Source organism: Myotis daubentonii, chromosome 2 (genome assembly GCF_963259705.1).
Source record: "Myotis daubentonii chromosome 2, mMyoDau2.1, whole genome shotgun sequence".
In the NCBI taxonomy this organism is placed as follows: Eukaryota; Metazoa; Chordata; class Mammalia; order Chiroptera; family Vespertilionidae; genus Myotis; species Myotis daubentonii.
In genome coordinates, this window is record NC_081841.1 from 35,598,756 (window position 1) to 35,742,934 (window position 144,179).

The following is a 144,179-nucleotide window of genomic DNA, read 5'->3' on the forward strand; positions in this document are numbered from 1 at the left end:
CTGGACACTGAACCTGACTGGAGAGCCTGGACAGAACCTGGCTGGAGAACCTAGCGAGGGAACATGGCTACAGAACCTTGCTGGAAATCCGAAGCAGAACCTCTCTGGAGATCCAGGCTAGAGATCCTGGCTAGGTTGCTGATCAACTGAACGCTGTCTCCATGTCATTCCTTCTTTGCCGACTCCGTCCACACCTTTGGGGACCCCTGGACCTGCTGGGGTTGGACCCCGGCACATCATTGATGTTTCTTGCTCTCTCTCCCTCTTCCTTCCTTTCTGAAATCAATAAAACTATATTTTTAAAAAATTTAAAAGTCATTCTTAGCTGTTAAAATAAGACAGGCAGCAGGCTGGATTTGTCTTGCTGGGTCCAGTTTACTGACCCCTGTCCCAGAGTTACACGTTCCTCAGCCATTTACTCCTCCCTCCCCATTGTGGCAGTTTCCTCTTTAAGACTGTCTTTATTTTTATTTTAAAATAAAGAGTTGTGTGCTGTGCCATTTCCTGAAGGCACAGACTTCCTCTAGAGTGGGCTTGGGGAAAACGTATCCATACAGTATTCTGCTTCAGATCTGAAGGTGAGGCCCAGCTTGGATTTGTCAGTTAAGTAGTGCTAAAGCCAGCATTAGAATTCAGTTCTCCAAATTTCTTGGACCAAGACTCTAGATGGTCACACAGCAGTTAATTGCAATAATATTGGGTTTATATCTTTCAACAAGAAAACTTATCAAGGTCCTTTTCAGATCTACAACCCATAGACACTGCAGTCCCCCTGACTATAGTGCTTCCGCCTAGCTTAGTCAGATGGCCAGAACTGGTGGGAGAGAGAAACAATGCTTACTAAGGCAAAGTTTCATAGATGTCACTTTAAGGTTGAAGTAGAAATCTTCATATGCACAATAAAGATCTAGATAACAACTATCATAATTTTGGTACTGGCAAAGAGAGTAGTAAAGCCTCATACTGCATTAAAGAAAGAAGAAAAAGAAAAAGAAAAAAGTGAGATGTATTTGCTATTAGTTCAAATATGTTGAGAAAATGGATTATTTTCCTGTAGCTAATGCCCATTTTATCCTCTTAAATTGCATTTTCTCAGAATTCACACAGATTTCTAAAAATACTGTAATATTCACTTAGCTTTTATGAGGTTATGAAGGTCATAGGTTCTTTTATAACTCCTTTCCTACCTCTTCAATTTTAGAATTGTGAGAAATGAATTCATCCTTATTGGCTCTGAGACTACATGTTTGTTTTTTAGCCATAAGCCAATTTGGCACTATTTAATTTCCGTATCTGAATATCTATTCGGATTAAAAACTTTTCAAAAAAATATCTAAATTCTAAGTGTTATTTTGCTTTGTGAGGAAGAAAAGCAAACCAACAAATACACAAAACTATTCAGCAAAGAAGTACCATCTGGTATGACACCAATTGTGGGTATTTAAAAAAAAAAAAAAAGGATGAACAGGTGTGTGTGTGTGTGTGTGTGTGTGTGTGTGTGTGTGTGATTCTACCCTCAACTCAATTTATACATTTTTTTTTGAAATTCAGTGATTTAACCTTGCTTCGTGCTTCTTTCATTCTTGTATTATAGTAAAAGTGAACCCTGAAGAATCTTGTTTCCTGAGAGTGCATTTGATCTTAAGCAGGATTTGTCCCTAATTAAGATGGGATTATCACAGTATACTAGAGCAAAGAAATGTGCTTCTGAGGTGGTATTCTTTTACTTCTTTTACATACATGCATATAATAAAATATATATGTATATTAAATGAAAGCCAAAACATACTACCCCTTTCAAATAACAGCTCTTTGGTAAACAGATTTTCATGTTTGAATGGAAGATTAAATTAGCCTTATCAATTTCTTAATGTATAGGGAAATTCAGAATTAGAAGAAAACAGCTAAAACATCTAGAGTTTTGTTTTCTGAAGAAAATTATGTTTTTGCTTATATGGTTTGATTATTTATATATTGAGGTAAGACACTTCACCATAGGAAACCTTGTAAAATAAGTTTTGTAATAGTATTATTGAATAGGTGTGGGGAGCCGATATAGGGTTAAGCCTCGGACTGACCTGTTGGCAAAGTTACAAACAGGTCTTCCGAGTCTTAAACAACCCAATCCAAGAGGTGGCCGCTGATTTACATGCGCTATCATTTAAAAAATAAAAATGGGGGAATTTGCCGGAAGCCGGTCCACCCTTGCTGCTTGACACAGTTGCTGCAGGGAAGAAACATCTGCACAGCTTGTTTCAAGGGACCTGGCGTATATGGCATATGTTTGCTCCCCCTCTTAGCGCTATGTGTTTTAAACAGGACCACCTCCCCGAGATAGGTTGTTTCCCCAGGTAAGGGATTTACAGGACTAAGGAAGAGAATAAGTCAGTGAAATCCCCTAGTGTTACAGAAATACCAAGTACTACTTATGAAGAACTTGGACTAAGACTGTTGGCAATAAATTTGGAACTTGTTGGGCCCACATCCCCAGGGGTCTGCCCACCAGGGAAAGCACCAAAGCCTGTATCCCTGGAGATCCACCAACACAGGGCAGTCCCAGGAAAGGCAAGCAGAGAGGCTGGAAGGACATAACCTGTACTGGGTAGCAGAATCTCCTTCAGTCACTTCCTTGTAGCCTATCAGTAGAGCATTGACCTTGGAATAGCCCTTGTAATGGAACACAGAGATTAACCTAGACAAGATTAAAATCAACAGAACTAGATAGAGACAGGATTTCTGGTAAAGGTCAGATAGGAAACTATGAAACAAGGAACTGTAGAACAGTTACCCAAAACATACCATGATGTAATTATAGAGGCATGCTTATGGGATCAAATTGTATAAATATAGATGTCACAGGACAATAAAAAAGAGAACCTGACCATGCTGACCAACTGAACGCTGCTTCTGTGTCATTCCTTCTTCACTGACTCCGTCCACACCTTTGGGAACCCCTGGACCTGCTGGGGCTGGACCCCAGCAAATAGGCTAAGCTGCTGTAAGAAAGAAAGGCCCCGAATTCAGTGGCTTGAAGAACAATGAGTTTATTTGTCTCCCAGGTAATAGTCCAAGACAAGCATTCCAGCTGGGTGGGCAGCTCTGCTCCAGTCAGTCATCGGAGACCCAGGCTGGCAGCAGCTCTGCCATTAACAGTTGGTTTGCAGGGTTGCTCTGGTCCTCACCATTCCAGCTGGCTAAACAGAGGGAAGAGAGGGAGCCTCAGGCCAGAGATAAGCAGATAAGGCAGAAGTTCCTCAAATCACTTGTATTCAGCCACACCTAGCTACAGGAGAGGCTGGAGAGCACAGTCTCTCCCTGTGCCCAGGAAGAGGGGAAAACCAGAAACAGTGGACAACTACAATCTCCATGTATTCTCTGATTGTGGAAAATTATACACAACCAACAATATGCATTGCACGATCTATAGCATGTTATACAAACACACACACAAAATATAAGAAATAAATGGGTTAATTTTTTCTATTGTGGAAATATTCAACAAGGTAAAAACCAAGGCAGGTCTCTGATTTTATGTCACCACATCAAAAAGATTTTTGTTACCAAATACACAGAGGAAATACCCAACTTAAAATAAATTATGTTCTAAAAGTTGGGAATTCATTTTCTCATAGAAACAATGTTCTAAACATGGCCAGGTTCCAAAATGATTTCAAAGGGGCTCATTTACCTCCTGTGGAGCATCTGCAATGAAAAATAGTGGAAGACAATACTGTACTGTAGCACTCAAAATGAAACTGTTGGCTAGAAAATAAAAGTTTTAATAAGGGAATTGCGTTTAATTGGAGGAGGATATGGTGGGGAAGGGAATGCACACTTTAAGGGGAAGTCAAAGTGGACTTTCAGAAGTGTCCTGGCTGAGGTTCTTCACTTTGACACACACCAAAATGCATGGATGGTACTTTTTCCTCCCTCAAGGTTTATCACGAGCAAAATGAAAATGCCTTTTTTTTTTTTTTTTTTTTTTTTTGCAACCCTGATGAGAGGCTTTATTGCTAAAAGTCAGTGAGGGTTTATTAAGTCCTCAAACACCAGCTCCTTAAACCACCCCAGTATCTGCTGTGAAGGACAGAAGAGACCCTAGGTGGGGGGGCTGGAGCCAGCCTTAGTTACCTGTAGATTTTGGAAACAAAATGGGAGTGATAAAATAATGAACAGAGGTGCAGGAGGAGAGGATTCTACAAAGCAAACAGGAAAGAGTTGGGAATGTCAAAGTAAGAACATTCAAACTTGTAGAGAATTTTAAAAAATATTTACTTATTGATTTGAGAGAGAGAGAGAGAGAGAGAGAGAGAGAGAGAGAGAGAGAGACGTTCCACTTATTCCTGCATTCATTGGTTGATTCTTATATGTGCCCTGACCAAGGATCAAATCCACAACCCTGGAGTATTGGGATGATGCTCTAACCACCTGAGCTACAGGACCAGGGCTGTAGAGAATTTTTTAATAAAAATGTATTTGAGCCAAACAGAGGATATACCTGGAAGCAAGATCTATACCTGCAAGCCAGATCTCAAAGGACTGAGATAAATTCTTCTTTTATGCATTTGAGATTAAGGAGGGGACGTAAGGAAGATGACAGGAAGGTGGGAGAAAGCAAGATGATGACAGGAGAGTTGAGATTATGTGCTACCTTACACACTTTTGAAGGAGGGGTCTGAAAGGGTGGTCAGGTATTACAAGGAGGGTTGTGAAAGGGGACATTTCAAAGGGTTACCAACCTGGTGCACAGAAACAATGGGCAGTGCAATCAAGGCACAGATAAGCCTTGTAGTAAAGAGGTATATGCCTGGGGTGTGACTGACTACCCACCAAGACCCACCCACTTAGGAATTTATGATCAGAGTACTCTTTCCATAGAACCCCCTTTTTTCATCCAAAGGAAACTGAAGGGGACAGGAGTAAAAGTCTCATGTGCTCATGTCTACCAGTATTTGTAAAGAGATAAGCAGGGGGAAAGAAAGCAAGACTGACTTGTGCGGGATCTCTCATGGGAAAGGATGAGAACAGTTTGGGATTGAGTTTTCTTCCCTGGTCCCACCTCCAGGAATTTGATTGCAGCCTGCAGTGAGGGTCTCGGATTAGGAGAGGCAGCAAGTAACCACGTGGAGAGAAAGAATGTTCACAAAGCCCAGAGGAATTTAGGGAGTGACTGGCTTTTTAAATTTTTTTAATTGGCACAAGGAAAGTTCATGGTTTAAAATGAAGAAGGGAAAACATACCAAGATGCAAATGAGAAGAATCTCCATGGCCGAAAAGATACATCTGAACAGGGGCCCTGTGACTGTACCCAGTATAAGCCTCCTTGTATCTTTCAAGTACACGTTTGTTTTCTTCTTCCTAGCTGTTCTATTTCAGTACAACCTAATGGTTCCCCTCGTGCTTACAATATGACTTTCTGAAGACGCTTGATCTTGAGCAAAAAAGGCAATTTTGAGCAGCTTGATCTGGGTGTAAGTCCTGTGTCTTAAATACAGTGCAGGGCTGTTCTCTGTGCATCTGACGACTGCTCACAGCCCACTGAGGGTGGGAGTCACCAAGGAATACTGGTTTCTCTCACTTGACAACTGCACGTACTGTAATCACTGAGCTCCTCTACAATCGCCTCCTATTGCTTCCCAGGCAGTACTTGATCTAACGGTGGCACCGGCAACAATGAGCCGTCGCCACGGGTTTTGAGAGCCCAGCCTTTAAAGCCTGAACACGGAACAAAGATTGCTCTAACTTCTGAAAATGAAAGCACCCTTTGAAATTAAACATAAATTCTCAAATTGGCTGCAAGCTCTTTAATAAGTGCTCTTTGTGGTTACTGGGAATATGAATACAAACCCAAACATGTCAGCACAATTTCACTCACAAATTTCTCTTATTCCAGCTAATTGCTGTGTTACCTATTTTGCAGAGAGATCAAAGTTAATGAGACAAAGGGTAGAAATGATGTAAAGTTTAAATATAATTTTTTCCCCCCTATTCTGTCTTGAGTCTTAACTCTGAGTCTAATTAGTTGCATTATCTTAAGCAGGTCCTTAGACCTCTCTGGATTTGATTCCTCAACTGGAAATTGAAGGGATTGGATGAGATGAGCCCCTACAGCTCAACAGGCTATAATTCAAAATTTTCTGGCTTCACTTGTGCTGTGACAGGAAACTTTATTGGCAGTCTCGGATTACTCGAAGATGCAGCATCCTGCTTCAGGCCTATGCCATTATTGCCCCTCCCAGCTGCTCTGATTCCTTCTGTTACAAGCCACTTGGATGGGGGTGAGGCCATGGAAATTCTGTGTCCACATCTAGAGAGTTTTTGAAAAGCTGCCATGTGATTCAAAAATACAAGCTGAGCCTGGCTAATGTGGCTCAGTGGTTGAGTGTCAACCTATGAACCACAGTCAGGGCACATGCCTGGGTTTTGGGCTCTATCCCCAGTGGGAGGGGGGCGGGGCGGTGTGTGGGAGGCAGCCTATTCATGATTCTCTCTCATCATGGATGTTTCTATGTCTCTATCCGTCTCCTTTCCTCTCTGAAATCAATAAAAATATATTTAAAAAAATACAAACTGACTACACTAAACCCACTTTACAAAGTGACAAACAGGCATTCAAAGTCAACACCAAGAAACCCTTCAATCTTTTATATATATATATATAGCTGTTGTTTATCCTTACCTGGGGATATTTTTCTATTGATTTTTAGGGAGAGTGGAAGAGAGAGGGAAAGACAGAGAAACATCGATGTGAGAGAAACATCAATTGGTTGCTTCCTGCACGTGCCTGGGCCGGGGAGGAGCCTGCAACCAAGGTACATGCCCTTGACCGGAATTGAACCCTGGACCCTTCAGTCTGAAGGTGGATGCTCTATCCACTGAGCCAAACCAGCAAGGGCAGCCCTTCAATATTATAGTCCTGCTCAGCCTCTGCCCTGCTGCACAGAATTTTCACAGGATATTTATCAACAAAATGGACCAAAAACAAAAACAACTGTACATGGAGAAACATTTCTGTCTAATATTCACCCCCCTGGGAGCTAAGCACTACAGCTGGTACTGATTTCTGTTACACCACATAAGGGAAAGCATCTTGCTAAATTTAAGATCAGGCTTCCAACCTGAAACTTCTGATTTCAGTAGAAAGATTAAGGGCAAGAGCTAATTTGAACTGAGGCTTACTCTAGGTCAGACACAATTAATCCTTCAACCACTGCACTTGGTAAACACTCATTATCATCATCCCTTTTTACACAGGCAGAAATTGACGTCTAAACAGATTAAATAAATTGCCTGGAAGCCAGCACCGCCATCCCTGCTCTAGATGCTAATCCACACACTTCACAGTTTGCCTGCAGCCATTTACATATTATCTTGCCATCAAGGGTGGGGGTAGGGTAGCCAGGAGAATGAAGAAGGGTTAAATTTTAAACTAACAGACAGCATTAGAAGACTTCTCATTTTCAAATATTCTATCTTTTTTAGAATTGTCCTTACTTAGGCAAGGATCTCTGAAGAGAGCTCTAGAAACTGTATTAATTTGCTTTTCGTTTTTCTAACAAAAAAGACTCACTCAAGCACATCTTACATGCATAGTAACTACTGAAATAACTACTGAAGAGTAGGTTTGAAAAAAAATCCCACAAAGCCATGGCCAGAGTGGCTCCCTTGGTTGAGCACTGTCCCATGCACTGAAGGATTGAGGGTTCCATTTAGCTGATCCATGCTTCTTTCTCTCTCTTCTCTCTCTCTCTCTCTCTCTCCCTCCCTCCCTCCCTCTCATTCCTCTCTCTATAAAATCAATAAGAACATTTTTTTTTTAAAGAAAAAAACAGAAAAGATGTTGTCCATGTGCTAGGAGGATTATAACCCAGTACCTGAAGCCATTCAAACCCATTTCACATCCATGTTACCTTCCAATGCCTCTTCCCTCTGCCTATATTACTTTCTGCCTATATTTAAAAATTAGGAAATCATCTATAGCCTATTTTCTCTCAATTCAGGAATTTGAATCATTCATGTGAATTCTGCACTGTCTCTAAAATATGACCCAAGGATGTCCTTGAGCTCTCACCGTAAAATACATATTTATGTACAAAGTAGTTCCTCACCCAAATCCCCACTTCTTCCCTTTTCCTAGTCCAGCTACTGGAGAGACAGTAATTAAGGTCACCTGCCTGGACTGACACAGCCTCCGGCTTGGGTGTGCACTGCCAAGGCCTAGAATTTTAGGTTCCCATATATCATTTTGTCTTGCTTGTTTTGCTTTAACTTAACTTTTTTCCTAAGAACTCCTTTTTATTCCTTTATTTGCTCCTGCATAAAATGGTCAGACAGAATTAGAGGCCTTACCCACAAGGACCCCGGCATACAATCATGATTACTTATTACAAGAGAACGGAGTCTGACTCACCCGCCACCTTTGATTAATTTCTAACACTTGGATTCCAATAAAGTGTTTTTTTGTTTTAGCCAACACTTCTCTAGGGAACACCAGGTGCTAAAATTAAAACAAAACATCTCTGCCCTGAGGAGAAGAACAAGATTTCCTTTTCTTGATTTCCTCTCTGAAACTACCCAGGGCTGAATTGATTAGCTACTTCCGTTAGAATCACTGGAGTATTATGCGGTTTTTTTCCTTCACTTTGACAAGCTGTCATGACCCCTATTAGTACATGGACTTTCCACTTTTTAGGGCAACCAGTAACTTGAGGCTATTTCTTCATAGGGTAGCCACTCTTTGTTCATTTATTTGTTATAAAGCTCCAGTGTCCTGTAGAATACATAGGATAATGACTTTTTTTGGAAACTGATGCTCAGAAATTGATATATAAAATAAATGCAAGGAGTGAAGTCACAAAGTAAAGTAAAAATACATAATAGAATTATATTCACTCATTATGTTCCTAGTGCAAAACTATCTTAAAACCTCACCTATGTTTTATTTGTTTTTTTCCTGGATTTTTTAGTTGGTTTTTGAATTGCTGGAGCAAGCCTATTTTGCCATGTCTCTTCTCCTTCAATGGCACCAACTACTTTAATGCATGGTTCATCTATTCAGAATGTTAGAGCTAGATGTGACATTTGAGGTCATTTTATAAGCCTTGCCACAGAACAATGCAGCCCCCATGGAGATGCGGCCTCTCAGAATAACCACACCTGGGGGACACACAGGTGACGGGGGGAGTGGAAGCCAGATCTGCCCGTTAATGCTGGGGTTCAAAGAACCACTGGCAGATCCCACTTCCACCTTAAAGAGGCCAAGGAAGGCAAAGGGACTTGCCCAGAGCCACAAAGTTCATTTAAGTAGGAGAACTAGCACTCACTGGCTCACTCCCCAGAATGTCCCCTTACCTGGTAAAAGACAGAAAGCCAGGAATGTGTCTACATGCACATACTTGCCCTGGGCCGGAGAGTCCAGTTGCTTAGAACACAGTCCCAACATGCCAGGGTTGTGGGTTCGATCTCCAGTCACGGCACATACAAGAAGCAATCAATGAATGCATATATAAGTGGAACAACAAATCGATGTTTCTCTCTCTCTCTCTCTCTCTTACATAAAAAAATAAATAAAATGTACATAGTTATCTTAGTCACAGTCATCTGTGGGCTACTTTCCCAATTGGCTTATAAATTAACTTGGAAACATCAATCACCCTAAAATAGTAGGCTAACTTATTTTGTTAAGTGTACAGCCCATAATGAGGGGGTGTGATGCTGCTGGGCCAGCCCCATCCTCCCTTCTACCCCACACCCTCCGCACGCTCTGGGCACCAGGTGAAAGGAACCTGCCGAACCCAGATCACAATTCACGATTTCATTCTAATCTTTTCAACTTGAACCTGTGCCAAAACTATGCTTCATTCCCTCAGCTACTTTTAATTCCTGCCTCACTTTTTATTGACTACGTATTGCCGTGGTAGAGATTGCAGACTTTGAAGCCAGACTTCCTGGGTTTGAATCCCTGCTCTGCTACTATCTACTGTTGGAACCTTGACTAAATTACTTAATCTCCTGTGCTGCGACTTCCTAATCTATAAAATGGGTATAATAATAGTCTCTATCTGCTACAGCTGTTGTATTTAAAACTTAATACATGAGAAGCATTTAGAACAGAGCCTGCCATAGAGTATACTGAAACAGAAAAATTAGTGGCTTTGTTGAAAGTATCTTCGGACCCAACAGCCTGAAGATAATAACAGTTATGTACCAGGCAATGTACTGAATGCTTTACACACACATTACGCCAGTGAATCACAACTATTCCACATGTGCGGCTAATATTATTCTCTCTTCTCCTGGCCCTCGTTTATTTTTGCAGACAAGAAAACTAAAGTCAGAGAAATTAAATAACATGCCCACAGTCATTCAGGCATTAAGAAGCAGAGTTAGGATTTGAACCAAGGTCTGTCTTGGTGTCTTTTCAATCTCTCTGAGAAAAGAGCCTTAGAGTTCTGTTATTTCAGTGGATCGCCGTGCCTCCCAATAGGTCAGAGGCTGAAGGGCAGCAGAAGGAAGGGAATGGACTCTCCTGGGAGGTGACAGGCATGGGATGACGACACTATCAGTGTCTTAACCCGTCCACCCCCTGCCTTCCCCTGTGCCACACAGCATCCACTTGGACGGTGCCGCTCGAGGCCACCCCAACCCCTTGCTTATTTGAGTATAGAGTTCTGATTCTGGTCAAAGTGGTAGTATTTATCATTTCAATATCAGTAGTTCTTGCAATCATTTATTTCTACCCCACCCTTAGGGTACCGGGAATGTCTCTTTCTTTCCGAGATTAAAAAACAAAATATGATTTTTCTCTCTTCCGTCAGAGCCTACAGTAGCCAGTATCTCACCACTCTTGCCCCACCCCTGTTCCCAGTCATCAACTTTTCTTCCATTTGTCTAAAATTATGTCTTCAGGGGAGGGCAGGGCAGGGAAGTCTCTATTTTGCTAGGGGAACACCATGCACTGTCTTGTCTCTGCTCCTGTACCACCTGCCCATCCCTGTATCTCCTCTGGAGCTGTCTGCCTGCCTCACCCCTACCTTGTACCGCCGAACCTTCACTCAGAACCTTCCAGGCCAGCCTCTGGGTTCTCCGCTGGATGCAGGTGAATCAGCTCCATGGCCTCTGCTTTTTGCAAAGACCCACCAGTAGCACCCATGCTGTGCTTGGCTCATTGGGCTAAATTCGGAAAGAAGAATAACATGGGAAGGATTTTTACTCTATTTCTTCTCCCCACACCCACCATCATATTTAGCTATCAAACTACTAGAAAATGCCACAGAAGCTGAACATGGATGTTTGTTACATGAAGAGGGGCAGAAAAGCTGTTCGAAGGCAGACTCTAAGTACAGCTCCAGAGGAGGTCAGAGGAGATAGGAATCCTGGTGGGCAGGAAAGACCAGCAGAGGTAAGGTAAGTAGGTAAGTCTGTTTCTACTGCCAGTGGGAGAATAGAAATGAGGGGACTAGCAGATGAGCCTCAGACCTAAGCCTTTACCCAAGAGTCCCTGTTCCATCCCAGCCTCTCCGGGTCTATCCCAAAATTTCCTAACATTCTTAGAGCCTTCCCTGCTATGTAGCATTTACTATTCATCAATACATTTGTTATACAATTCTTAAAAATGTGGCTGAATGATTCTAAATTATTTTGCAATAATCATTCTTGCTATGATCATATAAACCTCACATTTTTAATCAGCTGTATTTTTGCCCCACATGAACTGCAGAATCTGCTATTGCAGATGGCTGGGTCCCTAATAAGGAGGCTCTGGTTAATCTAGCAGTGCCATTAAGCAGAACAAATTTCCAGTCTGCAATTAATAAAAATATAATTAAGTACATAAAAGCAACACAGAAGATAATCTAATCTTTCTGCTATGATTCAGAAGTCATATCAGGGTCATCATTATAAACCTCAGTTATAGTATTGAGAAGTGTAGGGAGATTGGTGAGTGGCATTTAGGTTGAAAGAATGCCAGTTAGACCAGATTTTACTCCATGTCTTTATAACATCAAGTTCCACAATCATTGATTTCCCCAATATACTGATCCTAGTATAAGCTCTGGTAGAATCCCCCATAGTTAATTTCAGCTGACTAAATCCATTCATCTAGCCTATAATATACACACACACACTGTTCCATTTTTATAAGATTATCTTCCCCCAAAACATCTACCTAAAAAAGACCCAATCCTATTTTAAATCCTATTTCTGAATATATTTGGTTGTATTCCTTTTGGTATACCTGTTGTAGTTTCCATTTATAGCTTATGCTTTCTTTTCTTTCCATACTGCACTTCTTTAACAAAATATACTGATCATCACCCTCCTGCTCCATCAGATTATTGGAGGGTCTTTAAAGGGGTTCTTTATAATTTAGTAACTACACATTTTTTAAAGAAGAAACTATCATTAAATTAAAAATTTCTACAGATCTGAGAACTGTTCGTTGTTTCTAAAAAGTCCCTTTACTTGATCATGTAAATCACAGTATTTATAGATATTTGCAGTTTCAATATACATACAAGATTTTCACCAGGAATGGGAAATAATACCATTTATACTTGCTTTCCACACACACATATACCAAATGGGGAGAGAATACTTTTTTCCCTTTCCCTTTAAACTTATCACTAATAGTTACTAAATAAAGGCTTGGTAAGATGGGCTGAAGAACCCTAAATGACCCTTTGTACAAATTTTAGCATATGACTGGGCTTCAAGACAGTCTTGATGTCACAAGATTATTGCTGTAACTCTAGCTACCACATACATGTTCCAGGCAAGACTAGGTATTAGCTCTGCCAGTACCTCACCACAGTAACGAGTTTTCCTGGGAGTCCTAGACAGCACCCTCCATCCACCTACCATTGGCCTCTACTTAGTAAAACCTATCTGCAAGGAAGGTTGTGAAATAAAGATTTTCACTGGGCACAAAATCAGATTTTTGTTACTAAGAAAGAATGGGAGAAAGGGAATGGGATAAGCAACTAGAATTATCTGCCTCATATTCTTTTTTAGGTTGTTTCCTTAGATGAACTGTGAGCTCCTAGAGGGATGAAATTATGTCAAATTAATTTTTGTAATCCTGAAACCTAGCACACCATAGCTTATTATGGTTTGTGTGTTGCGTGTGTTTATTCATTAAAGAAGGCAATGAAAATCTTAGCTAATTATAGCTTAGAAGGAAGAAGACCAAAGAAAAGTATGTAACAGGTGAGCAGGTGGCATTAGTTTATTCCACTGATATTATCATTCATTCACTTAAGTGTTATTTCAACTAATATTAACTGAGTTCCCAATCTGAACCAGGCCATGTCAGGCATGGGGGATACAATGCTAAGTACAACATAGTTCCTGGCTTCAAGAAGTGGGTAGGGGTGAGGCTGGAGGTGGACCTTGAGGGCTCCCCAAATAAAGGAGCAATTTCAGGGTAATTTAATAAGAGAACTTAAAAGGGGTCCTGAACCACTGTTTGAGGAAGCTGTTGAGTAGAGTGGGTGAAACACAGAGTGGGTAAAGAAGTAGGGAAAAAGAAAGAAAGATAGGGAGGGCTACAGCATAAAGAAACTGATGTTATAGGCAGAAGTCCATAATTTATTCCTCCTAGCACACATACCTACTAGTATTTGCTATGACAAAATGTTTGTCTCTCCCTTGGACTTCCTCGTGAAAGGATTTCCCGATCCTTTGCCCTGGAAGGATCTGACCCATAGACAAGCGTCTTAGTCTGGCCTAAACTGTAGTCCCAACTGTGTCCCATGGACTGTATGTATTTAAGCATGGAACAACCATCTTCCCTGCATCCCATCTTACAGGGCGCTGTTTCTGATGGACCAGTTTGGGAAATGCTTGTCTAGACATATATATCTCAGACTCGGCACTATGACTTGCCAGGGATTTCCAGAGAAAGGGGTTTCTGCAGATGTGAACCTGGTTTTCTCAGTGTGCTAATACCTTGGGTTTCGGTTACATAAGTCGCCGAGGGACCCATGACTTAGCTGAACTAATGCGTCACCACTGCTGCAATAAAATTCCACTGATGGTTTGACTAGTAATACACTATCGTCTCTTCCTGCAAATAATTCAGTTCAGTTCATAGCATAGAGGGCTAGAAGTGTGGCTGCTCCAGTTCCCACATTTCTGGCCCCCTAATCATGACGCAGAAGTGACAAAGAGAGATTTGAAGATGTTATGTCGTTGGCTTTGAAGATAGTGGAAGATGCCACAAGCCAAGAAATGCAGATGGCATCGCATGACACTGGAAAAGGCAAGGAAATGGAGTCTCCCCTCGAGCCTGCATCTAGGACATAGCCCACACCTTGGTTTTAGGATTTCTGACCTCCACAACTGTTAGGGAACACATTCTTGTTGTTTTCAGTCACTAAGTTCGTGGTAACTTGTTTATAGTTAGCAATAGGAAAGCAATTATACGTAATTACATACCTCCAAGTGCTATCCGCCCCCCCCCCCCCCTTTCATTCCCACTGCTTTCCACATAAGTCTCTATCCTTGGTAGTCCCCTCTGTTCTCAATCTATCCTCTCAGACTGTTTTCTTGAAAATCAAATCTGATTATGTCACAGGGCTTGACGTGCATGAGCACTCACTGACTTCTAGTTAGGTTACCTTTTGGGAATAGAATTAGAAACCAGAAAGAAGAGTTGTTTACAACTCCCATTAAGGACACGTGGTATGATCTCAGGAGGGCTTAACAGGGATGTGAAAATAGCTAAGAAAGCTTAAAACAAATTGAACTATGCACTGAAGAAAGAATGCGTCAACCACATGGGGCCGAGGTAGGGAATAGATTTATCTGGACCTAGCCACGACTGGACAGGGGTAAATTCGCTGACGTCAAGAGCCATCAGTAAGGCACACTGTGGTTTACAGGTGGGGATACCTCACCAGGTACCTCAATCCTAGTAAGTGCTTCTTCTAAATAGTGACCACAGTTATTCAGTCATGGTACATTTCATCCTGATTTACTTGCTGGTCACATGAGACTTGGTTGTTATGAGCCAGTCAACTTGTTCACCTTCGATGCACGCTAAAATCGACGTCAGGACCCTACTGGTGATCACAGAAACTCTATTAAGGTTTTTCTACTTGGTAAGATCTAGAATCCTGGTTTAACAAGACATACTCCTGCCTGCTATCACTCACCCCTGTTCAAGATCACCAAAAAGCAGGGATGACTATCACAGAAAAAAAAAAAAAAAGAGGGGAGGGGGTAGTTCCAAGAAGGAAGGAGAGAAAAGTCAACATTTGCAAATGCCACGAAGGGCACAAGAGGGAGGTTAAAATTTTCCATTAGATTTGGCAATTAGGTGCTGACTGATGTTCAGTGGAGTGAAAGGCTGACAGGGGAATGAGAGCTTAGGAAACGGTAACGTTAAGGTTGGAAAACTCTGGGCAAAGGATCCATGCCCTGCAGTCATCTCTACATAAAGCTCCCTTGGCTTTTACATTGGAAGCAAAGAGAATTCTTCTTCCCAAGCCCTCCACATGTCGATTATAGCCAAAGTTGAGTCTTACGTTTCTCTCCCCTCAGTTAACCTCTGAGGTAGAGGAACTAATGAGCTGTGCAGGAACTAAAGGTCAAAAAATAAGCGGAAGAAACAAAAGGCCTACTGCAAACCCAAACTCAATACAAGCCACACAGATCAGGCCCCGAGTAAGATGAGCTGTAACAAGTTGTGCTTCAAATTTAATATCCTTGTTTTGATGATTAATAAAAAAAGTATCTGGAGAATTAAAAGCGGCGTTTTATAACCGGAGCGCTTTCTTGCATCTCGCCCATTATCTTCACCCCACCTCCCTCCAAATGAATAGCTGTTGCAGATGTGTGGGCATGTGTGAGCACAGGCTGGACCACAGGCTGAATTTTGTCCAGTGGCTAGAGTAACTGCATGTGCACCACCCCGCTACACACACACACACACACACACACACACACACACACACACACAGTGGAACAGTGAAAACAACATACACATAAGCATTTCTAGATGAAAGCACTGTTTTCCTTTCTCGACTATTTGCTATATTTAAAGGGAGGTAACGGGGGGGGGGTAGGAAGGGGTGAGGGGGTGAGGGGGGTGCTCCTGAATCTGAGCCCAGCTCTTGCTAAACTTGGTTATTCACGTCTGATTCATTCGCTGTGTCTCCGGGTTCCGGGCTCTGTCACTGCCTGCCGTTGAGAAGGGGGTCGCTGAATCACTGCCACTCCAGACGAAAGCAATTCAAACCCGGTCCTTGGGGCTCGGAAGGGCTTTTCTTTCTTTTTTTTTTAAGCGTCTGCGGGAAAAGCTTCCTACTTTCCGGGGTGACCGTGCAGGGCCGTTTTACCAGAGTCACCCGGGCTGGGGAAGACTTTGCTCCCCTGGAAGTCAGTGCGGCACCGGTCACCGGTCACCTCTGCACGGCGGCCTCCGGACCTCAGGCCTCGGGGCCGGGGGTGAGGCGGGCCCCGCGGCGGCGAGGCCGGACGCGCGGGGCCCGGGCAGCGAGCGGCCCCGCCGCACTCCCGCCGCCGCCGGGAAAGCTCCCACAATGCAGCGCAGGCGTCCCAGTTCCGTTACCAGGTCTCTCCGGGCGCGGGCGAACCGGGGAGGCGCGGGCCGGGCACCCGAGCGGCGGCTGTAACCCGAGCGCCGGCCGAGGGGGGCGCCCCCGCACCGCTCCTCCCGCGCGCGCAGCCCGCCGCACGGCCAAGGGGCGGAGCCGCCGCCGCCGCCCGGCCCCCAGCCCGGCCCCCCGCCCAGACGCCGGCCGCGGGAGCCAGCCGGCCGCCGAGTCCGCCGCCGCGCTCGCCGGTGCCCGCACCGCGCCCGCCGCCCGGCGCCTCGCCCAACCTCGCGCGCCCGTCCACCCGCGGGGGCGGCGGCGGTGCAGGGGGCGGCTCCGGCCGGCGGCGTCGCTGCCCGCGCCGCGCACAGTCCCGCAGCCCCGCCGGGGCCGTCCTCACTCACCCAGCGCCGCCGGGAGGTGCGCGGAGAGGGCGCCCGGGCCTCCGTCCGGTGCGGGGCGCGCGGCGGCCCGCGGAGCAAGGCGCGCGGGGCTGGGCGCCGCCGTGTCCCCAGCGCCCCGGCCAGGCGGCCTGCGGGGGCGGCGCAGTTGCGAAACTGAGTGAGTATGAACTTTCCGGGGCCGCCGCGATCTCTGCGCAGCGCCCGGGCCCCCTCCCGCCGGCTCCCCGAGCCTCCGCGCCGGTCCCTCTCCGCACCTGGGGCTTCCCCGGCCGCCCCGCCGCCCCGGCTCCTCTCCCCGCGGGGTCCCCGCTGCGCGATCTCCCCGCGCACACGCGTGTCCGCCTGAAAAGTAGGCGCTCGGTCCTCGCCGCTCCGTTTCCTCCGTGTCCTTGGCCGGGGAGTTTAGAGGCCACTTTTGTTGGGAAGGGAAATGTATGTCGAGTGTCTCTAATATTTTTTTCCCCCCTCCACATGGAAATCGGGTGCTCGCTTGCCGGGTGGCGGTTTGGCGAAACGCTGTATGTTCTCCTCTGAAACTGATTTGTGGATGGGTTTTCACATTTTTGTCTGAACGATGAGCCCTCCTCCATCTCTATCCCCCCTCCGGCTGCCGATCTGTAGAGGGAGGGTCCCGCAGAGGTGACTTTCAGGGTAATTCCGTTTTGCGCACTCGAAACTTGGAGAGGGTAAATCGCAGACAACTTCAGATGCCACCCGGAGGGACGTGAGCTCTGACCGTGGGTCCCGGGGCGGCGCGGCGCCTTGCGAGCCGAGGACCTGGTTTGGAATCGGGCGCTGCGTTGTTATTTTAGCCTCGTCTAGCCGCCCGGTGTTGCTGAACCACGACTTTCTCGGCATCAGAAGGCAGCGAGCCTTGCAGGCATCGGATGGAAGCGCGGGTCCGTGTTGCCCCCAGTGTTTGGGGATTTAGAAGGGAAATAAATATGCAGCGCACGTTTTCCTCGCTTAAATCCGTCAGGTTAGCCCTGTCAATACGTCAAAGCCTTGCATTAAAGGAAATGACTCCAGCTTGGCGATGCCAGGATTTTCCAGTGTCTTCATGAGGTCTGTTGTGTCCCCCGGGAAGTGTCTTTTAATATGTATGGATCTCTGTCTTTCTGGCAGTTAAGGATTAAGTACTCATTTTGGTAGGAGATCTCAGGTAGGTTGTTTTTTTTCCCCCTTTGTCTTTTTCTTTCATCCTTGGGTTGCCAGGAGTTAGTGATCATGTTGTGAAGGAACAGAAAATAGGAAGCTTTCTGGATGGATTTTTAGCATCCTGTCCTTGGCGTGGTTGAGGCGTCAGTGGATGCCAGCTAGCCCTCCGCAGGGAGAGGTGGACGCAAGAATCAGGGCGCAGGACACAGCACTATCATTTAGGAGAGCGGTGTGTGAGTATTTATCTTTCAGTGGGCATATTAATGGTACTTTGCATTTTACTTATCTCTATGGAGAACTCTTCCCCAGCCATAAAATTGCATGCGACCATACCCCACTTTAAGAAGACTGAACATAATTTGGTGATGGTTCTATTGAAGAATCAGACCTAACCAAGTGTGATTTGTAATTTAGATGATAAAACCTTTCAAAAATCGCCCTCCCTCATTTTCTCTCCTTTTAAGAGTCTCTAGCTGGTACTTTCAATAATAGACACAATTGGCAGTAATGCATCGAGTTCATTCTTTCTAGGCTCATTGATCAAGCCTAATTTCTGGGTTTCAGTAGCTTGAGGGGGACATCAGAGAGCTGAGAGAGAGAGAGAGAGAGAGAGAGAGAGAGAGAGAGAGAGGCGGGGGAGCATAAACCATGTGCCGATAGGAAAGACACTTCAGTGTCAACATGCAGGAGAAGGCAGTTGAAAAGGAGAGAATGTTTAAGTTGTTTTTAGGTGCATTTGGTTGAGATCTTTGAATTTGGCATTTGATTTATAGATATCTGGGAATTGCAGATTTCAAATTCTGTGCGGTTGTGGTGGTATTTCTTTTGTCTACTTTTTAAAAAAATTTTTTCAAAATTGATTTTTAGAGAGAGGGAGAGGAAGAGAGAAACATTGATGTGAGAGTATGACATCTATCAGCTGCCTCCTGCACGCCCCCTACTGGCGATTGAGCCCACAACCTGGGCATGTGCCCTGACTGTGGATGGAGTGGCCACCTTTCAGTGCACCAGACAACGCCCAACCAACTGAGCCACACTGGCCAGAGCACCTAATTTTTTTAAGATTTTGATTTTTGTATGTGAATCTCAATGCTTGGCTTTTGTAGCTTTCTGTCCTGGGTGTCTTGCATTTCCTACCTGAATGCCTTTGTCATTTCGAGAAATGATTAGTTTTTCAGAGTTCTTGCTCATTAATTGACCTATCTTATGTTGATGTATGCCGGAAGCCGGTCCATCCTTGCTGCTTGACACAGTCGCTGCAGGATAGAAACATCTGCACAGCATATGTTTCAAGGGACCTGGCGTATATAGCATACTGTTCTTAATATGTTTGCTCCCCTTAGCACTGTGTGTTTTAACCAAGGTCACCTCTCCGAGAAAGGTTGTTTCCCCAGGTAGGGATTTTTCCCTGAAGTTAGGGAGGGGATGAAACTCCTTAACTAAGTGCCAGGCGGGTAGTTAATCACTTTAACTACAAACAATCATGCTTAAGCTACATAATCTTTACTCCCTGGAATGGAGATAAGAAACACCCTAACCTTTGTAATAGAAATTGACAGGATTAAAATCAACTGGTATAAATACGGATGTAACAAGACAATAAACAGCAGAACCTCTCTGGAGATCCAGACCAGAACTTGGCTGGAGATCCTGGCTAGGCTGCTGATCAACTGAACGCTGTCTCCGTGTCATTCCTTCTTCGCCGACTCCATCCACACCTTTGGGGACCCCTGGACCTGCTGGGGTTGGACCCCAGCAGATGTATGTACTGACTTGAGAGTAAAAGCATTATTTGCTGCTGAATATTCTTGCTCTTTTCCTTATGGTTGATTCCTGGCATGATGGCTTTGCTATTTATGGTAAAACATTAAGGTCCTAGATATCTTGCTAGTATCCAAACGATTATAGGACTCTTTGCATGTAGAAGTGGAATAGGGATGGGAGTGGGATAGGAAAACATTGTGCATTAAATCTGAGGATTCGGATTTAAAAAATAATGTAGTACCTGTTTACTCTCCTTGGGTGCTGGCTTGCACCAACCACAAATAGTCTTGAAAATTCAAAGTGTAGAGATAGTTTCCAAGAACTCTGTATAGTAGGAAGAATGCTTACCCCACAGCCAGCCAGCCAGACTTGGGTGGGAGGTATAACTTTGTTACTCTGAGCTGAATGAGTTTGGCTATGCTACTTCAGCTTCTGTGATCTATAGCTTGCGGTCTGTAAAATGGGAATATTGCTACTAAAGGAGATGCTGGGTAAAGTAGAACACCTAATATAGTGCCTGGCACATCATAGCCAGTGAATGGCAGCATCTCTGATGTCCCCAGAATTGAGCTTTTGATTACCTAACCTTTCCAATGGTTTCTGCTGTTGTTTTTTTTTTTTTTCATCTCATCCATCCAAAGAGTGGCTCGGCTCAGGCCAAAAGCCTGAAATTATCCTTCACTATCTCTTTTGTTCTATGACCCCCAACCAACCAGTTTGTCACAAAGTCCTATCCACTCTTCTGGCAAACCCTCTCTCGAACCTGTCTGATTTTTCAGTCTTCATTATGCTACCATCCTAGTTCAAGCCACCATTATCTTTCCCCATTGGAGGCCTCCTGCACGCACTCTACACCCATTTCCATCCCTTTTCCCACACATCCTGAAAAAAAAAAAAGTCACGTGCTGCTTAAAGTCGTCAAAGCTCTTTTTTTTTTTTTTTAATATATTTTATTGATTTTTTACAGAGAGGAAGGGAGAGAGATAGAGAGTTAGAAACATCGATGAGAGAGAAACATCAATCAGCTGCCTCCTGCACACCCCCTACTGGGGATGTGCCCACAACCCAGGTACATGCCCTTGACTGGAATCGAACCTGGGACCTTTCAGTCCGCAGGCCGACGCTCTATCCACTGAGCCAAACCGGTTTCAGCGTCAAAGCTCTTAGGAAACACATCTATACTTAGGATGAAATGTAAAGTTCTCGTCAAGCCTACCAGGTCCTGCGTGATTTGGCCCCTGCCTGCTGTCTGTATCTCTCTTCACAACGGCAGTTACCCAGCGGACTCACCTGAGGGCAGTTGCGCATGCTGTTGGTCTTCCTATCTTATGACCATCTCGTGAGTACTTTCTTGTCCTGAATGCTGGTTCAAATGTCCTTTATAAAGTCTGTGAGAAGGCCAGCCTTAGCATCATGTAACTTGGAACCCCTTGATTTTCTCCCTTATAGCACAGTCATCATTTTCCTTAATATTTCCCACAATTTATAATTATATATTATTGTTTAATGTTTCTTGTTCTTGAGGACAGGAATAATGCCTGGTTTATTCACCAGTTTGTACCCAAGTGCCTGTTATGTGTGTGTGTGTGTGTGTGTGTGTGTAGTAGGTATGCAATAAATAGTTATTGTTATAATAAATAAGATGGTAACATCAATTTTATATTTGAGTTTTGATTGCCTTCTTAGCACCGTTAAATCTGCTTTTCATAACAGAAAAGCCAGACTGGTTTTATTTATTTGTTTGTTTGTTTTTTATATATTTTTATTGATTTCAGAGTGGAAGGGAGAGGGAGAGAGAGAGAGATAAAAACATCAATGATGAGAGAGAATCATTGATCGGCTGCCCCCTGCATGTCCCCTACTGGGGATTGAGCCTGCAACCCGGGCATGTGCCCTTGACCAGAATCGAACCTGGGACCCTTCAGTCCACAGGCCAATGCTCTATCCACTGAGCCAAACTAGCTAGGGTCAGACTGGTTTTATGTATAGTATGAAACAACTTTTGCAGATACCAGGTAAAATTAAATGCATTTGGGCTCTATGAAAATATTCATAATAATAAATTGAGACACCTTTTAACTACTGTTACCCTTATGATTTTTCTATTGTAGATAATCCTTTTTCTAAGTATATCATTAAAGTAATTATGCTTTTTTCATCACAGGATTGCTGAAAGAATAAATTCTTACCATGTCATATTACACATGTCATGTGATAACATATTAGTCAGCAACTATTGATTGGTCAGTGGTAGATTTCAGAGGAAAGTAGGGAAAACTATAGTAGAAAAATAAAAATTACACAGCTCTAAGGATTTCAGTATTGTCCAGCTGTTGATGTGACTTGAATAAATAGATTTCTTTTGACCATTAAGGTAGAGGAGTACTGTAGTTGTTTAAAAATGAGAGCCACCTAGAGGTCTGGAAGTTCTTTTTCCCTTTCTCAGGAACTAAAGCGTTCCTTGTTTTAGCCAAAAAGTCTCATGACTTTCCAAGGCCAAAGAAGGCTTAAAGCTTTGAGTTTTTTGTCCTGTGGTTGCTCTTTACACAATGTTAGTTTAATGCACTATAACTCGGAAGAAATTAGTCTTTATTACTAATGTTTCTCGTCTCTACTTCTTACATAATCACCCACATTTTCTTTTGACTTGTTTTTTTTAGGCCTTTTGTTTCCTTGTAGAATTTTTCTGCACACCCTTAGAGAATAATCCCAGTTATTTTCTAGTTTTGTATCTTGTAGATCACTAAGTATATCGGGAACTTGGCAGTTGATTCTAGTTCTTTTAGGATTTATATCTTTGCACTCAACATCTGGATTTCCCCCCAAATTTGTATCTGAGTGGTCTGGACCCTGAGATTTTGCCAGCCAGAAGCTAAATGACTTTCGGTTGGGAGAACAGGATTAAAGCAGCATTTTAAAGCTCCTATTATGTGCTGAGCTCTGGGCAAATGTTCTCACAGAAGATGAGTGAGTAGTTCACCTGGTTAAAATCATAAAAAGGAACCTTACGCTTTTCATATATTTGCTTCACTCAAGGAAATTGTTCCTATGAAACCCTCATTTCCCCACGCTTTGCTTTCTAGTCAGGAAGGCATGACAAGATTGAGATGTCCTCTCCAGCCAGACCCTTTACCCTGCCTTGGTGTTTATTTAGACCTGATTTTGTTGTTGTTTTTTAGACCCGATTTTATTTGTATAAAAATATTGGGAGTGGGGCTAGAGGAGGGCACATCATGTGATTAGCCTTTGTGCGAGTCCCCAGGACATTTGCATCACAAATAGCCACTACTGTGGAGAAAAAAGGTATAGTTGGGAGCGCTGGTTATTTTTTCCCTCATGTACATAGGACTTAGTTACTTTGGATGACCTTGTGCAAGTTGCCTGGAGCTCTTTAGCACCAATATTATCTAGTTATTTCACAGCCTTGTTATAGGATTTAGACGACTTGTTTTTGGCATTTTTTTTTTTTTTTGGTCACATTCAGATATTTCATAAAGCTTATTACAATTAACTCCAGTGCTGTCCAAGTTTTATGCATTTAGAAGAATATTTTGTGAGAGAAATTTAACCTCCAGCTGCACTTAGAACCAAAGTCTTGCCCCCCTATGCCCACCCCACACATGCAGAACCTAACCAGAACTAAAAGACCAGAACTCTTTCAGAAGCCAAGGGCCCGTTGTCCTGAAAGATCCTGGGCTGACACCCTTCGTCATAAATGCCAAGTTCCAAGGTCCTCCAATTAAAACTTGCCCCACCAGCACTCTCACTTACCTGTTCCCCTTACCTCTTAAAAACCCTTGACCTAATCCAGCAACATGGGTTTGAGGCACCATTAGGTCTACCATCTTCTTGGTTGGCACCTTCTCAATTAATAAACCTTTTCTTACTTGAAATAAATAAAAAGAAAGAAAAAAGTATCTTGTTATTCAGTAGCATATGTTTTACTCCTTGTTTTCATAAGAAACCAGATATATAGGTTGTGACAAGAGAAGAGTTGTGATTGTTTCCACCAGGTTTTATTCATGGGATTGATGGACCTTATCACTCCTGTTGACTGTCATTGGCTTCTGAGTGCTAAGTCATTTTTACCTTTAATTCCAAAAATTTTATTATTGGAAAATCACTTAAAATTAAATTATTCTTCCCAATATAAGTGTATACATTGAAAAAATTAGTGTGTCCTTCTTAATGGATAGATATTGGACAGAAAAGTAAACTCTTACTCTTATTTTTGCTTAAAATATTTGTGCAGATTTATGATCTCTGAAACCCTACTGTAGAAATACTATTGAAAGCTAGGTTGGGAATGTTTTGCAATGTTTAAGGTAACATTTGGCTACTTCTAGAACAAGTTCTAGTTCCAGATGCCTTAGATGTCAGGAAACCTAAAGTGGCTTCTTTGTGCTATATTTTCCCTTAAAAAAAAAATAATGACTTTCCCCCTTGTATTTTTTTTAAATAGCTTTATTGAGATAAAGTTGACATGCACTAAACTGAACACATTTAAGTGTATCATTTCAGAAGCTCTGACTATCTGATGTGATATGAAATAATCATCACAATCAAGAAGGTGAACATACCCAGCAACCTCCCCAAATTTCCTCACTCCCCTTTATAAACCGTTTCCTTTTCATCATCCCTTCCCCCTATAACAGTAGCGTGGCCCTGCCAGGGTGGCTGAGTTGGTTGAGCATCATCCCATGCACCAAAAGGTCGCTGGTTCGATTCTCAGTCAGGGCACATGCCCAGGGTTTCAGGAAATCATTGTTTCTCAGATAGATGTTTCTCTCTCTCTCTCTCCCTTCCTCTCTATCTCAAATCACTACATCACTACACACACACACACACACACACGTATATAAAGAGTCGTTTGCATTTTCTAGAATTTTAAATTAATGGGATCATATGTAGTATGTACTCATTTTTGATCTGGCTTCTTTCAGAATAATAATTTGGAGACTCATTTATATTGATATATGTAGCAGTAGTTTACTTCTTGTTGCTGAATAGCATTCTATTGTATGGATATATGTACAACAATTTATCTGTTTACCTATTGGTGGACATTGGGTTGTTTCTAATTATTTGCTCTTTCAAATAAAGCTGCTACATTTGCACACAATCTTTGCATGGGCATATACTTTCATTTGTCTTGGGTAAGCACCTAGGAGTGAAATGGCTAGATCATGTTAGCTGTATATTTAGCTCTTTCAGAAACTGCCAAACTGTTTTCCGAAGTGATTATGCCACTTTACTTTCTTGCCAGTGGTGTATAAGCAAAAATGTGGTTCAGCCTCTCCCTCACCTACAAAAGACTGTATAGCTCTAAATCCCAGCCTGGCTCTCCTTTCTTCCTGAGGAGGGCTCACTCCCTGGGGAGGCCACCTTGCCTTCTTCCTGTACCATATTCATGCATATGTCCCCTCTCCCTTTGCATTTTAATTTCAGAAGCTCTCTACTTGAAACAGGTGAGCTTCTGAGAGGCTCTTCTTAAGCTCATTTGTTCACAAGTTCAAAGTGACTAAGAGGACTTTAAGCTTGCAGTCCCCTGATGCAGTTCAAGGAGCATACGTTGGTTTTTTGAAGCTTTATAACCAGTTATGCCCTTGCTGCTGGATGTTCTGTAGGTCACCTTTTTCTAAAGCGGAGCAGCTTTGTCTACATTAAAAGTCTCCGGAGGCAGGTGGCTCCTTTATGGTCTCTTTGGAGCCCCTTAGTGTCCAAGTTCACTCCGCACCTTGAATTGCAGAAGCCTGAGTGGGCTCAGCCCTGGCTGTGTTCAGCCATTCTGTTCGAGAACAATTTCCTAAACTAACATTGGGCCAAGTTTCCACCTTTGGCCCTGATCATTTTGTTGTATATTCAAAATGGAAAAAGATCTCTCTGTTCTGATTGATTATTTGTGCTAGGTTATAGTAAGTATCGGTTAGCCTTTTGTCACCCTCCGCCCCATTCATCCTTTGCCCTTAAGGGTTCTTCCCAATCTTTACTGCATATGCAAAAATAAAAAAAATATTTTCTCCACTCTCAACTATTTGTAAAAGCTCTCCTTTTGTTTCTATCATAATCGTGTCTCTTTTTTATTAGCACTTTAAACATGTACCATACTTTTGCATTATCAGATATGATGCGATTAATAATGTTTGTAAAATACTTTAAAACATATTTTAAATACAGCAAGCGCATCCATCCACAGACTAAGGAACATGAAGGCACTCACCAGGCAGAGTTTCCAGAGTTGGGCTCTGGGGCGCGTATTTGTTCCCATCTGGCCAGTTGTGATGGGAAAGCTCAGAAGTGGAAGGGTCAGGCTTTGTTTCCTGTTGCCTTTCCTGCTAGACTTTGTGAAGCATGATTCCTATTTAATTGTCCACCAACTTTTAGCTCTTTGATGGCAGGAACTTGTCTGATTCTCATTGGATCCTTGGAGTGTGGCACTGTTAGTTATGCTAGCTAGTTTTTATAACCTCAAGGGGAACCAGGCTAAACTGCCTCAAAGCATTTAGCTGTGCAGACTAAACAGAGTTGGGAATACAGCTGACTAAAATATTCATATTACATGGACGACTGAGGTGGTACTGAACTCCAGATGGTTAGGTTTTACTTGGCTTCAACAAATAGTAAGTACCTATCATGTTCAGGAGTAGACTCTGTGGAGGACATGAGGAGGGGTGATGTGGTCTGTGATTTTGGAAAGGTTATTATTGAGCAATGAGAATGCTATAAGTATGCTATAGTATATAATTTTATCTATATGCTAGTGGCCCAGTGCACGGATTCGTGCACATTGAAAGGAAATTATTTAGAAGGTGGCCGGTGGGATGGGACTGGGTGAGACAGACCGGACATGCCCTGGAGTCAAGCTCCCACAGTCCCTCCCCTGCTGGCCTCACCTGGGGCAGCGCTGTGGCTCGAAGGGTGTCTGCGGAGTGAGTGGGTCCCTCTGGCAGATGGGATCCCTCGGCCTGGCCTGCAGGGATCGAGCTGAAACCGGCTCTCCAACATCCCCCAAGGGGTCCTGGGATGCGAGAGGGCACTCTGCAAAGTTGCTGTTGCTTGGCAGCTCCTATGGTGAGCGTCTGCCCCCTGCTGGTCATTGTGCCTCATACCTACCAGCCAGTCGGTCGGTTGGAAGGTTGCTTAACCTTTTATATATATAGATATAAAAGCCTAAGCAACCAACCATTTGACCATTCAACTGGTAGCTATGATGTGCATTGACCACCAGGGGGCAGACGCTCAATGCACAGGCATGGAAACATGGAACAGACTGATGAATCTCAGACTGATTAACCAAAGATCTTATATGCATGCTAGAGGCCCGGTGCACGGATTCGTGCACTGGTGGGATTCCATGGCCTGGCCTGCACCCTCTTGCAATCCGGGACCCCTCGGTTGATGTCAGACTGCTGGTTTTGACCCGATCCCCGCAGACCAAGCTGAGGGACCCTGCACCAGGCCTCTAGTAAATATATAAAGCAGAGTATGAGGAGATAATGGCTAAGTGATTTAAAGGGTAAAAGTATTCACTACAACAGTATCCTATATAATAAAGGTGTAATATGCAAATTGACCAGTCGGCGGGGGGTGGGGCCAGCGAGCAGGCGGTTCCAGGCCAGCCAAGGCACATGCCAGCAGGCAGAGGGAGGTTGGGGGGTGGGGGGGCAACGCTGACCACTCATTGGCCGGCACCATCCCCTGATTGGCCTGCCCAATCACCTCCTGCAGAGGGAGGCCAGACTGCGGTTTAGGCCCACTCCCACTAAGCTATCATTCGGACATCCCCTGAGGGCTCCCGGACTGCGAGAGGGTGCAGGCTGGGCTGAGGGGCCTCCCCCTTCCCTCCTCCCCCCCAGTGCACAAATGGACATTGGAAACATGTAAATGGTTGATAGCAGGGCATTGGTTAAGTAAATTATGGTATAGGCACTCGGTTGACTGTTATACAGCCATTAAAAGTGTTAATGGCACATTTATAGTAGTTTGGGTAAATTTATATATTTTTATGTTAGGTGAAGTGTCAGAATATAAGCTTATACAGTGTGACCACAATTTTTTTTTTAAATGGGCATACCACAAGGAAAAAAAAGCACCAGGAAGAAAAGTACACCAAAGTATAAATATTGTGTCTTACTTCAAGTATATGATATTATATATGTACACTTGTATATATCTAGGCATCTGTGAACGTAGGTAGGGCAAAAGTAGGTATACAGTTGTTCATATGGAAAACAATACAATAATTGATAAATAATACAAGAGTAAACTGTTTCTCATATTCACAGTTGTAAACCTACTTTTGTCCCACCCTGTATGTATATATATGTGTACATATCATAATTATACACTTCATTGAATTTTCACACACTGAACATACGCATGCAATAAATGCCTAGGTTAAGAAATAGGACATTATCTGCATTCCCACAGCCCCTCCCCCCCCATGTTCCTAGCTTCTAATGGCATTCTTAAATTTTGGAATCATGTAAATGGACTCATACAGCATGTACTACCTTGTGTCTGATTTTTCACACTCAGCGTTATCTGATTCATCCATATTGCTTATAGTTGTAGATTGTTCATTCTTATGGATGACTTAATCTTACGCCTTCATGTTTTTAATGTCTCCCACATTTTCTGTACTGAGCATGTATTCTATAACCAAAAAGATTATTTGTTTTTTTAAAGAGGCAAAGGCAATTTTGTTTATAAAGTGCTTGAGTAGATTCAGTTGGCCAATGCGACGCGTGACGGAGAGTAAGTTGGGGCTGTGCTGAACTGTGCCCTGCAGTGCAGTGTGAACACAGCAGGAGAGCAAGATTCTATCTGATCTGTCATTTAGTAGTCATGGGACTGTGATGAGTCCTTCAGTCCCTTTGATCCTCCGTTGGCTCATCCATTCTTCAGCTGGGTGTGATGGTATCTTCCTGAGATGATACTTGGCCATGAGGATTAACTTGAGACAATGAGTGAGAAGGTCTGCCAGATGGTGAGATCCTTTATTTAAAAGTCTGAGTTAGAGAGGATGGGGCCCAGGGAGGGAAGTTATATCCAATTGCCATTAATTTTCTCTATGAAATGAGGGGAGTTGGTTATTTGTAAATGAAAGCACATGGCTTTGAGGTGGGGGTTTGAGCAAGCAGAGAAGCCCTGGGGCAGGCAGCCCTAGGTGCTCAGTGAGAAGGGGCCAGAGAGGATGGAGGAGAGCTCAGCAGGGCTAAAGCCCGTCTGAGATTGGAGGAGGACGTCCATGTGGTATGTTGGTTTCCCCCCAGGATATTTGTTTATTATGTCTTATTTGTACTGATATTAAACAGTTTTTCCTGACCATGCCAATGGAATAGGTAGAAACAGAAAGAAAAGGGAAGAGGGAAAGCCCAGCTGACGCACGAGAAATGCCTAATCTACAAAGACAACACTATTTAAAGGAAGAGTTGTCACTGTTGAGATCACCTGATTTAAAATGTCAATGGGAGTGTTACAGGAGTCCATGGTGGTCTGGAACTTCAGATATCTTTTTCCAAAGATATTTACACTAAAATGCAGTGCTAAGGTTTTAGTCCAGACCACAACAGCCTACAACATGTGCAGGAAACTTTTACTAATATTTTCTAACTCTGAGAGTCCTAAAATCACTAGTAGCTTTAGATCCTTTAAGTCAAGCATGTCAAACTCGCGGCCCACGGGCCGCCTGCCTCATTTATATGGCCCGTGTTAGCCTGTGAGTTGGACGTGCTTGCTTTAAATAGTACAGAGCTTGATGGCCCAGCCTGTGACTCCATTCGTTGCTGGTATTGTTTCTATGGGAATAATATTCAACTGCGGTGAAAACTGCTGGGGCTGCACTCCAAGCTTGTCTGCCTCTTCCAAACACAGTGATGGATAAGCACTCTATCTTGAACCCAATGCGGAGAGGTTAGCTATTTGTAGATAAACGATGTTGGTAGATTGGGTGGCGCCTTTACTCATCATTGTTCCATTCAAACAGTATCTGTTGAGTGCCTGTGAGCTGGATATGACAAAAAAAAATTTTTTTTTAAGTCTTATCTCCCTGATACTTTTTATCTAGGTCATGCATTTAAAGAAATACTTTTTGGAATGTGATAATGGATAAAATGTAGGTGTGCGTTCCTGGGGTGGGGTTGGAAGTGAGAGCTTCTGGAAACATGTTCCTAAGTCTGCGGAGGAACTCGGGGAAGGTTTAAGAGGGAAATTCCCTCAAGCTAAGACTTGAGAATGAAAAGGCATTTTCTGGGCGGGTACTCCATACAGATAAAACAATAGGCACAAAGCCACAGTATCTAAGGAGAACAAGGTCTGTTGAAGAACTACAAATAGTCTCGATATCACCAAACTCAGTAGTGGGATGGGGAAGGAGCCAAGGTGTGGAATAACCCCCTCCCCCCCCTCCACCCCCCCTGCTTACCGGGGAGAGAGGAGGAGGATATCACATTGTCCTAAAGTTTGTTAAGCTTTCTGCTGATTGGGTATGAGGAGCACAGTTATTCTGTCTCTGTCCTGAATTAAGATGTTTACTTATTCAGATTTTACATTAGGAAATGTTGAGATGGTTTTATAATTAACTAAGGCTTGGAGTACTGCTCAGTGTCTTCCAGTTCAGTGTATTGAGATCACCTTGTTTATATTCAGCCACAAACATTTATAAAGCCCATGCTATGTCAAAAGGAATTATACTTGCTGTGGGTGGTTTTACAAAGATAGGAATGGGCCTCTGCCTTTCAAGAAAGCCTAAAATGATTAGTCGAAGATCATTCAGCAGTGAGGGTTCAAGGTGAGATTAGAAGCAGCAACTTCATGACCCCGTTTGGTCCAGGGTCCTGTTCCCTCCATGACATCATTATGCCGGGCGGGGCCTTCCCCTTGAGTGATTCCAACTACCAATGAATGCACGGCAGCCATGCTGTTACGGTTTCTGGGAGATGTTTGCATGGGTTCCTCCCTGTTGGGTGTGACTTAAGTATTTTGAAATGGCTGAGATTGTGTGTTATCTATAATCATTACACAGAGAAACTAACTGGCCTTTATGGGAATTTGCCCATAACCTTCTTGTTATTTTTTTCTCCACTTAAGGAACAACCTAATTTCTTATGAGCCTCTTTCATTCAACTGATTATTTTTGGAGTGTGTGTTTTTCCTGGAAATAATCCACCCAGTCATTGGAGATTTTATTCTTGACTTCATATATTTAGCAGGAATATTATTTTTCATCTTTCAGATATTCATTAAGTTAAAGTAATTAATAATTTTGTGAATCATTTTTAAGCACTATGACTTACTAAGTTAAGTGCACAACTTCAAGTACTTGTTTTAAAAACTAAGAATCTTGCTTAACAAATACAGGTGACTTGAACACGTGGGCTTGAACAGTCTGTGCCGGTTGACTGAAAAAATCTGTATATAGGTGGCCCCGTGCACTTCAAACCAACATTGTTCATGGGTCAGCTATATACACCTTAACTTTGCCAAGAGCAACAGAGGTGACCTTTCTTTTTTTCCCCTTTTTTAAAAAATAGATTTTTTTTATTACTTTTAGAGAGAGGAAGGGAGAGGGATAGAAAGATAGGAACATCTATGAGAGAGACATATGAGAGAGACACTGCCTCCTGCAAACCTCCTACTAGGGATCAAGCTTGTGCCCTGACTGGGAATCGAACCAGAGACCACTTGGTTCATAGGTTGATGCTCAACCACTGAGCCACACCAGTTGGGTCAGAATTGGCCTTTCAGAAGTCATGATTAAGAACAACTAAGTTAGCCTTAGCTGGTTTGGCTCAGTGGATAGAGCGTCGGCCTGTGGACCAAAGGGTCCCAGGTTCGATTCCGGTCAAGGGCACATGCCCAGGGTTGCGGGCTCAATCCCCAGTGGGGGGTGTGCAGAAGGCAGCCAATCAGTGATTCTCTCCCATCATTGATGTTTCTATCTCTCTATCCCTCTCTCTTCCTCTCTGAAATCAATAAAAATATATTTAAAAAAAAAAGAACAACTAAGTTATATGTGTAATATTTTCAACAATAAAGAATAAAACAAACGAACAAAAAAGAACAACTAGGTTGTGAGGCAGCTTATAGGATGGGCAAAAATACTAATTTTTATAAGTAAGAACCACTGATGCCAAATTCTAACCTGTAGAATTCCTATAGAGACCTGGTGATGTTGACCCCAGGAGAGTTTTGGAGGTGATTGTACCATGTTCCCTTTCAGAAGAGCAGTCACTGAAGAATAGATGTGGAAGTTCACATAGTTAGTGGTAGGACGTGGCTCTAGTACTTGTGACACTCCTTGGGTTAAAATCCTTAGCTGCTCCCTGTTGACAGTAGGATCAGGCCTAAACTCCTCTGGTCTTTGTGTCTCTGGGGGAGTGTGGAGATGGAGGCATTTCCCCAAGTCTCATAAACAAAGGCGCAGAAGAGCAAGTAAACAAAAGTAAGTACTTGTTTATTGGCACTGCACAAATGCAGTTTGATGGCATTATATCGATGACAGTAAGTTTCAGATCTGTCATGGAAATGAAGATGGAACTCTTCTAACATTCTATTTAAAAACACAACAACATACAATAGACTTTAGTTGAATATGCAGAGGCTTCTGATAGAACCAATCTGGAACACTTCGTTCAATTCTAAGGTCAAATCAAGTTTGTTTTTTAAATTTTTTATTATTGATTTGAGAGAGAGACAGATAGAAATGCCGAGTTGTTGTTCCACTTAGTTGTGTGTTCGTTCATTGGTTGACCCTTGTATGTGCCCTGACCAGAGATTGAACCCACAACCTTGGTGTATCAAGACAACACTTTAACCAACTGAGTACCCATCAAGTTATTTTTAAGCTTCTAAATGACTGGGTCTAGGTCTAAATATAATATCCTTATATATTTGGAAGTCAGGCTGGCCAACCTCATCTGTCTAATAAGAGTACCTGCAGTGGTGGTCACAAAGCCTTCATACTTCCTCATTCCTATCTTTATTCTTATTTAATATTTTATTGTATTGATTTCTGTAATAAATAATAAGCGTAAGACCTGTGTGTATGCACATGTATTTGGTGGAGAGGAGATTAAAAAGCAACAGGATGAGGGACTTAAAAAACAGGCACCTAGATAAAACTGATATACAGGTAGGAGGAGGGACATCAAGACCAGCATTCTTCAATTTCAAAGTATAATCAAAAGGCTTTAATAATATTGCACATGATTACGGTGCCTTATAGTTTTCATATTACTTTCACATAGACCATTCTTCCACAGTCAGCTTGGTCTTGCCCAATTCCTAGGTGTCTTTTGAGGGAGTAGGCAGATAATGGTACCTTCCAAAGAGCTTGAAACAGGTGGCGGTTACCTTCTCTTTTACAACCTCACTGCTAGTTTATAATGAAAGCAAGTTTCCTCTAATCGTACACACATAATTTTTAGATAAATATTCCCTAGCCAGTAGCCCCAAAGGGTTGGTACAACCTGGCTTATAAGCTTGAGGAGAGCTCTGATCTTTGTGTTCCAGGTGTTCTGGTGTACATTTCAAGGAGCATTTACTTGAAACGGACAACAGGCTGGCAGAGAAAAGGCTGTTGGTCTTTTAGTTGCTATCAGGTCAGGCTTCACCAGACTCATACTTGGTTCATTCGAGGGTGGAAGGGGCTCTAAAACATTTTAGCATGCCCACATACTTGAATCCTTTCATTTCACCAATATGATCTATTTCTAACATTCATCGTGCTCATTTGCAAGCTGCTGATTGCACCAAAGAACATCCCTCCAGTAGGCAATGGGCAGAGTGTCCCAAAGCGTTCGTCTGTTGTAACCACTCCTGATCAGAGCTACTGCCTAACCTAAAGAGAGTCACAGAATATCACAGGCTGTTTATGCCGAAATGACTCAAAAGTAACCGATATTGAAACACATCTAAGCCGTTGAGATAGCTAAGGAGGTTACATTGTTATTTGTGTATTTTGTTTGATATAATAGAGATGTGTGCTTGTTAGCAAGCACATTAATTTGAGTTTAGAATAGTCTTCACAAAATGTAGAAAGTGGGTTTGTGGTGATGTTATTTTTGCCCATACTAATGCAGCATGCTTAGAGCATGTGTGTGTTGTATCTGCTTACTGCCTAAATATTTATCAACTTCATACAGCCCAGATACTGAGTGACTCTCAGGTATACTTTTCTAAGAAGAAATGAGGGCTAAAGATTTAAAGATTTCTGTTGCCGAGGTAAGGCTAAGGTTTTGACACCATCCACACATGCATATATACATGTGTGAATGCTATGTGCAGATATTCGCACACTCAAGCATATAACAGATGCAGTTTGGTAGTTAAACTTAATATAGATTTTTTTGATAGATTGGAATATATTACCTGTGGAATAAATGTGAGGCATGGGTTGCCTATATATATTTTTCTCCTGAATTTAACTTAAACTTAACCTATGTGTACCTATCATCTCTAGCTGTCTCTAAAGGTAGAAATATATTGAAATTTCCACTCTGCTTTCCCACAGGTAGTGGCAGTTGGCACATGTGGCGGTAGCTGAAGACCAGTTAATAGATAAGTTTGTCCTGGAAGCAAGTAGAGTAAGAAGGGAGTAGTCAGGCAACAGGAGGCTCTAACAGCTGGCCCAGGCTGCAGGAGAAGCCAGAGAGAAAAAATGAGAGCAGTGCCCTCCCTGGAAGCAAAGGGGAAAGCCTCAGGAACATAGAGGTAGGTGGACAGCAGAATTGGAGCTGGAAATGGAAGTCAAGGATTTGACTTCTGGCGATGAGATCATTGATGATCGTCTCAAGAAGAGTGAGGAAATGTAGGCTGTTTTTTAAAATAATAATGGTTATTTATAATAATATCAGAATGCAGTCTGCCAAGTCCTAAGCACTTTACATATATCAACTTATTTAAATCTCTCAACAACCTTGTAGAGTCTATACATTTTTTATCCCCCATTTTACCCAGGCACAGAATAATTTGCCGAAACTCAACATGGGTAGGAAAAGTGAGGCAGAGCCAGGATTCTAACCCACTTTCTGTTTTAACTACCATTCCATGCTGAAGCTTCACTGTGGAGGAGAGAGGTTGAGGACTGTTGAGTTCTCTGTGCCCTTGAGGAGTTTTTACAAGGCTAGTAAGGGAGATGAGTCAACAACACGTGCAGTTTTCAGTGCTGTGGTGGAAATATATCACAGGTAGTCAGGACACAGGGAAGCAGCGGCCAGTTTTTAATTGTTGGAAGTGGGAGGGGGGAATCAGGAAAGGTCTCTTTAGGAAGGTGACCCTTTAAACTGAGATTCAGAGTGGCCAAATTCAAGAGTGGTGGTTGAATAAGGGATCAATGGGAGAAAAAAGGGGACCTATGTAATACTTTCAACAGTGAAGATTAAAAAGAGTGGTGGTTGAAAAAATTTAGGTATGAGAAGCTGGATTTCACCAGGTCTACTTCTGTTTTCATCAGACTTTCTACATACAGTTCCCCTGATTAAAAAAACAAAACAAAACACACACACACACACACACACACACACACAAAACCCTGTTAATTTAAGCAAATATACCAGGTCTTTAAAAGTCTCCAGTGAATTTGTCCTATTTAACTCGCAAATGTGAACACATTATTGTTATTTGTTTTGGCTAGGTGGGACATTATGTTGTAATACTAGTAATGTAATTACATGCAGCATTCTATTTAGGGAAGGGAAACCAAAGACTTCCCTCACATATTCTATTTTAAGGAAAAGCACACATATATACAACAAAATGGGCAGTAATTTGGGCTTTAAAAAAAGGAATTAAAAAATAAATGCTGTAACTTGTGGATGAAAAGGGTTGATGTAATAAATCAAATTCCAAACTGGGCAGGTCATGTGGGTAGTCACACCTCAGGCCAATAACTTCTTTAGAGAAAGGTTTTTAAGCCCTGTCCATTGTTCTTGTGAATCTAGCTTAACACACCTTTGAAATGCCAGAAGTAATACCCCTTGAGGGCATAACCATCCTCTAGTGAACACATAATCTTAACTATCCTATAATCCAGCCTATGTGTAATCTTCCTGAAATTTCCCCCTTAATTCCAAACGCATAAAAGAAGCTGCAGACTGCCATTCTGTGGAGCATTTAAGATCTGGCTTTCCAACTTTGTCTTCAGGTTTGGGCTCAAAAAAACTCATAAAAATTCTCTACAGGTTTGGACATTCTTACGTTGACACTATTATGCTTCCTATATAGGGTGGGAAAGACCCTTCCTCTGTAATCATTTCTGTGCCTTTCATTGAAAGCACCTTATAAGAAATGAAATTGTTGCCTAAATAAGAACAGGGAAATGAGCAAGGGAGTGCTGGAAGCCCTGCAGGCCCCTTCTCAGGGACTGCCTCAGATGCCCTCTCTACTAAGTGGTTATGTGAAGTAGCTGAATTTATTGTTTCTTGTATGTGTAATAGTTTTGTTACCTATTCTTTTTTTTTTCTTAATGTATTTTTTTATTGACTTCAGAGAGGGAGGGAGAGGGAGAGAGAGAGAGAGAAACATCATTGATGAGAGAGAATCATTGATCAGCTGCCTCCTGGACACGCCCCATTGGGGATCGAGCCCACAACCTGGGCATGTGCCCCGACTGGAATTGAACCTGTGACCCTTCAGTCTGTAGGCTGACACTCTCCACCGAGCAAACCAGCTAGGGCGAAAATGATAACTTTTAAAAACTAAAAATAAATTCCATAAACAAAGTTGTCATTATTATTATTATCATTATTATTATTATTGCACTGACTCACTATTGGTTATATATATATATATATATATATATATATATATATATATTTTTTTTTTTTTTTACTTAAATAACTAAGTGGCTATCATGTGCAGGGCTGTGCTGAGTCCTTTACCCACATTTTCATTTAATCTTTACGACTCTGCAAGGTAAATTTACTCATTTTAATGAGTGAGAAAATAGGCTTGGAGAGATTTTTTTTTTTTTTAACTGCACAAAGTTAACTTAAGGACCCAGTGGGAAAAGCTGGCCTCAGAGTATGAGGCCCACATAAGGAGAAAAAGCGGAGATGAGGGAGAGCAGTGCAAGTGAGAAAAAGAATGAGACATCAGACAGATCCATCAGCCACAGTCCCCGGGGCTCTGGGTACACCGTGCGCTTATCATGGCTATGTCTAGCCTGCTGTGTAGTAGATGGGGGGTGGGGGTGGTATTTGCAAATGCTTTGTGACAGTGTTTGCAAACTCATTACCACAGTAAGGCAGATGGCATTAAGGGGTGAAGTGGGTTGGTTGTGAAGGATGAGTGGTTAGGACTATGGCAAATTAGAGAGTACTTGAATTACCTAAAGGGGGCGGTCCTCACTCAGCTCCTGCTGATTACTGCCCTTAGGAAATGTGGGTGGACCAGCTTTTGGCAAATCTTCAAGTTTTTTTTTAGAAAAGTTATATATTTTGATTTTTTGGGTGATTTCCATCATTTAAAAATCATCAAAAACACTGTGATTATGGATTTGTTTTTAAATTGTATCAGTGTCTTCCTGTTAGCTGGTGGGAGTAGGTGGGGGTAGTATTAAGCTTGTAAGCTTGTGAGAGAGGATTTCTTGGTACCTAGTAGCCTCAGCCAGCTACTACTGAGCAGGCAAGGCCGGTAGTTATAAATGCCCTGATTTTAATTTTTGGAGATGTAGATGTCAGACTGTTTTGATAGTCTTGTTGAAAGAATAATTTAAATTCAAGCTAATTTTTTTAAATTATGAAATGAGATATTTAATTCAGTGAATTTTTATATAATTAAAAATCTATTAAAACTTTCAAACTACCGGCGTTAGCAAACTACATTAAACAATGTTTGAGGGGGATGTTGAAGGATATTATTAGCATACTAGGGGCCCGGTGCACGAAATTCGTGCACTGGGTGTGTGTGGGGGGGAGTGTCCCTCAGCCCAGCCTGCCCCCTCTCACATACTGGGAGCCCTCAGGCGTTGACCCCCATCACCCTCCAATCGCAGGATCGGCCCCTTGCCCAGGCCTGACGCCTCTGGCCTAGGCGTCCGGCCCGAGCAGCGGCGACCCACAGCTGCAGCGGCCCCGCGATCGTGGGCTTCGCTTTAGGCCCAGGCAAGGGACCCCTAGCTCCTGGGACTGCCAGCTTCGACCGTGCCCAGCTCCCATCGCTGGCTCCACCCCTACTTCCTGCTATCACTGGCCAGGGCGTAAAAGGCACCTGATTCTCCGAGATCATGGCTGGGGGGCAGGGCAAAGGCGGCCCCAGGGCCGCCTTTGCCCTGCCCCCCAGCTCTTAGCTCCCCCCTGGGTTTCCAATCACTGTCAGTGGCAGGGGGCTTCTTCCTGCTTTCCCTTTCGCCTCCCTGCATTGTGCCTACGTATGCAAATTAACCGCCATCTTGTTGGCAGTTAACTGCCAATCTTAGTTGGCAGTTAATTTGCATATAGCCCTGGTTAGCCAATGAAAAGGGTATTGCTGTACGCCAATTACCATTTTTCTCTTTTATTAGTGTTGATTATCCTATAAATTTAGATTTTGTCCAGCAGGAAAAAGGCAGAAGATACTGAGGCAGGTGCTTCATTAAAAGGGGGGGGGGGGAGGGTGTGTTGTTAGGGTGCCTTTTGCCCTGGTTCCTGGATCCATCCTCCTTCTGGCATAATAGGGCCTTTCCTCCTGGATGGTAAAGTACAGGGTCTGTCACCTGTATAATGTTAATGTGTTGTAGTTGCTGGTGCCTTTCTCGTGAAGGTGGAGTCGGGCAGGTGTGCTGCATGACCTTGCTGCTTCATAACTGAGCTGTAACACTGCTTTGCTGAAGATAGGCTAACCCAGTCCTCACCTTAGAGCAGCGGTCGCCAACCTTTCGGACCTCATGGACCACCAGTGGTCCGTTGGCGACTGCTGCCTTAGAGTGAGTGACTGGTGAAGGATATTTGCTGTTGCAGTCAGGGTTTTACTTGTCAGCACCATATAAAGCACGATTGATTATTTCTAGAGCATAGTTTTCCAAGGCATTCTCCTTGTGAACGTTAAACTACGCTTATGTCTGTATCAGATTTAATTTGTGGTATGTAAGGGAGGCGTAGCAATCCCAACTTCAAGGATCTATGCTATATTTTGGGTAAATACCAAGGAGTACAGTTGCTGGAAAGAGTATATTTAGTTTTGTAAGAAACTGGCAAACTGTCTTTTATTTTGCATTCCCTCCAGCAGTGAGAGAAATTTCCTGTTGTTGCACAGTCTCACCCACATTTGGGGTGTCAGTGTTTTGGATTTGGGCCGTTCTAATAGGTGTGTAGAATCTCCTTGTTTTAATTTGCATTTTCATGATAATGCATGATATAGAGCATCTTTTCATATGTGTGTTAGGGATTTTCACATAAAAATACTATTTTTCATTGAGAAGGAAGTGATCTTGTCCCCATCTTACAGATGTGGAATTTAGGGAGGTGTGGCTAAAATTATATTTTGGGGAGAGAAGACCTTCCTGCCAGGAGGGCAAGCTGTGAGTCCTAGTTAGACGCAGTGTTGCAGGGTGGTTGGGAGCACGGATTGCAGTAGACAAGGCTGGGCTCATGTACAGACTTTGCCATTTACTAGCTGGTAACCTGGGTCATAGATTATTTAATCTTCCTGTGCCTCTTGCCTCATCAGAAAATGAAGAGTGAATTACATGCATAAAATATATAGAACAGTAGGTTGACACATAGAAAGTGCTATTAAATGAAGTGTTTAGACAATTTTTTTCCTAGCTCTGGCTTGTAGCAAGTGATTCACCCGTCTGTGACCCTGTAGCAGAGTCCTCTTCAAGGGTGAGAGAGCTATATCCAGGCTGGTTTCCCCAGCCTCCCAAGGTCGGAGTGGACCTGATGATTTTTGTTTATCAAGTCATCCTCCTCCAAGACCCTGCACCTCCCAGGGCCATGGAGCTGTTGTCAATGTCAGTTATTAAAAAGATGCATCAGGTGCACTTATTTCCAAGAGCTCTGCAGGTGAGAAACAGGGTCAAGGAGGTTATGACTGTCCCAAATTCACTTCCCAGCAGAGCTGGGATGAAGGAGTTTGCTGTTGTCTATGCTGCTCCAGAATATGTAGAAGACAAGGCCAGTTTTCTTTTTGGAGCCTTGATTTCAGACAGTGTGAATGAACTCACATTTCTTGCGTCAACTTGTGGTCCCTGGCACCGATTCAACAGCAACAGGAACCCCCAGTTTGGGGTGCAGTGAAGAAGGAAACTTGATTCAGTTCCAACAGCTCAGGTGTGATACAGCACGACTGCAGAACAGCTCGGTGTGATACAGCTCAGTTAAGAAGCAGCATGGCCGTGGCAGGGGTCACAACCACCTGCTCCTATACGCTTCTCTCTGCCTTGCTCTGCCCCTGTCTGCCCCACTCTGCCTGCTCTGCTTTGGCAAGACTTCTTTCCTATGGGAAATGCAGTCTTCTGTTTTCAGTGGAAAGGGAAAGAGTGCTCCCTGAGCCTAGGGGAGTTGACTTAGAGAGAGAGATGCCCCACCCCTGACCTCTGACTGGTCTGTCCTGTGCAAATGAGGACTCCTCATCTTCACAGTTTGGCTCTCACTGTCCTGATCGGTTATAATGGAGCTGCTCTGATTTGTCAGTGAAGAGCTGCAGAACTCCGATGGGACAGGGAATACCTTAGTCCTATTGGTTGAAATAAAATTTCTGGAACTCCTTTATAAGGCCTGACTCAGGTGGCAGGAACACAGTGCAGGCAGGCAGTTCAGTACAGGCTTCTCCCTGAAGTGCAACTTGCATGAGAGACCCCTATTTAGAAAGGGCTACTAGCCTCTGTTTTTGTTGGTTTGTTTTTAATTTGAGCCCAGTTAACCACCAGGAGCCCTTAGTAATCTTCCTTCTCAGGGTCCACACTTATGTAGGCTGGACCATTGAGACTCCTGGGTTCAATGTGCCCACTGGGACCTGGGATGTGCAGGCTGCTGCCTGCCAGTTTCCGCATCATGCCAGGGCAGCTTGCCTCTTCGGTGAGCACCTCTGCTGGCCACTCCTCTTAACACAGTTTCTCTCTGAATTGTGCAGGGATTAGATGTCCATTGGCTTCTGTGTGTTTCCCATGATTCTGACTTATTTCCCTTAAGTTTGCTTTAACCATTTCCCTTTGTTATCCCTCCCCCCCTTATTTATTCTTATACACTGGCCCATACGTGTTTATGCCATATTTCCTGTACCTGGGGCTTCAGAGTAGACTCTTCTTTTTGAACCAGGTTGGGATGGGTTGTTCCATCTGAAGATAACCAACCTTTTAATATATATATATATATATATATACACACACATATATATGTGTGTGTGTGTATACATACATATATATATATATATATACACACATATATATGTATACATACACACACACACATTTATATTTATTTCAGAGAGGAAGAGAGTGGGAGATAGAAACATCAATGATGAGAGAGAATCATTGATTGGCTGCCCTCTGCACACCCCCTATTGGGGATTGAGTCCACAGCCCAAGTATGTTGGTTGACTGGGAATCAAACCATGACCTCCTGGTTCAGAGGTTGATGCTCACCCACTGAACCACACTGGCCAGGCAGGAGTTGGACTCCTGACTTTTAGAGCCATTGTCAGGCAGTGAAGTGGTATGAACTGGAACATGGTACGAACTGATAGAAATCCATAATACATGGTTTCATATGCCACCTGCAATGGGAAAGAGTACACCACACTAAACCAAAAGCTGTGGGAGACTACATATAACTCCATCTAAGGGCTTTCCTTCCTTCAGGCACTAAGACAGGAAATGATAAGGTTTCAGAAATGTGTAAAGTATAATCTTCCTGAGTGCCTGGCATAAATAGTGTTTAAACGTAAGGATACTCTTTTCTTCAACTTAAGGTAGCTTTATTGCTTATGCTTTTCTTTGAACTGAAATGAGGACATTTATTCAAGATTAACATACATTATGAAACAGCTCAATTTAGGAAATTAGATAATTGTTTAAAGCTTTCTTGACTGTGCCAACATACTGTAGTATTTTTCAACTTCAGTAGTAGAATCTTTGCTCTATATTTTTTGCTTTTCTTAATGTATGCTAAAATTTTCTCATCAACTTATATTTTAAACAGACAGTGAAAATCATTGTCACTTGAAATTAATTAGTGTTATTTTAAAAATGAATCTCTTCCTCACATTTGAACTTACTCTTTGTTATGGTAGGGTCTTTTTAACATTAGTTCTCTGAGACCATTAGGGAAAAAAATGGGAATTTTAGAACATCCGTGCAGATGACCTCTAGTCAGAACTGCCAGGTCTTTAACCACAGTGTTGGGATTTTTCTTACTGTCCTGTAGCAGTGTTGAACAGTGGTTAATTGACAGCAATAAAGCAGGATAATCAAAGCTGATAAGCTGAGAAGAGGTTAACTAGAGCAATGTTTAGTACTTAGAAAAATTTCTCAGGTAAGAGGTGGTCAAAATCTGTTTTTAGGACATCATTTGTGTTAATACCAAAATTCAACTTAAAGCCACAAGTTTATTTGTTTTATCTTTTTTTTTTTTTTCCATTTAAAAAAATTGTCCTCCTATCCCCCAATGAATCCTTCCTTGTATGGGAGAAGGAAAAGAGAAATTTGTATCACCTAGCTGCCTGCATTGCCACCACAGGAAATAGCATGTCAAGTTCCTGCTTTATGTAGATCCTCCTCCTGGCCATCCTTTACCCTCATTTGCGGAGGGTGCCAAAGTCGGTGCTAGGTGCGGGGACTGTAAGGAATGAGACGGGACTCATTGTACAGTAGGGGAATGGATCTCACACACAACAGAAAACAGTGTCCTTTCGTTTGTTTAGGGAAACTGTCTGTTGAAGGACTATTTATTACTTCATCGGTTTTATTACCTTTGTAGTTTACTTAATTTAAATGAAAAACCAGTTAACTTTTAAAATTTTTCCTGGTCTTAGAAAGCAGCTCTTCCAGGGGTATACTTACCAAAACTCTCCTGCCAACGCACCACGCCTCCCACAGAGCCTGCACTTTCTGAGCCACAGTAAAGGCAGCTTTATGATGTCTGCTTTGCAGAAGGAGCTTTCTTTTCTCTTCTTCAGGTCTTTCTCTCCCAACATCACCATCAGTTTGATGTTTTCTCTTAAAAATTTGGCCCCACCATGTGTTCTTCCTTATCACTGGACCACATCAAAGATCATGCTAGTCCTTTCTCAGTGCTTGATGTCCCAGTGTTGCATTTGTCTGATGTGTGTTCTGTAGGAAAATACAGCTTCTGTTCATACGGTTATCTTGCCCCTTAATCTGTATGCTCTTGAGTGGTTCTTTTGGCTGACTCAAATTGGAGTACTAGATCTTCAATAAAGACACCTCACTTATTTGATGAATATTTATCAGAACTCTGAAAATAGCTCTCTGGCGTATGGGATATTAAAGTATTAGCGAGGGAAAGGGGACCCCACCCAAGTAATCAATGGATAGCTTGTCTAGTAAAGTTTAGGACATGTATTTTTCAAACTGGTCTAAACAAAAATGATTGCGTGGCTACTTAAAAATAATTGATCATATAATTTGCTTGTCTTATCTTTCTCCTTTGTTCATGATTTCCTGCATGACATTTAATTACAAATTTTAAGACTCACAGTGCATTTCAGTTCCTATGGTTTATGGATCAGTTTATGAGCCCAAAAGGGAAAGGTGCAGGAAAAAGTGGGAATACTTATTAGAAGCAGCGTGGGTTATGTAAATACCCTGTGATGGGAGTCTGGTAGGAAGAAAGCAAACACCTTAGTTCAGATCAGGGCTCCACCCTTCGCTGGCCATGTGAGCCTAGAAATCTTTTTGAAATCTTAGTTTCCTCGTCCACAGAAAGGGTATTCTAGGATTTACCTTCACAAGGCTGTGAGCAGTGTTGCCTGGCACTTAACTTACTGAGTGCCTACTATTCTCTAAAGGCAGGAACTGGGTTCTGATCAGGTCACCTCATCTTTCTGAACCTCAGTCCCAGTGTGGGGTGTGCAGGAGGCAGCGGGTCAGTGATTCTCTCTCATCATTGATGTTTCTACTAGAAGCCCAGCGCCCGAAATCATGCAGCCTTGCTCACCCACGCAGCCTCGCCATGTTCGCCACCCGTACCTGTCTTTGGTCGTTAGGGCGTTAGGGACACAGACCTTTTATATATATTAGGATTTCTCTCCCCCTCTCCCTCCCTCTCTGGATGATTAAGAACTCAAAGAGCAGTCCAGCCAGCATCGTGGCCCAATGGTTGAGCATCAGCCTATGAACTAGGAGGCCACAGTTAGGTTCCCTGTCAGGGCATATGCTGCCTCTTTACGTCCCCCACCGGGGACTGCGCTTGCAACTTGGGAATCGAACCAGTGACCTCTCGGTGCTGGAATGATGCTCAATCCACTGAGCCACACCAGCTGGGCTCCTCTGGCTTCTTTAGAAGATAAGTAGTAGGTCCATTGAGGCCAGGACTCTAACCCATCTGATATAAGAGGGTGAAACAGGAATTCTGTGAGATCTAGTTGGCTTCAAGCCTACTCATTTTCATTAGAAAAAAATTTAATGTGATTGCTAGTCTTTTTTTCTTGTAAAACTTGGAAACATGCAGTAAGGCATCTTTGCACTGCAGCTGTAACACTATGTAAAAAATAATATGGAAATGAATGGCATTTTTATAAAAACTATTAAGTTATATGAAGTGTTAGTTTAGTAACCAGATTTGGAGACAATGTCTCCATTCAAGGTTATAGTAGCTGAGCAGGGAGAACCCAGGTAAGGAAGGGGAGGCTTTGGACTAACTTCTCCCTTGCTCAGTTGTGTTTGAAGTTTATACATTTTCTGGTAGCTTGCATCTGATTTGGGGGCTTCCAGCTCTTTCTTTTTACACTCTTTCAAATTTAATATTTCATATTGTTTTATAACTAAGAATTTGATTGTAACTTTTTGGTGGCATTTTCTATTCATAATAAAAGTTGTTCAGTTTCTTGGTATATTAAAAAAATTGTTGAAGGAAGATGGTCTTGTTACTAAAGTAAACCTTTCTATAAATAAATGCAGAAACATCTGTTAAGGGCATAGTCTGAATGTAGCAGACATAAGAATTGCGTCAATTCTCGCCGTGTAGCCAAGATTTCTTTCTTAGGCTTTCTTTCTAACATCATGGCAGAGTTTCACATTCTCACAGCATTAGGCGATAGAGTGGTCAAAGAACTGGTGCCAAGTTACACTCTTTGCTACCCAGTGGTTGTAATCTGTACTCACCAAGGAAAAGTGCGGCGTGCTTTTGTTTGTATTTTTTAGTAACGAAAGCTTGACTCTCTCCTTCAGCTTCATTTTTAGGCCCTGTCCTTAGGCAATTTTCCAAATATCTGTTAAACTGCTTTCAAGAAATTACTGTGGGATCGCAGGGAGCTTTGGTCAGGAGAAAAACGAGGCAGGAAGTCTTTCCTAGAACACCATAGGCCCATCAAATGACCTTTTTAAGAAACAACTGAAATTCCTTTCCCAAAGGCACAAAAATACTAATTGAAACCAAACCAAACAAACCCACCCCACAAGTACCGCAATTCAAATGACTGAAGGGAGGGTCCGCAAGGGGAGGAGAAATTCTTGGGAAAACTATTTGAAGCTGAAAGCTTGTGTATTTTTGCTCTTTAATGAGTATAAGTTACAACGGGGTGATTTAGTATTTTTAAGATAAAAGTTAGCCAGGCCAATGAGAACACTGTGTACCCTTTCAGGTGCCTGTGCCTGGTGCTCTACCCTCCCTCAAGACTACCTCACACTCTTCCCGCTTGAGGACAGACTCCAGCTCAACCAGGTGAGTCTGTAAGTTTGTGCTCCTTACTGCATCCTAGAAGAGTATCACTTACAGGGATTAAAAAAAATATATTTTTTCAAAGTTTGGTAGGTTTTAAGAATTGCAGTCACTGTGAACTCTTAAGAATGATTTGTAAGCCGTTTATCTAGGTAAGTGTCAGTGTGGTTAACAGTGGTATCTTTTGCCACTCTAATGTAAATCCTAGGTTCAAATTTGGGTTGATGCTGCTAGCATTCGGGTTCCAAATTTGGACTCTGAGGCAAAATTTTACAAACTATATCACCACTCTTGGGCTTCCTGAACACGCTTCTAGTAATGCTTTAAACCAGGGGTGGGAAACGTCCTGCCCATAGGCTATATTAGGCCTGCAAAATCATTTGGTCTAGCACAGCCGTGGGCAAACTACAGCCCGCAGGCCGGATCCGGCCCATTTGAAATGAATAAAACTAAAAAAAAAAAAAGACCGTACCCTTTTATATAATGATGTTTACTTTGAATTTATATTAGTTCACACAAACACTCCATCCATGCTTTTGTTCCGGCCCTCCGGTCCAGTTTAAGAACCCAGTTTAAGAACCCATTGTGGCGCTCGAGTCAAAAAGCTTGCCCACCCCTGGTCTAGCCCTAAGCGGTTTGCCTCACTGGATAGAGTGTTGGCCGGTGAACTGAAGGATTCCAGGTTCAGTTCCCATCAAGGGCACGTATCTTGGTTGCAGGCCCCATCTCACATTGATGTTTCTCTCTGTCTCTCCCCTTCCCTTCCACTCTCTCTAAAAATCAATGGAGAAAATGTCCTCCAGTGAGGATTAACAAAAAACAAAACAAAACAAAATCATTTGGACCAGCCCTGCCAAGGCATTACGGTTGAGTTAATTAAATGTTTGACCAAATATAGCAGGCAAATTTTTAAGTTGATGATTTTGTATGGCCCATGAATCTATAATAATAAAAGGGTAATATGCTAATTAGACCAGACAGCTGAATGACCTTCCGGATGTCATTCCGGACGAAGCTGCAGCAGTGGGGGCCAATACAGAGGCAATTAGGGGTGATCAGGCAGGCAGGCAAGCGGTTAGGGGCTATCAGGCAGGCAGGCGAGCAGTTAGGGGCGATCAGGCAGGCAGGCAGAGTGGTTAGGGGTGATCAGGCAGGCGAGTGGTTAGGGCAATCAGGCAGGCGAGCAGTTAGGGGTGATCAGGCAGACAAGCGAGCAGTTAGGGGCTATCAGGCAGGCAGGCGAGCAGTTAGAGGCGATCAGGCAGGCAGGCAGAGTGGTTAGGGGTGATCAGGCAGGCGAGTGGTTAGGGCAATCAGGCAGGCGAGCAGTTAGGGGTGATTAGGCAGACAAGCGAGCAGTTAGGGGCTATCAGGCAGGCAGGCAGAGTGGTTAGGGGTGATCAGGCAGGCAGGCGAGCAGTTAGGGGCGATCAGGCAGGCAGGCGAGCAGTTAGGGGTGATCAGGCAGGCAGGCGAGTGGTTAGGGGTGATCAGGCAGGCAAGCAGGCGAGTAGTTAGGAGCCAGCGGTCCTGGATTATGAGAGGATGTCTGACTGCCAGTTTAGACATCCTCTAATGCCTATCTAATGCCTATCTAATGATTTTGTATGGCCCAAGAATCTATAATAATAAAAGGGTAATATGCTAATTAGACCAGACAGCTGAATGACCTTCCAGATGTCATACCATCCTCTAAAACTGGCAGTTTAGAGGATGTCTAAACTGGCAGTTGGACATTCCCCAAGGGGTCCTAGATTGTGAGAGGGTGCAGGCTGCGCTGAGGGTCCCCTCCCATGCACAAATTTTGTGCACCAGGCCTCTACTGATGTTATAAATATCCAAATGGCCCTTGGCAGAAAAACGGTTCCCCACCCCTACTTTAAATGGACAGTCTCTTATAAGCCAGAGACCTACGCATTTCTAGCAGTGAAAGGCTAGAAGGTTTCAATAAGTCTGAAATACATCCTATAGTTTGAGCTTTCATCTCTTCAGTAGTGTTATTAGTTGGCTCCATTAAGTAAAGGGCACACAGAATCCTTGGAGGTGAGAATACACAACTAAATTATTTTCCACTTGCTTTTCATATGTTTGATGTGTGTAATCTCTTAATCTCTTGAACATTCAAGTGACTTACTGGTCCCAGGAGGGAAATTAGTTTGACTTTATTTGTAGTAAGTGAATTACTTATGAATAAACTGTTCACATTTTACAAGTGGATAAACTGTGTAAGGGTACCGATCAGCATGCTGTCTCATAAATTCCTTAGTCCCTCATTTGCAAAAGTTACGTGTTTGCATTTTTGCCTAGATGATGCATTTCAGGGGTCTCACATACATTCATTCCCCCATGGAATAAAAAAGTATAACCTTAGAGCCTTCTAGTAATTACTAGACTGTGTGGAAGGAATGGATTTCTGGAAGCACAAGTCTGTATTCTCGTTGATTCACTTGTTCTGGACTCTGTTGCATTGTTTGTGGGTTAGGAAGCCAGGGCTAGGCCACTAGTGTTGAGAGTCAATGATAGTCTGATTATAAAAAGGCAGTTGTGTATGTCCATGTGAGACCTGAAAGATCCTAGTTGAGCCCTGCTTGTTGTAGCGCCTATTTGTAATACAGTCTAAAGAAGAAAAGCATAAGAAAACAAAAAAAGTATTATGTAGCTAAACTGACTAAAGTTCTCTCCATGATTAGATAGGCACTTAAGTTTTAGTTTTAGCTTCCACTGCTGATAAAGCTGTTTCATAAATCTTACTTTTATATATCAATTATTTCTGTTCAGGTGGGTTTATATGGTATTAAATTATACCAAGAAGGAATTGTAGTTCAAGTTTAGTATTGAGGAATTGTGTACATTGAGGTTGAACAGTTTAATTATTTTGTTTCTTTTTGAAAGCTACTAGTTATCTGCTGACACAGGTAGGAGATGTATGAGTTGCTTGGAGTTGGCTGCTGAAAAGTTTTCATTTTTTCTTTCTGCTCAAAGGCTCAGTACACTAAAAATTAAATGACTTTGATTCTTGACTTCAAGTGCAAAGAGGCTCCTTTAGCACACTGCTTTATTTTCCTTTTGAAATTAAGTTTTGTTTGTTTTACAAACAAAATGAAGGGCTCCTGGCCTAGGGTATAGCTAGCTATGCATGACATTTGTAAAACTTTTTGCCTGTGCTGGTTACTGAAGTAACCCGGCTTACTCATAGAGGGAAGGGTATGTGAGTTCCCCAAGTCTTTATGAATGAGGCATCTAATTTTAGACATGCTAACTTTGATGAGCAACAAAACCAGCTTGTAATTCTCAGTATTGCTACACTGCAAACAACCTTAAACTTTTTTCATGGAGTTACTTTAAATTTTTAATGTCTTGCAATCAGATTATCTCTACTAAAGCACACTTTCTCCATAAAGATGCAGTTTTCCCCATCATTATTCTTTTAAAGCATAATGATAGAGAATAATTCAGTTTATTACAAGGCATCTTTGTTAGGTTTATAAATTTGAAACTATAAGAGCAAACCCATATTTTCTGTTAAAAAAGACAGATTGGGTAAAACAAATAAGACTTTAATATTGTTTATTTGCTTCTCTTTCTGTTTGAAATAGGACTTCCCCCATCCCCCTTTCTTGTACCTTCCTGTAAAACCATTAGTGAGGGGGAAATAACAATAAACAGGATTTAGCTCTATACATTTCCTTCAAAATGGCCTTGCAAATAATTTCCCATAGTTTCTGTGATGAAGCATATGGTGATAATATACTGTGCCTCTGGTAATGAGGAGTAGTTTCAAAATACTCCCCACATTTTATATTTTAAGCGTGTATGTGTGTGTTTTCAGGTTAGGTTTTTATATGCTTATTCTTGGTTTTCATGGTTTAGATTGGGACATTTCTGAGTAAAACTGGTAAAGCGATGGTTTATTGTTGTTACAGGTAATTCATGCACACAGATTTTAGGAAGCTTGAAATGATCTTGGGGAGAAAACAGCTTGGTAGAAGGGGGGCCATTTTCTGTAATTTAAGTTGTCATAGTAACCTGCATCAAGACACGTACTTGGAATCCAGGCCTGAAGAATTTCAGTGACAATAAACATTCCAATCGCATTCATCATCCGTTTTTTTTCTTCCAAGAAAGGAGCCATCTATTGTGACCTAATTATTTCATTTTCTGCTTTTAGAACATGGGTAGCGGTTTGCATTTTTTAGCATTTTGAAACTTCCCTGGTAGAGTAAAAAGGAAAAGTTTAGCTGTATATTTGAAGTTGACATTTTTTGATGATTTCAAATTCATTTCAAGTGGCAAGATAGGTTCACTATATGGTTACTTAACGAAGAAAAAAAAACAGGATTTGTAAAAATTGACACATACATTTGTTAAATGCAAGGCTAATGTTAAGAGTATTGGAGTCTAGTTTTTATGAAATGCTGATCTGGGAATGTTTTTATTTTCCTAGTGTCAAATTGTTAATATTTTTATTTTATGTCATTTTGGGTTATTATCTTAAATACAAGTGTAGTTAAATAAAAAAAGATGAGATATCATTTTTATTAGCAGAATGAGTTTACTTTGAGAAATTGTATCCAGATATTATTTTTAGATGGGCTATCTTTCACAGAGAATAGTAGAATTTTTTTTCTAAAGAAAAAGCTTTTTTTTTGATTTGCTTCTCTCTTGCCTTTTGCAAAATACTGTTTGTTTATTAAGATAATATGCAGTTAAAATTGTTCTCCATAAGTAAGGAATGTTAAGAGAAATAGGATGTAAGGGTGTGAATGTCCATTCATTTTAGGAAACTTGGAAAATAAATTGGAAGAGTTTGTGGTTAGTCTAAAAAATATATATATATATAGATATACATATCTATATCTATATATATCTATAAATATATACACACACATACACACACACACAAAATTAGAAGTTATGAGATGTAACTGTAGTTACCTGTAGCTAAAAAGTGTTAATAATCTTACGTATGAGAATCTTAATCAAATGAATAATTCTTTTAAAAACATAAATTAATAAAATTTAAATTTTAGAAAGTATAAAGGTAGATTTAGAAAGCCTAAGCAATCCATTTACTGGCAAAATGTAAAGGAAAATAAAATCACCCATTATCTCACTGTTTAGAAAATTCCTCACTTAATATTTTATGAGAAGTATCTGTAATTCTCTAAACAGAATTGGAATTAAGCTGTCAGTAGCAAAAATACTAATAATGGTGAAACTTTATCTTCTTTTAGAATTAACAACATAACCAGCTATTATCACTCTAACTAAAATAGCGTTGAAATATCAAAGTAGTGAATTAAGAAAAGAAAAAGGACTGAGAGAATTGGAAAGCATAAAATTTTATAGTTAATAAATCACCAAGATGATAAACTGAAACTAATAGAGTGTAGTAAGTTTTCATTATATATAACGCAATGTGACCTATATAGTAGTAATAACCAGTTCAAAAATATGAGGGAAAGAAGAGCCCATTCATAGTAGCAACAAAAAGTATGCTGAAGATTAAACTTTGTAAGAAATGTGAATGGCATGTAGGAAGGAAACTATTAAACTTTACTGGGAAGATGTGGACACACTTTCTAGATACAAAGACAATTAATTATTTTCATTCTCTTTATGTTTGTAAGTTTAATATAATTTTAATAAAAATCTCAGCATTAATCTTCTACAGGTCATTGATTCTGAATTTCATTTTCATAGAAAAAATCTGAGCCACAAAATGCTTATATACAGAGGAATAATAATGTAGGAGAGCCTGTAATGCTAGATATTAATAAAAATATAGTATGATGTTATACAGCAGACAAATATTTGATAGAGAATAGAAAGCCCAGAAGAATGTTGTATTGATAAAATGCCATTATAAATAATTAATATAAAAGTATAGTAAAAAATATACCAGGTGAGAATGCCCATGAATATCTGCTGGATTTTGGAAAAGATAAATTAAAATGCAGTAGCAAAGGTTAAAAAGGAATGATTTATATATAATTGCATTGAAAATAAAAAGAAATTTAGCATATGCCAAATCAGTAAAAGTATTCTCTCTGTATATAATACCTATATGTAAAGAATTATTTCAAATTAGTAAGAAAATACTCAATGCCCAATTAAAAATTAGTTTTGTAGTTTTTGGTAGACAGTTTAATAAAGAATATATACAGATATAGACCTAAAGATTTGTTTAATATTAATGTTTAACAAAGAAATGTTATATCTTGTGTGTTATATTATTAAAGACTCAAAAACATGCACATGACCTATACATAAAATGTAACATAAGCAGACCTATATAATTCCTAATATTGGCAGTGGGAGAGTTAAGGCTCTATCCTATCTAATAAAAGAGAAACATGGTAATTGGCGTACGACCGCTACCCTTCCCATTGGCTAATCAGGGCGATATGCAAATTAACTGCCAGCCAACATGGCGGCCGGCAGCGAGGCAGCTTGAAACTAACATGAGGCTTGCTTGCTTCAGTGACGGAGGACTCCAATGTTCCCCGCCTGCTGCTGCAGGCCTCTGAGCTGGCAGTTTGAAACATAGTTACAAAAATAGAAGCTAAACAAAACCCCAGAAACCAGCTTTCAGCTAGCCGGGATCTCAGGCCTGGAATTGATACAGAGTTTCGATTGTAGAACCTAAACAAACCAGATACCTGCTTTCAGGAGTGGAGGCCTAAGAGCTGGAGCCTCAGAGCTAAAGCTGGCCCAGAATAAAAAAAAGAAAAAGAAAACAAGGAGCAGTTAGGAGCTTCAGTCCCAGCCTGAAAACAGCCCTCAGCCCCTCACCAAGACTGGCCAGGTACCCCAGTGGGGACCCCCACCCTGAAGGGTGTGTGACCAGCTGCAAACAGCCATCATCCCCTCACCCAGGCTGGCCAGGCACCCCAGTGGGGACCCCCACCCTGATCCGGGACACCCTTCAGGGCAAACCAGCCGGCCCCCACCTGTGCACCAGGCCTCTATTCTATATAGTAAAAGGGTAATATGCCTCCCAGCACCAGGATCAGCGGAGCCGCGAGGCCTCCCAGCACCGGGATCAGCGTGACGGGGCAGCACCCAAACCCCCTGATCACCCTGTGGCTCTGTGTGTGACAGGGGGTGGGGCCACAACCTCCCTATCGGCCCTGCTCTGTTCCTGACAGCGGAAGGTGCCCCAACCCCCTGATCGGCCCTGCTCTGTGCCTGATAGGAGGGAGTTCCCCAACCTCCTGATCGCCCTGTGGCTCTGTGTGTGACAGGGTGCGGCGCCCCAACCCCCCCACCCCACGGGCCCTGCTCTGTGTGTGATGGGGTAGAGCCATAACCTCCCCATCGGCCCTGCCCTGAGTGTGACAGTGGCGGCACCCCAACCCCCTGATTGGCCCTGCTCTGTGGGTGATAGAGGGCGGCGCCCCAACCCCCTGATCCGCCCTGCTCTGTGTGTGACAGGGGGGAGCTCCCCAACCCCCTGATGGGCCCTTCTCTGTGCATGACAGGGGGGAGCTCCCCAACCCCCTGATTGGCCCTGCTCTGTGCGTGACAGGGGGGAGCTTCCCAACCCCCTGATCGGCCCTGCTCTGTGCGTGACAGGGGGTGGCGCCGCAACCTCCCCATCAACTCTGCCTTGAGTGTGACTGAGGGTGGCATCGCAGCCTCCCAATCCGCCCTGCTCTGTGCATGACGGGGAGGCGCCCCAATTCCCCAATCGGCCCTGCTCTGAGCCTGACCAGGGGCTGCATCTAGGGATTAGACCTGCCCTCTGCCACCCGGGAGCAGACCTAAGCCAGCAGGTCATTATCTCCCGAGGGGTCCCAGACTTCGAGAGGGCACAGGCCGGGCTGAGGTGCACAATTTTTGTGCACCGGGCCTCTAGTCCTATATAATAAAAGCCTAATATGCCAAGTGTCCACTTGGCCGTTCAACCAATCAAAGCATAATATGCTAATGATATGCTAAGGCTGCTCAACCTGTTGCTATGACATGCACTGACCACCAGGGGGCAGACGCTCCAATTGGTAGGTTAGCTTGATGCTGGGGTCTGATGATCAAGACTGAGGGAGACAGGCCAGACATGCCCTGGATCCCTCCTGTGGTCCCTCCCTGGCTGGCCAACCTCCCACGTCCCTCCCCGACCCCCGATCATGCACTGGTGAGGCTCCTCAGCCTGGCCTGCACCCTCTCCCAATCTGGGACCCCTCGGGATATCGGAGGGCCGGTTTCGGCCCGACAGCAGAACGACCAGTCGCTTTGATGTGCACTGACCACCAGGGGGCAGACACTCAACACAGGAGCTGCCACCTGGTGGTCAGTGTGCTCCCAGAAGGGGAGTGCTGCCCAGCCAGAAGCCAAGCTCACGGCTGGCGAGTGCAGCAGCGGTGGGGGGAGCCTTTCCCACCTCTGTGGCAGCGCTAAGGAGCGGGCCTATGCTGGCAGTTGGACATCTCCCGAGGGCTCCTGGACTGTGAGAGGGTGCAGGCCAGACTGAGGGACCCCCTCCCCCCTCCCTGAGTGCATGAATATCATGCACAGGACCTCTAGTCTATATATAGAAAAGCCTAAGTGACTATTACAACCAGTAGACCGAACAACTGGTCAACCGAACGACCAGTAGACCCGTCGCTATGACGCACACTGACCACCATCTATATATATAAAAGCCTAAGTGACCATAACAACCAGTAGACCAAACAACTGGTCAACCGAACGACCGGTAGACCGGTCGCTATGACGCGCACTGACCACCATGGGGCAGACGCTCAACGCAGGAGCTGCCCCCTGGTGGTCAGTGCGCTCCCACAGCCAACCTACTGTGGCTGGCCAACCTCCCACTGTCCCTTCCCCCGGCTGGCTGGGTGGTTAGTGCACTCTCACAGCCAACCTCCCGTGGCTGGCCAAACTCCTGTGGTCCCTCCCCCCCGATCGGCCCCAATCGCTGGCCAGGCCAAAGAACCCCACCTGTGCATGAATTCATGCTCCAGGCCTCTAGTGTTCATATAATGCAACTAAGGTAGACTACTCTGTAGCCAATAACAGAATCTGTTTGTTTACCTATTTACCCACCTACTTATGTAGTTTAACTATTTAATTAAATGGAAAAATAATAGTAACTTAAAAAGTGACAATGTAAAGACATAACCTATCTATACTAATAAAAGAGTAATATGCAAATTGGTCACAATGCCCTCATAGTCACGACTGGATATGCTAATTAGTCATGACCAGATATGCTAATTAGTCATGACCAGTATGCAAATTGACCATCACTCCAACACACAAGATGGCCGTCCCCATGTGGTCAAAGATGGCTGCCCCCATGTGGCCACAAGAGGGCTGCCACAAGATGGCCTGCAGGGAAGGGTAGTTGGGGGCGATCGGGCCTGCCGGGGAGGGCAGTTAGGGGTGACCGGGCCAGCAGGGGAGCAGTTAGTCATTGATCAGGCTGGCAGGGGAGTGGTTAGGGGGTGATCAGGCTGGCAGGCAGGCGAGCAGTTGGGAGCCAGCAATCCTGGATTGTGAGAGGGATGTCTAACTGCCCACTTAGGGCCTAAAGGGGCAGTCGGACATCCTCTGAGGGGTCCCAGATTGGAGAGGGTGCAGGCTGGGCTGAGGGACACCTCCCAGTGCATGAATTTCGTACACTGGGCCTCTAGAGTGTGTGTGTGTGTGTGCGCGTGCGCACCTGATATGCAAAGTATCTGACCGTTTGACTGTTGGATCGGTAGCTATGATACTCACTGACCCCCAGATGGTAGATGCTCCGACCAGTTGGTTAGTCCTCTCTCAAACCGGGACTTCTCGGGGGATGTTGGAGAACCAGTTTTGGCCCGATCCCTGCAGGCCAGGCCAAGGGATCCCACTGGTACACAAATCCGTGCACCGGGCCTCTAGTGTGAATTATAATATCCTTATATCATCACATATTTTTAAAGCATATTTACATAGACAATAAAATAGAAGGCAGTATACAAAAGTACTAATGATGATTATCTCTAAGAACTACAGGAAAATAATTTTTGTTAACTTTAAATAGTTATTACAGATTTTTTAATACAAACGTATTTATATTCAGAAAGTTGAAAATAGATTTAGGTTAAAAAACCAAATATCTAATATTTCATTATATGCCTTTTTGAAAAGAATGTACTTACTGTAAAGACATATTTTTTGTGATGAACTGTACGCAGAAGTTAATAACAAGGGATTTACAGAGTCGCTGGGCAGGGCTGAACAGACTGCATTCCTGGCTGCCATTCACATTAGACTGTGGTGTGTACCTGTGCATCTGGTGTCATGCTTCCTGGAGACGTGGGGCCCAGCATCCCTGGGAATGATAAAGAGCATTGTGTCCCTATGTTCAATATATCTGGAAATTGCACAGCTGTTAGTTCTGTCTGTCTGTATAATTTACTTCAGCTGGGCTATTGGGTAAGTTTTATGTGTAGATGTTTCTTCTGTGTCATGTACTTACTTCTCACACTTCCCTAATGGATCTTTGTAGTCCATTGGACTAACATTGTAGTTGGTGATCATAACTCACGGCACATGTGGTTCCTCAGTTTACAGTGGAGGGTTGATTTATATTGTTTGAATTAAGCACCTTTTTGGCACTGAAAGGCATGAATGATACTGTTGAACCACACCCACCTTTTCCTGTAAACTCTCCTGTGGTATGCAGTTTTTCCTTTGTGCTTTCCTGTTCTTTGGATGAATCATAATCTAAATAGGAGACATTCTTTTGGTAAATATTTCAAGTATGAATTTTTATATGCATCTAGTAGACTGTGTGAATCAAGAACATTTGTGCATCTGCTGTAGAGCTATTTTACTTCCTTGGGGGGAAAATCTAGCTGCACCTTGGAAATTGATAGAATAATTGATAATATACATACCAAATGTGTTTTTCTTATCATTTGTAAACAAGTTCTAATACTACAAAACATGAGGAAGTAATAGACGTCAAGGTTTGGATCATTTGCAAAAGGATAAAAGCCTTTTCACCATCACCTTCCATAGCTCTCTCTATTAGCAAATCTGTATTCACACCTAGTATTGCTATGTTTAGGTTTGCAGAGAATCTACTGGGAGTTAGATAGGTAGTAACTAATTATAATCATGTCATAAATTATGCAATAGTGGAATGAAGAAGGTGCTGTGGGAGCACTTTAACTGGGTAGAGGTGAAGGAAGGCTGTTTATGGATATCACTTGAGCAGGTGAGTAGGTGTCTAAGGAGTGGGAGAAGGCCACCTAGGACAGCCTGGCAAACAGTATATGCAAAGCCTAGAAAGGAACATAGGAGCATGATGTGTTTGGGGCAAACAAGTGCAGCGGAGTGTGAATTATGGTAATTACTTGAAAGGATCAAAATGATTTAAAAGTAGACAAAGTTGTAGTTGGAGGATAAGTAGAAGTATTAATGATTTGGAGTAACCCAAACTTCAGATATCTCTGTAAGCAGGAAGTTGCTCATGCTTTTTATTCTTGGTAATTTGTGTATAATCTCAAGAAATTAAATATGTAACATATTCTTATGCTTCAAGAAGATATTGCTACTTTAAAATGTTCTTACTTTTAAAATTAGGTATAAATAGGTAACATTAAAAGCTATACTGTTTCCAGCAAGTTGATTCAATATTCCATTCAGTTTGTTAATATTTTCTCCTGTGAGCTGCTCAAGCCACTTTTATTGTGCAGATTCTTTGCAGATTTTGCCTTACCAGAATGTGAATTGTGTGGAGGATGAAATAATTAAAGATTGCTCTTTTTTTTGTACAGCAAATAATGGTTTTAGAAAAACAGACTGATATTTACTGCCATTTTTTTTTTCCATTTTGCTTCCAAAGATTGTTAGAATGTATACTCTGAATCTTTTTTACTATATCAAGAAATAGAAATGTAAATTGTAATTTTTACTGTTAACAAAATAGTTATTTCATCTAGAAATATTTACATTCTAATGTGAAAAATAAAGTAATGTCATGTGTGTGACTTACCTTAGCTCTAGTACTGTTTTTCCTGCTTCATTTTGTATTTCTCCAGTGCTACACCACCACATATTTCAAGCATATACATAAAATCTTAATTTTATTTTTCATTTGGAAAGCACTTTGAAGATTCGAATTTGATGTTAAAGAAACCAAGACGGAGTTGGAGACTGGTTTGCTTCCTCTAAAAATATTTTCTAGGGCAAAAACTCTTCTGCGCATCTTTGTGGACCCAGTGTCTAGCCAAGCAGATAAAGATCAATCAAATAGGTGAATATATCTTTTTATTCTCAGAGCCTGAATTACACTCATTTTTTTTTTTTTTTTTTTTTTTTTACTTCCAATTAGTCCAATGTCCTTTCCTAGCCACTGGTACTTTCTCATCTGATTTACTACTGCAAAATGGATTTATAAAGCAGCAGCATTCCCAAGGTTTCAAGTAATGTATAAATCATAACGGCCAGCTATCATAAACCACCCTCCCCCCACTCTCACAAGAAATCTAAGCTTAATATGTGAGGACAAGAGGACTATCTGGGCTGAGAACCGATGGCTATGCGAGGTTATTCCTGAATGAAGTAGAATTCCACACTCAACGATGGATAGCACTTTGTGCTCTTCAATATATTCTTCACACTTTTTGTTGTTGTTGCTAATCCTCACCTGAGGATATTTTTTCTCTTTATTTTTAAAGAGAGTGGAAGGGAAGATTGAAGGGAAAAAGAGAGAGTGTCGAGTATGACTCCCTCCACGTTCTGTGTGGAGTAGGGTTCGGTATCTGAAAGAGGAGCCGCACAACAAATGAGAGAAAAAGACACGAGATAATTTTGCAATATTGGGGGACCAGGCGGGCAAGTCCCGAAGGACTTCCACCTAAGCTCAGGCCGCTCAGATCTTTTATTGAGGTCGGGGTAGCCTTAGGGTAAGGAGGTCTGTCTGGGGTAGCCCGAAGGTAAGGTGGTTTGTTTGGGGTAGTCCTAGGTTAAGGAGGTTTCAATGACACACAGATTAGGTCATAACATCACCCTTAGGCAATTTACATGATTAAAGGTAGGGAGGTTGCTTCAGCTATCATTATCTAGATTAACTGGGTGGTGCACAGTTCTGACCTTTGCTAGAACTTCAAAGGTTACTAGCTTTTGGGGGTCTCTGTCTAAACTCAGCTAGTGAAGACAATGAATGGTTTCCGGCATCGAGCAATCCATGTGATAGAGACACATTTATTGGCTGTCTCCTGCATGCACCCCAACCAACCAGGACTGGGGATCAAACCTGCAATTGAGGCACGCGCCCTCAATTGATTGGAAATTGAACCCACAACCCTTTGGTCCAAAGGATGCTCTAACTAGTGAGTCAAACTGGCCAGGGGCCACACTTCTTTTGATAAAACCACAGAGTCAAAACTTGCATTAGGATCATAGGCTTTATTTGTAGACTAGTGTTTCTAAGCAGGTGGGAAATTTGTGAGAGCAATTTGTGATTGAAGGGATGCTCCTGGCATTTAGTGAATGGGGGCCAGTTGCCAGGCATCCTGTTGTGCACAGGACAGTCCTACATAGTGGAGTTAAAATGGTCCACTCTACTTTCCTAACAAAAAACCACAGTGAACATAACTTTTTACTGAGATGAAAGTGTGGGTGCAAGAGATTAGGGGCATAAGATCAAGAGTTCCTTTTAAGACATGATGAGTTTGAGATGTCTACTGGATGTCCAAGTGGCAAGGTTGACTAGGTATCTGAATGTGAGGTTGAAGTCAGAGAGAGGTCTGAGCTAGAAATATAAATATGGGAATTGTCAAGTATTTCAAGTTATGGTCAAGTTGAATGGATCACCAGGGAAAATACTAGAGGACTTACATAGTAACGATTGAAATTTGGAATACTCAAACATGAGTAAAGCACAGAGAATAGGAGATTGAGAAGGATTACTAACTAGTGAGGTTGGAGAAAAGCCAAATGAAGAAAGTGCCTCAGGAACATGGAGTGATGTATATTGATTCTTAGATTCAACATGAAGGTGTTAAAAATGGTTCGCAGTGAGAATTGGAATGGCAAGAAGTGCATGACTAATTATGGAAGAAATAATGATCCTAGTTTTTTAGATCTCGGTATTTCATTGCAAAAGTTATATCTTTATATATTGCATCCACGTATGAATGAATGTGGTAAGCAGTACGACGGAAGTTTTTATTGCAGTTTCTTTGGGGTGAGGCCTGATGATGTTTTGGTTTGTGTCAGCTCCATTTCTAAAGGCTGATTCAGCCACGTGCCCATGGAAAGAAGTTCCCATTGAAATTGGTAGACTTTGACTTTGGTCAGTATTACATAATCAAGAGGCCCTTGAAAATTTCCTCAGAAACTCTTTTCCAAAAAGATTAGTCAAATGTTTCCCAGAATAGCTCTCCTCACCCTGATGAGCAGTATAATTTTTGATAATGTTAGTTACTCTTTCAGGCCCTTACTTCCTCTTCACCTTCAGTCCCACAAACACCTGAGCTAATCAAGTAAACGTGATAACACGATTAATTAATTTTGAGACTGACCCATGAACTTCAGTGATAATCTAGCATCTTTGAAGCTCTTGAAGCAATTAAGTATAACGCTTATCCTGCTTAATTGTTTATTAAATGGGAGCATATATTAGTTCAAGGTTTGCGCTCTGATTGCAGACTGCCTTGATTCAGATCTTGGCCTTCCCCTAATGAGGTGTGTGACCTTGGGCACATTTTGGAATTTCTCTTGGTCATGGTTTCTTTTTCTAAGAGTAGGGTTAATAACATTATCTACCTCTTGAGATTATTATGAGAATTAAATAAAATGATACATGCAAAGCACCTTGAGTAGTTCCTGGCATATGGTAAGTGCTTAGTAAATATTACCAATGGCTTTTTAAAGAGCTGTCAGGCATTTAATATTTTAAAAGTGAGAAAACCAAATCTGTTCTTCTTCCCCAAATAACATTGTAGTTGCCAGTGAATATTTGAATGTTGATTATGTGAATTGCAGTTATTTAGCCTTTTTTCAGTGGCTGGAAATGGCTTCATATATTTTTGAAGATGGAAGAATAGAAGAAGTCTTCCCATCTGGCCTCGTATCAGTCTATCACTCTTGACACCTAAACAGAACTGTGCTTGTATGTTATTTATATTATTACTAATTATGCGAGCTGAATTTTTAAAAATGTGTGAGGACTGTGGTTAGTTAGCATCTACATTTGTTTTTTCTTGGACATTCTGTGTCCATGATGTCTCCTTCCAGCTGTGCAGTTCCATCTCTGCGCTCTGTCCCTCCACCCAGGTTTATAGAATCAAAATGAAGGAGAGTGTATCTCCCAGAGTAAGAAGATGACGAGGCTTCCATGCAGTCAGCAGCACATTACCCATGGCGTTCTTTGTTGGCATGAGCTCATCCGCAGGGAGCTTGGCAGTGTTTACCCTATAAAAAGAGCAGTTCTCCTTGTGTGGTGTGCCCACAGGACTTCCCTCCCAGCTTCTCTCATTTCCTTCTATACAGTAATTCAAGTATATTTTATAAACCATGGGAAAACGTGGCTTCTCTATTGAGAGCCATCTGGTGGGACAGCTCTTTAGTGCTCATAAAACTCTTTTAAATAGATGAGTCTAGGTTGGTGCTCCTAAGCAAACTAATGAGAAAAATATTCTTATCAGTGTTCTACAGATGAAGAAATGCCCTTGCCTGAGTTTAAGGGAGTCCAGGGACACAGGGTTAAAATTAGCAGTGAGCCTAGGTCCGCTGACTCTTCAAATCCTGTGTCCTTCCACTTTTATTGCTTTCCAGTCAGAGTCACCGAGCTCACTGAGATCCTGTCATGGGACCTGGACTAGTAGCCAAGCCACCTGTTTATTAGGAACTATATTCACAGAGTTAGAAGTTCAAATAATACCCTAAGATATAACCCTGTTGTTAACTGTTGAAAACTTAACTTATTATTATTATTTTTTTTTATATTTTATTGATTTTTTACAGAGAGGAAGGGAGAGGGATAGAGAGCTAGAAACATGGATGAAAGAGAAACATTAGTCAGCCGCCTCCTGCACACCCCCCATCGGGGATGCGCCCCCAACCAAGGCACATGCCCCTGACCGGAATCGAACCTGGGACCCCCCAGTCCACAGGCCGACGCTCTATCCACTGAGCCAAACCAGCTAGGGCAGAAAACTTCACTTTTTATAATAAAAGGATCTGGTTTCCTTTTAGCTATATTGTTCATTCTTCCTGGTTATGTATCATAAGCAATTTCTAACTGACTTTTAAAGGTTAAGTTTAGAGGATGGGCTTTTTTTCATTACATGTACACTTTGTCATTAAAGTTGATTTCATGTTGATAGATGTCCTTTTTCTTTCAGCGTGGCTAGTGTTGAATAGACCTAGATTAAGACTCTTTCTGAAATTCTTGGGAGAGTGTAATTACCAGTTCTTATCCTGTACTTGCTAGGTAGGTGAGTGGTCTCAGGAAGAATAAAATGGTTCTATTTTTGAAACCATTATTTTTCTAAACCTCATTCTAAGTAAATAGCACATTTCTCTGTTGCATGGACAAACCTCAGACCTGTAGCATTGGTCTGAGGAATATGAGAGAGTGGACCTTCGTTGCTCATGGCGTTGTGTTTGTGCCTCTGCTCAGCAGATGCAGCCACAGCTGGCTGGTGCCATATGTCCAGTGACGTGCTGAGAGCTCATTCACTTCAGCAGCATTCACTTTGACAGCGACCTGTCTGTTCCACGATCATGCTCAGTGACCAGTCACTACTGAGTTCTGAAAGACCCAAAGTCCTGTGGTAATACCAATCAGCTATTTTTATTAAGTAATTATTGTATGTCAGGTTGTATTTAAATCTTCATGTTTATTGTTATTTAGCTCTGACAGATTTAAGGATTATTATTCCCATTTCAGAGCCAAGGAAACTAGTAAATTGTCTGAAGTCATACAGTTATTAAATGGAGAGGTCAGGATTTGAACTCAGGGCTACCTGACCAACCGCTCCCATATGAGGGATGGCGAAATATGTCATGTGTATGGTACCTGTGCCCATGGCAGACATAACTAATTGATCGTGGTGTGTGTTCATGCTGATACTACTGATAATCCCTTTTGGCATTGCATTCTTGGCATCTCTAGGCAGCCACGTCATAGCAAGATGAAACATATGTGCTATCTTTGACTGTAAATGTGTCTGTATTAACTTTCTTCTAAAGTCTAGTGTGTGTTTAAATTGGGCTTATTTGCTTTTAGAAAATAATAAATAGTCTAGCCGACGTTGCTCAGTGGTTGAGCGTCGACCTATGAACCAGGAGGTCATGGTTTGATTCCTGGTCAGGGCACATGCCCAGGTTGCGGGCTCAATCCCCAGTGGGGGCGTGTGGGAGGCAGCCAACCAGTGATTTGCTCTCATCGTTGATGTGTCTCTCCCTCTCTCTCGTCGCTCCATTCCTCTCTGAAATCAACAAAAATATATTAAAAAAGAAAAGAAAATAATAAATAAATAATTACATGTTCTATACCAGAAACAGGCATGCTAATATTTTTCTATAGAAGTATTGATTGGTCTGGATAACCAAATTTAATGCAGGTTAAATTCCATTTAAAATAGCATAAAAAGTCATCTCCATGTCAAAAAAACCTAAGGCAAGTTGATTACTGATTTATAATATTTACTTATTTGAAATTTTTCTCAAATGGATATTTGAAATAAAAAATTTTGGTGGTACTCAGAGTTTGTTATAATGAAATTAGATTTTTTTTTTAAATATAGAAAGCAGAAACTGACTGAAGTCTTCATTAAATTTTTATCATAGATCAAAATACTAATCCTTTAAGAATTAAATTTAGAACTCTTGGCTGTGAAGTCTTCATTAAATTTATCATAGATCTAAATACTATCCCTTTAAGAATTTAAACTGTGTTATGGCTGCAATTGTGGAAATAAAAATTTGTTAGGATTCAATTTATTTATTTGTTTATTCTAGTTCTTTTTTCTTTCAGACCTTACTGCTACTTCAACTGAAAATAGCGCTTTAAAAAAAATTCACATATGGTCAAATAAATGTTTCAGTGTTTCTCTTGGCCCTTTGATATAAAGGGCTCCACCCACTGTAGGATTATTGAAGAACCTCTTGGCACAGGATTCAGGGCTGGAGTGTTTGAGCCAAGGAGCAGTCATATCTATAATAATAAGCTGTTTTCCTGCCTGCTGCTTAGTGTCGAAATTTCTAGAAATGTGTTCTTTTTCTCTCTCTCTGAAATCTGAGACACAAAACTGAGAAGTAGAAAGTTATTTTTTATCAAAATATGTCTTCAAAGATAGGCCACCGACCAGTATAGCGATTGAGGTGAGATTTAATCCAAATTAATGTGTGAGACTATGGAAAATTGCTTATATTTTATGTGTATCTTTAAAGTTAAATAACATTATACTTGAAGTTACTTAGCTCAGTTTGAAAAGAAATGAAAAATTTCCTCACTTATTTTTTTACTGATGTAGTTAGGAGAAGAAATTATATAATACCTAACGTTAGATGATCTATTGTGTTGAAAGAAATGCTGATTTGAGTGTGCTTTTTGGAAAAATAAATAAAATTAAGAGAAATAACTCAGTAGTGTTTCTGCAGTCACTCTGCTTGTTCTCATTAATACGTTTCTGTTTTTGCTTTATTGATCGGGTCCTCGCTGTTTATACTTTGAAAGTAGGAGACAGTACTTCTCTGTAATGCTGTGACCACAGACCCCACTAACTCCAGTTAATGATTACTTTGAAGTGCTGGTGACCAGTTGGAGTTTATAATTTGTTACCAAATTACTATTATCTTTTTTTCACCCTATATTTTGCCTGTCAAGCAGTTGTATTCTCCGAAATTGGAGTATCGGGACCTTCAACTATAGAGTTTAACGAGAGGCAGAAAGGGCCTCTTTTCCTTTGAAACACATGGGAGATTTATTCCTTTTGATTTGTTTTAAACTTTTAAAAGCCTGGAAGTGATTAAGGGCTGTTTGGGGGGGTCGTTTGATTGATTAATTGGTTGGTATTTTTGTTTTATTTTATTTTTGGATTGTTTAATGACTATCCCTGGTTCTGAAGTCTAACTGGTGCTTTTTCTTTGCTTCATTTTTAGTAGTCCTTCAGATTAAGAATTAGCTTTTACCTGACCTGAGATTTTAAGATTTCCTAGTAATGTTACACCGTAGCTCACATGTCCAGGATTTTACTTGTAATATTATCTGATTTGATATCCTCCTTATCTGTTCAGTGAAGTCACAATTTGGGATATGAGGGATGGCATGGGTAGGAGGGGGAGAAGGAAAGTGTTTTTACATTATATTAGTTTCATGTGTACAGCATAATAATTCTGTATTTGTATTTATTGAGAAACAATCACCACAATAAGTCTAGTTAACATCTCACCCCTTACATAGTTAAATTTTTTTTTTTTTTTTTTTTTTGCGATGAGGACTTTTAAGATCTACTCTGTTAGCAACTTTCAAATATGCAATACAGTATTATTAACTATAGTCACCATATTATGTATTAAATCACCATGACTTTTTAAATTTATAATTGGAAGTTTGCACCTTTTGACTCCCCTTAACCCATCTTGCCCACCTCCTACCTCTGGCAACCACATTTTCTTTATTCATTCATCCAGGAATGGACACTGAGGTTGTTTTTATGTCTCAGCTATTTTAAATAATGGGGTAAATAACATGGGAGTGCATATATATTTTTGAATTACTGTTTTCACTTTCTTCAGATAAATAACCAGAAGTGGAATTGCTGGATCATAAGTATTTAATATTTTTTGAGGAACCTCAGTACTCTTTTCCATAGTGGCTGCACCAATTTACATTCCCACCAGCAGTGCATAAGGGTTCCTTTTTCTCTATATTCTTGCCAACACTTGTTATTTTTTCTCTTTTTGATAGTAGCCAGTCAAACAGGTGTGATAATCTCATTGTGGTTTTGATTTGCATTTCCCTAATGATTAGTGATATTGAGCATATTTTCATGTACCTGTTAGTCATCTGTATATCTTCTTTGGAAAAATGTCTATTCACATTCTCCCATTTTTTTTGTTATTGGATTGTTTGTTTGCTCTTGAGTTGTATGGGTATTTGGATATTGACCCCTCATCAGATATATGATTTGCAAATATTTTCTCCCATTCAGTAGGCTGCATTTTCATTGTGTTGATGGTTTTCTTTGCTGTGAAGAAGCTTTTTAGTTTGATGTAGTCCCAATTGTTTATTTTTGCTTTTGTTGCCTTTGCTTATGGAGCCATTTTCAAAAAAATTAATCACCATGACCAATGTCAAAGAGCTTACTCTGCCTATATTTTCTTCTAGTTTTATGGTTTCAGGTCTTACGTTGGAGTCTTTAATCCATTTTGAGTTAATTTTTGTATAAGGTGTAGTCTAGTTATATTCTTCTGCATGTGGCTATCCAGTTTTCTCAGTACCACTTACTGAACAGACTATTCTTTCCCCATTGTATATTCTGGGCTCCTTTGTCTTAATTAATTGACCATATATGCATGGGTTTAGTTCTGGGGTCTTCATTCTGTTCCAATGATATGTCTGTTTTTATGCCAGTACCATACTGTTTTGATTACTGTAGCTTTGTAATATAATTTGAAATCAGGGATTGTGATGCCTCCAACTTTGTTCTTCTTTCTCAGTATTGCTTTGTCTGTTAAGGTCTTTTGTGGTTCCATGCAGATTTTAGGATTGTTTGTTCTTTTATGAAAAATGTCTTTGGGGTTTCATAGGCATAACATTGAATCTGTAGATTGTTTTGGGTACTGTGAACATTTTAGCACTATTATTCTAATTTATGAACACAGTATATTTTCATTTATTCTGTCTTCCTCAATTTTTCATCAGTTTTTGATGATCAGGTCTCTCAACTCTTTAGTTAAATTTATTCCTAGATATTTTCTTCTTTTTGCTGCAGTCATAAATGGGGTTTTTTAAATTTCTCTTTGTGATAGTTCATTTTAGGAGAAATTTTTTTATTGATATTGTTATTTACATAAAGCAATCTATGAGAAAGAGCTTTATAAATTGCAAAATTCTGTGCAGGTTTTAAATAGAATGAGAAAATTATTTTAGGTAGTTACAAAGCTAATATGTAAAATTAACCAACTTTTGCTGTTGTTGTTAATCCTCACCAGAGGATATTTTTTCCATTGATTTTTAGAGAGACTGGAAGGGAGAGGGAGAGACACAGAGAGAAACACATCGGTTGGTTGCCTCACACATCGCCCCGAGGATCAAGCCTGCAACTGAAGTACGTGCCCTTGGCCAGAATTGAACCTGGGACCCTTCAGTCCCAGGGCCAGTGCTCTATCCACTGAGCCAAACCGACTAGGGCAATAAACTTTTTTTTAGAATTTAAGTTGCTTATAATGTTTGCTGGCAGTTGTTCTTGTCAGCCATTTAATGAGGTATGAACATATTTTCTTCCCTTCTTTCTTGTTTCCTGGTATTTGATTTGTATTTGTTATATAGATGTTCATTTATATTTTTTACTCACATTAACAAGACAGGATAGTTCATGAAAATATTATCTGAAGCTCATTTATTACTTGAGACCTTTCCCTTTCCTTTCTAGTGGTTTGTAAAATTTACTTGATTTTTTTTTCCTTTGCTAGGTACAATGCACAAACTTGACAAGTATTTTTTTTTTTCATGAAAGCACTGGCTTCACAATATTAATATTTCAACTGGAATATTTTTTCCTAAAGATGAACAATATTAACTGAGTAAACTTTCTTACTTGTTTTTCTTTGGTTCATATGGGTGTGAAAATTCATATAGGATTAGCTAAATAAAATATTTTTTCTTATTTTTTTTCTAAGAAGAATTGGAAAATAATGCTTTCTATTGCTGGACAAGTTTAAGTATAGGTCCAGTCAGGAGAGAGGAACTGTATGGTCATTTGAACAGGGAAAGTTTATTATAAATGACTGTAACTATAACAGAGGATTGTAAGTAAGAGGTTGATAAGAGATAGAGAGACCTCTATCGGATACATAAATAGCAGATGTAATATTATCTTTATAGCTACTACCCTATCCAAGGCAGGGATAGAATACTCAAAGAAAAGGCCTCTTGGAATGGAGATTCAGACCTTGTTGCAGAGAAGCTGGTTGTGGTTCCCTGGGTGCCTCCTTGATGGAACATACCAGAAACCCACCCCCTGGAACTTGCGGGGGAGGTGTCTTACCAGAAGCACTGTCCTATGAAACCAGAAAGCTGGTGCTGGGGGCTGCCAGTGCTGCTGGCCTCTCTGCACTCGCAGGAGCTGGGTATTTGCTGCAGGACCGACACTCGGAGCCACCGTGCCCTGCTGTAGGAGCTGCTGCTGGGGAAACAGGAGCAGAACCCTTTCCTCTGGCCCTCTCTAGTGCGTCTCTTCAGTGCCCTCTCTTGACATCGTGCAGTCTTCAAAGAAAAGGTGTTTAAGGACCCAGATCCATTTCATAGAGCAGGCCAAAAGGATTAATTTGGAGCTGAGAAGCAATAATAACCATCACAACCTGTGAGGGCATTCATGAGAAATAACATTTTCCCTTCTCCATGGACTGCAATAGTCTATGCAATAGCTTGACTTCATTTCTACTAAAATGTCTGTAAGAGGCATGTGAATTGTTAGATATAGTTTGTTTATTTAACTTCTAATGTAATGTATTAATACTTCTTTCTTGTAAAGGTAAAGGTAAAGAGCATACCTTTACTCTTGAGAAAATACCTAAGAATGTCTCTGTCACTTTAAAAGCTAATTTTTGTTTATATATTTTTTTAAAGTGTTGCTTCATTTCATCATGCTTCTTACCTGTATCCATTAGGATACAAATGTCCATGTAAATGTTACACGGGTAATTGTCAGCCACCTTTGAACACTTTATTCTTGCTTTAAGTATCTTTGAAAATAGCTCTGGAAACTTATTTAAAAATTCTTGACATTATATAACTAGACTGAAATTTTATAACATTCTGCTTTTATGTGTCTTCCTGACAAATAAAATTCATGAGCTAAAAAACTAAACTAAAAAAAGGGAAAAGTTTCTAAACTCAAGTGTGTATTTCAGCATGAGTATCCAACTAGAAAACATGATTTTAATTTCTTAGAGAATCATAAAGATGCATGGAAACTGAACACATAAAATTATTCAAAACTTGAACTCACTGAGGAGGATAGATCATGGGAGAACCGGCGGAGAGTATCTGTAGGTGGACCAGTTGCTCTGGTTCTGCCCACTCCCAGAGGAGAGTGGGCATTGAGCGGATGGTGGGCCAAACCAAGGATGTTGACCTACCTACCAGAGGAGCCTTTCAGGGGATTTAGAAAATTAGATACAGTCCCAGACCTGATGTCTGTTGTTGGCTTCTGTGTAGTCCAGCTGTGGGCAAACTATGGCCCGCGGGCCGGATCCAGCCCGTTTGAAATGAATAAAACTAAAAAAAAAAAAAAATGACCGTACCCCTTTATGTAATGATGTTTACTTTGAATTTATATTAGTTCACACAAACACTCCATCCATGCTTTTGTTCCGGCCCTCCAGTCCAGTTTAAGAACCCATTGTGGCCCTCGAGTCAAAAAGTTTGCCCACCCCTGGTGTAGTCAGTTATTTAGAACTAGAGGTCCGGTGCATGAAATTCATGACCTGGGGGGTGCGTCCCCCTCAGCCCAGCCTGCACCCTCTCCAATCTGGGACCCCTCGGGGTATGTCCGACAGCCTAAACTGGCAGTCGGACATCCCTCTCACAATCCGGACTGCTGGCTCCCAATCACTCGCCTGCCTGCCTATTTGCCCCTAACCACTCCCCTGCCAGCCTGATCGATGCCTAACTGCTCCCCTGCTGGCCCAATCGCCACCAACTGCCCTCCCCTGCCGGCCTGGTTGTCCCCAACTTCCCTCCCCTGCTGGCCTGGTTGTCCCCAACTGCCCTTCCCTGCTGGCCCGGTCACCCGTAACTACCCTCCCCTGCAGGCCTGGACACCTCTAACTGCCCTTGCCTGACGGCCTTGTCGCCCCCAACTGCCCTCCCCTGCCGGCCATCTTGTGGCTGTGGGCTCTGCCATCTTTGAGGGCGAGGCAGTCAGCATATTCCCTCCTTGTTGGCTGTGGGCACTGCCATCTTTGCGACGGCATGAGGGTCAATTAGCATATTCCCTCTTTATTAGATAGGATAACTAGGTCATGAATGGCTTAAGCAGATACACCCAAAACTGCCCAATAAGCCTATCTTTCTTAAGAACTAGACTAAATTCTGGTGAATCTGAACTTCTCTTGCATCATGGCAAAGTGAGACTGTTGTCTTCTCCCTGGTTTGGCTGGGCCATAGTGGTGACATGGTGCGCTGCCCTTGAATCACTGGACAGACTACACCAGGTGACTGGAGAGCTGGCCAGCCCAGGCTTTCATGTGGTGGTCATGACTGTGCCTTGGACAGTGTCTCCAGTGTGACCAACAGATCTGCTTGACAAAATTGGTTCTAGTTTACAGTGCACCAGCGCCAGTGCTAGCCTTTTCATGTGAATTGAGCAGCATATTCTCTGTTGTTGTATGTCCTTTTAAAATAACCTTAGTAATAGCAAAAACATGTCACATGGGGTAACTTGCTTTTTAAAAATAAGAGGTTAAAGGCAAAAGATTTATGCGTTCTGAAGAGAAACATGAGTGGGAAAGGGGGAGAAAATGGGAGATATCTGTGATACTATCAACAATAAATAATATTTAAAAATTAAAAATAAGAGATAGCTCTCAAGATCAATGAATAATAATTATGAGTGAGTTTAGGGATACTAAACCCATACTTTTTAAAGAAAGTATTGCCATTTAAAATACAACATGCGTATATAATAAACTGATGTAGAAGAAATTTCTAAAAGAAGTGGCAAAATATGAATAAGTATATATTTCTCAGATTGCCTACACTAATGGATACAGTACCCATATGCATGTGAAGTATGAAATTATATATTAAAGAAAAGTGTAGTCTCATTACTTTATACCCATAACTCTCAAAAATGGCTTTAGTGCAGCAAAATCCAAACTTTTGCCTCCCAGAACAGACTAACATAAATGTTTTTCATGCATAGGCTTAAGTAGAAGAGTGTGTGAGTGTGTGTGTGTGTGTGTGTGTGTGTGTGTGTGTGTGTGAATGTGAATGTGTGTGTTACTAAATTAGTTTAATTTTTAAAAGTTTCTGACTATAGAAAAGATTTATAATTATACAGAATAGCCCTGAGTTATTGTTCTTTTAAAGGAATGTTTGAATTAGGTAAAAATGTACTAAGATTTTAATACCACATTTTAACTATGATTTTTAAAAATAATAATAAAAACATAATATGGTAATTAGACTGGACAACGTTCTGGATGAAACCGGGCCTGCGAGGGAAGCCAGTGCCAGCAGCCAGGGGAAGGAAGGCCTACTCTTGCATGAATTTTGTGCATCGGGCCTCTAGTTCTCTTATAAAGGGGAATTTAATCTGGATATCCATTGTTTGATAATGATTTTTAAATTGGGTCTCTGGAGGTACCTCAGGGCTATAGTTTAAAATTTGCAGCTTTATGGCATTTGTCTAAGATGTAACAGGGAAAAAAATGAACACAAGGACCTCATTCAGTGCCTATCACAAGTATATTCTTGTCATGTAATATGGTAAAAGAGTAAATATTACCTTATATGGCAAAGGAAAGAAGTTAAGGATCTTACGTTTTTTCCTGGATTATTTGGATGGCCCTAATATAATCATATCTACCCTTACAAGAGGGAGACCGAGGGAGTATTTGAGACAGAAGAAGATGAGGTAATGGAACCAGGGAGGCAGCGATTGCAGTGATGAGGTCATTAGCCAAGGATGCCTGGAGCTACCAGAAGCTTGACGAAGGGTCTCTCCCAGAATCTTTGGAAGGAGTGAGGCCCTGATGATACTTTGATTTTGGTTCAAAATCAAAATTGATTGTGGACTTCCACATCAGAAACATTTGAGGGAATTTGTTGCTCACAAATTCACCTTGCGGGTAATCCTAAAGAGGGAGTTCTTTAAAAAAAAATAAATAAATAATGTTGAAATCACATTAGAGCTACACTGACAAACTTCCAGGTATTCATTACTGTAATGTTAACTGTAAGCACAATGTTATGCTACAGATCTCTAGAATTTTTTCATCTTGCGTGACTAAGACTTTATACCTATTGAATGGCAACTCCCCATTTTCCTCTCCCCCATCTCAATGGCAGTCAATCTCTATTTTACTTTCTATGAATGTGACTATGACATATTCCTCACATAATGGAATTTGTCCTTCTGTGACTGGCTTTTTTCACTTAATATAATTGTTTTCCCGATTCATTCATATTGTAACATATGACAGGGTTTCTTTATTTTTTATGGTAGAATAATTTTTGATCGCATGTATATTTATTTATTTATGAACATTTGGGTTATTTTCAGCTCTTGATTATATTGTTGCAATAGACTTAGGAGTACAAATATCTCTTTGGGATCCTGATTTCAATTATTTTGGATAAGTACCTAGAAGTGGAGTTGCTGGGTCATATGGTAGTTCTATTTTTAATTTTTGGAGGAACCTCCATACTGCTTCTTAGCAACTGCACATTTTACAGCAGTGCACCCAGCTTCAGTGCACAAGGACTCCATTTTCTCTGCATCCTCACCAACACTTATTTTGTGGTGTTTGGTTTGTTGTTGTTGTTTTTTTTAATAATGACCATTCGAATAAGTATTAGGTGATACCTCATTGTGGTTTTGTATATCCCTGATGATTAGTGATGTTGAGCTTCTTTTCATATATTTTTCTTATTCATATATCATCTTTGAAAAAGACACCTATTCAGGTCCCTTACCCATTTTTGTTTTTGTTTAGTTGCTGTGTTATAAGAGTTCCTTATATATTTGGGCTATTAAGCCTTTATCAAATATGTGCTTTATGCCCTGGCTGATGTGGTTCAATTGGTTGGAACATCATCCCATATATCAAAAGGTTGTGGGTTCAATTTTCCATTTCCAGGTCAGGGCACATGCCTAGGTTGTGGGTTCAATCCCTAATCAGGGCATCTATGGAAGGGAACCAGTTGATGTTCTCGCTCACATTAATCTCTCTCTCCCTCTCTCCCTCACCCCCCCTCACTTCTCTCCCAACCCTCTCTAAAATCAATAAGCATATTCTTGGGTGAGGATTAATATACATCCTATGTAATAAAAGGCTAATATGCAAATTGTCCCTTCAACTAGGAGTTCGACCAGGGGACAGGGCCAGCCTACCAACCGCCCGCGGCCCCTCCCCCCAGCAGGCTCAGCCAATCGGAACAGACCAGCTAGACCCCACCCATGCACAAATTTGTGCGCCGGGCCTCTAGTCTATATATATAAAAGGCCAACATGCTAAGTGTCCGACCGGTTGCTATGACACGCACTGACCACCAGGGGGCAGATGCTCAACGCAGGAGCTGCTGAGCTGCAGTGATTTGGCAGCGGCGGTTCTCAGGTGATACACCCTGAAACCAGAGAGGAGGGAGCCTAATTCCTCACGGGGCCGCATGATTCCACCTTCAGCCATGGGTTATTTGTTGCTGGGGCACTGTCAGCCCCAAATCTGGTTTACTGCACACTTGCATTTGTGTTCCACACCCTGTAGGACAGCAACTTTGCAGAGTGCCCTCTCACACTCTGGGATCCCTTGGGGGATGTCGGACTGCTGGTTTTGGGCCCGATCCCTGCAGGCCAGGCCGAGGGACCCCATCTGCTGGAGGGACCCCGCTCACTCCACAGACACCCTTTAAGCCACGGTGCCACCCCAGTGTGGCCAGCCAGGGAGGGACTGTGGGAGGTTGGCTCCAGGGCGTGTCCTGCCCATCTCGCCCAGTCCCACCCCGCTAGCCACCTTCTAATTAATTTCCTTTCAATGTGCATGAATCCGTGCACCAGGTCACTAGTATGTGTGTGTATATATATATGTATATATGTATATATATATATATATATATATATATATGGTTTGCAAATTTCTCCCATTTTGTAGTTGCCTTTTCACTCTGTTGATTTTTACATCTATTGTGCAGAAGCTTTTTAGTTTGATGTACTCCAACTTGTCTAATTTTGCTTTGGTTACCTGTGATTCTAATGTCATATCCAAGAAATTATTGTATGATCAACATGCTTTTGACTTCGGTTTGCTAGTATAATGTTAAAGATTTTTATATCTATGTTCACCTGAGATATTGGCCTATAATTTTTTTTCTTGCATTATTTTTGTCTGGCTTTGGTATCAGGGTAATGCTGGCCTTGTAAAATGAGCTTGGATGTGTTCCCTCCTCTTCAGTTTTTTGGTACTAGTAAGCATTTGAGAAGGATTGGCACTAATTCTTTTAGTGTTTGGTAGAATTCACCATTGAAACTATCTAGTGTTCAGGTTTCTTTGTTGGAAGATATTTTTATTACTGATTCTGTTTTCTTATCATTATTGGCCTGTTTGGATTTTCTATTTCCTCGTGATTCAGTCTTGGTAGGTTGTACATTTCTAGTAGTTTATTTTTTCTGGGTTTTCCAGTTTGTTGATAAGTAATTGTTTATAGTAGTCTTTGATTCATTGTATTTTGTTGGTATTAGTTCTTATATCTCCTCTTTAATTTCTAATTTTATTTGAGTCTTTTTTTTGCTTAGTCTAGCTGAAGGTTTGTCAATTTTGTTAATTTCTAAAAACCACTATTGAATTTTTCTAATGTTTTTTGTTCGAATGTTTATTAGTTCCTTTCTTCTGCTAACTTTGTACCTAGTTTATTCTTTTTCTAGTTCCTTAAGGCATAAAAGTTAGGTTGTTTATCTTAAAAAATTTTTAATGTAGGTGTTTATTATTATAAACATCCCTCTTAGTAAGTTACCAGTTTTGCTGCATCAATAAATTTTGATATATTGTGTTTTCATTTGTCTCAAGATATTCTCTCATTTCCTTTTGTTTTTTGACCCACTGGTTGTTCAGAGAGTTCTGTTTTGTTTCCACAAATTGTGGATTTTCCAGTTTTCCTTCTGTGATTGATCTCTAGTTTCATTCCATTGTTGTTAGAAAAGGTACTTGTTATGATTTCAATCTTAAATTTAAGACTTTTGTGACTTAACATCTGACCTATCCTGGAGAATGTTTCCTGTGCACTTGAGAAAAGTATATATTCTACTCTTGTTGGGTAGAATGTTCTTTATATATTTTTAGATCCATTTGATCTATAATGTTGTTCAAATTCTCTGGTGATCTGTTGTTGAACATAGGATATCAAGTCCCCTACTATCATTGTATCATTGTTACCTGTTTGCTTCATATATTTAGATGCCGTGATTTTGAGTGCATATATAATTACATCTTCCTGATGAATTGACCCATTACATTATATAATGCCCTTGACTCTAAAAATACTGGCAAGTGGTTGGACACTTAATTTGATTGAAATTAAAGTGTAAGGTCTTTATCATTTTCTTATGATTCACTGCTTAACTCACTTTTACAGTTATCTAGCCAGTTACCATTCTCAGCTGTAGTGGATAATAGGCTTCTGCTGTGTGGTTCTGGCCTTGGCGCTAAGAAGTTCCTGGAGATCAGATTTGAATGGCATTACGTCAATAATAAAGTTAAACATTTATTAAGCATCTGTTGTGTGTTAATCCTGTCAACATGTGGCCAGTAGTGGATACTGTGAGAATTGCTTTGATGACTGGGGAGAAGGTGTAGATGAGTGGTTTAAAAGACAGAGCCAGAAATTCAGTAGTTAATGTTAACCTGAGCAAGAACAGCCACATTGATGACTACTGAAGAATGACCAGGTGGGTGGGACAAGCCATGGAAGAAATAGGATGTAAGAAACCAGGACAGCAGAGAGTTTGCAAAGGAATGGCCAGCAGTGCCAATTCTCTACAGCAGTGGTTCTCAACCTTGGCTGCACATTAGAATCACCTGCGAATCTTTTTAAAATCCTGATTTCTGGGCCTCATCCTCCAGAAATTCTGTTTCTTTGTTACTAATGTTGTGACCCCACCCCATAACAAAGAAACAGAATTTCCGGAGGATGAGGCCCAGAAATCAGGATTTTAAAAAGATTCCCAGGTGATTCTAATGTGCAGTCAAGGTTGAGAACCACTGCTCTACAGAGACATTAAAGGAGATACATATAAGAAGAGAGTAAACTGAGTATGAAAATAGGCCCCACGAAGCATGAGTCTCTTGGTGAACTTGTTGAAAAGTAAAGGGAGGACAGATAATAGTGGATTTTATGAGCTGAGTGGAGACGAATTATAATTGTTAGAATTTGAAGCCATGTGTAAATTTAAATTTTTTGCGTTTTTAAAAAATGTTTCATTCAGAAATTCATTCTCTTTCTCATATTCTGTGGGATTATAAGTAATTTTGTTTTCTTGTAGCCTTCCTCCACTTACTGAATATTCTGTAATGAACACATTTTGCCTTTGTAATTGGGAAAGAAAGTTATTAGGTATTCAAAAATATAGGGTGTCCCAAAATTCACGCAAGAAGCAATTTTGATAGAAAACACAGGTTTATAATTAAAAATTGTAAATTTTTATTGATTCATAAAGTATACAGTATAGGGAATAGCACGTCGGGTAAATGGCCTCCACGGCTTTGCTGGCACATACGCAAAGCCATGGTCTTCATTGGTCTTCATTGTCCCTGCTCCTGGGCCATAATTGGTACTTGGTAATGCTTATCAAATTGAAGGGATTGAAATCAAAGGGCAACAGATATTAGAATCTGATTCAATAAACCAAGTAAAATTAGGCTTTTATTTTTTGTTGTTGTTGTTGTTAATGCTCACGCAAAATTCAAATCTTGCATGAATTTTGGGACACCCTATATAATGTCCAATAGGCTTATTTGCCAATATGCTGGAATACAAAACAACATTTTCTGAAGAAATATTTCACAAGCTGCTACTTCTGCTGGGCTACTAAATACCCATTTCTTTGGGATTTCCTTAGTGCTGCATGAAATAAGAAAGATTGTGTCTTGGAAGGTTCTGTACTCCTTGGTAGTTATTATAAAGGGTCTATGCTAAAGTGTCTCTTGGCTACTGTAATCCACATACTTGAAGTGATATAATCCTGCGCTAACCTTTGAATTGTATTTCTATCTGTGGCTACAGTAAGGTGGCAGTGAATAGAGAGAATTGGGCCATCTCTTACTCAATAGAATTAAAACAGAAGAGATTAAAACTTTTGGTTGTCAGCTCCTTGTATTACATGTGAATGAGAAAGAGTGTTTTTACTGACCAAATATTTTGTTCAAGGTATTAGGGCAGTGGTTCTCAACCTTCTGGCCCTTTAAATACAGTTCCTCATGTTGTGACCCAACCATAAAATTATTTTCGTTGCTACTTCATAACTGTAATGTTGCTGCCGTTATGAATCGTAATGTAAATATCTGATATGCAGGATGGTCTTAGGCGACCCCTGTGAAAGGGTCGTTCGACTGCCAAAGGGGTCGTGACCCACAGGTTGAGAAGCGCTGTATTAGGGTCTCTTTCTTTCCAACGTAATTGCAGATATATATATATATATATATATAGCCCTGAAGGAGCCCTGGCTAATTTGCTTTTCTTTAAAGCCAGATTTCTACAAAGGTAATTTAGAACTTAAATACAAAGCTAATTTAAAAAGCAGTATAACTCTTTACTGCAGTCTTAAGCTGAAAATTGTCCAGAAATGATTGTATTTATAATACTCAGTAAAAATTCCTGAAACCGCTTTCATCCAGTTCTCTTCATTACATCTCAGTAGCATGGTAGCAGTTCCACAGATCTTTTTTCTCCCAGGGAAACAGTTCCCTCCGCCTGTTGTTCACTGTTTGACTCAGAAGTTATATGCACATTTTAGCCTCTCAAGCTGTTTTCTGTTCTGTTCTCCATTACCTGTATGTCTGCATTAAGGGGAAAGGTGGGAGGGTCTATTATTAGATATGGTTTGGATAGAGAGAGGAGAATATTGTAAACACATGGATTTGTTATAACACATACATGTAAGTGACTTGTGCCTCACAAACCCTGATTTTCATCTCTCTTGGAAAAGGGTGACCTCTGGTGGCTAAAATGATAAGCCCCAAACTCAAGAGATCCAAAGCTTTAATTATCTCTGCTCAAATTGTGTAAATATGTTCATGCTTTGTCATTTTTATAATACCCCATATACTCATTCCAAGTAAATCAATATCTCTTGCCACTATGTTTAAATGCTGCATCTTTTGTTATTCATGAGCTATTCTCCGTATTTATGATTGGCCTTAATTCAAGATCCAAATACTTTCTTAACAGAATACATAATTCTTAGCATGACTGTCTTCTTGGTACTCTTTTATATTATTAAAACTTAAAATTTTTCTATTAGTTTAAATAATTGTTATAGAAAAACAGTTTTACCTTCTGGTTAAAGAAACTATCAATCTCAAATTATGCTGTCTGATATATAGTTTTGGCTACTGTTTATCTTTGAAACAACCCTACAGTATTAAATGGGTTGCATCAGTGAATGGCAGCCAAATTGTTAATTTTATTTTCATGTCAATCTTCACTGGTTTGTTTATTTGTGCCTTACTTTATTTAAAAAGGATTTAGGGAATCTTAAAAAGTGGCATACTATAAAAAAGGTAAAAATAAATTCTAAAATAAAAATGAAGCAAAAGGGATAAAATATCTTTCCCTGAGGATAAACTCCTTGGTGGTTATTATAAAGGGTCTATGATATTATACTAATATCTAAATTTTTAAAAAATTTTAATCTATTTGTTTTCTAATATGTAATTAACAAATGTTATAGTGATTAGTAGAGTTACACTTAATGAAATCATTCTTAGTAGTCTTCCCCCATGATCAAAACAATGCTTTATTCAGGAGAGAAGAAAACATTATTTTGTTCAGGAGACATGGCTTTAAAATTTTCTGTGACAGTGTATTATATTTTTAAACATATTTTTATTAATTTTTTACAGAGAGGAAGAGAGAGGGATAGGGAGTTAGAAACATCGATGAGAGAGAAGCATTGATCAGCTGCCTCCTGCACACCTCCTACTGGAAATGTGCCTGCAACTAAGGTACATGCCCTTGACTGGAATCGAATCTGGGACCTTTCAGTCCGCAGGCCGACGTTCTATCCACTGAGCCAAACTGGTTAGGGCTGTGACAGTGTATTATTGTTGTTGTTGTTGTTACTTAAATCCTCATCTGAGGATATATTTTTTAATTGATATTTAGAGAGAGAGGAACAGAGATGGAGGTAGGGAGGAAGAAACATTCATGTGAGAGTGAAGTATCGATCGGTTGCCCTTATATGCACCCTGACCAGGGGTCAAACCTGCAACTTGGGTATGTGCCTTTCCCGGGAATTGAACCCACAGCCTTTTGGTGTACGGGACAACACTACAACCAACTGACGATTTCTGTGACAGTTTAAATCTACATTGTTTGTCATGCTTCATAATCCCGAATAGAGGGACTATAAGAAACAAATTAATTCATTCTGCATAATTGTACTTGTTTTCAAAGAGCTTTCTGTGAGGGTAGCAGGATTACTTTTATAAGCCACCAGTCTGATAAGATGGGTTCTCGATTTTTGTAATCTAATGTTGAATTTTTTTCTGTCATATACAAAACTGTTGTTTTTACAGCCTGTGATGCTCTACAGAGCTATCACTAACGCCATGGGCATTTTGCTGAGGTTTTCGGTTTGAAACAGAAATTGTCATGTGACTTTAAATGTAGTAGAACAGTGTGTTATTCTAATGGGTAATATTTCACTTCTCTTGTAAACTAAATAGGTGTCTTTGATTTCTTCTTTTTTCCTAAAATTATATTTTAATAGGTAAGCAGCTTCAGATTAATGTCTGGAACAAAGGGAGAACTCAAAAAGCATCTCCTCACACATACTATACAGACAAGTGGTTAGCTTTTAAGGTTAATTGTGTATCACAAAACATATTCAAACCATGGCACAAAGAAAGCAATATAGTCAAAGGCCAAACTGTGCTTAATTGTTATATTCCTTGGACCATTTACCACTATTCTGTTGATAATCTAAGACATGTTATTTTCAAAAGTACTTATGATGCACTATTGTAATATATTATTCTATAGAACCTTGGTATTTTACTATGCTTCATAGTAAAAATACAGATATTCAGTAGTTGGTTATGGAAACAATGTAATAATTACTCAATATTCACAAGTGTGTTCTTACAAAGTATCAGTACCGTGGAGATGATCTATAAAGTACAAATATTCTCTCTAATATTAATACTATGGACTATGCAGAAAGCATACATCCAACTACTGTGTTTGTGAAATTTTTAAAATAAAAAATAGTTTTATTTTAATGGCTTGTTTCTTATTCTTATCAAAAATATTCGCTTTTGACAAATACTGTTAGAAAATCCTTTATACTCTTAATGTAAAGATAAAAATGGCCTCTTTGCTACCTTTTACATCTGCACTTCTGATGGTAAGTATACAGCCACCCATCATCAGGGTTATCGTCTTCCATATTATCGTCCAGTAAGGGGTCTGCAAACTATTTCTGAGGAGGGCCAGGTAATACATGTTTTAGGCTTTGCTGGCTATATCATATCTACTCAACTCTCACACTGTAGCACATAGCAGCCATAGACAGTAGATAAATGAATGAGCATGACTGTGTTCCAATAAAACTTTATTTACAAAAGCAGGTAGCAGGCCATGGCCTGCAGACCCCTGCATTATGGTCATAGAGAGTAAGTTGGAGCAGTAGAAGATACAAGGGATCCTCTTACTAGTAAATATCTGACTTCTGACCAGCTATCTGCTGCTGCTTTCAGCATTAATGAAGATTCTTACCTGACAAAACAATGCAATATGCTTTTTTTCACAACCAGCAGCTAGTTGTCCAGTTAATTTGCTTGCAGTATTTTCTTCCGTTTTTTGAGGCATTTCTACATCAGTGAAGCATTTTACAGTGCTAGGCTCCTTTCCATATTACTTTGATTTTGCCAGCATTACAATTTCTGTACCTCAGATGTGAATTCAGGGAGTTGTATTGTGCTAGGTTTCTGGGTTACTTTGACTTTGCTTACTACCAAACCTTTAAAACGCCAGTACTTCAAGATTTAATTGTTTGGGGTTTTTTGTTTGTTTTGATTATCAGGGTGTATTTTGGCTCTGTGTTACACTTGAGACACATCCTTTCTCATCATGATGGTAGGAAAACAATATAGAGTTCTTGATCAGGATTAACCCCTTTTGTTAAACCTCTTCATGTGGGTAACAGGTACAAGCTGGCCTCGGGCTAGGCTGAGGGGAGATGGGTTCTGGGTGGCAGTGAGCCAGGTGGGTGCCGAGAGGCGCAGCAGGTACGAAATTATGAATGCCTGTGATAATCAAGATTTTGAACTACTGGTGGTGAAAATAGCAAACAGTTGATTGAGAGATTTTCAAACAAAGGTCTGGAAAATGAGTGTCTGCTTCTAAAAGGCGCTTGTTACATGGAGTCAGTGATCAGAGTGGGGTGGGAGAAGAGATTTCAACATCCCCAGATAGGCATGAAAAACTACAGCAATTCCCATCGTCATTAAAAATATTTCTTAGAGAAATTCAAGAAATCTGAAAAGATGCTTGCTGCAGTATCTTTTATGTATTTTACACATGTGTTTCAAATAAATTTACCGAAGTCCCTTGTTTCTCATCATCACATGCTATTTTAATGAAATATGTATTTCTGTGTGCATAGTTTAAATGTATGTGCATGATAGCAGCGGCCTACAGCACGTGAAGGAAACTTTCCCCTGTCGCAGGAGAGCTAGTGACTAACATATGGTCTTGGGAAGTTTGGAAATTTTATGTCTGGAAAAATGGATTAGGAATTTTTCCATTGAGCTTGCTTCCCTGAAAAGATCCTTCCTCTAAGATAGTCTGTAGTGTTTTATTAGCCCAGCCCAGCCATTTTTGTAGTGATTTACTCTTTTATTTTCACACATGAAACTTTTAAATGTTCTTTGGAAAAAAATGTGGAAATATTATTTATATTGTTGCCTCATTTTTCCCAAGACGCAGTGGGAGAAATTGGAGTCATTAATATAAAATACTTCTTCCGTGTGTGTATGCTTTCAGGTTCACAGCAGGTTGTTCAGAGTCATCTGGGTGAGAAACTTTGGAATGTTCATTCAAAACAAACCTCTAGCTCTGTTTCTGCAGAGACGCATATCCCAAGGCAAGTTCTCGGACTCATGGGGAACTTTCATGGCTGAGTCAAAGGTTCCCTTGGGACAGATGAATTTTTTGAAAGAACAATAATAAAAAAGGATACAGAAATTGTTCCACTGGTGTTCAGCAAAGGATTTTGAAGGAAATATTTGGATCTACCTGCAATGTGTAGTGTAAGAGAATTTTAATCCATAAAAATCTCCAAATCCATTCAAAGTAAAAGGAAGTAGATAGATTTCATTAGTGTGTGCGATGCCCAATTTCCTTACTACTCTATAATGTTATTAAACAGAATTAGTAATGGGAATATCAGCTGAGGAATTATGTTGCTGTTTGAAATGCCTGGGGTGCCAACACAATTAAACAACATCTGTACACACATTGGCCCTGTTCCAACACCAGCGATTGTGTTGAACATTAATCCCGCGTGTCTACAGAAGCCGTTCGGGTAAACATCTGGAATCTTTTACAACCAAAACTAAAATATTACATAATAAGTTCGCAGAGCTGCTCACCCACAGATGCACTACAGAGCGCAATGTCTGTGTGTGACCTCACTTTACAACAGATGAAGCAGACGTGTGTTAGGAACGCAATACATCAGATACTTCGGCCATCCTTGAAATTTGACTCTCCTTTAAGGTATAAATTAAGGACAATTTAAATGTTGCTAAGGAATTCAGTTGAACCCCAGATAGTCTGGAATGCGGTAGAATGAGATCACTGAGAGATCCAGTTCTTACCAAAACTATGTGGCTCAGGTCCCAGGCCATTACAGAAGATGTCGGACCTTTTTTGATCAAAAGAATTTGGTATCAACTCATGTACATATTGAAACTCTAAGTAAAACTTGTGATCTTTCTCATTGCAACAGAAAACCCACAAATTGTTCATAACACTCTTGGTTTTTGCAATATAAAATGACAAGAACAGTGAGCTTTTCCATAACCTTTTATATTTTTCCATTATAGTCTGTCTTCACATGTAGTGAGGTATTATCTCACACTTTCATTCTAAAGCACATTAAAATTTTCCAGAATATGAATGTTTTCTTTAGAAAAAAATGGCATTAATATAATTATCCTAATTTTTATTTTAGAGGAAAATGAATGATATAAAGGGCTGTTGGTTTTTTATGACAGAGATAAGGTGAAAGTGAATATTACCCATCTTCATAGAAAAAATAAACTCAAAAGGCCATGTGGTATTTTTTTTAAAGCATATTCCTTTGTGAAGGTGAAAACTTTTCATTCATTTAATATGCAAACCTGCCTGGTCACTGTGGGGTTTGCCACCTCCAGGTAAAGATTAAGAGCAAGGACTGAGGTTAGACTCAATTCAAATCCCAGCTTCATCTTGTACTAGTTGTATCAAGTTAACCTTTCAAAGCCTCTACATTCTCATTTGTAAAATGGGCACAATAACATTTCTTCAGTGGGTTAAGTTAGCATATGTGCCTGGCATTGGCATCTGCTGGTGCCTCCTCCCCATCACCACCTCATCAGGCAGGGACCAGTGAGTAGGAAGGAGGAAGATGTTCTAAGCAAAGAAGACAGTTTACAGCGGGCAAGGAGGTACGGCTACCTCACACAGGGGAAGTGTAATTGAGGAAGGGGCTGAAGTGAGGTGGGCAGTGATAGGAACACAGATTTTATCCTAAATTCAGTGAGGAACATTCATGGATTTAGGCAAGAGAGGCTCAGACACACACACACACACACACACACACATTTCAAGAGTGAATGAATGAATGAGGAAATGAACTGGGTTGCTAGGTTGTCAGGATACTTGGTATGACTGAATTTGAGCCTTCTGGGTTAGAGGAATGGGATTATGGATGGCTTTATATTTTTATCTTTTCAATCCTTTCTAATGTCGTCCCCCTCCCCCATATAAATAACACTTATTTTTTAAAATGTTAAGTGCATGAGTAAGTTTATAACTTTTACTATCAAGATTCCATTTTATTATATCTTTTGTCAAATCTTCACCCCGTTTTTAAACATTTTATTACTAAGTTGTATTTTATTAATAATTTTCTTATTTTTTATTAGACTTTTATAACCAGCAATCAGATTAGCATAGAAATGTGGGTAACTGTTTTCAAAAGCAAATATATTTCATAGCACGCACAGCCCTTGCATGGTTGGTGGACCTGCATGACTGCTCAGTGGGCCCTCTTCATTCTGTGGGGTGTGTGTTCGCACAGGAATTCACACGGGCCTAAGGGATGCAGGGAATGCGCTTCGGGGTGGCCGTGTCCTGAAAGGAACAGCTGCCCTGTAAGGCCACCACAACCTGCGTTTCTCCCCAAGAATCAGAGACCAAAGGAAAACAGTGCCCCAGCCAGACTGAGTGTGAAAAAATGTAAAAAGTCGCCCCCCTCCCCCAGAGAAAAGCAGATATGTATTCACCAAGCCCAGTTCAGCTCTTGGACTGCGCTTGAGTGCCTGTGAGGTATAATATCCTTACCACCTCACCTCCTCTTTGGTACCTTGTCTTTCTACCCCAGTGATGGCGAACCTTTTGAGCTCGGCGTGTCAGCATTTTGAAAAACCCTAACTTAACTCTGGTGCCGTGTCACATATAGAAATATTTTGATATTTGCAACCATAGTATTTTTGATATTTATTTTATATATTTATTTAAATGCCATTTAACAAAGAAAAATCAACCAAAAAAATGAGTTCGTGTGTCACCTCTGACACGCGTGTCATAGGTTCGCCATCACTGTAATCTACCCTGTTACCTACCTTTACTATCATGGTCTATAAACAGGTTGTACATAGCATATGTTTTGGATGAACTAATGTCACTGTAATATAATAGCTTGCTTTCTGAATAATGTTTTCCTGTTTTATATCTTTGTTCTTAGAGCCAAGCTTTGTTTCAAGATCAAAGTCTGAAAGGAGACTATTCTCAGTTCCTTTGGAAATAGAACTGATTAGAAGTTTTAAAAATGCAGCAAAGACCACAAAGATAAATAAACTAAAATATGTGGTTTTAACAGTTTCCTGAAAGTATTTTACATTCTCAACTATGAGCACCCCAGATGCTACATGCTTACGTGTTTTTATTGATTTTTAGAGAGGGAGGGAGGGAGGGAGGGAAAGAGAGAGAAAAATATCTATCGGCTGCCTCCTGCACACCTCCTGCATGTCCCCCACTGGGGACTGAGCCTGCAACCCAGGCATGTACCAGGAATCAAAGTGGCAACCTTTTGGTGCACAGGATGACGTCCAACTCACTGACTAACACGGGCCAGGGCATGATTTATGTTTTTATAATTTTGTATTTAGAACCCCAGCTATTGAGGCATGTTAGAAAACCCAAACTATAGAACTAGATATTTGGCTTTTAAATATATCTTCAGCATATACCTTCATCGTTGTTACCCAGGACACATTAGAAAAATAATTACTTATATAACCTACTCTTTAATTCCCAAGATTAACTTGGGAAAATAATTCAAAATGCTTTGTTCTTTAAAATGTTCTTGTTTTTTTTTTAAAAGCACTATTTAAAACGGAACCTATTTAACTAGCTTCATTTCTAACTAGATATAATTAGTGCTCAGTGAAGCCTCAACTCCCAGTGCACAAAAGTAGGACATTGCTTTGTCTCGTTGGTTTTATTTAATCTGACTTTAGTGTCTTCACAACGAATTTATTGGCCTGATAAATTACTCCTTTGTTTTTAAAGACAATTCCTTCCTATCTCTCAGGTCTGTGTCAGTCTTTTTTACTTAGAGATTTGTGGAACATTCACAGATGTTTATTCTTCCTACGTAATTGTAGGACTTTCCCCCCTTATTTTCCTAGAAAATGTTTACATTCTTGAAGTTTGATTTTGAGTTGTTTTTTTTTTTAAAAAAATAACTATTTTAATGGCATTAGAATCAGAAATGGAAGGGACATCGTGGGTGTCCTTGTGTTTGGGCGGGAACATGATCCAAGGCCCTGTGTTTCTATGAGGCTTCTCCTCATGGAATTTAGCGTACAGCACAGGCTCAAAAGGTGAATTCCTAGGGTGACTTTCATAGGATCGCCAGAAGATTTAGCTTTGCTACATAGATAGGACCATCTCCATTCCTTGGTTTTGCTTAGGCAGGTTAAAGTGGCCTCATTGTTTTTCTGCTGCTAATAGTTTCTTTGTGATAAATCTGGTGGTCAGGGGGAGTGGGGGGAGGATAATAAGGGTCTGAGTGGATAGAGTCCTGCGGTAGACTCCTGTTGAGGCTGGGTGTTCGAGGACCGAAGATTACAGACCTGAGTTCTTTACCTAGTTTTATACCTTAACTCCTGAACAGATCAGTTAACCTCAGCTATTGGGTGTTTTGTTTCAGTTTTATTTTTATAGTGGTGGTGAGGGGATTGTTACAAAAAATAATGTTGACTGTTTGTTTTGGTTTTTGGTTTTTTGTGGGTTTTTTGCCTAGTTTTATAAGTTATCTAACACTTGTCAACACTATTTGAATTTTTCAGGGTAAAAAAATAGAACTTGCTATTTCAGGGTTGTAATGATTCTCACACTACAACCCATTGCCCACTGTGTAAAACTTGATGGTATGTAAACAGTCATAGTAATTGATGATTTTCAGGTCAATGTTCTTTCCCTGTTACCTTTGAAGGAATCACTCTGTGACCTGGGAGTTGAGGAGATTACTTTTGCTTTTACTTTTTATTTCGTTCTTGAGTGATTTATGTAAATAAAAGGTATAACTAATGACTTGGTTTAGAGAAATCAATTAATTTGCCTAGATATAATGAATAACTATAGAAAGAAAAAGTATTTGTTATGTATGGGTTTGTTTGTTTTTCTCTTTAATCACGTGTTGCTGAATATCTGACCCTGGTGGTACAGTGATTAACAGAGCATGTGAATTACATCATGTATTTAAAGTTAAATCATAATTTTATTTTCTTGACTTTGATTCATTCTCTCCACAAATTTATTTCAGTGTTGGATTAATTTAACAGTAGCTTTTTGTTTTTGGTAGTCTCATTGTTTTTGCTTTTTTAGTTGTTGAGTCATAATTATAATATGTTGGTATTCTTTATTTAAAAAAAGGAAATTAGGACATTGTTTATCTCCTTAATAAGTTTTTTTGGTTAAGTAGCAACAAATAGTACACATAATTGATTGTTTGGATTTGAATTTTTAAAAAGTAGCAACTTTATTCTCAATCTTTCTGCCACTAGGTAAATTTTGAGCAGTGCAAACACTTCCTAAAAGAGCCCAAATTATGCTTCTAGTGGTGCTCCAGTTGACTATCTGTAGATATCCTCTCGATTGTGAAAATATTGACCCCATGCTACCATGCTAAAACCTCTTTACATGTCCCCCTCCCGCCCCCCCCGCCCCCCTTAACACTTGCTCAGTAGTAAATGCTTAGGCCTTGAATCTTTGATTCCCATTTTCTAAGTAAGGAAACTGCTGACTCTTTTTTGGACTGCAACTTTTTATTGTTTTCTGAGCACTAAATATGTAGATAGAGAACTAGCATGAATATTTTATTTTTGTTTGTTAGACCGTGATTTGCATTGTTTTATTCTGTGTGATTTTTTTTAGTCTAAAATTTAATTATTTAATCTACTTCTTCCCCTGAATATGTTGTTATCCATCACATTGAAACATGTGAGTTTTTGAGGATTTTTTATATTCTTAAGATATGTACAGCTTTTAGAGTATTTCATTCTTCCTGAGAGGTCTATACTATTTTGCTTCTTTGATAACTTAGCTGCATTAATATTATTGTGGATTTGTGGAAATTTAGACAATCAGAAATGCATAGATCTCCTGGCTTTGACACTGGGTTGCTGTATAACTTGAACAGTTAGCTACTGGGTAATTCAGTAATTTAATGAGTGCGCACTGTGCTCACAAGATTAGCAGTTATGAAGAAAGGAGGGAACCCTGACTTCTAATTTAAACAGTAGTTAAGGAAGCAGAGAGAGAGTGTGTCTGTGTGTGCATACACACACATACATATATATGCACATACATATATACTAGTACATACATTAAAATACTAAATTGCAAGTCTAGATCAGCCTTAAAAAGGAACTACAGGTCACCCTGACATAAACTTGTACAGTAATGTTGAAGAGTGTAATTAGAGTATAGGTGAGTGAGTTTTATAGCTTTATGTCACCTCTCTGATACTTGGATGTGCCGGATCCATCTTCTCAGCTCTAGATGCAGATTTCTAATTTTGCTGGATAACTCTACAGAAATGTTTATTGCTTTTACAAATTCAGAATATCCAAAACTTAATTAGTAACTTTTTATTTGTGGCTGAATCATACTAAGAAAAATAATTGCTAGTTATTATAAATGGTTTGGAACTTTCAGAGTCTAGTTTTAAAAATGAAAAAATGAGGGCCCACCTGATGTGGCTCAGTGGTTGAGCTTCAACTTGTGAATCAAGAGGTCATTGTTCTATTCCCCGTTGTTCAGGGCACATGCCCTGGTTATGGGCTCGGTCCCCAGTGGGGGGTGTGCAGGTGGCAGCTGATCAATGCTTTTCTCATCATTAATGTTTCTATCTCTCGTTCCCTCTCCCTTCCTCTTTGAAATCAATAAAAATATTTTTAAATAAATAAAAATGAAATGAGATATGTGTTTATTTAACTTAACTCTTTTCTGAAATAATATAGGCATAAATCAAAACGGTTAGTTTGTGTTTTCCCCATCTAAAGGAGTTACTGGTAAACAACAATTTGAGAACTTGTTAATTGAGAAAACAAATAATATATTTGAAGGAGCAGTTGGGCAAAAAGCATATGTTGGGTTTACTCTGTATATTCCCAACTATAAATGGGAGAGAATATTAACCACAGCAGTGTGTGTGTGTGTGTGTGTGTGTGTGTGTGTGTGTGTTCATAATCTTAGACAACTTATTTAGGTAGGTAATTTACAAACCGGAATCTGAAAATAGCTTGAGAAGTCTGTGCTGTTTACTTTATCAATTCTTTTGTTTTGATTTCATTAGATTCCTTACATTCTTTTTACTAAAACCCTCTGAGTTTTTAGGGTGGAACATGTCTTCCACTTGACTGGTGACATTTAGCCTATTTTGATTAATTTGTTTTCAGGGAGGCAAAAGCTTTGCTTAAGTGATAAAGTGTTGAAAAAGAGCTGTGTCAGGAGAATTTATACTTTGATTTTTTTTCCAATTCCTCAACATTGGTATTATTTTTTTGTGGTCATTTTCCTATCGACTTTTTTGTTTTTTTGTTTTTTGTTTTTTTCTTTTTAATATTATTGCTTAAAGTAATACAAAGGGTATTACATATGTGTCCATTTCCCCCCCTCCCCCGCCCTAGACAGTCCCCTAGCCTCCCCTATCCCCCAGTGTCTTATGTCCATTGGTTATGCTTATATGCATGCATACAAGTCCTTTAGTTGATCTCTTACCCCCCTACCTCCTGTCCCCCAACCCTCCCCGGCCTTCCCGCTGCAGTTTGACAATCTGTTTGAGGCAGCTCTGCCTCTGTATCTATTATTGTTCAAAAGTTTATAATGGTCTCTATTGTCCATGAATGAGTGAGATCATGTGGTATTTTTCCTTCATTGACTGGCTTATTTCACTTAGCATAATGCTCTCCAGTTCCATCCATGCCGTTGCAAATGGTAAGAGTTCCTTCCTTTTTACAGCAGCATAGTATTCCATCGTGTAGATGTACCACAGTTTTCTAATCCATTCATCTACTGATGGGCACTTAGGCTGTTTCCAGATCTTAGCTATGGTGAATTGTGCTGCTATGAACATAGGGGTGCATATATCCTTTCTGATTGGTGTTTCTGGTTTCTTGGGATATATTCCTAGAAGTGGGATCACAGGGTCAAATGGGAGTTCCATTTGTAGTTTTTTGAGGAAACTCCATACTGTCTTCCATAGTGGCTGCACGAGTCTGCATTCCCACCAGCAGTGCACAAGTGTTCCTTTTTCTCCACATCCTCTCCAGCACTTGTCGTTTGTTGATTTGTTGATGATAGCCAGTCTGACAGGTGTGAGATGGTACCTCATTGCTGTTTTGATTTGCATCTCTCGGATGATTAGTGACTTTGAGCATGTTTTCATATGTCTCTTGGCTTTCTGAATGTCCTCTTTTGAAAGGTGTCTATTTAGGTCCTTTGCCCATTTTTTGATTGGATTGTTTATCTTCCTTTTGTTAAGTTGTATGAGTTCCCTATAAATTTTGGAGATTAGGCCCTTATCAGATATGACATTGGCAAATATGTTTTCCCACACAGTGGGTTTTCTCGTTGTTTTGTTGATGGTTTCTTTTGCTGTGCAGAAGCTTTTTATTTTGATGTAGTCCCATTTGTTCATTTTCTCTTTAATTTCAAGTGCCCTAGGAGCTGTATCAGTGAAGAAATTGCTTCGGCATATGTCTGAGATTTTGTTGCCTTTGGATTCTTCTAGAATTTTTATGGTTTCCTGTTGTACATTTAAGTCCTTTATCCATTTTGAGTTTATTTTTGTGTATGGTGTAAGTTGGTGGTCTAGTTTCATTTTCTTGCATATATCTGTCCAATTTTCCCAACACCATTTATTGATGAGACTATCTTGGCTCCATTGTATGTTCTTGCCTCCTTTGTCAAATATTAATTGAGCATATTGGTTCGGGCCGATTTCTGGGCTCTCTATTCTATTCCATTGATCTATATGCCTATTCCTGTGCCAGTACCAGGCAGTTTTGAGAACAGTGGCTTTGTAATACAACTTGATATCTGGTATTGCGATCCCACCTACTTTGTTCTTTTTCAGGATTGCTGCAGCTGTTTGGGGTCTTTTTTTATTTCAGATGAATTTTTGGAGAGTTCGTTCTAGATCTCTGAAGTATGCCGTTGGTATTTCAATGGGAAGTGCGTTGAATTTATAGATTGCTTTGGGTAATATGGACATTTTAATGATGTTGATTCTACCAATCCATGAACACGGTATGTTCTTCCATCTGTTTATGTCTTCCTCTATATCTTTTTTCAACGTCCTGTAGTTTTCTGAGTAGAGGTCTTTTACCTCTTTAGTTAAGTTTATTCCTAGGTAGCTTAATTTTTTTGGTGCAATGGTAAACGGGATTGTTTTTATAATCTCTCTTTCTGAAAGTTCACTATTGGTGTATAGAAATGCCTCAGATTTCTTGGGGTTAATTTTGTATCCTGCTACATTGCCAAATTCATGTATTAAGTCTAATAGCTTTTTGATGGAGTCTCTAGGGTTTTGTATGTATAATATCATGTCGTCTGCAAATAAGGACAGTTTTACTTCCTCTTTTCCAATTTGGATGCCTTTTATTTCTTCTTCTTGCCTAATTGCAATAGCTAACACTTCCAGTACTATGTTGAACAGGAGTGGTGATAGGGGGCATCCCTGTCTTGTTCCTGTTCTTAGGGGAAATGGTATTAGTTTTTGTCCATTGAGTATGATGTTGGCTGTGGGCCTGTCATATATGGCTTTTATTATGTTGAGGTATGATCCTTCTACTCCCGCCTTACTGAGAGTTTTTATCAAAAATAGGTGTTGAATTTTGTCAAATGCTTTTTCTGCATCAATTGATATGACCATGTGGTTTTTTTCTTTCAATTTGTTTATGTGATGTATCACGTTTATTGATTTGCGGATATTGTACCATCCTTGCATCCCTGGGATAAATCCTACTTGGTCATGGTGTATGATCTTTCTGATGTACTGCTGGATCCGATTTGCTAAGATTTTGTTGAGGATTTTGGCATCTATGTTCATGAGGGATATTGGCCTGTAATTCTCTTTCATTGTGTTGTCTTTACCTGGTTTGGGTATTAGGGTGATGCTGGCTTCATAGAATGAGCTTGGAAGTGTTCCTCCTCTTGAATTTTTTGTAGTAGTCTGAGGAGGATAGGTTTTAGTTCTTTCTACACATTTTCTTTCACTGAGTATTTAAAAATTAATCTATACAAATTATTTCAATTAAACATTTTATTTATGATCACATTGAAATCCCTAATTGTAGATTAGAACAATAGTATTCTTTAAGTATTGCCTTAGGATATATTGAAGAATTTTACAGTGTGGTATAATATTTACAATAGTGTCTCTAATGATAAGATTTAACATTTATTCCAGGAGTTTAAATCCATACTATAGGGCTTTTCTAGGCTTAAAGTACTTGAATACCGATTTTGTCACCTCTGGGTTCACAGCGACTTTTGCATTAGTTCTGTGCTTTCCTCCCCAGTTAAATGCAAACTGTCAGTTTCTGTCCTGTGCAGTTAGCACCTGTGCTACTCGGCAAACACATAAGGGGTGACATGTCAGCCACTGTCCAGGGCTTCAAGCAGTAGTATGGGAGTCAGAGGGGTAGGCAGATAAGTACTTTGAGATAAAACAAAAACACCGTGCTTTGGAAGCCCAAGGGAGAGGGGCCCCTCCAGGTCAGAAGAGAGGCCAAGAGACGGGGGAAGGTTGCCTAGAGGAGGCTGAGTGAGTTTGAAGGATGTGCAAGAACCAGAAGCGTTTTCCAAGGAGGGGAGCAGCATAAGCGCACAGAGATGCTGGCGAGGGTGATGCATAAAGACCTGAAATGCTCTGGCATTGTTCAGGGCGACCGCAACAGTTGCAAGGTGATGAAGAGGTCATATATCCCTCCATGACCTGTGAAGAGTTTGGATTTTATCCTGGAGGCACTGGGGAGCCATTATAGGATTCTGAGCAGGAATGTGGAGTCAAATCTATATTTAACACATTGTTTGCGGGTAGTTTTTATCGCGCGCTAACAGGTGGCGCGGGCCATTTTTGCTAATTTTTTGCGCAAATGGCAACGTTCAGTAAAATTACGATAACTTTAGTTTTACATATTTTTTTCAATGAAACTTTTTGTGATTTACTATAAAATATATACTGAATTATTTTTCTTAGAATCGCACTGAATGCGTGGCAAGGCAGAGAATTGTGTGAAGGGATGACTCTATGCAGTTGAATAGATTACCGTTATACTTGGAAGTACATACATAATTCACCATTGTATGTGTTAGAGACCCAAATTTTGTCCTTTGGAATTCGTATATCTGCATGTTAGCATCCCTTTAGAGCAATAAAAAAGTATAAAAATAAACGTATTTATACGTTACCCGCATTCTACCGCTAGTCTATTAAAAAAGGTATTAATACGTGTCCTGCGCTCTACTACCTGTCAATATAAAACGTATAAATACATTTCCCGCATACAATGTGTTAAGAAAGATTTTCTCTAGCAACAACAGATAAAAATGGATACACAGGGGGAGAGAGGCAGGGTGGGAAGACAGGGAGGGGACTGGATCAGTTAGCAGGCAGGGGCAGGATGCAGGAGTTGCACTCAGCTGTAAGTGTTCAAAGCAGGATTATCGGTAATAGCCCTTAACTAGGAACAACCCGAATGTCCCAAACCAGTAGGTGGTGAACAAGCTGTGGCATCTTTATACAATGGACAGCTCGACTGCAGTGAGAAAGAACGAACCACTGTGCGCACGAGCAGCCACGAAGCTCAGCAAACATCCTGTTACACCAGAGAGACCAGGCACCACTTCGAAAGCTGTCATCCATTCGTACAAAATTCAGAAACAGGCGTAACCAGACTGTGAGGATAGAGTCAGAATGATGGTCGCCTTTCAGGGGCAGGGGTTCTCCTTAATCTTGGGGATGGTTAGATGGGTGTGTTTGACATTCATCACACTTATATTGAATGTTATGCTTCAATTAAAACATTTCTTTGTGCCCTGACCAGTTTGGCTCAATGGATAGAGCGTCGGCCTGCAGACTGAAAGGTCCCAGGTTCGATTCCGGTCAAGGGCATGTACCTTGGTTGCGGGCACATCCCCAGTAGGGGGTGTGCAGGAGGCAGCTGATCGATGTTTCTCTCTCATCGATGTTTCTAACTCTCTATCTCTCTCCCTTCCACTCTGTAAAATAATCAATAAAATATATATATATAAAAAAACCCATTTCTTTGAAAGTCCAGTTTTACCCTAGACATGTACACTATCCCAGTGTCATCCCCAGTCACTACCTAAATAGTGACTTATTACCTGGCTGCTGCTTTCCTTCTCGCTGAGGAGGGAGCGAGAGGCAGGTTTCAGTGGCCCCTGGAGGAATTCCTGGCCGTGTTCTTTACCCATTTCATTCCATGGGTTGGTACTTCTGCAGATGACCTTTGGCCAGGATTATCACTAGATTATCGGTACTTGAGCTTTGCTCTCTACTCTGAAAATGTAGGACTTAATCAGATATGCTAATGAAGTGCAAATAAATTTATTTAAACATAACAAACAATAGGGTGTTTTCCCCTTAAGCAAGCAGTTTGATCTGGAAAGTGTATTGGGATTTTTAAACGGTTAATTGCTTCAGTAGCAGTACCCTGTAGTGGAGCCTTTTATATTTATTCATGTGCTCTGGGTTAGGCCTGTAGCTTTCCTCATTCAATCTGACTGCTGATTGACAGGTCACAGCCGTCTTCTCCTGGTGCTGTGGTTTCTGTAAAGGGCAGGGAGTAGGCCTAAGCACAGTTCTATAAATAGGATACTGTCAAGTAGAGTATCACTTTAGTCAGCACCACTGACAATATTTACAATAAACACCTGGTCTTTTGCCTGAAATTTCACAGTACACATCTCAAACTTAGTATCTATCTTCTTCAGTAATACTGAAGGCCCACTAAACAGTGCAGTGCTTCCTAAGTTATTTGAAGCTCACACGTCCCCAACTAAATGCAGAGGACACACAGTATCTAAAGAGAGTGACCACTAATGATAGGGTGAGGAATAGCGTGGCAATTTGGAACAATAGCATTATTTGTTTTTTACACTGAATAATTAACCTCTCTATTAACATTTTGGAAAATACCTATAACTTTTCAAGGAATTTTAAATATATCTTTATTGATTTCAGAGAGGAAGAGAGAGATAGAAACATCAATGATGAGAGAGAATCATTGATCGACTGTCTCCTGCATGCCCCCCATTGGGGATCAAGCCCACAACCAGGCATATGCCCTGACCAGGAATCAAAGCATGACCTCCTGGTTTATAGGTAAACATTCAACCACTGAGCCATACTGGCTGGGCCCTGTTACTTCAAAATATCACCAAAAGATGCACCTATTTTTGCATATCATCTAGGGATTTAAATACTTAATTAGATTTTCTTCAGGAAAATAAGTAGAATATTCTAAAGCAAAATTATTATTTAAAGGGTAAGAGGAAACTACCTTTTCAAGTTGTTTGAATAGATACTTTTTTAATTTTTTTATGAAAATTTATTTAGAAAGTCAGAGAGGTAGAAGTGAACCTTAGAAGAAATGGGCGGGCTCAGGAAACAAGTTACAGCAAAAGGAGAGGGAGTGAGGGAGAGAATGAGAGAGAGGCCTTGAGAGATGAAAGCCAGGAGAGGTTTGGGCCGCTGGGGGGTGGGGAAAGCATGCTCTTTGGAAAGAAGGGGGTGTGCTCCATAGAGAGAGCCACCGGTTTTCTTTGAATTGAAATATTCCAGTTTAACAGAGATTCTTAGGAATTAGGCATCTTTCTTTAGTTTTGCCAAATATAATCTCTGGCTCTCATACTCTTAAAGCATTTAGTACTTTATCCACTGAATAAATTTAGTAATGAAATCTTTTTAAAAAGCATTTAAACTGTTCTACTTTATTTACTGCATTAATAAAATCTTAAAATTAAAGTTAGTACAAGTTTTATAGTCTGGTAACCCCTTTCACCCAAGGAGCTAAAATTTTCCTTTGGTAATATATTTATTTTATTACTATTTCCTCCCCTAAATATTTTATTTTGGATTTGAAATGTTTACCTATTAGTTTAGCTTAGAACTATATACCTGCTAAGGAACATGTTTTGATATATAAAGTTTGGCTATTTGAAGTCACTATTGTGGCTCCAAGTTGAAAAAATGTTTTTTTGAAAAGTGTACACACATAATTGTAACTATAAAAATTGTGTGTCAGAATTGATGGGCTCGATATTTATGATATTATGAATGAGAAGTCTATGGTGATTTTGACTTCACAGATGAAAAATACATTTCTTTTTATCCTCTATTAAGTAAAATGGTGGGTTTCATTGCAGAATACCATAAATACTAAAATCAGGAAACCGATTCATTATACCTGAATGGTGTCTAAGATATTGAACATAATTTGCTGTCACTTAAGTGGGTAAAAAATCACTAATGAAGAAGCCCACATACACTCAGGTTTGGAGAAGAAAGGATCCTGCCTTGCAGACAGCCTGTTGTAGTAGAAAGGACGTTGACACTGGTGGGCTGGTGATATTGCCTCAGATCCCAGCTCTATTCCAGCAGAAATCTCAAGGGCCAGGGATGCCTTATTAAGTCAGATTTGATTATTGAATATCTGCTCTTTGCTACATCCCAGTTCTGTGGCAACAGTTAGGTCAAAAATATTATCTAGCTTAATAGTATTGGAATTTATAGATCCCATGGTCACATCTGCTTGAATACTTTCTCTCCTGAGCCAGGATTGGTGATTCCAAATGTCCTTGCAGACTTGACCAATAACTTATCTTATAAACTAGAGGCCCAGCACACAAAATCTTGCGGGTAAGGTCCCTAGGCCTAGCCTGTGATCAGGGCCATCTTCTGCCCGTTCACCAGTTGCCAGGCCAAACGCCACCTCCGCCGCCGGGGCAGGTAGGTCACAGGCGCGCCCTGCAGCTTCAGTCAGTGCCGCAAGCCGCAGCAGCAGCGGCATGGCACCTGCATGAGCGGCCCCGAGTGGGCAGCACGTTCCATCAGCGGCCGGCCTGGTGCACGTGCATGGAGGTGATGTCGCCAGCACCCAATTTCCCACCGGCTAGAGCCCCCGAGCAGCTGGGGATGAGCTGGGGATCCCCCATTCACCATCGCTGATCCATCGGAGCCTATAGGCTGGGGGGAGAGACCAAGAGGTCAGCTGTTCCACCCGCTTGCCAGTCCCTGTCCCGCCCCACCCCACCTCCACCCACCCGCTTCCCCATGGTTCTCTGTTCGCCTGCGGATGGGGGTGTGCCGGGGTCCAACCCCAGCGGGTCCAGGGGTTCCCAAAGGTGTGGACGGAGTCGGCGAAGAAGGAATGACACAGGGACAGCGTTCAGTTGATCAGCATGGTTGGGTTCTCTTGCCTGGTTCTATTGCCAGGTTCTGTAGGTTCTCCAGCCAGGTTCAGTCCGGTTCTCTTGCCAATTTCTGTAGTCTTCCAAGCCCCTGTGTTCTTGATTCTGTGTTCTGAGTTCTGTCTGTTTCTGTCTTGTTACAACTGTATTTATACCAGTTGATTCAATCCTATCAATCTCTATTACAAAGGTTAGGGCGTTTCTTATCTCCATTCCAGGGAGAAAAGATTATGTAGTTTAAGCATGATTGTTCGTAGTTAAAGGGATTAATTACCCGCCTGGCACTTAGTTGAGGGGTTTTATTCCCTCCCTAACTTCAGGGGAAAATCCCTACCTGGGGATTCAACCTTTCTCGGAGAGGTGACTTTGGTTAAAACACAGCGCCAAGAAGGTGAGCAAACATATTAAGAACCGTATGCCATATATGCCAGGTCCCTTGAAACAGCAAGGATGGACCGGCTCCCGGCAGGGGTGGAGGGTGTAAGGAGGTGGGGGAGGGGAGGGACCGAGAGGTGGTCAATGCACCTCATGGTGACTGGTCTTGCGGTCATTCCGGTCATTACGCTTATGGTCCCTGGCCTTTTATTATATAGGATAAGTAGCTTTTTAGTGGTTCTGAGCATTATCACATTTGGATCTGCCTCCTGCTAGCTGAGTAATATTGGACAAGTTACTGATTTCTCTATACCTCTGTTTCCTCATTTAGCTCAATAACTAATGTCACATAGAGCTACAGATGGGTATAGAAAGGATTACGTAAAATACCATATATGTGTATATAACAGTTACCTTTGCATCTATCACATAGTAAGAGTTCAGTAGGTGTTAGCTATTTACTATTTTTACTGGCTAGGACATGTTTTCCTTTGAAGTGTTGGTTTACAATGAAGGTAGCAAAGTATATCTGCTTAAGGAGAAAGATCACAAATGTATTTCTACTTAAATCTATCTTTTAAATATCACCTATACTGATGTTTTTTTCAATAGAAGCACATTATAACATTATCTGCTTATTTCCAGTTTCCTACTGATTCTGAAAGAGCACGAAATAGCACATGTAGCAGAAAGCACAATATAATCGATGCCAGAGTTCAGGATTTTTCATGTTAAGATTTTGGAAGTATGGTCTCTTGCCCCAGACCTGCGAGCTATACCAGGAGTTAAACCATCACAGAACTTGCCAGTACACACATGCTTTCAACTATTTCTGAAGGGCCAAAAAGTAGGCTGGGACCTAACAGAAGATGCAATTGCAAAACAGATGGCTTTTTATAGTACTCTAGCAAGAAGTGGAACCCAGTGGTCTATTATTTTTATGTTTCTTAAGAGATTTTTGTGCCAATAAAATTAAGTTGCAAGGTCCCCGGCTGTTCTACCTACCATAAACATTTAAGAAAATTAGCAAGAACAGACCACATATAGGTTTTTTATGCTAATGTTCTTCTGTCAGTGGTACCCCCATTTTATGGTCTGTTTTAACTAGAGCTCTTTACAAGAGCAACTCCTTCAATAACGTCTGTACTGGGCACTGGATTTATTTCAATATATGTAAAGCTTAGTCATTTAATTTCAGATTTCAGAATGATCTAAGTTAATATTATGGTATTCCAAAGGTTGGCTCTGCTAGCATCTATCCACGTGACTTTGATCCAATGATACAATCTGACCAGGCCTCAGACTTCTGTGTTCAGTGAAATGATGGTACTAGTTGATGGCCAGTGGGTTGCTAGCTCTCATGCTTTTTGAAATGAGTGACCTTTGCATGCCTGAAGGAAGGCCTTTCATATGCCCATCCCTCTCTGACATCTGTAGGTGTGAGGAATCCACAGCTTCCTTAGAACCAAGTAGAACAAAATGTATTTTTTAGTGTTGTTGGTAGGCTTGTGTCTTGAGAAGAAGAATCTGGCAAGGCTGGAATGGTAGAAAGGAAGTAAAAAGAGAAAATGCATGTGCCACTCAAGATTAGTGGCATTGTGTGGTGGAATGTGGCCTTCCTGTTGAAGTCGACCTGGGTACTACCACTAGAGAGATTGCAACCATCAGGAATTGGCTTACAATAAGGGCTATGAGGGCCATCGGAGGCCTTGATCTAGACTGAATTGTGTGTGTCTGCTTGTTCCTTCCCATCATTTTTGTGACATCCCTTCATACCTACTACCCATGGGCTCTCTGACCTCTCCATGCCTTCTTCTCTGGCCACTCATTCCAAGGTATGATGCTTTAGGCTTAAATACTGAAACCAAACACTTACTTCATTAGTGAGCTAGATATTAAAAAAAAAGAAGTCACTCTAATAAACATATTCTTCTGTTACCATGAGGCATTAGAATGATTTTAAACATAGTTACTATGGGCAGCAGCGGTGGGGAGGGAGCAGAAGAGGAAAGAAATGACTTTTTGGTGGTGCCAGTTAGTATATTAGACTGGTAAAAGGAATTATTTTGAAGCTGACCTTACTTTTGAGACTAGCCCTAGTTATTGGAAACATATCTTTGTTTTCTGATACAGGAAATTGTAAAGAACCTGCTTTTAAAATTATAATTATTGCATATGAAGTCTGTATTTTTGCTCAGAGTGATACTTGACTGGTCAGAATTTATCCAAATTGTTAGTTCATAAATAAGTACCATCCTAGCAAAGTACTTTATTTCTAAAAGGTTTTGATAATGTTTTATAACCTGTTGGTTAACACTCTGGGTATGAGAAAAGTTTTGGTGCCTGATTATTAGTAATTCTAATAACTACTATTCAGAATATACTGTGTTCATTGTGCTGAATTTCTCTCTGTGTTGCCAAAAAAACAACAAAAAATAACAACAACTAGTGGCTCAGCATTTCATTTCATTAAAGTAGCTACTCTGATTGTGAGGACTTTATTATAACTCAGTTTATTTGTATATTGGTTTTACAAGGAATGCAATGGTATGCAATAACCTTAGATCTTGAGCAAAACTAGCAATGAAGGAAATGTTAAAATTGGCAATAAACTATTTGTCAGTATGCTTGTGTCTAGTGTCCAGGAAATAATGGAATTTACACAGTAGCTTGATGTTTACCATCAAAGGAAGTTAAACTATGTAAAAGTATGCAGTCAACTCTTGTTACTCACCAGGGCCTTTGGTCACTACAGTTTTGTCAAATGATCAATATATCACCTTGTTTTACATCGTTTTCTGTTTAAAAACACCATGTGTGTGTGTGTGTGTGTGTGCGTGTGCGCGCGCACGCCTAACATGCAAAGTGTCCCCTCGGGAGTTCAACCAGGAGACCAGGAGTTTGATCACTCACTATGATGTGTGCTGACCACCAGGAGGCGGCGTGCAACGAAGGAAGGCCCTGGCTGACAGCTGGGGAAGCGAGGTCCCAGCTGGCAGCCGGAAGTCCCCGATCAGCCCTGATCACCACCCAGGCCTAGGGACCTTACCTGTTCATGAATTTCATGCACTGGGCCTCTAGTCTATATATATATATATATATATATATATATATATATATATATATATATATATATACACACACACATATATTTACACACATACACACACACACACACACACACACACACACACACAAACCCTAAGCAACTGGTCGACTGGTTAACCATTTGACCGTGCTGCACATTGACCACCAGGGGGCAGACACTCAATGCAGGAGCTGCCCGCTGGTGGTCAGTGTGCTCCCACAAGGAGAACACCGCTCAGCTGACCAATGGGTGCCAGACGCCCGGCTCACGGTTGGCGTGCTCGGCTGCTGTGGTGTGAGACTCTCCCGCCTCCACAGCAGTCCTACCAAGCAGCGGCATGGTAGCAGGCTCAGCGGGGCCGGGATGAGTGGGAGTGGCGCCCGGCCCAGGTTCGGGCTCCTCCCCAGCCTCCTGTCCCTTTGCGTACTACTACATCCCTCGGGGGGTGTTGGACTGCTGGCTTTGGCCTGATCCCTGCAGGCCAGAGGCCCAGGGATCAGGTCAAAACTGGCAATCTGGCCGAAACCAGTTTGGCTCAGTGGATAGAGCGTCGGCCTGCAGACTGAAGGGTCCCAGGTTCGATTCCGGTCAAGGGCATGTACCTGGGTTGCGGGCATATCCCCAGTAGGAGATGTGCAGGAGGCAGCTGATCAATGTTTCTCTCTCATCGATGTTTCTGGCTCTCTATCTCTCTCCCTTCCTCTCTGTAAAAAATCAATAAAAATATATTTAAAAAAAAAAAAAACTGGCAATCTGACATTCCCCGAAGGGTTTCGGATTGCAAGAGGGCACAAGCCAGGCTGGGGGACCTCACTGGTGCACGAATTTGTGCACTGGACCTCACAACTAACAGCACTATAACTTGTGCCGGAACAACACTTTTCTAGGCACAGCACAGTTTTCTTGCATTTAGGAACACTAGATAGTACTTTATCACAATGCTTGGGGGGCATTTTAATCAGTGAAATAACCCACAAAAATGCAAGAACATAACACTAAATAGATTTCGACAAGGACACTTGCTGACAGTATGAAAGCAGAAACAAGAAGGCAGAGCAATGACTTGTCCAGCCTCAGTTGGGAACTCAAATTGTTCACTGCTGTGTACATGTCTGTAAATGACTAAAACATGCCACAAGTGTTAGTTTGGGTGTTAAAAATAAATTTTAGTGCCCTAGCTGGTTTGGTTCAGTAGATGGAGTGTCGGCCTGAATACTGAAGAGTACCAGGTTCGATTCCGGCAAAGGGCACGTACCTTGGTTGTAGGCTCAATCCCCAGCCCTGTGCAAGGCTCATGTGGTAGGCAGCCAATCAACATGACTCTCACATCAATGTTTCTCTCTGTGTGTCTCTCCCCTCCCTTCCACTCTCTCTAAAAATAATGGGGAAATATCCTCAGGTGAGGATTAACAGCAACAAAAAACCTTAGTGGATGATTTCACAAATAAGGAAACCATGAATAATGAGTATTGAATGTAATTGCACTAATCTTGGGGAAATATTTCCATAAATTCAGACACTTAATTCCAATAGGCTTTTAAGATAGTAAATGGTTGTTAGTTAAAGAACACTTGTTCAGCAGTAGCATGTTACTTAACAAACTTAGTTCTTTATTATCAAAATTATTAAAATGATAGTGCTTTGAATATAGAAACTTCATAATGAAAACACATACTCCTTATATTAATACCCTCACCAGTAGAACCTTACTTCTACCTGCATCACTGTTTCCATGGGAAAAAACTATTGCAGATTCCAACTGAGGTTCCAAAGCCTGTTTGCTTCCTGAGTCTTTAGTTCCAATGATGACCTGCCCATCACACGCGCCTGCAATGTAGGACTTTCTCCCTCGTGTCTAGTTCTGGGGCTGGGAGCAGAGCTTTCAGAGTTGGGCTTTGGAGGATCTGAAAGAAAGAACGGAGGAGAGTTCTAGAGGCCTCTGCTGGGAAGATAGATTCTTCAAATGACTCTCATGGCTCTAGGGAAGCTAGGCATCGTTGTCAGTACAGCCCCAAATGTGACAGGAGCGATTCACTAAAACCAGCGGCCCTTCTAGAAATAAAATGTGGGGCCATGTGGGTCATTGATCTGATCCATGAAGGCATTTTTCCTACCCTCCTTAACGATTCAAGGTTGTATTATATTAGTGGTGTTAAAAACACAGACTCAGGTCTTCTCTGTGATGACCCGCGGTAGGAAGTCTCTGATCCAGTGGTTAAATACCCTGCAAGTTTATATTAACGTGGGCAGTGTTATTTGTGCTCAGTGTTTTCCCACATCACTATACTCTGTAATAGTTAACAGATGGATATGTGTTTTATGTTCATTTGTATTCACTTAATGATTAAAAGCTCAAGGTGAAACTGTGGTAATTTAGATAGGAAAATAGGTGGTGGTGTACTAAAACCTTTGTAGAAACTAAAACTGTGCTTCATAAGTTTCCTTGAAATGACAGGTTTCTTTGTGGGGAGATGGACTTTTAATGAGATCTGCTGTCTTTCTTGTTAGGTTTCCCAAGTTTAAATTTTTTTAATGATAAGAGACTAGGTATTCAATAGATTTTAATGCAACTGAGTTTTTCTTTTTAAATTCAGCTCGTTTATTTATTTTAATCAAATAACTTAAATTTAATATATTAATTTAAATATATATATATATATATACTAGGGGCCCGGTGCACGAAATTCGTGCACTGGGTGTGTGGTGGGGGGGAGTGTCCCTCAGCCCAGCCTGCCCCCTCTCACATACTGGGAGCCCTCAGGCGTTGAGCCCCATCACCCTCCAATCACAGGATCGGCCCCTTGCCCAGGCCTGATGCCTCTGGCTGAGGCGTCCGGCCCGGGCAGCGGGGACCCACAGCTGCAGCGGTCCCACGATCATCGTGGGCTTCACTTTAGGCCCAGGCAAGGGACCCCTAGCTCCTGGGACTGCCAGCTTCGACCGTGCCCAGCTCCCATCGCTGGCTCCACCCCTACTTCCTGCTATCACTGGCCAGGGCGGAAAAGGCACCTGATTCTCTGATCATGGCTGGGGGGCCGCCTTTGCCCTGCCCCCCAGCTCTTAGCCCCCCCCTGGGTTTCCGATCACTGTCAGTGGCAGGGGGCTTCTTCCTGCTTTCCCTTTCGCCTCCCTGCATTGTGCCTACATATGCAAATTAACCGCCATCTTGTTGGCAGTTAATTTGCATATAGCCCTGATTAGCCAATGAAAAGGGTAGCTCGTATGCCAATTACCATTTTTCTCTTTTATTAGTGTTGATATGTTTATTTATTTATATTTATTGTTTGGCCATTTTTTAAATCTTAATTTTATTCCAAGACAGAATAATTCATATTCTAATTCTAGTAGGGAGTATCTAGCAGAGAAGGAAACAAATTTTGTTTTAAGTCCTAACTCTTCTCTGTTTCCTTTCTTTAAATGTTCTCTAAATGGAGTGGGGGCAGTAGCATATAAACCTCTTACTTGAAGTGTAGAGTGCACACCAGCCCATTAAAGGAGCTTTCAAGACTTTATTTACTGTGTTTCTTACAATTCTTTGCTTTCAGAACTCTTTTTCCCCAGAAACTCTTAACAGCTCACAGGGCTTCATAACTGAGGAGCGCAGTTACGGGAATCAGCTTGTCATGGGCGATGCCCCGTTCTCTGGTTGCATAGGGGTTTATGAAACCGCCCCAGCACTGCAGAGCGCGCTAAAGCACGTGCTGGGAAATTAACATTCGGCTGGTCCTTCCTCTTGTTTTCGGGATGACAAGAACTATTTTTGTAACTTCCCTAGAGAAAGTAGGAATTGTTAGGTTTATTCTCCTTCAACTCACATGTATTCTGACTCATCTGCCCAGGTGGCCAGGTGTCCTAGAACTGTCTTAGGTCCTGTAAGAGAATGTGCATAACTAAGTTACTGTTTGTAGTAAATACTACTTTACAAGAAACATTTTTAGGGTTTCTAAAATAAGCTTTTTAATAAGGCATTAATCTCGAAACACCAATGCTGTTGTAAACCTCAACTTCATGTTCTTTCTAATTAAGTCAGTGTGTATTACACCTCATAAACTTTAACTGTTTTTTAAAACCACAGAAAAATTGGACAATCACAGGACAGTGGACAAATAAATCATAGTTGATTAAAGATTTAATGCAGGAAGAGTTGAGATTTTCAGTACCCACAGGAAAAAGAAGCGTGTGTAATGAATTGATCTTTAGCAGACTCATAATGACACTCAAATAGAAGAAATCAAGGCATTCGGCTTGACTGTAGGAGAATGTAAAAATTTCTGCTTAAGATGCAGTGCAGCTAAACAACAACAACAACAAAATAACTGGGAAATGGCAAGTGTAACAAAAGGTTACGGTTTTTATTATTAGAATAACTTATAATTTCAGAAACTTGTCAAACCCTAATTAAGTAAATGAGAAAAGGACATATATGGGGAAGTTGTCAGCCATCAGAGGAGTTCTTTTCCTTTAATATTCTCTGTGCACCGGAGCCGTGTGCTGTGCTTTGTGAAGACGGCACTCAGTCCCTCGGGGACGAGAGGAAGGCAAGGGGCACCCGGAACAAGGAATGCCATGGCGTTGTGCACACACCTCTGCAAGTGCTGTCAAGGCTGTAGAAACTGGTTCCATTATGTATGATTCCTAAAACGACAAAAGCTTTTTTTTATTTCTCTTTAACCTCAGAAATGATTCTAATGAAACAATTTTTTTAAAAAAGAAATAGCTTATATGTTGAGCAATAGGACTTAGTCGAGTAAATAAGATTTATTTACCCAATAGAGAGTGTGGCCTTATGATTAAAATTATAATTATGAAAATAGCAGTAATGTGAAACAGTGTCATGACCGGTGGCTTCAGTTGCATTCGTGTGGCTGAATTCAGTTCTGTAAAATAAGGGAGCACGTGGTCATTGATGGTAGGATCGTCATATATTAAAATCTGTTTTGTGTAATATTTGCGTACCAGAAGAAAGCCTAAGATTCATTCTACTAAAAATGTGTTTTCCTCTTTTTAGCTGACTGCACGGACTGCCTTCTCCGTGTTTCCATAGCCAGAGACATGACCTGACGCTATTGATGACCAGTCCCAGGGCCCTTGGGTGACCGGCTGGTGCACCATGGAACTTAAAGTTTGGGTGGATGGAGTTCAGAGGATTGTTTGTGGGGTCACTGAAGTCACAACTTGCCAGGAGGTTGTAATAGCCTTAGCTCAAGCGATAGGTAAGTGAATTCCCAGGTGTCTAAGATAAAGTGGTTTATGGGTCCTGTTGTTTGTTTTAAATATTGATTTCTAACGGGTTTTGTACATGATATCTCACAAGCTCACTTTTACTTTTGCTTATCACTGTTCCCTGTGCTTAGGTAAATCTGTAAAGACCCTGCTTCTCTGGTTCCCCCCAGATTTTACTGATTTTGAGTCTAGAGTCTATACTGTCTTCCCTTCTGCTGTTTATCCTAAACAATTGTTTCTGGAATGAAGGATGTCAAAACCTGGAGTCCTAATTCCCAGGCCCCTCATTGGAAAAATCCTATTTACTGTTTATTCTGTATACGTTTAGAAAAGAAAATGCAACAAATTAAATAACATGGTTTTTCACTAGAAAGGTAATGTGTACTTTTAAAATCGTATCATATAGTAAAGATGAAGTTGTCAAGTATATGCTTGCTGGCTCCATCTTATTCAATTACCCTGTGCACTTTTTCTTCTTATTTGCTCCCAATTTATCTTTATCCCATTGTCTGAGTGTTTTTTAGTTGTCTAAAACGCTTTGGAACATGATGAAGGCATCTACATCTATATCGGGAAAGCCAGTAACGTGGGTTCAAGTTTATATTTGCATCTTAAATCCATTATTTATGTTTTATGATATTTCTCCAAGGCTTAACAACTCTTTGAACTTCTTATCAAAAGTTTATGTCATGCTAGTCTATATATATAAAGCCTAATACACAGAGTGTCCCCTCGGGCGTTCAACCGGGAGACCAGGAGTTTGATCGCTCGCTATGACGTGTGCTGACCGCCAGGAGGCGGCATGGAACGAAGGAACGCCCTGGCTGGCAGCCAGGGAAGGGAGGCCCCAGGGAGGGAAGGTCCAGGCCAGCGGCCGAAGGCCCTGATCGGCCCTGATTACCACCCAGGCCTAGGGACCCTACCCATTCATGAATTTCATGCATTGAGCCTCTAGTTTATATTGAAAGCATGTCAATTAAGCTCAGGGTTGAAACAAGCCAGTTTAACATTTTATGGAGACAAGTGTGCCACCTGCACTGTGGCAGATGCACTGTTAGAAGTTGGCAATGCCATATACAAAGATAGAGGGTTTCTTTTGGTTTTGCCTTAAATACCATATAGCACACTCCTATATCAAATAGTGTTGGAAATCCTAGGCTTTCACATCTAACAAAATATTCTTGCAACTAGAACTAATACTAGGTTATGGACTTAAGTTTATTTATTAAAAAGGAGTGAATTCAGGTATTTAATTTTATTTCATATTCTTTGCAACCACCTTACTTTAGTAATTGTCCCTTTTAAAAGTTTCACATAATTTATTTGAATTAAATATTAGGTTGATTTTTCTTTTCCTTAGTGAAAACTAGGATTAGAAAGTGTCAAACATAACTTTGTGATATTTGAGTCAAGCCATGGACAGTAGTAAAAACAAACCAACAAAAAAAACCCCAAAAGGCATGGTACTTGACGAGTATAGCAAGCTGCATTTGTCTATGTGGTAACCACATTTTCTGCGCAGCTTTTCAAAGGAAAAATGCCCAGATGTCCCAGGTGTGAGTTTATCCATTTGCACTCAGGAGTGTATCTGTTAATGAACAAGTTGAAAAGAAGTTTTAACAGAATCTGCTCCCCATTTTTGCTTGCTCAATATCTCAGCCCAGACCTGCTTTGAAAAGTTGACAACTTGAATGAGGATGTTTTATGATATTTCTCCAAGGCTTAACAACTCTTTCTGTATCATAAATACTTCATTGAATTAAGAATTCATCAAAGAGATGACTCACCTGGCAGCCAGCCAAGGGCTGTGGCTCCTTGCTTCCATCATGCCCAAGATCGTCTCAGCATCAAATGCAGGATGCTGATATGCACTTAAATATTTATATGTCTTGTAATGAGAGTTATTGGTATTCAGTCTAAACACTAAATGAAAATTTTATAGGATTTGGCCTAATCTCTACTATAAGAAATAATAGAGGGTTTATTAATTAGGGGAAATTGCTGTTGTAACAAACCCCAGGGTTTCTGTGGCTTAACAACAGTAAAATTTAGTTATACTATTAGCAGAGTATAGACTGGCTGCATGTTTCTAAAAAATTTATTGTGAAGCAACTTTAAAAGACTAGTTTCTTGGGTTTAAGGCCACCTATGTGCTTTATGGTGGCACGATATATATATTCTGGATTCAGGATTGTTGAGTTTTCTGGGCAGCTGCAATTACCTCAGGAAACCACCGAGATGAGCATATGTACACAAGTCGGTAATCTGATGCAGTGCTCCTACGCAGTCCAGTCAAACTGGAGCTAAAGAGAACGTACTTTGATACAAGCTGGTGAATGTGACTGGTAGTATAGAAAGAATACTTCCTCCTCGGACCTTTGACTATTTGACAGGTTAGATTTAGGTGGTAGAAATAGAACCGATTCTGAAACTACAAGAGACAGAATGACTGCTACTGGACCTCTGTGTCCTTCTCTCTCTCTCTCTCTCTCTCTCTCTCTCTCTCTCTCTCTCTCTCTCTAGACTAGTACAGTACAGCCCCTCTAATTCCACCCTGGAGCCCTCCCGTGGCCCCTCCCCCCAGCCTCTGATGGGCCCCCATGGGGCGGGGCAGGCCGGCCACCTGGGCCCCATCTGTGCATGAATTCATGTACCAGGGCTCTAGTGTCTTTAATAATGGTTACCACATACTGAGTACCTACTGTGGGCCAGGTGTGGTAGTAGGTGCTTACTACACTTGACTCTGATTCTTATAACTTGTCAGGAACTTCTACTGTCCTCATACAGAAGTAAAGTTATGCCACCTCCAGTAGGTAATTTACCTGGAAGTAAGTCTCCAGTAGTTTGCCTCCAAAGCTCCAACTTTTCAGCTGCACCCACCATTCAGGTTTCCTTAAAGAACATTGCACATGCTTAAAGCAGTATCATTCTTCATGTGCTGCTTCTGAATTGCATGCATGGGTGTTCATATTTACATGTCCAGATTTCCATTTAATGACACAGTAATTGAGAAAATACTACTGTTGGTTCAGAAGCTCATGAAATTAAAAAAGAAGGCAGGAATGATAAATCAATAGCTATATGTGCAAGCACTATCATTTCTAGATGGCAGGGTTAGTTTATTTTTTTTGTAATAACATTAACTGCTAATGGGCACTTCTTTTTATTGAGATATAATTAACATGTAACATTATATTAGTTTCAAGTATCACCTAATGGACACTTTTAACAAAATTAATATAATCCTTCTGAACCACTCACCTTAAGTGGAAATATTTAGGAAGTCTGTTCAAGCTAATGGCATGATTGTCTTCTGAAACTTTTTATCTTCCATAATTTCTAGTTAGGCTCAGTGTATTTTTTTTATTTAAATGTGAATTTATTCTGTTTTTGCCTTTTAAACTCTTTAGAAGAATCTTTGAAGCTATTACTACCAAAACAGAACAAGACTTCTCTTCAGGCCCGCTTTTCATGGGAAGCTATTTTGAAGGGTTGTTTCTAGTGAGGTGATTTGTGTTATTGGCCGCAGGTGTGCAGGGAGGCGCTGCGGTGTGAACGTGGGTTTGCCGGCCCTCGTGGGGAGACAGGAAAGACCTGTCCAGCTGGCTGCGTGTGTCCCTTCAGGAGGAGATGTGGGCCTCCGACCTTCAGGTCCGATGCGCAGAGAACGCAGAGGATTTACCAAGTAGAGGTTTATTCAGGTTTTGCAGTTCTACCTGGTTCCTGCGACCAGGTCCTTAGGGCTTCCAGTGGGGCGTCCTGGTGTCCTTGGCTTCAGCTGCAGGTCCTGCCCCAGGCACGAAGGTCTAGCCACCAGGTATTGGACACGAGTGTCAGGTTCTCACTGAGGTGTGAAGAATGAGGTTGAATTTCATAGCAAGTCTGAAGAGCATATGCAGTTCACATCCTGTCAGTTGATGCTGTTACATATGTTAAGGAGTTCAGTGTCTTCAGGTCAAAGGTTTCAGAGGCAGTGTGGACTAGACCTTGATGCTAATCAAAAAGAGACAATTATTGAAGAGCATCATTTATTTCATTATTTTAGCTACTGCATTTGCCATTTTGACGGTTTGTTCATATCTTTTTTTTTTTTTTTAATCTAGGTCGAACTGGAAGGTACACTCTAATAGAAAAATGGAGAGATACTGAGAGACATTTGGCACCTCATGAGAATCCCATCATATCCTTAAACAAATGGGGGCAGTACGCCAGTGACGTGCAGCTTATTTTACGTCGGACAGGGCCATCTCTCAGTGAGCGGCCCACTTCTGATAGCGTGGCTCGAATTCCTGAAAGAACTTTATACAGGCAGAGTTTGCCCCCCTTAGCCAAACTGAGGCCTCAGGTTGACAAATCCATCAAACGGAGAGAACCTAAGAGGAAATCGTTAACATTTACAGGCGGTGCCAAAGGGTTAATGGACATTTTTGGAAAAGGTAAAGAAACTGAATTTAAGCAGAAAGTGCTGAATAACTGCAGAACAACAGCAGACGAGCTAAAGAAGCTGATCCGCCTGCAGACGGAGAAGCTTCAGTCCATTGAGAAAGAGCTGAAATCAAATGAAATAGAAATACAGTTTTGGGAGCAAAAATATAATTCCAACCTTGAAGAGGAAATTGTTCGCCTGGAGCAAAAGATCAAAAGAAATGATGTAGAAATTGAAGAGGAAGAATTTTGGGAAAATGAATTGCAGATTGAACAGGAAAATGAAAAACAGCTGAAGGATCAGCTTCAAGAAATAAGACAGAAAATAACAGAATGCGAAAGCAAATTAAAGGACTATTTGGCCCAGATCCAGACTATGGAAAACGGTCTTGAGGCAGAAAAATTGCAACGGGAAGTCCAGGAGGCACAGGTCAATGAAGAAGAGGTTAAAGGGAAGATCGGTAAGGTCAAAGGGGAGATTGACATTCAAGGACAGCAGAGCCTGAGGCTGGAAAATGGTATTAAAGCTGTGGAAAGATCTCTTGGACAAGCCACCAAACGCTTACAGGTAAGCACAGTTTTACAAAGAGAATGATCGTCTTTTTAAAAGCATCTATGTTTGACATCTCTGATGAGCGTCCATTTTCTCTTACATTTAAAGTTAGGCACCTTCCTTAGTTTATAACTTTACTAGAATTCTTGTGACTTAACCATAAAGCTTAGATGTGAGGCGAAACCAAAGAGAGCAGAAGCCACACTGACCCTTGCTCCAGGGAGGGGCTGTCCCACTATGGCGGTTGCAGCAGCAGGTAATTGGATATCGGAGAATAGAATCTCAGCTGGAATGGACACTAATGATGCGATAGTGAATCTCTAGCTTCTTTCAGAGCTAGAGAAACCAAAGCCAAAAGAGATTGCCAAGGATTGGTTTACGAAGGATTGTCTGGCCAGTTGGCCGCTTATCTGTGGCTTCTTCATTGTTGCCAACCCCATCTTCTTTCCCCGGGGTGAACATAGTCCCTTCCCTCCTCCCCTCTCCCGTTACTCTCCTTCGCTTTCCTGAGGAGAAGGGCTCAGAGGCCCGCCTCTGACTTTCCCCTCTCCAGTCACAGTCTCAGAGCACTTACATTTCTTCACATATACAGTGGGGCCTTGACTTACGAGTTTAATTCGTTCCGTGACGGAGCTCGTAACTCAAATTACTCGTATGTCAAATCAATTGTGAACGAGTGAGACACGTGATGCTGGGCTGATGTTGTGGCGTTCACTGTGACGTTCGCTGCACCAACTAGCGGTGGGGTATCTGAAGCTGGCTCGTAACCCAAGTTTTAGCTCGCAACTCAAAGCAAAAAATCGGCCGAGAGACAGCTCATATCTCGAAAAACTTGTTAGTCGGGACACTCGCAAGTTAAGGCCCCACTTACCCTGGTCACTCAACTTACGTTTCTTGGATATCCATTCTTGAAAAGACAAGGTGGTGATGTTATGGACGTTGATGTGAGCAAGACACACCATTGATTATAGCATGGCTACTTAAATTCAAACTAAATATTCAGTAAAGCTGTTTACAAGCATTAAGTAAATTTAAGGTTGTTTTTAGTGGAATTTGCCCACATCTCAGGTGCTCGACAGCACGTGTCTAGTACCTCCTGTGGAAGTGCTGGTGTAGAAGCCTGCTGTTCAGGGTGTGGCCAATGCCGCTCCTCATACTTGTTAGAAATTCACAATCCACATTATAACAAGATCTCCAGTTAGCACCTGTGCAGCTCTAGAGGAGCTGCGTTAGAGCGTGAACCGTCCAAAAGCAGAGAAAGCTCAGGTTCCAGGAAGAACCGATGTTCTTTCTCTGTCATTAACTATAGAGTGAGAGAGAAGACTGCCCCTCCCCCCAATTTTGAAAATCAGGAATTTCTCACTCTGTAGAAGGTTGACCTCCAGGGTGCCAGTATTTTACTATTTGGATTCATTTTGACACTTAAGGGCACATTTGGAAATTGTGTTGCCTTTGGTATTATTTACAGGAAACACTAATTTATGACAATCATTGCTAGTAAATCCCACTACCTAGTGAAAGATACCTAATACTAGTAAACGAGTAACATCTCCAAGTACCTCCTACCCTCAAAGTAAGTAAACAACCACTCTTTCCCCCTGTCCTCCCTGCCCTACCAAAGTCCTCAGGCACTCCCAGCCCAGGTGGGGCAGAGAAGGAGAGAAAGAGAAAACCCATTTAAATCACAGAACGCTCTCCTGGCCGTAGACCTTTCCAGCTGTCCAGACTTGATCTCCGTTCTTTAGGGCTCTTCATTTCTCAAAACTCCTCCTTCAGAGCTTGAAACCACCCCCGTAGTGAGAATCCTGTGGGAACCTTGCTTTCCTCCTGCTATGCTACAAATCTCAGTAACAGACCTCATGGGAACTTCAGCAGTTTACAGAAAACAAGAACTCTGACTCTCATGGACTAAAGGGCTATTCAGTTATGAAGGGGATGATAGGGCAATTTCATTGTTAACAGCTTAGCAAGATTGCTGAACGAACTGGAATGGTGGAAATCAGTATTTCATTGATGACAGTTTATAGACCTATCACACTTATTTCATCGGGTACGTAGGGCGTTCCTAGCAGAGGAAAGCATCACATTTAAGAGTCCAGGCTGTCCTTGATTTGCCTTTTTTTTTTTGGCCCAGGCCACACAGAAAGTGACCTCTGTACCCGTTGTAGCTCTAAGCCAGAGTTGTTCAGTGCGCTCCTGTGACGGCGAGCATCCCACCTCAGCCTTGCAGCAGACGGACTGTCACCAGGATGGGTGTCCAGTAGTACTGACCCTCCAATCAATAACACTCTCACTTCTCTCTAGGACAAAGAACAGGAACTGGAGCAGCTGACGAAAGAGCTGCGGCAAGTCAATCTCCAGCAGTTTATCCAGCAGACAGGGACGAAAGTGACCGTTTTGCCAGCGGAGCCCATTGAAGTAGAGGCCTCACACATAGACATAGAACGGGGTAAGATGTGGAGAAATCTGTTTTTCACTTTATTCTCACCTGTTAACTATGCATAAACATTTGGCACTCAGTAAATGTGTTATCCTAACCATTCCAAGCTAATTCTCTTGGGCCATTTTTAATTTTTTTTTTTTTTATGTACTTACTGTTTCTGGAGAAAATCAATAGTATTTAGGTTATTTATTTACTGAAGTGAGCATGAAATTACCAGATCTGATATTCTTTTCCTGAAGTATGTATGAGTCATAGCCTATTTGAGTTTTTTTTTTTTTTAAATATATTTTATTGATTTTTTACAGAGAGGAAGGGAGAGGGATAGAGAGTTAGAAACATCGATGAGAGAGAAACATCAATCAGCTGCTTCCTGCACAGTCCCTAGTGGGTATGTGCCTGCAACCAAGGCACATGCCCCTGACCGGAATCGAACCTGGGACCCTTGAGTCCACAGGCCGACTCTCCATCCACTGAGCCAAACCGGTTAGGGCGCCTGTTTAAGTTTTAGCTTCTCTCTGTTCCTAATGCCCCTTCTTCCTCTCCTAAAATTAATGAATTTGACCTGATATTTAAAAGACACTTCTAAGTCAGTATATGAATGTGGTCTGAGTAGCCAAGAAAGAGAAGCAAAGTGCTCACCTTCTTTAAAAGATCAGTAACTGCTCAAATCACTGAAAACTTGGTGTATCAGCTGAGAGGGGCAAGCAGAGTTAGCCTGTCACCCCAGTACCCACAGCGGATTGTAATTGCCTCTATATGTTCTTTGATTCCTGGTGGCAGGAAGAGTTCTGATTGTTCATATTGCTAAGTACTCAAGGTGATGAGCACATCTGATGACTCTTTGTTTCCTGTTTAGACGCAGCTTTCCAGTCTGGCTCCCTGAAGCGGCCGGGTTCATCTCGGCAACTCCCCACTAATCTTCGGATTCTGCAGAATCCTATCTCATCTGGTTTTAATCCTGAAGGCATATATGTATAACAGTATCTGTCTTTGGGCGAGAGACCCAATAAAGGTACCACGGACAGTACAGATTCTTTCTTTGATTTGTGCCAATGACAGACAGAGATGTATTTCACAAGCCACCATGTCTTTTCCTGTCCTAAATTGCATACCACTTGGAGCCATACCCTGTGCACTGATGCTAAAGAACAAAGAAACTCTTTCCACACATGAACAGTGTTGACATTTTTATCCAGCAGCTGTAATGCAAAGCCTTCATTTTTATGTGTAGCCTTTTGAGAGCATTAGGAAAGTATTATTCTGTGTGTATACATAAAAAAAAAGTGACTTAAGAGTGAAGAGAAGTATGTGACTGGCTTAGTTTAATTTATTCCATGTAATCAATTAATGTGTGAATGTTAGTGTTTTACTGTTTTTTATTAATACTTATCTTGTGACCGAATTACATTACATACTTGTGATTATGACTGTGTGCATGTGGCCAGGCTCCCCCCGTAGAATGCTGACTTACAAGTGTCAAGAGTGTGCTCCACCATCGCCACGCACTCCGAGAGAACCCACTTGGATTGACTTTGTGACTTGTCCTAGCCATTGCTTAGTTGGTTGAAGTAATTCAGCATTTCTTTTTAATCTGGAGTTTAGTATTTTTTCTTTACAATATTTTCAGTACATGAAGGACCACATACCAGAACAGAAATATTTTCGTGAGGTAACTTGTACATTTAGAAGGTTTGCAGTGCTCCTGACACTGTAGGACAGAGACGGGAATGCTGAATATCTCTTCAAACAGGCAAGGGGGTTCTTGCTACAGTATGTTATGCCCCCGCCCCGCCTTATCCTTTTACTCTCATGGATCCTCAGAGTTGCCATAATATCTAAGTTAGAGATATCTGAGGACCGGGTCAGTCTACTTTAGGAAGATTGCTTTAAGTGATGTATTTTTAAAATGGCCCACTTCCTTTGTGTAGTCTTCTGGTGTAAGCGCCCGTGGGGAAGGTATTACTTGCACATCATTTCCTCTGTACGTTGTAGACTATTGCAATTTCTCCAGTCACTTAGAGAGCGAGAAAGTGGGTTGGAGTTAGGTACTTTTTACCAAGGAAATAAAGTGAAATTCAGTGTTTGTTTTCATTTTTGAGCTTGACTTTTATAGGACACTAATCTCCATTTGTACATATATTTTTTTATTTATGAAACCAAAAACGAGTCAGCACCCCTCTCATGAGTAGTGATTAACTTAAGACTCACAAGTAATATCTAAATGGATGTGGTCAGATACCTCTTAGCCATTTTCACATTCCCTCTGATAACATTATTTCTAGTTTTTAATTCTGAGGAAAATACATCTCTCAGTTTCTTACATGTAACAAAGTAACAATGGATTAGTATATTAATGCCATGGTAACAATAAAAAGATGTAAGTTATAGCTTATGCATGAGGGCAACTTTGGATGTTTTAAATGCATTTCACTTATTTTTGGTTTAATGAATGCTGAGAATGCTGCTATATTTAGGTTTCCAGTGGAAAATTCTAAGGATGGCTATGAAAATATATAGAAGCTTCTAGAGAACTGAAAGTAAAATGCAGAATTGCCTTTTCTAGTCCAGCTAAATGGCAGACCTCAACTAAAGGTATTACTTTCTTTGGGTTCTTGAGTTGACCTTGCCATTACACTATTTTGCAAATGACTTGAGAAATAACTGATTCTTACCTAAATAACCACAATCTATACACATTTGCTCTCAATTTATAATAGTTATTTTCATATTTACATATGATTGAAAATTATGAGAATCAAAAAATCAAAATAATTTGTAGATTTTGTGACAATAATGGTTTATGTATGCCCAATATATGCCTTATTTTTAAAGGGTTCCATCCTATACTAAGAGTCATTTTGTTATTGTTATCCAGAGAAATTGTGATCTTATTCACAAAGAAAAATATTTTTATAAATTGATTACATTCTATTTAAATAAAAATGTTAAGAGGTATGTTAAATTTTGCAATTATAAATTGTAAAGATGCTTGGCATGCCATGAGAAACACAGAGTCAACACCAAATTAATTGTTGTAAATTCTTATCAGCATTAATCTAATAATTCTCAAGAGAGGCTGGCAGCATCCTTCCACCTTGCAGTGGTCCGGGGTTCCCCAGCCTTGCATCATGGCAACCTCTCTGATAACTTCATCTGAGTTCTCAGTAATCTCTACAAATCTCTGCCAAGTAATCTCTACAAATCTAATTACAGATAAAAATATTTCCTAGATGAGAAGAGGTAAAAACATGAATTTGATGAATGTATTAAGCAGCTATGCTTTTAATCAGTTATAGTACCCCTGGAAGCACACCTGTAGGAATATTTTCTAAGTGTGTTTTTAAAATAGTGCAAAGAAAACCCACCTCCCTAGAACATCTTAAAAAATACTTTAGTTGTTCCTAATCATTTTTATCCATTGCGAATACAAATGAGATAGATTAAGTGCCACATCTTTGGATACATCTTTGTATAAGCCACATCTTTGGTGGGGGCTGGGCAATAGTATACAAAAATACCAAATATAAAATTTTGAGTCTGGGGAATATTCAGGTTCTAAATACTAAATTAGATGACAAGTTCTTTGTTATTATACTGCAAGTTCTTTTATTGCAGTTTTCTATAAGTATTAAATACATTAGAAGGTAAGTTGTTTTTTTTTTGTTTTTTTTTACCAAGGAATAATTTGAAATAGCATTAGTACATACATGACCCTTTAAGTATCTGCCGCCCTCAGAATGATCTGTAGTGGGTTGCCAGAGTCCTTTTGTTGTTCTTAGGAGATACTTTGGCTTGTTAGCATTTTTTTTTTTTTTGTCTTAATGCACAGAGAATTTACATGTGAGAGACTTCGGTTGGTATTATTAGGAGTTACCCATTCAATTCCCCCAGTCATCACTGAACTAACCATCAGTTCTCATACTTCAAATTAGTCATAGTCATAAGCTAGAGCTTAGACCACACTGACACAGTAAAAATATAGGATGGCATGAAATGTGAATTTTAACAGTGTTCAAGAAGAATAAATAAGCATTTGCTTCCAGAGCATACATTTTTTACCTGCATTAAAAGAAAATTTTCCAAAAAAAAAATTTTCTTTGTGAATAAGAGCAAAAACAGTCCTTAGAAAAAAGGAATTGTATTAAAGCCTTTTCTGTGAATGTCTTTCCAAATTAGAACTATAATAATGGATTGAGGAAATAATACGGAAAAAGCAAAAACTCTTGATTTCAGGTATGCAAAGGGTGTGGGCAGATGGGCAGTTTCCCGTGTGCATTGCCTTTGAGAAATTGGGCCTTAATTTATATGTAAATAGCAATGCTGTGTTCACATCCCCCTTCTACCTACTAAGTTGCCTTTATTAGTCTTTATTGTGTAAAATTTCACTCATAAGTTTTACTTTTGTATTATGTCCATTTTTTAATTGCATGTTTATACTCTTTGCTACAGTATTGTTGAGTTTTGGGTAAAGGCCATCAGCTGTATGGAGAAGACAGAACAATCACTATTTATTCAGAATTGCTGCTTTACATTTCCAGAAGAGCTTTCGATGCCAGGACAGTGGCCGCTGGAAAGCTGCAGGAGCTCTATTCCAATGCATTTTATATATTTTTAGAAACCAAATAAATGCAGATAACTATTTAGTATACTAATTATATTAAACCAGCAGAAATATAAAGGCAATAAAGTATATACATATATATATGGGGGGAAGGGAAAGATTAAAAAATAGGTTTACAACCAGACACGGTGATAGCCCTAAATGTATTTCTCAATCTGTCTTTCTTTATCGACCCCAGGAGGATTTGAGTTGCTGCAGCTTTAAACAGAAAATCACCGCGCGTTCACTAATTGTGGACACATAAATATGCTTTTAGTACTGCTTTGCTTATGTACAAATAAAATATCTGTAGTCTGTATATTATATGTAATTATTCTTTTCTTTTGAATTCCACTTCAGTGTATATTTTCTGATTATTATCATGAGCTGTAAAACAAAAGATCAATATCTGATATTCTCCCAAGTAATAAATTTTCAGGATTCATTGGGGCATTACATTGCTGACTTGTTTCTTATGTGTTTAATATTTTAAAATACAATTTTATTTCCTTTAAAAGATTCCAAAGACAGTCTGCATATCAGTAACACAAAATTACATTTTCCTAAAAGTAATATTAATATAACTAAAAAATTATCTGTTGCTGAAAAAGTAGCTGTTTCATCCAAGTGAAACTGAATTAAGAAACTAAATGCCTCCCTTTTATTTCAAAAGTAAAAGAAAAAATTCTTGTCACTGAAGCTCTGTATTTCCAGATCTTCAAAACCATAAGGGAGAGGAAGAGAACTAACACTTTAGTACCTACTGGGTGGGGGTACAATAGGAGGGACACTCAGCCCCCAGGGAACTTCCCCAAATCACACAGCTGAGGAGTAGTTTACGTGGCATTGAATTTGTACCTTTGAGACCCCAGAGTGCTTGCTTGTATTCTGATAAAGCTGCATGAGCTCACCAGTGCCCATTTTCTGCACTTAACCTCTCTTTAACGTGGAAGTATGTAAATTGTCATTTATATGTGTGTGTTTTTTTAATTCTCACCCAAGGATATGTTTATTGATTTTTTTTAGAGAGAGGGAGGGTAAGGGAATCATCAGTGTGAGAAACATCAATTGGTTGCCTTTCATATGTGCCCCAAACAGGGACAGAACCTGCAACCTAGATATGTGCCCTGACCTGGAAGCAAACCCCAAACCTTATGGTGTACGGGATGATGTTCCCACCTACTGAGCCACCAACCAGGGCATCATTTATATAGTTTTTAATAGAAGTTAGATCTTGATCAAGAAATTATATATATGAATAATAGTTATAAAAGCAAAGGTTAAATGAGAAACTTAACATAATTCAAAATATTTTATGTCCTAGCTGGGGGGACTTGTATAATTTTAATTACTCTTCCTGTCCTCTAAGGTCTTATGTTTTGTTAATGGCAGAGGAAGAAATAAACTGTTCACTTGACGCTTCCCATGCTGCCCACTCCACATATTTGTGCTGCCAAGGGAGTCCTATGAAATGGGCACCACACACAACTCCTTCATGCTTCCTGCAGACATGAGCCTATTGTTGGCCAGGCACTGGACTGGAATTAACATGATTTCCTTTGCACCTCAAGGCATCACAGTCTAATGAGTACTGTTAAAGGAACCAGAGCAGAGTGCCAGGGAAACACACCAAGAGGGTTCTACCCCAGTTGGTGTTGGCAAACCCTAGAGAGGGATGGGAGCCAGGGAATGCTCTCTGGATCAGACTAGAAGACGCAAAGATGAGCCTGTGAGGCTGACCAGACGGTGAAGGGCCAGGGAAGGCTGGTAGGTAGGCAGATACATCATGAAGAGCCTTGGTTGCCATGGGGAGGATCTTTCTTTCACTTTGTCCTGAATGCCATGGAAGACTTAAATATGGTAATGAAATATGGGTTAGCACAGCAGTTTTCAACCTTTTTCATCTCATGGCACATAAAAGCTAATTACTAAAATTCTGTAGCACACCCAAAAACTATTTTTTGCCAAACTGACAAAAAATAAATAAATAAAAAGTATAATTTTGATTCATTCATGCCAGATGGCAAGTGTGTTGGCTGTTGTCATTTTTTCTTTATTTGACCTTCTAAGGGAAAAGAGGTCCATGCCCCTGATAAATAGGTATTGCATGTTTAAAAATTCTTGCACCACACTGCTTGTAAATCACTGTAGTAACCTGAACTAAGAAAGCAGCTGCTGGCTTTTATTCGATAACAATTTTTTTTTTTTCTGGAGCATCTACTTTGTGCTTGGAGAAGACAAGAACCAAAAAGGTTGTAGACATCCTAACTAGACAGTAACAAAAAGACTTGGTGTTAAAATGGTGGGGGCAAAATAGAAGCACTGAAGAAACCCCAGGTGTTTGACAGCTATCCACAGCCTCAAGAGGCTGGTAGGGATGGTACTGGGGTTCTCTGGACAAGTAGTCACACTCTGTTCCATGTGCTGGGGGCCGGGAGGGGCTCTCCCCTTGTGGAGAGCGCCTGCAGTCTTTCCTGCAAGAATAGCATGGATTTGAAAAGCTCTTGGCAACACCAGGTTTACTCAGCCTTTGGTATGCTGGAATTGTACTCGACTTTGTGTTTGATATCAGCCACTGTCACTCATCTGCCATGAGGAGGTGTCTAGAATGATAGAAGGATTTGACCATGGTCCAGAATGAAAGGAAGTGAAAAGGGTGGACCATTCACATCGTCTCTGTCTATGCCAAGCCAATATATGAAAGTTTCCCCTAACAGCTGGCAGTGTGAAAGTCAAACAAATGAAGCGGAATACTTAGTAACAAATGATTTTTTTTAATGTATATATTTTATTGATTTTTTACAGAGAGGAGGGGAGAGGGATAGAGAGTTAGAAACATTGATGAGAGAAACATCAATCAGCTGCCTCCTGCACACCCCTACTGGGGATGTGCCTGCAATCAAAGTACATGCCTTTGACTGGAATTGAACCTGGGACCCTTCAGTCCGCAGGCCAATGCTCTATCCACTGAGCCAAACCAGTTAGGGCAACAAATGCTTTTTAAAAATATATTTTTATATTGATTTCAGAGGGGAAGGGAGCGGAAGAGAGAGCTAGAAACATCAATGATGAGAACCATTGATCAGCTGCCTCCTACATGCCCCACACGGGATCGAGCCCATAACTTGGGCATGTCTCCTGACCGGGAATCGAATCATGACCTCCTGGTTCATAATGGGTTGACGCTCAACCACTGAGTCACGCTGGCTAGGCACATGATTTTTTTTAAAACAAAGTAAATTATAGGTACTCTAAGCATAGGACACAATGAGCTAAGATGCTGTGTGGCAGCAAGCATCACACAACAGGAGACTGAGGAGAGCAGGGATGTGTGCAGGATGTACACAAGGAGCCACCCCCCAGCCCCAGCCAAGAGGACACAGGAGGCACCTACCCAGCTGATAGGACTTGTGGCACCCTGACCCCTGCCCCAACCCAGCCTGCATCAGAACCCTCAAAGACTGTACCGTAATTGAGCCAAAATAGATTTCCTTGTAATTTCCAACTTTTAAGACCACACAGAAGAAACAGTGTCTTGGCAATATGACAGCCCTTCAGCTATCGGAAGACATCTATTATATCCCCTGGAATTCTCGTTCCCAGGCTCAATATTCCCAATTCCTTCTGATAGTGTTGTTTCCAGTCTCCCCTCTCCTGAGTGTGCTGCAGACCGCTGGTGAGCATGGCACCAGCACTGAGCACAAAGCTCTGTTGAGAGTGAATCAGGTCCATGCTGAGGAACTTGATTCACTTGTTACCCAGCCTGAAACTCCGTGGGTTGGGAGGGTGAGTGGCCGGTTGGTTAGTTTTTTTCGAGCCTCACTCATTTTTGAATCTGATTTGTTCACTAAAATCCTGTCTTTTTCACATTCTGCTGTCATTGAAATCTTTCCTAATTTGTATAGGTGTAAATGAGTTTCAGGAAACTATCAAAATGCTTTTCATCTCTAAACACTTTGAAAGTAATAAATCCCAGATGGAAGACATGAGCTTTAATGTCAGATCAATAATGAGTCTAATTTTGCCGAGGGACAGCGCTACAGGAGCACACACGGGGTGAGTGAGAAAATTAGAAAAGGCTCCACGGAGGAGCTGTATTCAGCTCTGGAAGAGTGAATGGGCTTCTACTCCATCATATCTGTGGAATGCCTCCTATGTGGTGGACACTGGAGATACAGCGGTGAGCAAAACAACACCAAATTCTCTGCCCACGTGGAGCTCCTATTTGAGAGGGAAAAACGGGAACAGAGAAAAATATATAGCATTTTGTATTGTGGTAAGTGCTAAGGAGAAAAATATTAAGCAACAAAGAGCAGCAGCAAGTGCCAGAAGTGGAGGGGACGATTGCAAGTTTATAAAGGTGAGTTAGGGAGGCCACTCTTAAAAGGTGACATGGGAGTGAAGACCTGAAGGAAGCGCCTGCAGAAATGAAAGGGAGCTCTCTGGACACAGACCATGTTGCTTTGGCAAAAAAAAAAAAAAAGTTTGGGAGGACTGGCTTCCTGTTTCCAAGCAACTGACTCAGAATGCATAGGCTTTTTCCTGGCTGTGAGCCAGGAGCCCCTCCTCCCAATTACTCAATCCATCAATCTCAAATCAAATAACGTGAAGAGAGGGGACATTTTAAGGATATTAAATTTTTTATCTGAATTGAATTACCCTTAATCCTTCCCAAATTAAAATTAAATTCAGAGGGAAAATGCCCTTCTCTCAAACTTGATCTACTCTATTTTCCAAAGTCATGGCTACAGGAATATCTTTAGGTCTAAAGATGTTTTACTTTGCGAGACATCCCCTCCAAATTTAATGCAGCTTTAAAACGTAGATAACTATTTTTCAATTCAAGATCTTAAATAAAACAAGCCGTTGTCAGGTACTCTACTATATAGTGCTCAATGTTACAGTCTATGAAAGGGATCTGTGACTTGAGGTCCAAGGACTCCGAGGAAGGTTCCTGAGGCTCCTTTTATAGAAACTCCCACTATGGACGTTTGGAAGGTCGCAGAAACGTAGAGAGTGCACTGAGTAGGGATAAGATGGGGGAGTGACAGGAGATGGGGCCATATTGTGAAGAACCTTCAGTTTCATCTAGGAGGCAATGGAGAACCAAACAAGGTCAAAAGACCCTTAAGATTAGCTTTGCTTTTGACAAAGCACACTGTAGCCACATTGCAGTGATTGGGCTGCCGTTAGAGGAGATTGCTTCTCGGAGACCCACGGGGAGGCGCTGTAATAGACCTGCATAATTACCCTCTGTGAAAACTGTCCTGATTTTCCGTCCCCTCCAAACTCTCCTCCCCTGTCAACTCTTCACTTTGTGTCACCATTTTTCCCTGAGCATGTGTCTAACATAGCCCACGGGAAAACACCATATGGGCCTGAGTGGAGGAGTTCTGGACTGCTGTGCAAGGACAAACACAGAGGGATTGCCCAAACGATGGCACAGCAAAAATCCCAGAGCCTGGCAGCTGGCGTAAGGCCCAGTCAAGTAGACACACATAAGTAACTATCACAGTATGTATGTACTGATGTGTGTGTATGTGTATATATCTATATATGCATTATGTTATGTACATAACATTTAGATTGTAATGCATATAATAGCAGCCAAATAAAAACCTTTCTTCTTATTGAACACCACTGTGTGCAGTCTCCAGAGTGCTCAAATAAACCACTGGAATAGCCATATTGCCATTGCTAGTTGACCATAACACTCATGCCAAGAGCTTCAATACCAAATAAACTTAAAGAGTTAGAGAAAACATAGTGGATCAGCAATTTACAGGGTCCTCTCCATGCAAGTGCCCCTGGAGGGCTCCCCTCTGCAACATGGCAAATGGAGCTATGAAAGTCCAGGCAAGTTCTTGAAAATCTGTTTTATAGGAACCAGCTCACTTAGAACTGTTTAACACACCATGGCCTGTTGCCTTGACAGTTTCTGTATGAAAGAGCAAATCAGAGAGAATGCTTCCAAACCAGATTGTCACTTTTTTACAGTTGCTGTTACCTCAAGGTTATATCCATGATTCTTTTAAATAGACAAACATCTGGTATTGGGGGTGGGGTCTGTCTAGGGCACTAGGATGCTGGTGGACATCGTTTTGTGATGTCTTTAATGGACATGGGATCCACTGGGAAAGGACATAGCTACAGGATGAGGCAAGTTTTGCACATGTCCTGTTGCGATCTGGTAGGATCTACACTGAGATGTTCAAGAAGCATGTGAACATGCAGATCTGAAGCTTGAGAAGGACACAGAGCTGAAGATGGACATATAAAAACTATTTGTACCAAAACAATAGTTAAAAATTTAGAAGAAACACCCCTCTCCCCCCAAAATATGTATGAATATATTTTAAAATAAAGAAGAGGTAAATTTTCTCAGGGAGAAGTATAAACACGTGTTACTCAGTATAGTCAGAGGACTGGAAGTCTTGGTGTCACTGGGAGTGGCCATAAATGCAGAGTCTCAGGTCCCACCCTGGACTTAATGAGAATTTGTATTTTGGCAAGGTCCTCGCATTATTCATCTGCACGTTCAAGTTGCAGGAGTGCTGGAGGACACCAGGAAGAGGGCTGGCAACAGCAGCTGGACAGACATATGCATTTCCAGGCTGACAGAGGAGACCACAGAGGGAGACCATGAGGAATCCACAGAAATCTAGGGAGAAGGGCCAAGTAAAAGCAGGTGCATAGAACACTACACAGAATTGCATTTAGCTTACAGGGTGATAGGAGGATACATGTAACCAATGTCTTTTCCTTTTCAGTCTCTTTCGCTTTCGTTTTTTAGCAACTCCAGGTTTTCTAGAGAATATGGACAGTATCACCCTTCCCTGCTCCTCTGGCCTCCAGCCCCATAAGGAGAAAAGAGCATCACGTATCTGGACTCTCCGATTTTGGGTGGCAAGTGAAGAGAATTTTGAGACAGGAATAGACTGCTCTACAAAGGATCTTTATGTTCTAAAGGTAACAGGCCAGCAAAACAAAGGGCAAATTGGACTTCAGGAGCATGCGTTAGAATGTGTACAAGTCGGGGAGAACCAAGATGGCGGCATAGGTTAACGCCGGAGTTTGCTGCTTTGAACAACTACTTCAAAAGTGAAACCAAAAAACGGAAGGGACATCACCCAGAACCACAGGAACGCTGGCTGAGTGGAAGTCCTACAACTAGGAGGAAAGAGAAACGCATACGGACACTCAGAAGAGGCGCAGTGCTGAAGTCAAATTCTGAGGTGCGGAGTGCGCGGAGTGGGCTGGCGGCGGAGGGCGCGGTTGTTGTTTTCAATCCGGAGGGAGTCGCAGACTCTGAGCACCAGATCCGGGCGAGTCTTTAGGGACCCAGACTCAAACGGGAGAAGCGGGACTGTCTGGCTTCGGTCAGAGCGAGTGCAGCTTTCTCTCCGAGCTTTGCAGCGGGTGCTGGGACTCAGAGAGGCAGAGCCCCTTGGGACAGGACTGAGAGCCGCCATAACTGCTCTCTCCGGCCCACCCTGTTGATCCTGTTCGACCCGCCCCGCCCAAGCCCTGCACAGAGGCATTTGCCGGATAGCCTCAGGCAAAGGCTAGATTAGCACCTCCCTAGAGGACAGAAGTTCTCTCACTGCTGACACAGCTGATTCTCATAGCCACTTGGCCTGGAGGTCAAACCCTCCCTGGAATTAGCTACAACAATCAAGGTTTAACTATAAGACTGCGAACAAAGACCACTAGGGGGTGCACCAAGGAAGCATAACAAAATGCGGAGACAAAGAAACAGGACAAAATTGTCAATGGAAGAAATAGAGTTCAGAACCACACTTTTTTTTTTTCTTTTTTTATTGATTTTTCACAGAGAGGAAGGGAGAGAAATAGAGAGTTAGAAACATCGATGAGAGAGAAACATCGATCAGCTGCCTCCTGCACATCTCCCACCGGGGATGTGCACGCAACCCAGGTACATGCCCTTGACCGGAATCGAACCCGGGACCTTTCAGTCCGCAGGCCGACGCTCTATCCACTGAGCCAAACTGGTTTTGGCCAGAACCACACTTTTAAGGTCTCTCAAGAACTGTTTAGAAGCTGCTGATAAACTTAATGAGATCTACACGAAAACTAATAAGACCCTCGATCTTATATTGGGGAACCAACTAGAAATTAAGCACACACGGACTGAAATAACGAATATTATACAGACGCCCGACAGCAGACCAGAGGAGCGCAAGAATCAAGTCAATGATTTGAAATGCGAGGAAGCAAAAAACATCCAACCGGAAAAGCAAAATGAAAAAAGAATCCAAAAATGCGAGGATAGTGTAAGGAGCCTCTGGGACAGCTTCAAGCGTACCAACATCAGAATTATAGGGGTGCCAGAAGATGAGAGAGAGCAAGATATTGAAAACCTATTTGAAGAAATAATGACAGAAAACTTCCCCCACCTGGTGAAAGAAATGGACTTACAGGTCCAAGAAGCACGGAGAACCCCAAACAAAAGGAATCCAAAGAGGACCACACCAAGACACATCATAATTAAAATGCCAAGAGCAAAAGATAAAGAGAGAATCTTAAAAACAGCAAGAGAAAGAAACCCAGTTACCTACAAGGGAATACCCATACGACTGTCAGCTGATTTCTCAACAGAAACTTTGCAGGCCAGAAGGGAGTGGCAAGAAATATTCAAAGTGATGAATACCAAGAACCTACAACCAAGATTACTTTATCCAGCAAAGCTATCATTCAGAATGGAAGGTCAGATGAAGAGCTTCACAGATAAGGAAAAGCTAAAGGAGTTCATCACCACCAAACCAGGATTATGTGAAATGCTGAAAGGTATCCTTTGGGAAGAGGAAGAGGAAGAAAAGGGTGGGGATACAAATTGTGAACAACAAGTGTGCATCTGTCAACAGGTGAATCTAAGAATCAAGTGAATAAATAATCTGATGAACAGAATGAACTGTTGATTATAATAGAATCAGGGACATAGAAAGGGAATGGACTGACTATTCTTGGGGGGGAAAGGGGTGTGGGAGATGTGGGAAGAGACTGGACAAAAATCGTGCACCTATGGATGAGGACAGTGGGTAGGGAGTGAGGGCGGAGGGTGGGGCAGGAACTGGGAGGAGGGGAGTTATGGGGGGGAAAAAAAAGGAACAAATGTAATAATCTGAACAATAAAGATTTCATTAAAAAAAAAGAACAATAAAAAAAAATTAAGTTCACAGGAAAAAAAAAAAAAAAGAATGTGTACAAGTCTACTGGTATAGGAGGGAACCAATCAATCTCACTTCCTCTCTAAAACTCAATAAAAACATATCCTTGAGTGGGGATTAAAACCAAAAATTAATCCTGCATGAAGAGGCCCCTATGTCTCCAATTCTCAGACCTCAAGGCAGTTTTTTCACTAAAAAACTTTGTTTGATATTCTCTCTTCCCTCCCTGATTAGATTCACCTATTATATGCTAACTAGAGGCCTGATGCATGAAATTTGTACAAGGGGCTTGGCCCTCGCAGCCCAGGCTTCATCTAGAAGGTCGTCTGGACAGATGTCCGGAAGATCATCTGGACGGTCATTCTGCTCTTTGGTCTAATTAGCATATTAGCTCTTTATTATATAGGACTAGAGGCCTGGTGCACAAAAATTTGTGCACTCAGGGTGGAGGGGCGGTCCCTCAGCCCGGCCTGTGCCCTCTTGCAGTCTGGGACCCCTCGGGAGATAACGACCTGCTGGCTTAGGCCTGCTCCCGGGTGGCAGAGGGCAGGCCCAATCCCTGGTCGGGCTCAGAGCAGGGCCGATTGGGGAGTTGGGGCGCTGCCCCGTCATGCACAGAGCAGGGCGGATTGGGAGGTTGTGATGCCACCCTCAGTCACGCTCAGGGTAGGGCCAATTGGGGGGTTGGGGCACCGTCCCCTGTCACACTCAAGGCAGGGTCGATGGGGAGGTTGCGGCGCCACCCCCTGTCATGCACAGAGCAGGGCCAATCAGGGGGTTGGGGGCACCGCCCTCTATCACCCACAGAGCAGGGCCGATCAGGGGGTTGGGGCGCCGCCACTCTCACACTCAGGGCAGGGCCGATGGGGAGGTTATGGCTCTACCCCATCACACACAGAGCAGGGCCCGTGGGGGGGGGGGTTGGGGAACTCCCCCCTATCAGGCACAGAGCAGGGCTGCTCAGGGGGTTGGGGCCCCGCCCCCTGTCACACACAGAGCCACAGGGCGATCGAGAGGGTTTGGGCGCTGCCCCCTGTCACGCTGATCCCGGTGCCGGGAGGCATATCACCCTTTTACTATATAGGGTAGAGGCCTGGTGCATGGGTGGGGCCGGCTGGTTTGCCCTGAAGGGTGTCCTGGATCAGGGTAGGGGGCCCCACTGGGGTGCCTGGCCAGTCTGGGTGAGGGGCTGAGGGCTGTTTTCAGGCTGGGAGTGACTGAAGTTCCCAACCGCTCCTTCTTTTCTTTTCTTTTTTTTTTATTCTGGGCCAGCTTTAGCTTGAGGCTTGGCTCCAGCTCTTAGGCCTCCCTCTGCTGCTGAAAGTAGGTTTCTGGCCTTTGCTTACAATGTTGCGAATCTGCTGGCTGAAGTCCGGCGGTATTTGTTACAATGTTTGAAACTGCCCGCTCAGAGGCCTGCATCCACAGGTGGGGAACGTTGGTTTCCTCCATCACTGAGGCAAGCAAGCCTCATGTTAGTTTCAAGCTGCCTGGCTGCCGGCCGCCATCTTGGCTGACAGTTAATTTGCATATCACCCTGATTAGCCAATGAAAAGGGTAGCGGTCGTACGCCAATTACCATGTTTCTCTTTTATTAGTGTAGATAGTGTCCTTTATCTCCCATCACAGCAGTTAAGGACTATGACTGTTACCCGTCCATTCCCAGTACCTACCATAGGCCCTGGCATACAATATGTTTTAAATAATAATTGAATGAAAAGATGAGTGAATAGATTCCATCTGACATATGAAAAGATGAAGACTCATTAGCTGCATCAAGTCACTAACAAGTGAGATAAGAAAAACATGGGTTTGTTCTCACTGGCTCCACTCCAGGTCTCCTAGACCTCACTCTCCTGCACTAACACAGGTGCTGGGGGAGGCAAGAGAAGGAAGCAGGCATGGCGATGACAACAGGTGGCTGTGGCCCTGGTCCCTTCTCACTTGACTTTGCTCTTCTTGTTCACCGATGCTCAGTATATACTTTATGCAGATACACTGGGCACCTACTTAGATGTCTGCATTTGGTCTTACCCTCATGGGGAGGACCATAGTGCGGTATTCACTATGACCTCTCACCTCTCATCAGCCTTCATGTATATCATGGACTCCAGAACATGAACATTCTGGTTGGGAATATGTGGTATTTGTATTTCTCCTATGGACTCAGTTGAGGCTCACCTCTCATTCCTACTGCGGCAATCCCATCTCTGCCCAGATCCTTGAGTTATATAACCAGAGGTCACCTTGATCCACCCACACCAAGCTCTAGAGCCCAGGTGTCCCTTGCCTCGATTTCCTTTCTCTTGCCCAGAGCTACATTCCTCATCATGTCCACTCCATCTGCTCTGTCTTATCCTGCTCTCTCTTCCATGCCCACAACTCCCTCTTATTGAATTATTTCTTCAAAAGTCCATGAAGCTTAATATCTCTAATTTAAGATAAGCAGATAAAGACTCCTGCCAAATGTAAATACATTTACCTTACCTACTTTTTGACACTTTATAATCTCATCAAAGCAAATTCTCAAAGCTTGAACAGTTCAAAGTACTTTTTAATGGTTCTGTTACGTATACGTCCTATTTATCACAACGCAGAGAAAATGATTTCTCAGTAGACTTTGCTCAACCTGGGTGAACTGTTTGACTTAAAAGGCCTAATTCTCCAAACCAGCCTGCAGCACCGAGAATGTGTGTAGCTGAGTCGGAATGTTTGCCTGCGTGGACTTCCCGGAGCACTCAGGTCCCTTCTTCTCCAGTTGCCACAGGCAACTCCCAGGATGATTCACAGGACCACAGCCCGGCTCTCCTGCCTGGTCATCCGACGCCCTCTGCAGGAGCACTCTGTTTTGGCTCTGTTATAGTCAGAGCTCCCTGAAGCTATGCTCCTGTGGTCTGGATAAAACTTGCCCTTGCTCTGGTGACATTGTGAATATTACTGGTAATTAACCCGCAAATTCCCGTCTGTTTAAAGTTCGGGACTTGTGTTCATGTTGCCACAGTTTCTACCTCCACTGAGAAACCCTAGTGCTTGGAAGACTTTAACATTTGAGGGAATTGAGGGGGTCTGATGTGGATATTAATATTCTGATTTTTAATTTATCTTTAAAAAAACCAACAACCTTGGCTTATAGAACTAATTACTTCCTTAGTTTCTCTTTGATCTGGATTTTTATTCCAAGATTATGTTTTTATTTGATTCTTCCATGTTGAAGAGAAAACATCAAGGACAGGCTGAGTTAAAGAAGTGAAAAGATTGTGGGGAGGGATAAACTAGGTTAGGGGTTCGTTTTCTGCCATGTGTTGTGTGACCTTGAAATGCCATCTCTCTCCTCCGGGCTCTAGTGCTATCTCCTGACAAATCAGAGAGCTGGCCAGGGCAGTCCCCAAGGTTTCCTTCAGCTCTGAAGATTGCTCACCTCCTGCTTGCTCCTGAGCCGCCCTTCCCTAGTAATGCTTATTCCTCTTTTAAAAGTCATGTAAACTGGTTTTATTTCCCAACTGGTCTTTTTTTCCTTTTTATAGTCATATCTCTAACTCTGTTGTATTTGCTGTATTCTCTTAAACAGAGATCAATAATTTTACATACAGATCTTTCAAGGAAAACAATAGAATAGTCATAGTGGTGACGTTTTTAAATTGCACAAATAGATTTTTTTCATTGTCCCCTTTCCAAATGATTTATAATTTAGATGTCTCTGCACTCTGTAGTATTTTTAGTCTCCTGCATCAGTCTCTTCACCAGGGATGATACTTAATAATCTTTAGCACCCAACAATAAACACATTTATTGAGCATCTACTATGTGTCAGGCATTCTGCTCACTGGTATGAATACAAAGACAGACAAACCCCGGACCTTGTAAACTAAGGCTAAAAGAAAATGTCCCTGTATGCTTATAAGTTAATGTGCTGCTACCTACTTCTCATTATTCCTGTTCTATCCTAAAACTGACTTCAAGGACATTATATTGAAATCTACACTCCTCAACTTAAGCCCAGCTGGCGTGGCTCAGTGGTTGAGCTTTGACCTATGAACCAGTAGGTTACGGTTCAATTACTAATCAGGGCACATACCCAGGTTGCGGGCTCGAACCCCAGGGTGGGGCATGCAGGAGGCAGCCAATCAATGATTCTCATCATTGATGTTTCTCTCTCTCTCCCTCCCTCCCTCCCTCCTTCCCTCCCTCCCTCTGTGAAATCAATAAAAATATGTATATATTTTTAAAAAGTGAACTTAATTTTTCCTCTTGTCATGTACTGATGCTGAGGAGTCAGAAAACTTTTTTTGGTTTCTTTACAGCAAATACCCTTCTAGCCTGTTAGAGAGTGCCCCATTCGACACAGTAAACATTCTCCTGTGATCCCCACATTAATCATCTTTATCTCCACCTCAAAACCATGGCTCTGAATGCAAACCGCAGTCCAGTCACGGCCCTCTGAAAGCGAGGCGCAAGCCCATGGCTCCAGCCACAGACCCCATCCCGCTGTCCCGGCCTGTGACTGTGGACCAGGGGTCTCCACTAGGAAAATCCTCTCCATGTTCTTCCAAAGAGCCTGACATACTTTCCCATCTGTCATTGTTGGAATTCCAAACAAGCCAAACAGGTGTAGCTCAATTTTTTATGAAAGTGATTGAAGTTACACCAGGCTGGGTTCATGGGCGTGTTGCCTGTGTGGTCACACTGGGCCCTGAACTCAGCAGAGCTCAGTGCTGGGTTTAATGCTCTGTAGTCACTGTCATGGAATTCTCAATAATTTTTTTTTGAACTTGTACTTTGTAAGTGAAGTCTGATAGGACAGTGGGCTGTGTGTGTGTGTGTGTGTGTGTGTGTGTGTGTGTGTGTGAGCAAAGGAGATGCGCTTAATAAGCATGTCCATTAGTTCTTATTTGCCCATCCACCTGTAGCATTCACAGCACCCTGTGAACACCAAACTCCAGTGGGCGCACGACGCCAGGGAGTTAGCAAGGCTCACAGCACGCACAAGGTTCGTGTGGTGCATCTATGACTGAGTAAATGAGGAACTGGAGCCGCGAGAGGCCATCCTTTCCTTTTGAACCATAACCTGTTTCTAACGCAGATAGAGGGCAATGGTTTTTACGAAAAACAAGAAACCCCATCATAGTCTTTCTTACTCATTTTACTTAACCAACCACTTCTGCTGCCTCTCTTGACACAGAAGAAAAGGAGAAGATAGGGTAACCCAGAGTCCCCTTACCTTTCAGTCCTTACTTATCAGTAAGGCAAAGGTAGAGAGTGCTGGTTTAATGTGCAGGAATCAGGAAGCGCAATAAAAAACAATTGAAATACTGCTGTTCAGCATATTCACTATTCTTGAAAGAACAGTGTACATATACTTAGGCACTGCAAAATGTGATTTGTGTAATCTCAGTAATTTCACAGTCTGAGTTATATTTGCCCTTAATACAATCACATTTGTTCTTGTATTTGCACGTATACTTTGCATTGCACAAGGTAAAGGCGAAGGATAAAATTCATGCTAATATTTAAAAGATTTACTGTGTTTTTACTGGAGAATGACATTAAGCAGTGAAGGGGCCAGAGTGTTGCCACCCTGAAATGTGCTCCTGGGGGTACTGATTTTAAGCTGGTTATTTAGAAACAGAGGATTCAGGTAGAATCTCCTTCTTCCTGCCTAAAGGAATTCCGATGGAAAAGCTGCTTCAGGGAGGGAACCTTAGCACATATGGGTTAGAGTTAGACCATTAGACAGTGGTCGGCAAACTGCGGCTCGCGAGCCACATGAGGCTCTTTGGCCCCTTGAGCGTGGCTCTTCCACAAAATACCGACTTCTGCGCATGGGCCATGAAGTTTCAATCGCACTGCATGTGCGTGCCCACGGATGGTTTTGTGGAAGAGCCACACTCAAGGGGCCAAAGAGCCGCATGTGGCTCGCGAGCTGCAGTTTGCCGACCACTGGGTTAGCAGGTATGTGGCCGACAGGAAGAATCTAGCAAAGCCTGTCCCAGCAAGAACTTGTTTCCCACGTGTCTTCTCTTTCTCCTACCTGTGAATAAAGTACTTTCCCATGGAATCCCGGGCCCAGGCCCCCTTCTCCTCGGTCCAGAATGGCATATAGGCCTCAGCAGCTCCGTGTCCCGTTCTTATGGACCCCAGAACGTACATTCGGATCATAAACTTTGGACGTTTTCTCCTGTAGAGTCTGTCTCTGTTCATTGGATCATTATCCCAGAGAGAAGAACTTAGAATGTGGGAGAAAAGCTATGTTTTTGGTGCCCCCACAAAAGCAAATAAAAATACCACAGCCAGTCAAGAGAAAGATTGTAGAAGAAAGGAAAAGGCATGATAGTACCTCCAAAGGCACTATTTTCTTGTTTTGTTAAGAGGGGGTCCCACATTTTCATGGAGCAGTGGGCCCTGCGAATCATACAGCCAGCCCTGAAGTGGGAAAAGCAGAAAATGATGAGAAAGTCAAACTCAAAGCAATGACAGGAAAAGACTTAAACGGCTGCATTCCCAGGCAATTACAAGAAAGTCTTATAGCTACTTGTGCCAAGAGAATGATATACAAAAAGTCCTCAATTACCTGCATCATTTACTGAGCACCATTGTTTATTCCTCAGGCATTGGCCAGGGGCTCCTGGCTATTTCAACCCAACATCTGCAGGAGCCAGCCCTCCACGAGGGGGCAGCAGCTACCCTTGCAAGCCTCCTAGGGCTCCAAAGCAGCAGATTTGGGGTGATGTATCACTTGACACCCTGAGACAATGAAGATAGACTCACTACCTAAGAACTTTGCTGTTCATCTTTGTATTATTTTGCTTTGCTGCATTGTTGTTAAGAGAGGCTGGGCCTCACCTGGCCACGGTGGCTCAGTGGTTGCATATTGACTTATGAACCAAGAGGTCAAGGTTAGATTTCTGGTCAGGGCAGATGCCTGGGTTGCAGGCTCATTCCCCAGTAGGGGTTGTGCAGAAGGCAGTCAGTCAATGATTCTCTCTCATCATTGATGTTTCGATCTCTCTCCCTTTCCCTTTCTCTCTGAAATCGATAAAAATATATTTTTAAAAAACAGAAATGTATTTTAAAGGGGAGAGAGAGGAGGGAGGGAGGGAGGGAGGGTGGAAGGGAGGGAGGGAGAGAGAGAGAGAGAGAGAGAGAGAGAGAGAGAGAGAGAGAAAGACTGGGCCTCTTATTACAAAAACTTGAGTTGTTTCTTTGCCTGAGAAGTAGCAGTGAACATATTTCATCTTCTCTCACTCTGTGACTCATGTGTAAAGTGACAAAGTAACATAGTCTGAAAGATAGTTTTAGACTTCGCGTCTCTGTACAGCCTAGCAGTGATTGGCCATTTTTATCTACTATGGATTTGATCAAAAGGAACAACTCATTTTACTGAGGCCACTTAACAGCTCATCAAGTGATGACAGGTCAGTGTGCAGGTTTCCGAGGGAATCTGCCAAGTGGAGGCATCAGTTCACCTTTACAAAACCCACACGCAGTCCCTCACCTTGTCCTGAACCGTTGAAGAGTCCGAATGTCCTAAACAGAAACAAGAATGTAGAAGTCCAAATTTTAAAGGAAATAATTTGCAAAGATGACGATATTTGCCAAGATTTGGAAAGTTATTCAGTTAGCCTAAAGATGAGGTTAGCATTACCTTCCAGATGAGTTGGATCAAACATAGCTTGCAGCATTGCATTCAATTCTTCCAACAAGATTTTCCAAATAAAAATTTTATAAAAAGGGAATTGAAAGTTCTATGAAACAATATACTAGGAAGCCACTGTTGTGAATTCCAGATACTCTGACAAAAAATATATTAAAAAGTTCCTTTTATTCCAGCTTATCATGAACCTCCAGGGAAACCCGCTGCAATGCATAGGGCAGCCCCAGACAACGAAAAAGGACTGTCACATAATCTCAATGCCCTGCCTTCAATTTACAGGTGAGAAGCTTCTGTGTAAATTTTAAAGTCTAAGCACTAAATCTATTTTACACATAAGCACACATCATTTTTAGATCAGTTTGAATAACACTGAGTGTTCAAGCGTATCACTGCCAGGTAAGCTCAAGGAAGACCATGCTTTATTATGTTTCGTTTCAGAACGTGACCAGTAAGAATTGTTAACTGTCTCTGGAGATCGTGTCACTAGCTGCATCTCAGTTTGTGGAACTGAGTCCCCGATAGAACTTACCATCAACAGTCTGTGTTTGTAGCCCTTGATTCACGGTGTTTCTAGGTGTACGTTTAGGTGTACCTATTTGTCTTTATTCAAAATGTCAGATATAAAAAATAAAAAAGAATCAACTTGAAGATATTCCTGCACCTCTTCCATTCCAACATATTCGTTCTGCATATAAGCACCTGACCATCTCATTGTGTTCCATAGTGTGACTATACTTAAATATATATTTATTTCTCTTATTTCTCCTTTATATTACAGAGAAGGCATTATACATATTTTAAAATATGTGTATTATATACTGTATTTTATAGATTTCATTTCATCATAGTAAAGGAGCATAACAAAATATTTACTATAGAAAGGGACTCTGGGCTTCATAGATTTGAGGGCCAAGACTTCGGGGGCTCCCCTCACAATTTCTCCCGCCTCCCTATCCAACCCCTGCCATTGACACAGAAGGGAATGGTCAGTAACAAGAAATGGTAAATAGACTCTCTGGCAAGTTGTAACGTGAGCATTCTTGTATGATATGGATGTAAATATAGGGCTATGAAAAGTACAAATTAATTAATTTGTTGATTCATTGAATATTACTAGGTCCTTACTAGGTGTAAGGCATTTTGCTGTTAAACAGATAGTGTTCAAATAGCACACAAAAATCATTGCTAACCTAAAGAAAACCTCTTTCTGGAAAGTGACCAAATAAGCATGGATTTAACAAGGACATTACAATAGGTGACAAAACAACTGACTGGGTGAAATTTTCAACTGGAGAGTTTGGGAGCATGTATCTGTATCCCATCCATATCAGGCAGGTTATGTCCCAATAAGCCAAATCAGCATAGCTATGCAAGAAAAAATAAAGCTAAAACTTTTTTAAAAAATCACATTATTTAATAAAGCAATTATTAAGGGGGAAAAACTCTTAGAATGGTGAGGATCTCATTATTTTTGACCCAAATACACATTTTTTTTAAAGAATCAGAATTATATGACTGTAAAATTAGTCATTTTGAAAGCTCCTTTTTTATTTTCCTTTTAATTTAATTTATTGGGGTGATACTGGTTAACAAAATGACATAGGTTTGGTTTGGGTGTACAATTCCACAGCACACTATCTGTACACTGCATTGTGTGGTCACCAGCCCATGCCAAGTCTCTTTTCATCCTCCTCCATCTTCCTCCATCCCACACCCACCCCTGGGCATTCACCACACTATTTCCCTGTTAGAGCTCTTTTGTATGACTGTCGGAATCAAATTTTATACAGCAAATTTAGTAATAAAAAGAAATGGCCCTCTGTAATTATTAGGAACAAATGTTCCTCTGGGGTTTTTTCTTCCCTCTGACTGGTTGCTACAATACAGTATGGAATGGCAAAGAGCAAAACAGCTTAGGGAAAGGTGGCTGTGCGACGAAGGAACAGGTTGCTTCACCTCTCAGTGCCTGGGTTTCTTTATATGGCAGCACCCACTTCATTAGTGAAATGAATTAGTTCATGTTCCATGCTTAGCACAGTGTTCAGCAGATATAGTAAGGGGCAAGTAGCAAATACCCATTATCATATCTCTTTTCCATACTGGAAACATGAAGACTATTCGTGGGAACAATTGCCTAACAGGCAGGCCATCACGTGGACTAGGCAGCCACGGGACTTGCTTAGTACTTCAGGGCTCTAGACGTGAAAAATGCCAACCAGTCCAAATGTAATTAAGGGTGTCCGACAGTTTGGGAATCCTAAGATGTTTCTGACTAAGCTATAGTTACTAGTAATTGTTCAGGTTGGAAAAATGGGAGAGCTGTGTGGATTTTAGATACTGGGGTTTGTTACCCAGCAACAGACTGAAGTTCAGGGAGAAATCCTGAATGATCTCATTAGTGAAGCAACTTCCTAATCAGTGGCTATTGACTCTTACCACAGTGAACTCAAGAACTCATGCTCCTCTGACCCAGAAAAAAAACTCACGTGAGAACTGATTAGGTGGCACAACACCAAGAAAACTAGTTTTACAACCTATCAGGTGGCTAAAGGTTGGTCACATTGTCTGGAGAGCAGGAAGAGCAGAGCCATTATATTTCACAGGGACCTCGGTGTAGAATACATTGAATGGGGGGGAACAAGGCCCAGAACTCTGTGCGGTTTCGTGGCCCCAGAAAGGGCCCAATGCAGCTGGGACAGGCAGGCCCATTATACCAAACGGAAGCTACATCTGTCTTCCCTCCTCCTACTCTTTCCACAGCATTACATGACCACTGAACTCGCCCAGAAAGAAACGCAAATACAAGGAGATTTTAGATTATGTCATGTAATCTTCATAACTATCTCATCCCATTAAAACCATCCTTTTAATAGGCAAGGAAACAGGTATAACACTTAAGGTCACATAGCTGGTAAGTGAGGTTCAAACCAGGCTATCTCACTTCAGATTCCATGCTCTTGACCTCTCTGCTAGATGGTTTCCTAGGGACAAATTACAACCAATGTCTGTTTAGGGTTTTAACATTCACAAAGCTCCCGACACCCGACCTTATTTCATCACTGTCTCCATTATGTAGATAAGGAAGCAGACAAAATATATACATGTGGTTTTCCCAAGTTGATGCAACTAGGTAGCAGAGCCAGGACTTGCACCCCAGGTCTTTTGAATCGAAGTAGAATTTACAATAGGGATGCTCAAACATCATGGAGTGAAACATAATGGAGCGAGCTATGCTGAGTACCCAGTTTAAGGGGAAAGAGTTCTGAGGTCAGGGCCTTGGCCTGTTTTTGTCTTTACTTTGCCCAGACACTGCTTTTACATGAATAGAATTATCTGGTGATAACCTGCATCCCAATTACTGCAATTGTCCACTCTAGATATATTACCTTTCTCTAGATCAGTGGTTCTCAACCTGTGGGTTGCGATCCCTTTGGGGGTTGAACAATCCTTTCACAGGAGTCGCCTAAGACCATCGGGAAACACATATATAATTACATATTGTTTTTGTGATTAATCACTATGCTTTAATTATGTTCAATTTGTAACAATGAAAATACATCCTGCATATCAGATATTTACATTACAATTCATAACAGTAGCAAAATTACAGTTATGAAGTAGCAACGAAAATAATTTTATGGTTGGGGGTCACCACAACATGAGGAACTGTATTAAAGGGTCGTGGAATTAGGAAGGTTGAGAACCACTGCTCTAGATGATATGTGGGTTTGTATAATCTGCAAATGTCTCCTCTGTTGAAGATGAGTACTGAAGAAAGCACTTTAGGATTTAAGCAATATCCCTGAAGTAACATGTCAAGAATACTCAGGTCCCACATGGAAACCCCCTCCCCCCAGGTTTAATAAGCAAACACTGTCCGTCTATGATGCCAAGACACAGAAGGGATCACACGATGAGAACTTTCCATCTTCCCAGAGGATAAACATTTGAGGGGGAATGTCATTTTCAGACTTACTCCACCACTTTTATCTAATCACCTGTTGCTTATTATGGATTTCAGAAGGTCTGGTGAAGGGACGGTAGCTGAGTTGGCAGGAGGGTAGCTGGATTGATAGAAGTTCAGTGTGAGAAAGGAAACAACCTATATAGATCTCTGTCAAGGTTCACTCCACTGAGTTGCTCTTGAGACACTGTGTTGACTGGTCTCATAACTCTTGCAGGATCTTCAAGGAAGTTTTGTGCACTTGGTAATGTCTGCAATCATATGGAGGCCTCAACAACAAGAGGAAGAGGAATTACTGGGATCAGTTACCACACACATTTTACCTCATTGTTCACCTTATAGGGCACTGAATCTATGCATTTAGAACACTATTGTTTTTCTAGTTTATTCCTTTAGGTTCAATTGTAAAATTTAACTTTCTCTTAATTTATTGTCAATTTCTAATAAATATAGAGTATATTATTCTCATGAGATAAGACTTCTGCAAAAATATTTTCAACCCATAATGTAAAAAGTAATGTCATGCTTTTCTCGACTACATAGCTAATGGTCTGCACCAACAAATTTTGCCTGTGTCCAATACTGGAGACATTCAAAATGTAAAGGGTCATTTTAAGTGAATGAGTGAATAGGTGAGCTAATTAACTTAAAAAAATATGTACTGAATTCTAGGTATGGTGCTAGATACTGGAGATGCCTGAATTAATAATTAACCAAAACCCAATAACACATCCTTGACATCAATATAATTTTATGAACAGGAACAAGAAATGTCAATATTAGAAGTATCCTAACTGGAGAATTCTGAGGAAAATGCAAAACTAGAATTTAGGATATGTTATTTTTATCTTTTTCTGGTTCAATTATTTTGTTCTGTATGTGAGCTGGAGAGCACATATTCTGCCACAGAGAGTGGAAAGGGGTGTCATGTACTCTAAACCAACCACATGTGCCTTGGGCAGAAACTGTCAATGTTAAGATAAATCACAAAATTTATGATAGGCCTAGATCCAAATGGAAGGAAAGAGATTTCTAAAACATGGCCTTGGGTGCTTGGAAGCTTGACGGATGTAGGTTGGCCATTCACCTTAACCTCTGCTAAAAAAGATGTTCCCCGACAGCCAGAAAGGTAACGTGACTAAAGCCACACATGTGGGGAGGGGAGTTGAGTATTAATAATTCTAGATGTCTTGAGGGCTGATGCTAAGTCCCATGAGGAACACCAGCACATCAGGGTTCTTACCTCAACCAACTTTGCAGGAAAGGAATCCTAGTCTCCACAGGCAGGTATCAGAGAGCTGACTATAAAGAAATAGAGCCACACTAACCCTCAAAGTGGCCCAAACTGTGGCAAGCCAACGCAGGCCAGATGACCAGCTCCTTGAAACTGAGGAATGTGGGTTCTCGCTAGGTCAACTATAGGAGAGTGGACTTTCAAAGGTGACATAGCCAAATAGTGAGTGGCTTCAAACTCACTGGCATGAATGAAGTTGGGCAGTGGTGGGCAATGGCCCAAGCACCTAATTTATCAGAGAAAGATCCAGGTGGTTATCTTTCTCCAAATTTAGGTAGGATGTGCAGGCAATCTGGTTTTCAATAGAAAAGGCAAGCCTTCCTGATCTGGTGTCGTCTCCTACGAATGTTTTCCTAGGCACTCTGTACCGGGCATGCTGGCCTCCTTGCTCTTCCTTGGGCATGCTGTACATGCTCTGAACTCAGGGCCTTTGCACTTGCTGTTCTCTGTGCCCAGAATGTTCTTCCCCCAGATTTCCTCATGGTTCCCTTTCTCACCTTCTTCAAGTCTTCGCTGAAATCTCACTTTCCCAGCAAGGCCTACTATATTTGTTTTCTTTTGCTGCCACACCAAATTACCACAATGTAATGGTTTAGAACAAAAAATTCATTTTCTCACTGTTCTGTAGGTTTGGCATGAGTAGCACTAAAGCGCTGACAATCTGGGTTCTTTCTGGAGGTTCTAGGGAAGAAGCCATTTCTTACTCGTTTGGATCACTGGCAGAATTTAAATTGTGTAGGTCTGAGGCACCTGTTTCCTTGCTGGCTTTCAGCTGAAGATCATTCCTAGCTTCTAAATGCTTCCTCCATTCCTTAGCTGGTGGACCCCGCCTCCATCTTCAAAACCAGAAATGACAGGCTGAGTTCTTCTCCCATTTCAAGGCTTTCCTGCTTCTTCCTTCCCTCTCACTAAACCAGGAATGGATCTCCAGTTCTGAAGACTTATATGATTAGAGGAGGCATACCTGGACAATGCAGGGTAATCTCCTCATCTCACAACTGCAAAATTCCTTCTGTTATGTAGGGTAACATATTCACATGGACCCAGGGACTAGGGCAATTAGGGTATGGACATCTTCGAGTAAGGGCATTAAACATATTAGAAATTATGAAAACTTAGTGGAGGCACCCAGTAGGAGAACAATGAACTGTTTAAAAACCCAATTCAGGATCATCCACCCACACCAATGGTCAGAATTAGCTCCAAACTCGAAGCAACACATACCTCAATGTGTTAGGTGTGTCAGTGTGACCCTTCTACTCTGGGACACAGTTTGCTTCAAATCTAATATATATATATTATGTTTTGGCCCAATCCCCTAGGCCACCCAGAGGGACCCCATCCATGCATGAATTTGTGCACTAGGCTTCTAGTGTATGCTATAGATGTCATAAATTTTTCTGGAATATAATATTAGAATAAAATTGAAAAATAAACACATATCCTCATTTCTCTAGAGGTAGATGCTATTTAAACTAGGCAGACATTAAGTGAAATGTCTAAGTAACATTTGCCCAGTTTGAAAAGGTATTTAAGGGAAGGTGTAGTTACGGGTATTCATTTGTATTTAATTTGGGTTGTAAATGTGAGTAAGAAAATCTGTTTATCACATAATAGAAGTGGGTACATAATAACCACATGACTTCTCACTGTTGATGTTAACTTGATCACTTTGTTAAAGATGGTGTTTGCCAGATTTCTTCATTGATTGTAAAGTTACTTTTTTTTTTCTTTTCATACTCTAACTTTGGATGTGAATCACTAAGTCCAGCTCACATTCATTTACTATTTATTCTGAAAATGTTTCAAACTTCTAGAAGAGTTAACAAAAAAACAGTGTGATGAACTTTCATTTACACCCCATCTAGGTTTGCAGCTGATAGCACTTGTCACATATTCTTTATCACTCTCTTGCTCCTTCTATATATCTACATATTATTGTGATTCATATTATTGACTAAACCACTTGAGAGTGAGTTGTAGACAACGTCACTTTTCATCTCAAGTACTTCAGCATATATCTAAGAAAAGGTCTTTTGTAATCACAAAATAATGATCAATTTCAATAATTTAACAAATATAATCAAAATAAACTTATCAAATGTATAGTTCTTTTAAATCAGATCGATTGACAGATAACAAGTAAGAGGTAACAAAAGCAGCATGTCTGCTTTTGTCTATGATGGAGTATCTGGTAGCAGCCCTCTTGCCTTAACTATAAAATGAGACAAAATGTCTAAGGCAAGTGTTTTCAGACATTGGAGAAAAAGCAGCACAAGGCAGAGTAGGCAGTGAAAGATTGCAACCAAGCCCTGGAGGCAGGGAAACCTAAGAGGGACCTCATGACGGTCCTGGCCCTGGGCCTGGGGAAATGCCCGGACTGCGGTGGAGCAGTCTGGAAGCCAGGCAGGGAGGGCAGACCCTCTGAGCTGAGGAAGAAGAGACCCAGGGTGAGGCAGCTGAAGTGCTGGGATCTGCAGGGCAGGCCCCAGAGAGGCAGGAGCTGTGCGGTTCATATAAATATAATCATGAGTTCAGAGTGATACCTTTAATTCTGGTCCAACATCACAAGGCTTTCCCTAGTCTTCTCCTATTCCATATTTCCAGACACTCAGTCTGAGAGCAGAATGACAAGGTAAGTCACTATTTTCATGATCAAGTCTCCCACCCGAGGAAAAGCCTGCCTGTGGTGAGGTGGGCAAAAGGAGGGACATGCAGCAACAATCACGGTGTGGAACCCTAGAACTAACGGTGCTAAAACACAGAAAATAATGGGTTTTGTGGGAGAGTGCACAAAACATTAATACAAATATTGGGGGCAGCCTGGCCCAAGTTGCTCAGTGGTTGAGCGTCGACTTATGAACTAGGAGGTCACTGTTTGATTCCAGGCTGGGGCACATGCCCAGGTTTCGGGCTCAATCCCCAGTGTGGGGCCTGCAGGAGGCAGTCAATCAATAATTCTCTCCTCATTGATGTTTCTATCTCTACCTCTCCCTCTCCCTTCCTCTCTGAAATCAATGAAAATATATATTAAAAAAAAACAAATATAAGGGGCAGACAGTGGCATATTTGCCTTCTAGAGCTCTATCATTATGTTCTTTAACCAAAATTCCAAGTTATTTAGTTGCAGCTTATCTTTAAACTAATTCAATAATTACCTCTCAACACAGTTTCTTCATCTTGAGCTCTTTATTTTGATTCATTTCTTTGTTGCCTGGTGTGCATCTTTCAGTCACTTTTTCAAAAAGGGTTCATGGATTTTGTTTCCCTTGATTCAGTGATTCTGGATTTGGGCTGCATATTTTAATGACCTTGACAGCTTATAGTTATTCAGAAACTTCCAAGGTCATTACAATGCAATCTGGACCAATTCAATCAAGTTCTCTAAGGGTGTGATCCATGCAACAGCATTAAAATTTTTAAAATTTCTCAAGTGTCTCTAATGTGGCAGACAAATATCTCTAATCTCAAGGAAATTACATAAATAAGCTCTCTTAGAAAATAAAAAGACCAAAGAAAGTTGCAAGCAAGTTTCAAAGAATCAGCCTGAGTTGAGAACCGCTGCTTTAGTTATTTCGGATATGAGAATGTTAATTTGTTGTCTCTATACTAGAGACTCCTTGGGTGGGTTTTAAAAAATTGCAGTTTTGTTCCCTCAGAACTTTAATGTGCACAGGAATCACTTGAAAGTCTGAGTCAATGAGTATGAAATGGCAACTGAGATTCTGTGCTTCTGACCGCGCTTCTCTAGTGAGGTCAATGCTGCTTGGTTCATAGGCCACACTTCTGAGTATAAACCTTATTTCTCTGTCTTCTGCTGTGGAGGAATCTGGAGCTACCTGCTATGGACCTTTTTTTCTTTTGGGTGACTTCATTCTTCTTCCTGGGTGTCCATCTGGTTCTCTTCTTACCTTTGAAATTCAGATTCAGTAAGGTTACATGTATTAACCAAGTGTAGAATGACGAGTCCCACATTGATAGTGCATCTGCTTCTGATTTTTTTTATTTTTTGGTTCCAGTGCCTGTGAGGCCCAAATCCACAAGAGTTCAGCTCTTCCTGAGGACTTCCTGTAAGTGTGGCAGGATGCTTGTCCTACATAGAGGCTGAGACTTTTTCCTCTTTTGCACATTCATTCTTACAATAAAATGTCCATCACTTTAGCTAATTGGAATGAGTCTGTTCCTTGCAACCAAAAGAAATTAATTAAAACAATTAGAAAGTATAGATTTAAAAATAGGCAGTGTGACAATAATGATTGCATAGGATGATGTGTCAAAATCAATA

General features: G+C 41.2%; 1 protein-coding gene and 1 long non-coding RNA gene across 4 annotated transcripts; one reads left to right on the plus strand and one right to left on the minus strand.

The window, feature by feature from the left end:
- Positions 1-3,028: 3,028 nt before the first annotated feature.
- On the minus strand, positions 3,029-11,368 carry LOC132227388 (uncharacterized). Its single transcript, XR_009451177.1, has 2 exons — positions 11,034-11,368; positions 3,029-3,194 (listed from the first exon to the last, which is right to left on the minus strand). It is a non-coding gene; the product is annotated as an uncharacterized LOC132227388 (long non-coding RNA).
- A 5,622-nt stretch (positions 11,369-16,990) lies between these two features.
- Positions 16,991-118,255, plus strand: RASSF8 (Ras association domain family member 8). Of its 3 annotated transcripts, XM_059682406.1 has the most exons (7): positions 16,997-17,123; positions 45,635-45,714; positions 57,802-57,952; positions 105,562-105,766; positions 109,880-110,769; positions 113,059-113,203; positions 114,054-118,255. In XM_059682406.1, exons 4-7 carry the CDS (start codon positions 105,664-105,666, stop codon positions 114,173-114,175), a joined length of 1,260 nt encoding a protein of 419 aa, XP_059538389.1. In that variant the 5' UTR covers positions 16,997-17,123; positions 45,635-45,714; positions 57,802-57,952; positions 105,562-105,663; the 3' UTR covers positions 114,176-118,255. The 3 variants fall into 3 exon arrangements, with proteins under 3 accessions (XP_059538390.1, XP_059538389.1, XP_059538388.1); XM_059682405.1 differs by lacking the exon at positions 57,802-57,952; XM_059682407.1 differs by lacking the exons at positions 45,635-45,714; positions 57,802-57,952 and having other exon boundaries at positions 16,991-17,123.
- Positions 118,256-144,179: the final 25,924 nt, after the last annotated feature.

Bases quoted from the DNA above. Each gene is read 5' to 3' on its own strand.
- RASSF8 (XM_059682407.1), top strand. From the start codon at position 105,664: ATGGAACTTAAAGTTTGGGTGGATGGAGTTCAGAGGATTGTTTGTGGG. The intron at 110,770-113,058 runs GTAAGCACAGTT...ACTTCTCTCTAG, and splicing joins AAGCCACCAAACGCTTACAG to GACAAAGAACAGGAACTGGA. The intron at 113,204-114,053 runs GTAAGATGTGGA...TTTCCTGTTTAG, and splicing joins ACACATAGACATAGAACGGG to ACGCAGCTTTCCAGTCTGGC.